This window comes from Saccopteryx bilineata, chromosome 2 (assembly GCF_036850765.1).
Source record: "Saccopteryx bilineata isolate mSacBil1 chromosome 2, mSacBil1_pri_phased_curated, whole genome shotgun sequence".
Classification (NCBI taxonomy): domain Eukaryota; kingdom Metazoa; phylum Chordata; class Mammalia; order Chiroptera; family Emballonuridae; genus Saccopteryx; species Saccopteryx bilineata.
In genome coordinates, this window is record NC_089491.1 from 203,603,162 (window position 1) to 203,747,340 (window position 144,179).

General features: G+C 38.1%; 1 pseudogene; it reads right to left on the reverse strand.

Annotated features, from left to right (window-relative positions):
* Positions 1-31,071: 31,071 nt before the first annotated feature.
* LOC136322413 (small ribosomal subunit protein uS2 pseudogene) lies at positions 31,072-88,426 on the reverse strand (annotated as a pseudogene).
* Between the last annotated feature and the right edge of the window lie 55,753 nt (positions 88,427-144,179).

The following is a 144,179-nucleotide window of genomic DNA, read 5'->3' on the forward strand; positions in this document are numbered from 1 at the left end:
ATAAACATTTCCATTTCAGCACATCTTCAGGTGTTTCTCAGTAATACAGATTCTAGTGGATGGTCACTTTTTCATTAACCATTTAAAAATCACTCTGAAGAAAAAAAACAACAGTATTAAAGATTCAGTGTTTCTTAGCAGTTCTGTAAGTTAAAATGATTAAAAATGAAACTTTGTTTGTGGTTAGTGTGGAGTGAACTTAAACATGTTTCTCAAGTTAAGTTCCTCATTTTAGTTTTAATATATTGCAGTTAATAGTTTATTAATTCAACAAGGGATTAGATAGAAAAAAGGAGATTGGTTGTCTTAAAAAGTATTTCTCAAGGTTGAGAATTTAGATGACTAAGTTCAATCACTCTATGAACTAGATGTCAAGTGTTTTTCATGACATCTTTCTTGCCTTCATTTTTTGTTACCATATATCTTCTCCAAATCCTCTTTTTTCACATTCATGCCTAAATTTTTTAAAAGTCTGCTCTTTAAAACACCATCTCTTTTCAAAAAACCCACTCTGGTAATCCCTAATTTGCCAAGGAGCACTTTTGTTTAAAATACTACTCTAGGCCCTGGCCAGGTGTCTCAATGGATAAAACATCATCTCTACTCACTGAGGTCCCAGGTTGGATCCCAGGTCAGGGCACATAAAAGAAGCAGTCAATAAGCACACAACTAAATGGAACAACTAAATTGAAGAATGACTTGATGCTTCTTTGCTTCTTTCTCTCTCTCTCTTTCCCCCTCCCTCTCAAATCAATGGAAAAAACCCACTATTTTGTGGAATTCTATAGAATAATACTATATACTGCATTAAAAAAAGAGTTATTGGGTTAAAATGAAAACATCCAACAACAACCTTTAGCCTTTCTCCATGACCTATACTTACATACAAACTCTTGATTTAGGCTCTCAAGCATTTCCACAATATGACCTAATCCATTTCCTTGAGCCCTTTAATTCCTTTTGTTTCCTACTATAAATCAAACCTAATCTCCAGCAAATTTGGGCTCTTTACTATTTTGTAATGATAACTTGTAGGTTTCTTTGTACTTTATATTTGCCTTTACTCCCTCTCAGCCCCTTACTCTTTGCCTCTGCCTCTATCAGGATTTATATTTATTAGCTATTTACTTAACAAATACCTAGAATGTGTCACTATGTCCTTGGTCTCAAGCTAAGAAATGGGGAGATGCTAGCGAACAAGTGACAAATGGTCCCTGGACTCAAGAGAGCTCACAGTTCGTAAAAACAAAATCACCAAATGTAATATAAAACAACATTTAATGAACACTTAGAAGGAAAGATTCAGAGAGTAATGAGAGCAACAGGGAGAACTAATTTAAATTTGGGGAAGGGGACATTTCTCAGTAATACTGTGAGATCTAAAGTCTGAGCACAATTAGCCAAGTAAACATTAGGTGGACAATCATCATTTCTGTCAGAATGAATACCATTTCCATATGCACTGCAGAACTTTCAGAGAAAGACAAGTGTGTCCTTTGTGTAAGATAAGAAAGGGAGTTGTGCCCAGAAGAAACACTTATCCTTAGCAGCAAAGTGGGTGTGCCCCTCCACATCTCCTTCTAACCTGAGTACTGAACATTTTAAAATGAAATTAGTCATCTTTGACTTATGGATTTTGGACATGCCTTATCTCTTGTTATAGCCTGTGAGTTTCTTGAAGGCAAGAAATACTTTCTACTCACATTTTCCTCCTCTGTAATAAGTAGCTCAATGCCCAGTATATGAGCTGGCTCCCTGAGTGTGGAATGTATGCAGGTTCATAGGGCCCTGAGCTTAGAAGGGCTCATTCACTCTTGCTGAAATGTTCCACTGCTACCATCTTCAATTTCTTAAAACATTTTGAAGAAGAGGCCCCAGATTTTTTTTTTCACTGAACTCCCCAAATAATGTAGCTAATTGTGAGTGAATACAAACCTAATGAGTGATTTAAGGATAAAAGGGTTTTAATTGGCATAGTTCTGCAAGGTATTTTTTCTTCTAGAGTCAACCTTATTCCAGGAAAACATATCATTCTCAGGATGTGGTGGATGGCTAAGAAATAAGCTAAGTTCTCCTTTAAGAGAAGTCCTTAGTCCTCAAGTACACTATTTGTTGAATAGTAAATTGAATTCCATATTTGACTTTGCCATTGTGACTTACTTAGATATTCCTAAACCATTTCAGTTGGTGCATATTCTTTCAATATCATCATTTTTTGAATCTAGTATCCCCAGTGCTAGGAGATGGGTAGTCAAAGTCCCAGACGCTGTTTACTACGCTGTTAATCACTTTTCATTTTCTGAATTCTTTGCCTTCTGCTGCATGTCACAGGTATGGATGAGAGAAAGCAATGCGGACAAACACATGCCATTTAGGCCCCTGCTGATTACTTTAGGGAGGTTTGCAGAAAAAGCAGAAGCAGCAAGGACCTTCAGTTAGAAAGGATTAACCACATGCTGTGTATGCTGACAGTGAATGAAACCGAACCTTTTGCTGAAGCCTTGTGTTTTGAGGGCCTAAAAGAACTAGTTTAGTTCTTGGTCTAGACAAGTTCAGTGCTGAGAAGTATTTGTGAGACCCTGGGACAAAGACTGAGCTATTGACTGAGTTTCTCTTTCCAGTTGAGAAGCCTCTTTGAGAACTCAGAAAGAGGTTTAGCTCATTGACTAGTTCACCAAGCTACAATCAGCAATCCATTACTAAGCTTCAATATGACAGGCAAGACTCGTACTATCTCTCTGGTCTGTCATCCAGGGATTACAGCTTCCTTTGTACAGTTGACAACTTAAACTATTTTAGCTCAAAAGGAGTTTTTACAGTTACTTGTCGCTGTGAGTCAGAAAGGTGCCTGCAGAGTAAATAGGACTTAAAGAACCTACTTTTTAATTCATCACCTTTTGACTCAGTGTACAAGTTCCAAATTTATTTCCTGTAAGCCTTCTAGGGACACCAGTGGGCAAGCTCATGCCTGTTCTGAACCTGGGCTTAGGTTGTAGCCCTCTATTAAACAAATAATGACAAAAACTCTTTTTATTAATAATGATTACAGTATTTTATTATCTTTCAGAGATGTCAAGATGAGATTATAAAATTAGTGACCAAAAATATCATTTTGAGAGAATATGAAATTTAGACCTATGCAACCAATACTGAGTAAATCCAGTATTAAGTCCACTTGGCGACTATTTAGAGATATGGAGGTATACCCATTTCCTAAGAGAATATATTTATTTTATAATGGTGGGAAGCAGTGAGCCTATATTATTTATGAACCAAATAGCATCCTTCAACCTGTTTTTTTCCCTGAACCCCTCAAGGAGAATTCCTCCTTGTCAATCTACTCATACATTTTACATCTTTCATGGCCTGCTTAATCCTCTTGTACTAATCTCTTCACCATTTTCTCTTTCTCTCTCTAGCTGAAAGCTTCTCATGTGGAGGGATCATACTGAAGATAAGGATGCTCTTGATACCTTTATTTAGTTCCTGGCAGATAATAAATGCTTCTTCTTCTTCTTCTTATTTTTTTTTTTGTATTTTTCTGAAGCTGGAAACGGGGAGGCAGTCAGACTTCAACATGTGCCCGACCGGGATCCACCCGGCACACCCACCAGGGGGCGATGCTCTGCCCATCCGGGAGGTTGCTCTGTCGCGACCAGAGCCACTCCAGCGCCTGGGGCAGAGGCCAAGGAGCCATCCCCAGTGCCCGGGCCATCTTTTGCTCCAATGGAGCCTCGGCTGCGGGAGGGGAAGAGAGAGACATAGAGGAAGGAGAGGGGGAGGGGTGGAGAAGCAGATGGGCGCCTCTCCTGTGTGCCCTGGCCGGGAAACTTCTTAAATGAATAATAAAGAATGCATGGATCATTCTCCTTTCAAATTTCACCATGGTTATCGGTATCTTCTTAGCCCTGACACTTAACTATCCAGCCCATGAAAGACGGTCTGAACTAATAGGAAATTCAGACATGGCCCAGAAGGTGTAAGGACACATGAGACTGGGCCCATGTATGGTGTCAGAGAGAGCTCTGGAAAGTAAAGCATTTTCTCTTCTGGAGGCAAGACTGTCTAGTTCAAGTGGAAGGAGGCAGAGCTTGAGAAGAAAGCCAACAGCACAGGGCTTGCTTTGATGCCTATGCTCACGGTGAACCACATCCTCACCCTTGGGGGTGTCGCTCTCTGATGTGCCTGCTTGTGCTCTAACATCTGAAAGGAGGCTCTCACTTTCTTTTTTAACTCCTGCCCCCAAAATGCAGGCTCTGGAATGGGGGTGGGGGTGGGAAGGCACAATTAGAGTTGCCATCAAATGTTTCTTTGTCAAATTATAAAAACATTGGATTTAATGAAAGGATTTGAAAAGATTTATTTCCACACTTACATTCCAAATGTATTTGATTCTTTGGGGCCAAGTGCCAATACATTCATTTGCAGGGAGGTAAATATTTCATACACACATACACAAACATATATGTATAAATATATATCATTTACTTATAGTCAAATTAACCATAGTAAGAAACTTTCAGCTGTAAATTTAATTAGATATATTGTGTAGATGCTAATTGGGGATCCCTTTCATAAGGCAGAGTAAAAAGATGTTAACAAAATTGATACTTTTTACAGCTTCTTTTCCCCCTAACTTATCTGTGGAAAGATATTTTCTTCAGGCAGTTTTTTCCTTTTTATTTTTAGTTGTACCAGTTTTCTCTCAACATAATTTTCAATAACAAAAAATGCAATGTTACTTATTGATAATTTTTAAAGTAATTGCTATTGTATTTTAATTTTCCACAGATTATTTTAAGTTTATATTTTCCTCTTTTTAATTGTTACTCACTTTTTTTTTTTTTGGTAATTGTATTCCTGTACTAGGATATTTTATTTTTAAGAAGCCTTGTGGTAAACAATGCCATACCCCACCCACCTCTACTCCTCCCATGCACACACAGAAGTGTGATTTTCTTAAAATATTGGGAGACCACTCTTTCCACCATAAGAGAATAATGATTGTTTAGTTTAAGACAACTTTTTTTTTTTTGGTCATAAAAGAAATGGAAATGGCCACATGATACAATTCTAGACAAAAAAGGCCTCCTGTGAGGCCACTGGGGAAATTGTTACTACCATTAATAAAAAGAGATGTGGCCTTTTGTAGTCTTTTTTGGGTTAGGAGGCAATGTATGGAGCTGCTGTAGCCTACTTGTAATTAGGTGGAAAAGATAAGCCTTAGGGAAAAGCTGAGGACCAGAAAAGAAAAGGTGAATAGATCCTGGTCAATGATAAAAACCTGGTGAATTAATAAACCACATAAGCCACTTTAAATTGTATCCTCCATTTCTTTCCTGGAAAGCATGTTAACAGACACATCACTCCGTACATCCGGAGATGTACGGCTTCTGGGATTGGGGCTATGTGTTAGTGCCAGAAGGTGCCATTTAATTCTCTATTTTTTAATGAATGTGCAGATTCAGCTAATTAATATCTCTAATATGATATATAGGATATGAAATGAAGACCGAGTTAGGCTTAGGCTGAAACCCAAATCCAAGTGTATATTTTTGCAAATATTTTAATGTTTAAAATTATAGAGTCACAAGGTTAACTTGATATGGTCTTGCCTTTAGAACATCATTTACATTTTGAAAACTTTCTCTCTTGTTTTTCCTGATAAATTATTATAAAGTGAATCTAAAACATTTTGATCCATTATCATATTGAAAAACAAAATCGTTATGGTGTGATAGTTAAAAAATTAATCCATAAGATATAGGTTTAAGGGAAACTTTACAAAATTCTGAACATTTTATTAGGCTCTACATATATAGAAAATGCAGTTGATAGTCACATATCAATGATCTGTTGAGAATATTGACATGAGAATAAGCAAAAGAACTATTGGGTAGAGAGCATTTGAGGAAAATAAATCCTCAGAATATCAAAATTAAAATAGATATTATAAAGTCCTTTGTCAATTTCTTTTTGTTTTTGTCAATTTCTCTATTAACACTTATTTTCTCTCTTCCATATTATTACAATTGATTCTAGCCCAGGAGTAATTCTATTTAGTATTACAATTTACTGGTACGTAGGTGACTTTTTTTTTTTGTGGCTCCTTGGTGACTATGGTTTAAATGAATAAAAATAGAAAAATATACATCATATGCTTGAATTTTTAAATCATGCTTCATTAAAATCTGCTAATCTTTTGTAGTATTTCTCATCTTGAATCTCTGTGAAGAGCAAACAGAATTCCAAATCAAAGCAGCTTAAAAGGGAGCTAGATGGTGTTTCTGCTGCTGCGGGTGGATTCTACCAGGAAGCAGAGATCATAGCTGCCAGCGGCTCTGGGCTCCCAGGCTTAGACCTCACTCAGCCACAATTCTTGTAGCCACTAAAATGTCAAGTGGCCTGTTGTTGTTCCAGGAGCATGTGGAGGGGGGGAGGGAGTGCTACCCCCACACCATGGGCCCCTTTACAAGAAAGGAGGGCAGAGAGTCTGCAGCAGACAGCACATGTCCTTGCCATGAGGGAGATTTATAGTAGTTTGCAGAGGTTCCCAAACTAATTTTCCCAGGAAGTCTTTCTATTCAGAACATCTGTTACCATTTCTGGGAAATAAATCTTTGACTTAACACTTTGGAAAATTATTCTTTAGAGTGTGCAAAACATTTCAATACAAAGTCAACTCCCTGGACCTTTGTAATAATGTTAATAGATATATTAGCCAAGTATAACCAGTACCTTAGGGGGCCCAGATTCAGAGAGATTTAGAGACTTGTGAAAAGTCACAGGGACTACTGAAATAAAAGTTTAGTCCCAATCACTTGTCAAATGTGAGGCTGGCATTTGGACTGTGAATTGGCCAGTTTTGTAAATTTTCTCTAATTCTGAAAGTACATTGTGTAAGGTTCTGCACACAGCACTATCTGTGAATCATAATGACTTGGTGACTAGGGCAGGTTAGCGTTCATTAGTGCAATTATACAATGTAGGCTTTGGTATCAAACCAGTTAGTTGAGGATCCTGACTATTCCTTTTGTTAGAGATGTGCCCTTGGACAAGTTATATTTATGTTGGAAAATCATGTCAATGAAAAGGTTGGTGTTGGTGTTGTTATGAGTAATAAAGATAATAAATGTAAAATACTTAAACAGTGGCTAGGATGTATTAATGACCAGTAACTTTTTGTTATCATTTTAGGGACAATTATCATTACTGAGCCATGGAGTAAAACATTCCAAAAAGACTTATATTGATTATTATATTTCTCTCTTAATACATGCATCAAAACAAAAAATATTGTCTGCAAATGCATTTCCCCTCTCATTTTTATCTCCTATTATATTTTAGTGAGGAAGAAAAGACACACACACACACACACACACGCACTCACGCAAATAGAAATCAATTAACCCTAACTTGAAACAGATGTCACTAAAATGTGCTGCATGTATTTTCACCCATGAACAGCTAACACATCAATTATGGAAAGGCAGAAGCATCCAAAGCCAGATGTTTTGCATGCCTTTGGAATTGATATACTTTTTAAACTATGGCCAGTTGAGTTACTCTGTGTTGATAACTGAAATAACTTCTCCTGAATTGCTCATCAGTGTAATTTCAAAAATAGCTCTTGGCCTTTTAACAGTCACAGAGGTGTCCCTGCTCCATGTGAAACAAATGCCAAAATGAGACCAGATCAGATGCAGGCCATATAGATAACATTTTTCTGAATTATTTTATCAGAGCAGTGATTCAAATGGGTTTCTTTTTGCCAGTCTGGGCAAAAGGGGCAGTTGACAATCTCAAAGGAACTCACAATCATTCCACATAGGGACTTACTCCACGTCAGAGGGAAAAAGATACAACATGTTATGATTTAGAGTTCCTTGCTGAAAATTGGATAATGTGGCTTAAAGAAATATTTAGACATTACTCAAGCTAACTACTATGGGATTGAAATGAAGGTCTAAATGTTATGACTGGAGCTGAACTCATGTTTGCAAAGGCTTTCAACCAATTGGTCGTTTGCAGAACAAACTTCACTCTGGAGTAAAAATTGAACACACGCACATGTGGGCATACATATGCACACATACACATACAGAGTCAGGCCCAAATAAAAACATAATATACCTGAGCATCATTTTCTAATCTTTCAAATTCTAATTAATAATGCTTAGCTCATCAAATAGGGATAATTCATATCTGAATACTCAAGAACTCTCATTGCCTCTGAGAATTTGTACCATGAACCTATATGTCAGGTTGTCTCAATTGTATAGTATAATCATATACTGCCCCCAATTCTGGCTTACTTCATTAGTGAACTATAGTAGTGGAAAATTTCCCTAGAGCAACTCCACTTTTAAATATGATCACTCTGGAGTTTGCACCTATTCAAAGAAATTTGAAGCTTCTCCTCTTTGTGAAATGAGGAAGATTGGCAGTGAGTGGAGAAAGGACGTGTCTCTGAGGAGCAGAGGGTAGTGTTGGGGAGGTGAACTGGGACTCTGGCTTGAAGTTCTCTGCTCAAAGTTTGAAATTCTTTTGAAGTCCTGCTTCAGCCTAAGCTCATGTGACTTTTATAATAATTTCTCTTTAAGCACTGAAGTACAATAGATCCTTTTGGAAAATGTTAGTTGGTGATTTCTCATACTCCCACGTATGTGAAAGCTCAGATCCCCATTGAGAAGCAAGGACAAAAAGTGGGGAAATTGTTCACTTTGTGAAAAGTCTTTCATGATTCTGAAGTAAAATCATAGGCAGGACTCAACAGTTATTCAATTTTACTGCAAATATTGTTAGGTAGTGAGCAGAGGACAATATTGCCACATTGTTCTAACAGCCAAAATCTTTAGGGAGAGATTCCTAAATAATAACTTGGTTATTATTCCAAGAAAAAGTGAAAGAAAGTAGGGTTACTGCTCTCTACTATATAGGCTGATGTCTTCACTTCCTTTAGGGACTGAGAGGCCAGTATAGATTGAGTCTTTATTAGGAGGAATAAAGACCTATATGAAGGTCTCTCATTTTTTTTTATTGAACACAGAGGTTGGGTTATTCTATATGTATCTCATGAAAGCTTATACAAGTCACTAATTGGATGGTATCAGTAGGATGAGGGAAGAGAAAGCCATAGAGCAAGAGATGCAAGAAGGACTTGGTCTGGATGGCCTCAGGCTGATGTTTAAGTGTCCCTGGAAAGATTTTATTGGTGTTTGGTTCAGCTCACCACTACAGCTAATAAGGATTTGGATGCAGATTTGGTTACCGTTAACTATCAGCCCAAAATAAGTTTATTGTAACGTATGCTCCATTTTAATCACTTGACATGAAGGAGCAAGTGATTAAATGGGATTTTGAGTCTAATGTGTTCAAAAGAATCCTAATATAAAGGGAGTCAGAAAGTTAACTTCTTACTCTAATTCAGATGGGCAAAGGAGACCTCCATTTCCCACCAAGGGTTGGGGAAAAATACTAAATACTCTATTTAATTTAAAACTTAACCCAATTAGGTTATTTACTAATTCCTCTAGGTAAATAATACCCAATTTCTCTGGAAAAAGGAAAAAGTCAGTTTGGGTCATCTCTTCTCTTTTGCTTTTCCCCCTAAGTGATGACTAAGTATCTGTGTGAGGGATGAGAGAGGACAGCATTGAGACCCTTGGACACAATTCCACTGCTTCCACCTCCTCATCCTTAGTTTCTGGGGCAATGCCTTCTTTCCACCTTGCTATGCCTGTCCACTTAGCATTTGGTATGGATTTGTGACTGGATAAGGTGGTGCACTTGCTGATCTTTCTGACAACTTGGTAAGAATCTCACAGATGGAATAAAGCAATGGATGGCCCTCAGGGTCTGATTGTGTCATAGATTCTTCTGATGTCAGTTTGTGATGTTCACTGGAGCTCCATCTGCTGGTCTATTCTGTAACTCTTTCTATAAAGTCATTTATCCCTGCCAAAGCCATCTTATGTACCAAATTCCATACCAGATTGTCACCCATATTAAAATCTAGGGCCTCCCTCTGCATGACAAGGTCGCAGACTGGTATGGATAATCAAGGCTCAGGGTTTGGAAACATATCTGGTATTGTGGTGCTTGCTGGCCAACCATACCCTTTCTCTTGCCTCTACTCTCTTCCTGCCTCCTCTGGGAACTTTCCCCTCTTTGCCACCCCCTTTAAGATTTTGACCACCTCTTTTTTTATTTTTAAACTAATTTTAGAGAGAGGAAAGGAGAGAGAGAGAAACATCAATTTGTTGTTCCATTTATTTATGCAGTCATTTGTTGATTCTTGTATGTTTGATCTCCTGAAACCCACAACTTGGGTGTGTCAGGACGATGTTCTAACCAACTGAGCTACATGGCCAGGGCCTGACCTCCTCTTAAAAATTAATGGAGGCAGGGGTGTTTTCCCCACACTGGTAATAACTTTGCTGCTGATCCTATAGACTTGGTTATTGATGTGCAAAAGAATGAGAAAAACAGATTTTAAAAGTTTATAGGATCATTTTTCAAGACAATGTTCTGGCTTACAAGGCACTTTTCTTACCACATTATCCTATTTGTGTATCAGAAACAGAATGTCTCCTTCCTTTTTTCATTCTTACTGTAATAAATGGTTTCCTTTAGTTATGAATTCTAATCTTCCTTCAGCAGATGGATACTTGAAGCCTATTAGTGCCAATATTATGAGTGCACAAATTTAGAAAGGCAGAAGTGGAAAATATATTAATGTTGCTAATAGGTCAGATGTTGTATCCAGACTTCCCTCTTCCAGCTTCAACTCAGAGGGAAGCAGTATGTTTGATAAATGATGGTATTAATAAGAGCAGTGGATTCTTGCCCCACCTCCCATCTTGGCACTTAAGGGCGAGACTGCTGCGGAGGGCATTCCAAACGACCATTGGGGCAGCCTGGTTCATTGAAGAGGACAGAGTGGCATGGTTAGGTACATAGAATTTCTAGGATTACTCTAGAGTCTCTTTCATTTCTCATATGGTGTGGACATTGAGTTGAGAGCACACACAAGTGGTGGATTGTCAAGTAAGAGGCTATATTTAAGAGGGGGAGATGGTATATTGGTCTGTCTCCAGTAGGAGCTGAGAAGAAACTGAAACAAGAGGGTAGAGATATAGCATGCTTCATTGTAGCCAAAAAATACACCATGAGTTCAACAGCTACAAGCTCTGGCCCTGGGAGCCAGTAAAACACCTAGGTAACAGAACGTTAGGGACAGGCTGTGGGAGACCTGTGAATGTCAGCAAAGGCCTACAAGGAAGACAGGAGGTTGCACTCTCCTGCCAAAGGTACCAAGTCCCCCAAGCAATACACTTTTTCTTCCAGAGATTGCATATCACCTTAGAGAGAAACAGAGAGAGATTAATTATAGAAGAAACATTTCTTCCCAAGAGAAGACCAAACATTAACTGAAGAGACTGTTCAGCAGACAGCCATATTAGACAAAGGTTTAAGAAAGATTGGTGTTTACTTATCATATCATAATCTGCTTATTAGAGGTACCCCCAACCCCAAAATTGCCCTACCTTTTACCTCTATGAACCATCCTTTGACCTAGGAAATTTAAGCCATACATTAAAGATGGTGGTGCAAAAATACAAGAGCCTGTGCTCTTGATTGTTTTGACTTCATGGAGCTATCCTAATTGTACTGGAGGGACCTCGTCTGGACTTCCTTTGTGAAAGACCAAAACCCCTAATGTTAAGTCCCTAAAGTCAGTTCTCTGTTACCAACAGAGGAACTCAATTTCTGACTAAAACAATTAGCTTGTTTTGTTCTTTGAATTTCTTCTGTGAAGAATTAATCACCCCACCCCCAGACATATGTTATGAACTCAGGTCAAGGGTTATTTTTTTTCAGAGATACAGAGGAATACATAAGAAAATTTCAAAACATTACCTGAGCAACTGTGCAGAACTGAAAGTAAAAGTTAAATTGTCTTTTTTTTTTTTAAACATGTCTAAAGGGCATAGAGATAGGGTCTGTTTGGTTCTGTTTTCTTGGTTCAACAAAATGGAAAAAATAGCAACCACTGAGGGGAGATCATAACAATATAGTAAATACAGAGATAATATTACTGCATGTAACATAAAAAATGCTTAGGAAATGGTACTTAGATGAAGAAAAGAAAGAAAGGTCCTTCATGACTCTGAAATGTGATCATATTAGAACATACATACTCTTTGGAGAAGGGTGAGGACCCAAATCCAAGCACACAACCTGTCTATATATGTAGACCCTCTCTTTGCCTGCCCTCTGAATTCTGGAAATAAGAACACAGGGATGGGCCTTACTCTCATGAAACTCTAGGGAGCACCCTCATGTGGAGTAAAGGGCCTGGAGTAAAAGGTCCACATGGAGTGGGAAGTTACTCTGAGATGACACTGAACATCTCTCAACTGGAAATCTAATCTCTGTAAGCAGAATATATAAAAGTTACCCTGCTCGCAAATATGTTTCATATCATTCAACATTTTCTACTTGCCACATTATCTCTATTTTTCCTAAATAATGCATTCCGTAATTGAACAAACATTATCTTTTAAAGTGAAAATGCTCGTAGAGGGCAGTAAAGTGGTTCTAGTCTTAGGAAACATAAATTTTGTTTGAAGAAATAGAAAATAAATGGTAATATGGGAAATACACTGGTGAGTGGAAAGGTAATTTCCGACCTGGCAGAGGTGAGCAGGCCACTGTAGAAGCATGGAAGTCCTGCTTAGCCGGCAGATTTGAGAAAACTTCTATAACCTTTGCCCTCAAGGGGAGAGAGATCTTGATTTTTGGCATGGATACTATCTAGGTTAACTCTATGTCTCAGGTTACATGTGACAGTTCCAGTTTATACTAACTTTCCAGGAGTAGTTATTTGACTTTCAAAATTTTCCCAGAATGCATGATCAATTTTATGAAAAATGTATTTTTGTCCCATTTCTCTTTCTTTAGATATAAGGGGAAAAGTCTCTGATATTCAGAGGTTCAAGGTACCTTTAATTGTTTCTTCTAGGAGAGTAACCTCTTTCATTTCTCAGTCTGTGTCTCTGTCCCATTATTATAGGAGATGTGACAAAGTGTTGTGTTAGGATAAGGTCCTCTTATATATTAGATGGTTGAGAACTTCAGAACTAATATGTAGAAGGTCCTCTGTCTTTCCCCTGGCCCAGTAAGATGGATGGGGGATATAATGGAACATGAGGGGCTTTTCAAAGCTCAGAGGATGTGATGTTTGTCCATGTGCAGTGATAGTGTTAACAGTCACCATTGCACATATAAGTGTGTTGGAGGACATATGACCAATGCAAAGTGTCTTAAATTGGGCTTTCTTAAAAGTAGACCTTGAATGCAACTAGTTTACTTGTGAAGTGATGTCAAAAAATTAATAAGGGTGTGAAAAATGCTGATTTAGAATAGAGAAAGAAGTCAAAGTTTATTATTGAGCAAAATACCTCTGAGGATATAGTAGTTGAATCTTGTTTGGGACTTCTCGTAGGCTGTGTGTCATCTCAAGTAAGGTGGTGAGGAAACTGAGTATTTATCTACCAACTTCTGACAGTCCTTAGTTGAAGGCTGTTTCCAGAAGGGTAAACTGCCCAGAAATGCTGCCTTACAGCAAATGAGCAAAAAAGTCTTCAATGGACTGAAGTCCTCAAGCAAAAAGTCTCTGGGGCTTGAAGATGGAAGTGAACAGTTCTGTACAAACATGATCACCAGAGATGTAGATAGGGCATGGACAATGACTGGGGCGGAGGCGCAGGTAATTAATTGCATGTGAACTACAATTTTAGGAGCAGCAGGAAGTTAATCAACACTCAATGCTAGTCCTTGTGAAAACACTTTATCTTTTAACTTGAAAACAATACTCAATTATTATATTTTAGTTGCAAGTTGATAAACGAATTAATTAATTCAATATGATTGAAAATTTCAGGTCTTTGGCTTTAGACATGACAGGGTTTCTGATTCTGCCTTTATGATTCTTTCTCTCATTTTGGACAGTTTTCTTTATTTCTTTCTCTTTTTTTTTTTGTATTTTTTTGAAGTGAGAAGCTGGCAGGCAGAGAGACAGACTCCCACATATGTCCAACCAGGATCTACCCAGCATGCCCACCAGGGAGTGATGTTCTGCCTGTCAGGGGCATTGCTCTGTTGCAACTGGAGCCATTCTAGCACCTGAGGCAGAGGCCATGGATCCATCCTCAGTGCCTGGGCCAACTTTGCTCCAATGGAGCCTTGGCTGCAGGAGGGGAAGAAAGAGATAGAGAGAAAGGAGAGGGGAAAGAATGGAGAAGCAGATGGGCACTTCTCCTGTGTGCCCTGACCAGGAATTGACCCTGGGACTTCCCCTGACCAGTAGTTGAGCCTGGGACTTCCACACACCAGGCTGATGCTCTACCACTGAGCCAACCAGCCAGGTCCTGGACAGTTTTCTTATGTTTTGGTTTCACACTTAAGTCATTTTCATTGGTGGCAAAGTTGACAATCAATTAGATTGAAGCCATTTAGCAAGCACAGAAGAACTAAAACACCTGTTTTCCAAAAGTTTTCAAATAAGTATAAGAAAGCTCTTATTATAGTAAAACTATGTCACTTGAATATCCCTCAACCAGTTATTACAACCAGAGAAATAAAATTTTGTGATTGGCTGATATACTCTCCCTTAGAATTATGGGAATAGTTATCTCTTGTTTGAATCACATAGTCCGGGGTAGTGGCAGAGTCTGTTATCGGAAAGGAGAATAGAAAGCAGACATATTAAACACGTATGCCTGTGCACACACACTGCAGAAATATACCCATATAGATTGCCATTTTACTCGTTATCTTTGATCTCAGAAAATGCAAGTTTCTCTGGAGATTTATTAACTTAATTTATTCTTTTTCTGAGAGAGATCCACACACCTTGATATGAAGACATATCAAGACTGTGACCATCTTCAGCCAGGAAGAGAGTTCTAAAGAGGAACTGAATTGGCTGGCACCCTGATCAGGGACACACTTAGCTACACATTTCACATTGTAGCTCCTACAATTGTGAAAAATAAATTTCTGTTATTTAAGCCATCAAACCCATGTAGCAGCTCAAGTTGACTTAATACAGATATGAGGCTTTTTAATATCTGAAAAATTAGACTATTTACTCACACTATTCATCAATATCTGACTAGCTAAAAAAGCAGTATTTTCAATCTAGAATTTTTATCTCTTATTAGGAGAGAAGTATTTGATAAAATAGACTTAAAAGAGCAGTGTTGAGAAGGAATGGACATACGTTCTATGAGTTTAACTTTTCAGTAATTTGGTTGCACACTACCTTCTTTGGCTGTTTTGTTTCTACAGAATTATAAAGGAGATGGGATTCAAATCCCCATTGAAGCTCAGATATGTAGTGTTACATTTAGTGATTCATATCCATTTATGTCAATGAGCCTCAGATATTTTCATGGAAGCAGTCTGAAAAGTAAATATGTTAGAACTCTTCAGAAGGAAGATTAAGAGAAAAGGAAAACCAACAAGGAGGACCTTTTAAAGAACTTGGTTTTCTAATCACCAACCACACTTTTCCTATACCCAGGACTATTACCAGGATTAGCCATTCCATTTAAAAGGGCCTTAGTAGACTAAACATCATTTAATGAAATTTTGATGATTCCTGATGTAACAAGGAGCCCCTAGTGTTCTCAAAAATTTTTCTTGACAGCCTAAAACTAATGTGAATAAATACAAAATAAAGTATAAACACTATACACACACACGCATATGCACACGCACACATAAAGTCTCAACCACGATGAAGCTGAAGCTCTAAAACTTCTGGTTAATAAGACAAAACCACCATTTCATGTAGAATGCAGGTAAGCATGCATGTTTTAGAGAGGATCGTAAAGGGTGTGCAGGGCATTTCCTATTGACTCTCAGGCAACTTCTCCTAGTAGGTTTTCGTCAAAGATAATTATCCCTTTCCCACATCATGGACATCCCTATGCTTGGGGGAAACACTAATTTCAATTTTAAAGGTCTGTCATGTGCTGATCTGAGGTTTAAAGACATTCCTTTCCCATGTGTCAAAGTCTTAGGTTTCTGGGGAAGAGAAACCAATGAAAATGGACATAATAAATTCCCTTTTAAAAAGCACCTGCCTGCATGAGGACATTCTCACATTCAAATGTTGGCTACAATATGTAATTTGCAGCCTGCACGTATAGAAATTCCTCCTGTGGGCCTGCGCAATCCAACAACCAGGGTTGTTAAAAGGTCTTTGTATCTTTTTTATATTAATTTAGTGCTTCTTAACAAACATTTTTCTCCTTGTAGAGTGATTCATAGAGCCTCTAATCCCATGGGTGTAATAGGACACCTCTCAATTATGCATCCTGGGGATGAGTAATTTCACAAGCTGAGGGAAAGAGATAAATGCCCTACAATGTTCTCTCAAAGCAAATTTCAGGGTGAGAAAGGAATAAAAAAGGAAGTGAATGTAGAAATCGAAGATTTACTTTATTGTGCAGAAAAGAATGCTGGATCGGCCTCGACAGAACTGTTTAATTCATGATTCTGCACAAACTACCCTGGTGGCATCATTGCTAAAAGCCTTCTTAAATGCATGTACCTACAGATGCTCAGCTTTGTCTCTGGTAACTGCAGAGTTTGAGGACTGTGTAATAATCACATTTGATAACGAGTCATGGGTAAGAGAATCTATGAGGAATTATTTTATTATATAACTTCATTCAGGGTAAGTACCTCCATTCAGAGACAGAGGGATTGGTCACCCCTGGATTTTTTTGGTCTTATAATCAGGAATTGTATACTGAGCCCCTACTGTGTGAGAAGGCACATGGTAGCTGAGTATAAGCTGGGTTATGGCACTCAGAAGTGACAGGCATGATATAGGAAAAGACAAATAAATTTATAAAGCAGTATCATTAATCCCGGGTGAGAAATCCTAAAGGTATTCAGAGATAGATACAGTCAGAGGGTTGGACTCTCTACAGAAGCTTTTATGGATAAGTGAGCAAATTGAAACTCCAAAGACAGGTAGTCTTTCTAGAAGCAGAGGTAGAAGAGATTGTATTACCTGGTGTTGGAGAAATGAAACCGTCTATGTCTATATGTTGGAATATTTAAAGCATGTTTGGAGAAAATCTGTATGATTAGATTTAACAGTATGTAGGTAAGGAATGATCAAGCACTCCCAGTTATGTAAGACACAACTTGGCATTCTGGAGGACAAATACTATGCTGGCAGGAGACAGATTATGAATGAATTGGGAACATCATGGTGAGGGGTTTGTGGTCAGGCATTTCTCTTAAAACTCATCAACAACACAACATCTTAAATCAAAAGAATGTTGAATCTTAGAATTTTCTAAGGAAGAGACCTTAGGAAAATCTTAGTTTAATTTTTAACTTCTGTGTGATCTTATCACCCTGGTGATAATGAATGTACACAAATTCAACTAATTCTCTTTTGAGTTAGATCTAATGCTTTGTTTGTTTAATGTTGAACCAAAGATTAGTGCTACAGCAAGGATAAAACTTGAGGCCATTTCTTAATACAAGACATGAGATGAAATAGTACCTTTCTTATTGCTTTTACTCTTGTGGCATAATTCCAAGCTTTTTACTATCTCGTTGGTTTCCAATTTGTAGAAATTTCTCTGAAAGTTCAATATTCAACACACTACAACATACTTTCTGGACATTGTATGACTATTTCCCCTTCCTTCTGGACATATTTTTCAATTAATGCATTATAATTAATGTTTCTTAGCCATTACCAAAGAGGAAGTTATATTGAGTACACTGTCAGCTACCTTAATACATTTCTTGCCAAGACTACAGGTAATCCAAGAAACCCATAGTTTATAGTTGTGCAAATGGTTTTGTGTACCACAATGAGGACTTTGCATTAAATTTCTGTTGAATGACATCTCGGTATGATTAGCCGCTTGTTTATTTAAAAACATACTTTTTTTATTGATTTGAGAGAGAGAGAGAGATCAATTTTACTTACTTACATACTCATTGGTTGGTTCTTGTACATGCCCTGACTAGGGATCAAACCTATAACCTTGGTATATTGGGAGTACACTCTGACCAATTGAGATACCTGGTCAGGGTGTTAGACCTTGTTTCAACTTGTTAAGAACACTATTCTTTCCATCAACGTATTATCTATTACTCTCTAATTTTTGGTCTACAGGTTTGATCAACATGCAACAAATGTCCTTACAACCTATTAAAGAAGGTGGGGCAGTGAAGTACATCATCCAATGATCATTGTCTGAATCCACATAAACGATTTAGACAATAACATTTATAAAAGTCACCTAATTTTACTGCAGTTTGACCAATGCTTCTCAATCTCAATCATAAGTATAAATGATTTATTTATCAGATAGCTTGATGTAATAGTATCTGCCACTGCTTTCAGCATGCTCCATTCATAGGCTCTATCTTAACATTATTATCACACTTTTGCTTAGTGGATTGTTTCTACAACACCCTTGTAAATGAAAAGCGTGTTTGAAATCAGTTACCTTCTGAATTACTGCTATACCCCACCACAAATCATTTATTAACACTGATGAAAAACTTTTTATGTGAAGGGCCAGATAATCAATACTTTTAACTTTGTGGGCTCTATGGTCTCTGTTGCATACACTTACCTGTGCCATTGTAGAGAGAAAGCCACCACTGACAATACTAAATGAATGAGTGTGGTAGCATTCCGATTCAACTTTATGACAACAAGTAGCAAGCTGGATTTGTACTAATGTATTTGTATTTATATCCTGTCAGTGATCATATATGTGTAATATCTGAAAGTGTAGAGAAGTCTCTGAAAGAGTGAGAAGTGCAGGTGAGGGAATTCAGAAAGGGAATTTAGAGATTCAAATCATTCCCTGAGGAGAGTTGCCATGGATCTGAGGGATTTAAGGGAGAGAGGATGGAGGGTAACATCTACTTGTAGGAAACTGTGCCTAAGCAGTAAATGCAAATTTTACCTGTTTTCCATGTTTACTTTGGTTTGGAACAGGTTTCATTATTGATATTGCCCAAATATCACTCTCAATTCTATAGAAGCTTGACAGGAAACAAAAAAATATACAGCATTTAACTACCCCAACCTGGAGGTAATTTTTAACTTTGGTGGTGACAGTTAGAAGGCCTTGAGTATATGTAAGTGAAATTGTATTTAAAGGTAAAGTGGAAAATTGTGTGCAGTAATCCCTGATTGTGCACTCACAAAGTATAATTGTTATTATGAAAAATAAACAAATGAAACTTCCTCCTGGGGGAAAAGTAACCCTAGCATATGAGCTGAAATGAGAACTAAAAGATTCTTTTGGGAAGGTCACTGTTATTCTCTACACTTCTTATGTCATCTTTCTTCGATGATCAGATACCACAGATTGCAAGATGCACAGCTGGTTTACTAACAGCTTTACTGGAAGAAACTAAAATAGACAAAACAAAAACTCGACCAGATTACATTTTCCCATCAATTGCAAAATATGTCCCAACTTCAGAAATTTTTTTTGTTTGTTTGTTTGGTTTTTATGTGCCTTGACCGCGGGCCTTCAGCAGACCAAGTAACCTCTTGCTTGAGCCGGCGACGTTGGGCTCAACCAGATGAGCTCTCACTCAAGCTGGCAACCTCGGGGTCCCGAACCTGGGTCTTCTGCATCCCAGTTCCCAGTCCGATGCTCTATCCACTGTGCCACCACCTGGTTAGGCCAGAATTTTTTTTTATAAATAAATTTTTATTAATTTTAATGGGGTGACATCAATAAATCAGGGTACATATATTCAAAGAAAACATGTCCAGGTTATCTTGTCATTCAATTATGTTGCATACCCATCACCCAAAGTCAGATTGTCCTCCGTTACCTTCTATATAGTTTCTTTGTGTCCCTCCCCCTCTCCCTCCTTCCCTCCCCCCACCCAACCACCACACTTTTGTCCATGTCTCTTAGTCTCATTTTTATGTCCCACCAGTGTATGGAATCATGCAGTTCTTGTTTTTTTCTGATTTACTTATTTCATTCCATATAATGTTATCAAGATCCCACCATTTTGTTGTAAATGATCCGATGTCATCATTTCTTATGGCTGAGTATTATACCATAGTGTATATGTGCCACATCTTCTTTATCTAGTCTTCTATTTTTTTTATAGTGATTAAAGCCTTTAAGCAAACTCTTGGCCAATACAGCAAGAATCCATAAAAGAGTAGTGTCCTTAACATGTTCACCAAGTCCAAGTTGGCACCAACACCATTCCAAATCCCTGCAAATGCAACCCAACCCCAGTTCAGTTCGTTAGAAGCTGTCACAAGGAGCAGGAGTCCAGGAAAAGTCCACATCCAGGAAAAGTCCGCACGGCACTGGAATTGTTGTCACAATTCTCTACAGCTCACGTCCAAGTCCCAATGACTACTGCTTATAGCTGGTAATGATTCAGGTAGACTGGAAAAGCCATCTGCAGCATGTGTGGAGATGGACCTTCTGTTCTCCTCTGCCTGGAGAGATGAGACCAGGGTGCTTTTCCCTGGAGTCTGAGACTATGGCATGGTAAAGAGAACCTTGGGATACACTAAGTTGGGTGGCAAAGGTAAATTCATAATGGAAGTTGGCAAAAGGGGGAAAGAGAGCTCTAAATTAGGAGTAGGTCCCAGCCTGAAATATGAGTGGGGCATTGAGGTAGGAGGAATAAAGGAAACACTATATATTAAACAAAGCAGCAGAAAATAGGACTATCAACACTCACAACAGAGATCTTTGAGGGAAGAATAAAAAACCTGACTATTCAGGCAAGACATAGTTAAGTGGCCCTTGTGCAAATGAGATCAGTTTACCTGCTTCTTGGAAGAAATACCCTAGGCTCATTCACAGTGTATTAGATGGGGCTGATGGCCCTGGGCATCTTCAATCTTCAGTGGCAAACCGCAGCATTCTGGGCAAGGTTAGGTCACAAGTGGCTGGAGCAGGGCTGGAAGAGACTGACCCTCCCTTAGAGGAGCGAGGGGGAAGCCTACATTCCAGTGTCCCTTTTTCCTCACAGCAAAGGCATGTAAGCCTGACAGGCTTTAGCTCAATGACTTTCCTTTTCACTATTGAAGCAGGACCCAGATGGAATCCTATGAGACCCCTTTGGGGCGTCCAACTTCAGAAATTTAAATGCTGGAAAAATGGCATTGTCTAATGTAAAAAAATAAAATAAAAATTATATTTCATCTCCTTTGCTCCCTCCTTGAATCTAAACACACACACACACACACACACACACACACACACACACACACACCTTGGATTTAGAAAGAAATAAAATAAGCAAGAGCCTATCATTCATTCTTCACATAAGCAACTTGTATGACCTTCACTGGTTTGTCTCAATTTGTCTATTCTAAGATGAGATACACACTTGTATCTGAATTGTTAAGTGGCTATGATACTTTTAAACATTTTTAAAAATAAACTTTTATTTTAGAACAGTTTTATATTTATAGAATTATTGCAAATATAGTATAGTTTTAATGTACCCCATAGACAGTGTTTAAATTCAGTTGCTTATTTGTTGTTGTTGAGTTTTAATAGTTATTTTTCTATTTAAATGTAAGTGCTTTATCAGAGACGTATTTTGCAAATATTTTCTTCCAGTTTGCAATTTGCCTCCCCCTAAACCCCAACTGTGTCTTAATTTCCTTTTTCTGTTCCAGGATCTTATCTAGAATACAACATTAAATTTCATAGTCACGTCTCCTTAGGCTGTCTTGGGTATAACAGTTTCTCAGACTCTCCTTGTTTTAGATGATCTCAATAGTTTTGCAGATTATTGATTAGATATCTTGTGGATTCTCACCACAATTAGGATTTATAATACATTTAAATTCCTTTGTCACTTTCTGCATTTCATTCTGGTATTCCCAAACTCATAAGCAATTTTTATAAAATTTGTATGCATGAAGATTTAGTCTTTGTGCTATAAAATCCTAAAGATTTTAACAAGTACTAAATATCTTGTATTCACCACTATTATATTATACAAAATATATAGTTTCACTGCCCTATAAATCCACCCGCCCATCCCTTGTACTGTGTTCTACCTGTCCGAGCAATCTTCCCCTGTTGCATACTGAGCCTCTGGCAACCATTGACTTGCCTACCTTCTCTATTGTTTTGCCTTTTCCAAACTCTTGCATGTCTGTGGAAGCATACAGTATGTAACCTATTCAGGTTGGCTTTTTTCACTTAATGTTCCTTTATGTCTACTCAATGGCTGATACTTCATTTTTTTCACTGTTGAATCATATTTTATTGTATGATGTGCCAAGTTTGTTTAGCTAGCCACCTGTTGAAAGAAATTCTGGTTGTGTTCACTTTTTGATGATTGTGCATAAATGGTTTCTAGACCAGTGGTTTTCAAACACTGGTCCACAGACCACTGTTGGTCTGCCAGCAATATTGTGCCAGTTCACAAAAAAGTTAACTACCCTGATGTTCTATGAAATTTTGGTGTTGGCTGAAAACTACTGTTCTAGACATTCATATGTGTTTTGTGTGAACATAAGTTTTCACCTCATTGAGCGCAGTTGCTGTATCTACAGTAAACTGATGTTTAGCTTTGGAAGAAACTGCCAAAATATCTTCGAAAGTAGCCCTACCATCTTGCATTACCATCAGCAGTGAATGAGAGTTCCTGTTGCTTTGCAACCATTTGATGGTGTCAGTATTTTGGATTTTCACCATTCTAATAAGTGGGTAGTGATATCTCATGCTGTTTTAATTTCAAATTCCCTAATGATAAATAATGCTGAGCATCTTTTCATATTTACTTCTTGTATCATTTAAACATAAATGCATATATTTTCTGTAACTTCACTTTTTTACTTCACAATAAATCTTAGAAAATTTTACTCTTTATATGGATCTTCCTATTTTAATGACTACAAAATATTTCATAAACTAGATTACCTTATTTTCTTGCAACACTTCTTTGAAAGACATTTAAACTCCTTTAAAAGAACACCTTAAAATTATAACTATTGGAAATTAAATTTTATTGAATACTACTTACATCTCAGCGTGGATTTGGATTAGGCTACATGTAACAGAAATTCCAAATACATAATAAATTTTAATTCATCCTCCACCTGCCTTCCCCCTAACCCCCACCCATATACACAATACATACAGGGACAGGGTTAATTGATGTTTTTGCAGGGTATGTCAGGGACAAATATGCCGACATTCTTTTAGCCTTTCCCGATAGGCTAAAAGTGGCTAACAACCATAAAGTGGTTGTTCCAACTTCAACCCTATTATAAGCATTCCAAGCAGATGAAGAAAAAAATAACAACATTTAAATAGGGCTATGGCCTTGTTAGCGTGTTTTACTGAAGATCACGTGGTCATGGGCTGAACGTGTTGCCCCACATTTCCTAACTCCCAGTATCTCAGAATGTGGTCACATTTAGAGAAAAGGAATTTAAAAAGGCAATTGAGTTAAAATGAGGTTTTTATAGTGGAGCCTCATCTAATGATTTGTTTCTTCTTATAGGAAGAAAAGATTAGGAACACTGGCACATGTGGAGGAACAACCATGTGAAGTCACAGGGAGAAGATGGCCGTCTGCAAGCCCAGGTGAGAGTATTTAGAAGAAACATTTTCTGCTGACACATTAATCTGTAACTTCTAGCCTCTAGACTTGTGAGAAAATAAATTTCTGAAGCCACTCAGTCTGTGTTGTTTTATGGCAGCCTTAAGAAACTAATATACATACTCACTGATTTTTGTTTTGTGTTTGTTTGTTTGTTTATATTACATTTACTGGAGATGGGCCATCTTTAGATATAAGGAAGGCTGGGAAATAAGTTTCGTAGCTGGATATATTGCTGCCCCTATGAACACCAGGAGTCTGATACTAAAAGAAGAGAATCTACTAGATAGTGGGTATTCTGTGCTGATTCTAAGCTCTTCACTTGTATAATCTTATTTAATCCTATAACAATCTTGTGAAATATTTCACAGATGAATAATACATCCAGGAGTCAAATAAAAGGTCACCTAGTTAGTATACAGAACACCCTGACTGGATCATAGGCTGCCTGACTTTAGAACCCATATTCTAAGTCATTTCAACACTTTCCTCTCTATTATAGGTAATATATTCAAATGACTAATACATATACTTTTGTGCATATAAGCAATTGAATTTCTAGAATGATTTCCTAAGATCTTAACTATTGAAATTCTTTTATCGTTTACAATAAGAATGTTTTAATTAAATTGCCTTCTAAAAAGGCATTACAAATGATACACCCATGAAAATTTATGAGTGCTGCCTGACCATGTGGTGGTACAGTGGATAGAGAGTTGGACTGGGACGCAGAGGACCCAGGTTCAAAACCCTGAGTTCGCTGGCTTGAGCGCGGGCTCATCTGGTTTGAGCACAGCTCACCAGTTTGAGCCCAAGGTTGCTGGATTGAACAAAGGGTCAATTGGTCTGCTGTAGCCACATGGTCAAGGCACATATGAGAAAGGAATCCATGAACAACTAAGGTGCTGCAACAAAGAATTGACACTTCTCATCTCTCTTCCTTCCTGTCTGTCCCTATCTGTCCCTCTTTCTGTCTCTCTCTCTGTCACACACACATACAAAAAAATTGTGAATGTTCACTTTGTCTCTAATGCTGGATATTGTCAATTTTATAACTATTTTGCATAATGGGTCAAAAAGTACATGACGTTTGTATATTCTGTGTACTCATCATTCCTTTTGCTTTACATATTGTTGCCCAACGTATAATTTATCTTTACTTCATTTAAGGAAACTTTTTCTCAAACTGAATATTGAATATTTATATTAATTCTGGCAGTTATATTTTTCTTAGGAAGATTGTCCCCAAATTTGTTTATATATGATAATTTTTATAGTTTTATGTGGTTCTTACTTGGTGTTAATGTTTACCACTTTTAACCACTTATAGGTGTTTATACATATTGTGTGAAGCAGAAATCTAATTTTATTTTTTACAAATTTTGTCTGATTTTTTAACATTGTATTTGAAATTGTTAATCTCATATTTTAAAATAAAAATAAAAAGACTTTTTCCTACATAAAGCACTTTTTATAATCACTTACTAGTAATTTTTTTGGTACCAAACCATTATAATCTTATTCATTTACATAAAAACCTGAAGGTGAAAAATGTATTTTGGTAGTTTTATCATACTCTTTCCTCAGTTTATGGCAAAATCCTTTTTTACAAGTAGTATTTTTTTCTATAAGTTGTTTTAATATTATGGTTGTGTCTTGTCGAGAAGTGCATTACCTTTTGGGGATTCTCAAGTGTTGGTGAACATTACTCTTTATTTGGCTTTTTCACTGAAACATTATGACAGTTATTTTCAGTTCCCATCTGTCAGCTGATGTTTGATGGAAACTACTTTCTTTCAAAGATTTATTTAGTCCCTTTGTCATTTGAAAAAATGAAGGTTAATCACCAAACACAAAACCTCAGTATAGTTATATTACTGAACTTAAGAGCATCCTTTGGAAGGGTTAATATATCCATGCTACAAAGAATATAGAAAGCTCATAATTCCCAGGGAATTAACTGAATGAGAGGAGTGGCCTGACCCAGGGAAACTTCTCTGGGGTCCCAAAAAAGTTTCAAGCATTCTGAAGATCAGTACTGATTCTAGCCTGTTGTTTAGCCAGTTGTTCTGTAGAAGAGAATATTTTTTCTGATACTTTGAAGATCAATACATATTTTTATGCTGCTTACACAGAAATACCTGTCATGTTTCTTAGGCCTTAGGCAGGAGAATGATTTTATGGGGAGTAGAATTGAGAAAGATTTTAAAAAGCAATTAGAAAAGCACAATCAAATGTCAAGTATACATTTTCTCCAAATGTAAAACTCACTAGAATCTGGGGAATTTGTAAATATACCTGCATCTAGATAAACTGAATTTTGTTTTTGCTGTGTCAGGAGTGCAACAGATCCTTCTATAATGAAAGGAAGCATGATTTCTCTATTTTGTTAATTGAATATTCATTCATGTGTTTTATTTTCTTAAAGTAAGATTTACTTGTATATATTTTTTTTTGTACATTTGGGAATAATTATTTATTTTGTGACCACTACTTGTTACAGACAAGTTCATTTTTCTGACTTGTTTATTTCTAAATATTTGCATTGTTTAGAGTATAATTATCTGAATAAAGCATCATGTGCTACAGACAAACAACAAACAAATGAGATAAAAGAGCATTACTACCCTGACCTGTGGTGGCGCAGTGGATAAATTGTCGACCTGGATCACTGAGGTTTCTGGTTCAAAACCCTGCACTTGCCTGGTCAAGGCACATATGGAAGTTGATGCTTCCTGCTCCTCCCCTTTCTCTCTCTCTCTCTCTCTCTCTCTCTCTCCTCTCTAAAATGAATAAATAAAAAAGATTTTTAAAAAAAGGGCATTACTAGATTGGTAAAATAATTTACATTTTTTAAAAAGAATTATGAACTGTGATTGTGGACATTAGAAATTATACTATTTAGGTGACTTTAACTGTGTGAAATTCTAAACAACTCATTTCCTATTTAAAATTTTTACAAGTGTTTTTCACTCTGCCTTCACTTTCCCTGCTTGTTCTTATCCAGGAGTACATACTTAGCAAGCTCTCTCCTTATTGCTGGGGTTGCAAAAACTGTCATGAATTAAATATATCATCTGTGGAGTATAGCTAATCTATAAACCAACATCATGCAATGCAGCTTAACGTTGATTTTCTTTAATAGTTTTCATAAAATTTGCTTTGGTTGCTTTAACCCAGTTCTCTTTGATAATGACAGTCTGCATATCTTCTCACGAAAGCCCTTCTCTGTGATCTAAGGAAATTGTAAAGCTCAGTGTGTATGTCAGGTCTTCTACTTAGGTAAGTGACAATAGCAGCTGATGTGAAAATGCCCAAGTCACAGATTATGTTATAGGTGATGAATTGCCATATCTATATATCTATACCTATATCTATATCTATATATCTATATCTGTATCTATCTATATCTATATCATCTATATCTATCTGTTTATATCTATGTATCTTTTATTGGTTTCATTTTTTTTCTGGGGAATCTCTGAATAATACAACTGGGTTTTTGCTGGTGTATATATTTAGATTATATGCAAAATATAATATTTAAGTCAAGGATATGGATTCATATGTTCTTTTTACCTTTTACTACCTACTTCTTAAGCAAATATCTTCACTTATTTGCATTTCATTTTCTCATCTATAACCTGGCAACAAAAATGTTTTATATCCTGTCTAGTTCATGTGATGATTAAGAGAATCAAGTGTATTAGTGTATGCAAGAGCTTTTTGAGAACATAAAGTTCTATATAGTTGTAAGCTTTTTTATCTGGGTGAATTAACCATATATCATATATCAAAGGAGATATAAGAATTAAGACAAATTGATTATATTTTAAATGCTACCTAACCTCCAAGGGAAAATTCTCAAGGATAGAAATAGATATTTCAATATATAAAACCAGTTATGTAGATCTTATAAAAATTCTCATAGATTTCTAGCACCCCTCCCCTCCACAAAAATGTTTATCATGAGAAAATCAGACTTCTAAGAAAATAAAACTGAACAATTTTACTACCATAACCAGTGACCTGGAGATTTTATTACTACAGTTTATACATATTATTAACTTAAATGTAATGTGTTATTTAACTAATAAAAATTTAAGCTGTTTTAGGTAGCTAAATAAAATAGAAATGATTTATTTTCTTTCTTTACTACTTTTCTTCTTCTTTCTTCTTCTTCTTCTTCTTCTTCTTCTTCTTCTTCTTCTTCTTCTTCTTCTTCTTCTTCTTCTCTTTCTCCTCCTCCTCCTCCTCCTCCTTCTCCTCCTCCTCCTCCTCCTCCTCCTTCTTCTCTTCTTCCTTCTCCTTTTTCTTATTCAGATCATTTGCCCAACCTTCTAATGTAGGCATAAACTCCAGAGGTTTGAACTATGATTCATCAAATCAAACAGTTCCCTATGACTTTATAGTATGATTTTTCCATAGAAAATATGTTGTGTAAAAATCTTAATGCCATGTAACAGAAAATAAGCTGAAGTCAATTCAATAGTGTAGGAAAGGACTCTGTGCATAGCCATGTAACTTTCTGGAGATATTCAACTTTAAAATTATGAATTGGAAATAGAACATATAAAATCTTCTAATGGAATCCAAATGAAGAAGAATGACAGAAATTAATTAAACCTGGAGAAATAATAAATACTACTTATTCAAAACTGTACTAATAATCCAAGAGAACAGATAGGTTACATATTCACAGTATATTTAATGTGGTTTCTGTAAAACACTCTATTTACAAATAAGTACCATGTCTTGGTTATATTTGCAGAAGGATGCTCCAATGTTTTGTTTTGTTTTTTAAACCTGACTTGAATTATAATTTTTGCTATGTCAAAGAGACTCCCAAGTGCTTTTAAAATTACCCTATGAAAAGCCTGACCTGTGGTGGTGCAGTGGATCAAGCGTTGACCTGGAACATTGAGGTCGCCAGTTCAAAACCCTGAGTTTGACTGGTCAAGGCACATATGGGAGTTGATGCTTCCTGCTCCTTCCTCCTTCTCTTTCTCTCTCTCTCTCTTTTATAAAATGAATAAACAAATAAAAAAATTACCCTATGAACAATATTTCTTTATTTGGCTTTTAATGTAGATCCAATCAACCCAAGTACATTGCATGTCAGGGAAACAAAAATTAAAACAGAGAATCAGTCTCTATTATTTAAAATCTGCTTCATTTACCAACTATTTTTGGCTCATTGGTATGTTATTTTAGTCATCAATATTTATCAATATGGAGCTTCATGTATACAGACATTATTTTGCACATTATTTTAATTATGTGAGAAAAGATTAAAATGAACGATTTGTTATGACCAAGTCTTCTCATTTCATAAAAGAACTTTATGGAGCTCATTTTTTTTCATGGATACAGCTTTTCTAAAAATATAGATAGCTTCTCTAAAGAATAACACTATCAATTATTAGAAATAATTCAAGCCTGTTGAAAAGAAATTTATTGTTCCTACAACCTCACCACACTAAATTTTATATATCTGCTCCCCTCTTTGCCAACAATCACATAACATTTAGAAGGAAAGGAGAGAATGAACATGAGACTAACAATTTAAAAAATGTTTTAATTAAACCTAGCATGCTGATTTATCACCAGACTAATTAAGAATGTGAGTAAACAAGAGATTCTTAAGGAATTGCTATTACTTCCTCTTCTATGTTCCCAGAGAATTATCTGCACTTAGAACTTATGCACCTCACACTAAAATTGTTTGCATGCATACCAGTTTCTCTTAAGAGGATATTAGGTCCTCAAAGATAGAAACCACTTTATATTTTTATATTTTCAGTGTACTGAACATGTTGAATGAATGAATATGATGTGTTCCACGGTAAAAGTACATTTTACATTGAAATACAAAGTACAAATACTTTTCTCTCTCTAGCAAAAGAGTTGTACATTTGAACTAATATAATTTTATTAACAAATTTCACCCAATGATTTTAATAAAAAAAAGTTCCTATTCAATTTTCATCCTTGCTCCATGCGCTACTCTCTGACATTTTCCATTGCAATGCATTTAATTTTTTAAGGAATGGCTCATCAATGAACCAAATTGATTTTATAAACCATACATGACCTGCAATATAAGATACTCGGATTTGTAGGATAGAAAAAGAAAAAGAGAGATAGAATCAGTTCATCCCTAATTTTACTTACAAATAGTAAGCTGCTAGAAAACAGACTCATAGATACTGGCCACTTCATAAAATGTTCTGGAAGTGATAACAGTAGAGAAAAGAGACTTGAGTGAAAATTTTTGGAGATAGCTTCAGAGAAGAATTTTAACTCACCTGAGCTTAAGCATTTTAGAATTTAGATGTATAGACAGGTGCTGATCATTCTAAGGTGTAGCAGATAAAAATAAGAGCAAGAAAAAGAGAGCAGTAAACAACTGTACTGTGAGGAGATATGACTAGAACTACACTGTGTCCGTAAAGTCATGGTGCACTTTTGACCGGTCACAGGAAAGCAACAAAAGATGATAGAAATGTGAATTCTGCACCAAATAAAAGGAAAACCCTCCCAGTTTCTGTAGGATGATGTGGCAGCATGTGGGCATGTACAGATGATGATGTAACACCGTGTATACAGTGAAGCAGCCCACGGCCATGCCAGTCGAGATGTGGATGGTACAGAGGAAAGTTCAGTGTGTTCTGTGGCTCGCTAAATTCAAATTCATGACCAAAGTGCAATGTGAATATCGGCGCGTTTATAACGAAGCGCCACCACATAGGAATAACATTACTCGGTGGGATAAGCAGTTGAAGGAAACCAGCAGTTTGGTGGAGAAACCCCGTTCTGTTAAGCCATCAGTCAGTGATGAGTCTGTAGAGGCTATATGGGATAGCTACCTAAGGAGCCCTAAAAACTCTGTGCATGAGCCCACATCGAACTGCACTGAATAGGTATGAAACTGGGAGAGTTTTCCTTTTATTTGGTGCAGATTTCACATTTCTATCCTCTTTTGTTGCTTTCCTGTGACCGGTCAAAAATGCACCATGACTCTACGGACACACTGTACAAGGCTCTCTGATGGTTGGTCTAGGAGATAAATAGATTGTATACTAGACTGAGGACTTCATTAGCAACTCAATCTATTCTACCTATCTTATCTATCTATCATCTATCTATCTATCTATCTATCTATCTATCTATCTATCATCTATCTATCTATCTATCAATCATCTATCTATCATCTATCATCATCTATCTATCTAGGTTTCCCCAAAATGGAGTATTTCAATATTCAATCTTATCTTTCCATATCTTTATATATAATGATTGCTTCTAAACTGAAATTTTGTTTTAATTTTTAGAAACTTTATTTTTTGTCAACTTTATTTCTATTCTGCTAAAGAGTGGAAGAATAGCTTAAGACCACTCAGTAGTTACTCCTGCCCATTCAGCAACCTGAGCAGTGGGGGCTGCTGCCAAGTCTTCAGTGGCAGGCTGAGTGCTCCAGGTTTCAGTAGGAAACTGCTGAATAGGCACAGGGGGCACTGGCATGCTTTCAGATCAATCTGTGACTTCAGGTTGAGCAGCACTGAACTGGGGAGGTGGAGCAGTCCGTTCACCCTGAAATTCCTCCTTGGTCACAGCTTTTTGGCAGAAGCCTGCTCTTCCTTTTCAATCTCTTCAGGATCTCTGTAGAAGTAGAAGATCAGGCATGACCTCCCATGGGTGTTCATGGGAGATAGTGTCATGCATGTGCAGTACTTCCCAGGCCAGCATCCACCACATCAGACCCACCAAATGAGCCTTCTCAAGAGAGTTCATGTAGCACAGAATGATGGCAGGCAGGTTAATGTAAGATGTTTCTGTCAGAAGCTGGTAGTCAGCCCTAGAATCAGTCACTACCAGAAGTCTCAGCTCCTGAAAGGCTGCCTAGATCTGGTTAGTGAAGTTTTCAGGAAGGAAGTGGCTAGCAACAGTAATGATTCCAGTGGTAGCAGCAGACTTCAGCACAGCTTGCTGGGGGCATCAGTGGGGTTTTCCATGGCAACAATGGCACCTATCCAGCAGTAGAAGCTTCTCCCAGGTTCTCTTTTATAATGTAGATGCTGTCACTTTTCCTTTTGTAGATGTTCTGTTCCACTTTAAAGTCAAAGTTGCTGCCACTGCAAAGTGGGTTCCTGCTGCAAGGAATTTGAGAACATCTTCCTCTTTCATTTGCAGGACATCAAGGGCTCTGGATATTGTGAAAGTTTCCCTTTAAATTATGTAGGAACCAGGAACAATGCCATGTGGGCCCCTCTCTGGGTAATGTGGAAAGGCTATATAGCTCAAGGTTTTGACCTCTTTGACAGTTGGTAATTTGTACCTTCACTCTTCTGGTATTATATATTACCTAGATGTAATTATTAAGTTGAAAATGATTTCTATTTGTATAATTGAAATTAGGCTAAACTTTAATATCTAGGTAGTCTATTAGCAAACAGACAAAATTAGCTGAACCAGAATTGCTTTTGACATGGCTTTCCAAATCACATAATTTACCAGTGTTGAGATTTAACATACAGTCCTACATTAAAAAACCAAACATAGCAGAAACCAAATGATGAAATAAAATAAAAACAACAAGAAATTTCAAAAAAAACCCAGCTACATCATGGAAATATTTTTAATACCATACAAAGCTTGACTGAAGTTGTCTCTTTTTTTCACAATAATAAAAGGTTGGCTTTGAGCATGGTTTTCAAAAACTATTAGGTTTATATCAATTAGATTTCAAAGATTTTGCCAATGTTGTTCTTATCTCCTACTATTTTCTCCAAATCCAAAATACTAAATTAAGAAATTTAAGAATTGTCTCTGAGGGATACTTTTTGATAAAACTCTAAACCCAACAGATACAGAAATGTAGCATAAATCATTGTCTGAGATTAATTGAATGTTATTTTCATGACTAGTCTTATTTATAATAGGATACATTCATCTGAACAAATCAGTTATTTTATAATTAATATCTTCCTATGACTGCTCCACTTTAAAACCATAATTTCATGTGAACTGGAAATATCTATTTTGTTAGTTTATATTTTTTTCAGACTGAAGAGATATTGTGATGAGGCTATAGCCAATGCAATAGAGAAGTCATTTTCAACTTTTTTCATCTTGTGGCACACATAAACTAATTCCCAAAATTCTGTAGCACATCAAAAAAAAAAAAAACAAAAACAAAAAAAAAAAACACCAAAAAACAAAAAAACCCACCTTTTTTTTTGCTGATCTGACAAAAAAAAAATAGGTACAATTTTGATTCATTCACACCAGATGGTTATTGTTATGTTGGCTGTTGTCATTTTTTCTAAGGGAAAAGAGGTCGTGCCCCTGACTAGTTAGGTATTGCATATTTTAAAGGTTCGTGCAGCACACCAGTGTGGTACAGTGGTTGAAAATCACTACACTAGAGTAAAATATTCACATTTACAGAGTCATTTTGATTTGTTCTAGTGTGCATGGTGGCCTCACACACCAGAGAAGAAATGTACATTTTACAACTTTAAACTATGTTCAGATGTTTATAGTATACAACTGTAACACTTCATAATTACAAAACACCTTTTTTTTTTTTTTTTTCTTTCTGAAGCTGGAAACAGGGAGAGACAGTCAGACAGACTCCCGCATGCGCCCGACCAGGATCCACCTGGCACGCCCACCAGGGGCGACGCTCTGCCCACCAGGGGGCGATGCTCTGCCCATCCTGGGCGTCGCCATGTTGGGACCAGAGCCAGTCTAGCGCCTGGGGCAGAGGCCACAGAGCCATCCCCAGCGCCCGGGCCATCTTTGCTCCAATGGAGCCTTGGCTGCGGGAGGGGAAGAGAGAGACAGAGAGGGAAAGCGCGGCAGAGGGGTGGAGAAGCAAATGGGCGCTTCTCCTGTGTGCCCTGGCCGGGAATCGAACCCAGGTCCTCCGCACGCTAGGCCGACGCTCTACCGCTGAGCCAACCGGCCAGGGCCAAAACACCTTTCTGGGTAGTCTATTTCATATGTTTTCATAGTTTCTTTGGTGTTGGTCCAAAGATATATCACTCTGTTTATGAGAAGTGTGAGACACAGCAAATTCTACAAAATCCATTTGAAAGGAATAAAAAACTAAGCTAGTTGAATAGGTGTTTGTGTGTCAAAAAGGCCTCTATTGTTTGTGACTTGCAGGACTAGTGGAAAGAATTATTCTAGACACCTATGCATAGATCTGCAATAGGTTCTGCTCCATTGCGGGAATTAACGTTTCAGAATATTCTTATTGAATGTCAAGTGATGCTCTATTAAAAACTTTTTTAGGCCCTGGCCGGTTGGCTCAGTGGTAGAGCGTCGGCCTGGCATGCAGAAGTCCCGGGTTCGATTCCTGGCCAGGGCACACAGGAGAAGCGCCCATCTGCTTCTCCACCCCTCCCCCTCTCCTTCTTCTCTGTCTCTCTCTTCCCCTCCCGCAGCTGAGGCTCCACTGGAGCAAAGATGGCCGGGGCGCTGGGGATGGCTCCTCGGCCTCTGCCCCAGGCGCTAGAGTGGCTCTGGTCGCGACAGAGCGACGCCCCAGAGGGGCAGAGCATCGCCCCCTGGTGGGCAGAGCGTCACCCCCTGGTGGGCGTGCTGGGTGGATCCCGGTGGGGCACATGTGGGAGTCTGTCGGACTGTCTCTCCCCGTTTCCGGCTTCAGAAAAATACAGGAAAAAAACAAAAAAACAAAAAAAACTTTTTTATTTTCCAAGGTCTTAATGCTTCCTAATTTAGATAAAAACCTCTGAGTGTAAGTGCTAACAATAACAACCTTTAGAAAAAAAACAACGGCGACAGTCACGAATGATTAAATAATCACAAAAGAAATATACTTTCTTCAGGTAAAACAAAATTGGACTTTGGTAAGCATTATTACTCCAGTTCTCCCACTTAGAAATACCATCTTGTAGATTACTAAGAACATATAAAATTTTATTCTGTTCAGATAACTATAAGTGTTAAAAGAAACAAATTAATCAGAATCTAGTTATTTTTTCTAATAGTTTATTGTGTAAGTTGAAATGATAGAGAGAAGATAGTGTTACCTATGCAGATTCTAAGACTATATCATCATAAAAGCGTTTGACTTTAGATAAGACTCTAAAATACGAATATGAATAACCACAGTGAAATAATTCCAAGGTATTTAAAACGCAACACCACTGCTGCTTGCTGATAGTCAACAGTGAGTCTGAACTAAAACACGATTTAGGTAACCTTTCCTTCTCAGTAATGCAAAAGGAGCATAACCAAAATTAACTACTAAGACTCATTGAAAAAACATGCAAATGAAGCAACAAAAACACTGAGAAACAAAATATCAACAGGACAAATCATAAGTGGACTTTTTCAAATCCTTAGAAATTTGGGGATTGAAAGCACATAGAAGCAATGAAGTTAGCTAGGTAGGGTTTAGGATATCTGGCAGGGGTGAAGTCCACTTACACCAGAGTCTAGTAACAACAGCACTGCCAGCTCTATAGGAAATGGAGAAGTTGGTAGATTTTGTCTTTGGCACAGCCCAGTTAATTTTCACTTTTAAAATTTGTGAGGCCGAAGTAGAGTTGGATTGGATAAAGGGAGAAGGGTGGGTTGTGCTTTCTCAAATTTCTTTAAAATTTTCTGCTTTGTGCATTTTTATAGAATTTATATTTATTTTTTGGGTTGACATTGGTTAATAAAACTATATAGGTTCCAAGTGTACAATTCTATGATACCTCATCTGTATATTGTATTGTGTGCTCACTACCCAAAGTCAAATCCCCTTTTATCATCATATATTTGGCCCTCTTTACCAAGAGGACATATGCTCTTCCCTACTGGTAACCACCATACTGTTTTCTGTGTCTATGAGTTTTTGGTTTGCTTTTCTTATTTTTTTCTTTGTGGCTTTCAGTTTTATATTCCACATATGAGTAAAATCATATGGCTCTTGTTTTTCTGTCTGACTTATTTCTCTCAGCATGATATTCTCAAGATCTATCCAAGTTGTTGCAAATGGCAGTATTTCATCTTTTTTTGAGGTTCAGTAGTATTCCATTATACATATATACCTTATCTTCTTTATCCAATTGTCCTTCAAACGACACTTCTATTGTTTTCATGTCTTGGCCACAGTAAATAATGCAATGAACATAGGGCTTTGCACATCTTTGTGAATAAATGTTTTCAATTTTGGGGGTAGAAATACCTCAGAAGAGGTGTTTCTGGGTCATATGTTAACTCTATTCTTAGTTTTTTGAGGAACTTTATATTGTTTTCCACAGTAGCTATACCAGTTTACATTCTCTACTACCGTCATCTAGGTGTCCATTCTGTGTGCCTCAACCCAGAATTCTGCCATTAGGCCAACTATTGCTTCCAACGGACTTTTCATTGTTCCTCTTTTACTCAACTAAATATTCCTTCACATTTCTCAGCCTTATCTGTCTGAGAGACTCATGTGGGCAATAGGAAAGCATTATGATACTTTTTTTTATTATCTCAAAGTTTTAGATGGCTCATTACTAAAATATAGTTGACATACCGATGCCATAGATTATGGTAAAGATTCACTTGAATTGGTTACATAATTTGTTGGCATCCTGGGGATTGGCACAAAATTTCAGCTCAGGAGCCCTTCCTCTTCAATATGGGACTACTAAAAAAAGAATTTGTGTAATCAGCCAAGATGATGTGTGGCTCCATGTTCTGAATATTTTTTCCCTCCCTCCCTCCCTCCCTCCTTCCTTCCTTCCTTCCTTCCTTCCTTCCTTCCTTCCTTCCTTCCTTCCTTCCTTCCTTCCTTCCTTCCTTCCTTCCTCCATCCCTGTCTTCCTCCCTTTCTTCTTCCTCCTTTTCTTCTTTCTCTCTTTCTTTCTTTTTTCTTTATACCAGTCATCTGAAATACAATACCATTTACTCATCAGTCACAAGAATGTTCAAGAATCCTCAAGGCTGAGTTACTTAATTTCAAAATCTAGAGGGCATATTTTACCTGCAGATCATAAAAGTCATATAGGTGATCTGGCACATCTGGTAGATGTACTTCTGTACTGCAATTCGTAATGCCAGTGTTTCTAAAAGGATACCTTTTATTTGAAACCTTCTCTGGTATAGATAAAAGTGGGTGGCTTTGATTGCAGAAAGAGGAACTGAGTGCCTACTGCTCTGCAGTAAAAACTAAGGCAGTTCTAAGGTACATAAGTAATTAAAAAAATTAAAATAAAAAAAATCATTTTGAGGTCTGACCTGGAAATAACCATTCTTTTTTGAAATTAACTTGTCCATTTTTCACAGATTTCTGTGAAAAAAAAAAGAAATATATACATGAAGGCAAGACTTTAACAGCAGACAATTCGATTACAAACAAGGATGACTCTGGCTCACATGGAGTTGAATTAACAGGAGCTGCTCTGTAGGAATCCACATGTATTCCAGCTCCTCAAATTCCCAGGAAAATAGAACCTTTGTTTTTTATTTTTATTTATATTCCTAAGGAAATAGAGCCTTTGTGAAAAACACACAACTACAAAACCCATAGAGCTTCTTATACATTTGATATTTACATCAGTTTAGAGTCAAGTGCACATTAAATTACTTTAAAATAAGAGATATAATTATGAAAAATATTGTTATTCAGAGAACAATGCTATACAGAGAAGTTGAAATATTAAAAACACAGATTACTTAAAAAATTTTCCCCACAGGCAATAGTTTTTATGATAGGAATACAATACACTGTTAAAATTCAAAAATACTTCATAATTTTTAAGAAAGTGCTTAAGTATTTCCACATTTACAGACTTCTAATACTCATAATTTATTGGTAAATATAGAACATATGATACCTGTTAGGTCTAAAATGCTGTAGTCAATAATAGTGCTATGTTTCATGATAATAAAATTGAGGAATCTCAAAATTTTATAATTCAGTTGTTGCTTTTCTTGTATTTTTCTGAAGTGAGAAGAAGGGAGGCAGAGAGACAGACTCCTGCATGTGCCCGACCCCAGGATCCACCTGGCAAGCCCATCAGGGGGTGATGCTCCACTCATTTGGGCCATTGCTCCATTGCAACTGGAGCCATTCTAGTGCCTGAGGTGGACGTCATGGAGCTGTCCTCAGTGTCCGGGGCCACTTTACTTCAATGAAGCTTCGGCTGCAGGAGGGGAAGAGAGAGAAAGAGAAAAAAAGTGTGTGTGGGGGGGAGGAAAGGGTAGAGAAGCAGACAGGTGCTTCTCCTATGTGCCTGGCTGGGAATCGAACCCGGGACTTCCACATGCCAGGCCAACGCTCTACTGCTGAGCCAACTGGCCAGGGCCAAATTTTATAATTTAAAAGCTAGCAATTTTGACATAGTTATTTATGTCAATTCATTTTTGATAAGTTTTAGCTAATCAACTGCATACTTTGTAATTTAATATTTTTATACTTATTAATATTTTTTCAAGATAATTATTTTTAGTAAGTCAATTTGTTCTTTCTCTTTCTTTCTTTCTTTCTTTCTTTCTTTCTTTCTTTCTTTCTTCTTTCTTCCTTCCTTCCTTCCTTTCTTCCCTCCCTCCCTCCCTCCCTCCTTTCTTTCCTTTCTTCTTTCTTTCTTTCTTTCTTTCTTTCTTTCTTTCTTTTTCTCTCTTTCTTTCTTTCTTTTTTATTCAGTGAGAGGAGGGAGGCAGACACAGATTCCCACATGCATCCCAACTGGGATCCACTTGGCAAGCCCTAGGGGCAATGCTCTGCCCATCTGGGTGATTGTTCTGTTGCTCAGCAACTGAGCTCTTCTTAGCTCCTGAGAAGGAGCCCATGGAGCCATCCTCAGCACCTGGGGCCAACTTTCTCCAACTGAGCCATGGTTACAGGAAGGGAAGAAAGAGAGAGAGAGAGAGCGAGAGGGGGAGGGGTGAAGAAGCAGTCGATCACTTCTCCTGTGTGCCCTGACTGGGAACTGAACCCAGGACATCCACATGCCAGGCGATGCTATACCACTGAGCTAACTGGACAGGGCTGAGTTTGTGCTTTTGCACTTCTAACTAACTTGATACAGCTTCAGACAAAGCTAAGAGACTGTCAACCATCAATTCTGCTGTGGATTATGTCAGAAAAAGGATTTGGGCAACTCACCTGGAGACACTATACTCAGTTTCTCACATTCAGAAATTGGTATAATGAGTAACTCTTCCATTTATTTAGCAGACCTCACAAAGATAAATAAGAAAATTAAAGCAACCTGAACATATGAGAATAAATATTTAAACTTGTGCCAGAACTATTCTTGTTATTCTGATGATGGTGAACAATGATCATATTCAAAGGCTGAATAATTAATGCAAACTACACAAGACCATTTTTTATCTTGCATGCATAGAGAATCTTGGGAAAGAGAAAGGAGTCACAGCTGGGCAGTTGGGCAAGTTTGAGATCTGAATCAATCCTGTCAGAGGCACTATAAGTTGCGGTCACTTGTAACACTCCTGTGTGGCAATATCCAGGTGAGTGGTCACAGATCTGTGTCTTTCCCACCAGACTGTAGTGAATAAACCTTCCTACTTAGAACCAGGCATGCTCCTTCTGACTTTCTGCAGGAGCAAAGCCCAGAGGCCTGATGAGACAAGCAATGTTTCTTCTCTAATCCTAGAAAATGTTCATAGTATTAGGAATTGAATAGTAAAATGGAACTCTCCCGTATCGCTTTTACGTACCGGGCTAAACCTTGCAAACTCTGACTTAATTATTAGTCAGATGCCAAACAGGAAAGACACTGGGTTATCCTGAAACAAGGCTTTCTACTGTTTGCACCATTAAAGTTAGGCACATCCCCCTTTTTATAAAAAATTATTACTTAAAAGTCAGCGTTGGAACATTTTCTTTTGCTTCACCATGGTAGCTCAGGCCCATTGGCACTTGACAGGGAGTCTTTCCTGATGTCCTCTACCTGACCAGGTTTCTCTCTGGATTATTTTCTCCTCCAAGAGCCATGTACCTACCCTTAGCAACTCATTTCACTTATAATTTTTCATTTATCTGCAATATTATTTGATTAGTATCTGCCTTACCCACTCTGGACTTTAAATTATAACAGATCAGGAACAGCGTTTTTTATTATTATTATTATCATTATTTTATATTTAGCATACATGCATAAAAATAAAATTAAATAAAATGAGAAAGATGACAAGATACTTAGTTACATTTGAAGTTCAAGTAAACAATTTTTGTTTTTATTTATTTTTAACTTTATTTTTCAATTACAGTTTGAATTTAATATATTTTATATTAGTTTCAGGTGTACTATGGAGTAGCTAAACAATCATATATAATTTTTTATTAATTGAATTTATTGAGATGGCATTGGTTCACAAAACCATACAGGTTTCAAGTGTACAACTCAATAAAACACCATCTGCACAGCATATTGTGCACCCTCTGCCTCAAGCAAAGTCTCTTCTCATATCCATTTTCCCCCTCTTTGCCCACCTCCACAATTCCTTCCGGCTATCACTGTACTGTTGTTTGTGTCTATGTGTTACATAAATATGTTTTTGGCTAATTCCATCCCCTTCTTTCATTCAGTCCTTCCATCCCACTTCCCCCTCACAGCTGTCAGACTGTTCTATGTGTTTATTTTGTTCATTAGATTCCACTTATAAGATCATTTGGTACTTGTCTTCCTCTGCCTGGCATATTTTGTTTAGCATAATAATCTTCAGGTCCATCTATGCTGTCACAAAAGGTAAAACTTCCTTACTTTTTACAGCTATAAAGTATCCCATTGTGTAAATATACCACAGTTTTATTAGTCACTCATCTATTGATGGGCACTTGGACTGCTTCGAACTCTTGGCTATTGTAAATAATACTGCAATGAACATAAGGGTTTATATATATACTTTATAAAGTGTTCCCTGATATTTCCAGTACCCATTTGACATCAGTTAACAATGTTGTTTATATACCGTTCAAATTTAGCTGAGATTACTGCATTTCATTTGGCAACATTTCTAGTCAGATTTTGACCTTCAATGGCTATCATATTATTATGTTAGGACATCATAAGAGTTCAATTAAAATTCTTGAATAAATGGTCTGGCCTGTGGTGGCACAGTGAATAAAGCATCAACCTGGAATACTGAGGTTGCCTATTTGAAACCCTGCACTTGTCTGGTCAAAGCTCATATGGGAGTTGATGCTTCCTGCTCCTCCCCCCCCCTCTCTAAAATGAATAAATAAAAAAATTTCTTTAAAATTCTTGAATACATGAATAAAAGCTTGCAAGAAGGTAGAAAACTGCTGAAAATTTTAGATAGTTGTCGACACATAGGAATGCATACTTGAATACTTATAATTCATCCCCCCATAATTTCTTAAAATATATTTTTAAAAACAAGGAATAATTTGTCATATATAATAAACTTTCACAGAGTCAGTAATAAAAATGTCAGGCTACAAAACAAATATATTATTATATGTCAACTATATTTTAATAAAAATATTTTGTTGCATGAATAAAACAATACATTATAATAGATGACCTTATTTAATACTAAAAATATATTATACTAGGCTTCTACCATTAATATAGTTTTGCCCCTGCCAGTCCTCATATATGAGAGGTAACAAAACTCTTATATATACCATAAAATGACCTAAAAACTGAATTTGAGTCCAAAAGGTTTTTCTAACTTTTTATAATATTAATTTAAATATAGCAATGAAACTTACATAATAGGTAATTGCATTAAAAAACAGACAGATAACCTTTATAAGGTATAGGGTAATCTCAGGTGTAAGTGTTCCTCATCATCTTCATAATTGTTTGAAATAATATAGCTTCCTATAATTTACACAGCAGATTATTGTCTCAGACTAATTTTATGCTCATCTATTTTAAAATTTTTATTAATTTTAATTTATTGTGTTTACATGGATTCAAGTGTCCCACTGAATATGACTCCCTCACCCCCACCCCTGTGTCCCTTTTTATACCTCCTTGGTGCCCTCCCCCTAACTCCCTCACCCCTTCACTCTAGAATTTGCTGTCCTGCTATCTATATCTCTGTGTTTTGGGTATATATAATTTCACTAATCCCTTTACCTTCTCTGATACCATCCCTTATCCCCCTTTCCTCTGACTACTGTCCTTCTGCTCCCTATGACCCCATCTCTGCCTCTATTTCATTCCTCAGTTCACTTTGTTCCACATATAAGTGAGATCATATGATATTCTTCTTTCTCTGACTAGTTTATTTAACTTAGCATAATAATCTCCAGGTCCATCCATGCTGTCACAAAAGGTAAAATTTCCTTCTTTTTCACAGCCACATAGTATTTCATTGTGTATATGTACCACTGCTTTTTAATCCACTCATTCACTGATAGACACTTGGGCTGTTTCCAGATCCTGGCTGTTATAAACAATGCTGCAATAAACATGGGGGGTGCATATCTTTTTTTGTAACAGTAATTTGGTATTCATAGCATATATTTCTAAAAGTGGAATAGCTGGGTGAAAAGGCAGTTTTATTTATTTTATTTTTTTTTGAGGAAACCCTATACAGTTCTTCACAGTGGCTGCACCAGTTTGCATTGCCACCAACAGTACAGAAGGGTTCCCTTTTCTCCACATCCTCGCCAGCACTTATTGTGTGTAGTTTTGTTAATGAACGCCATTCTGACAGGTGTAAGGTGGTATCTCATTGTGGTGTTAATTTGCATTTCTCTGATGATTAGTGATGTTGAACATTTTTTTTATATATATAAATAAATTTTTATTTTAATGGGGTGACATCAATAAATCAGGGTACATACATTCAAAGAAAACATTTCCAGGTTATCTTGTCATTTAGTTATGTTGCATACCCATCACCCAAAGAGAGATCGTCCTCTGCCACCCTCCATCCAGTTCTCTCTGTACCCCTCCCCCTCCCCTCCCCCTCTCCCTCCTTCCCTCCCCCCACTCCCCATAGCCACCACACTCCTGTTCATGCCTCTCAGTCTCGCTTTTGTGTCCCACTAATGTATGGAATCCTGCAGTTCCTGTTTTTTTCTGATTTGCTTATTTCACTCCGCACAATGCTACCAAGACTCCACCATTCCGCTATAAGTGATCCAATGTCACCATTTCTCCTATCTGAATAATATACCATGGTGTATATGTGCCCCATCTTCTTCATCTAATCCTCTATTTTTTTTACAGTGATTAAAAGCCTTTAAGCAAACTCTTGGCCAATACAGCAAGAATCCATAAATGAGTAGTGTCCTTAACATGTTCCCCAAGTCCAAGTTGGCCCCCTCACCATGCCAAATCCCTGAAAAATGCAACCCAACCACAGTTCAGTCTGTTAGGAGCTGTCACAGGGAGCAGGAGTCCAGGAAAGTTCCCCACAGGAAAAGTCCGTATGGCACTGGAATTGTTGTCACCATTCTATACTTTGCAGCTCATGTCCAAGTCCCAATGACCGCTGCTTCTAGCTGGTAATGATTCAGGTAGACTGGAAAAAGCCATTTGCAGCATGCGTGGATATGGAGCTTCTGTTCTCCTCTGCCTGGAGAGTTGAGACCAGGTTGCTTTTCCCTGGAGCTCTGTGACTGTGGCCTGGTAAAGAGAACCTTGGGATACACTAAGCTGGGTGGCAAAGGTAAATTCATAATACAAGTTGGCAAAAGGAGGAAAGAGAGCTCTAAATTAAGAGTAGGTCCCAGCCTGAAATATGAGTGGGGCATTGAGGTAGGAGGAATAAAGGAAACACTATATATTAAGCAAAGCAGCAGAAAATAGGACTATCAACACCCACAACAGAGATCTTTGAGGGAAGAATAAAGAACCTGACTATTCAGGCAAAACATAGTTAAGTGGCCCTTGTGCAAATGAGATCAGTTTACCTGCTTCTTGGAAGAAATACCCTAGGCTCGTCCACAGTGTCGTAGATGGGGTCGACGGCCCTGGGCAACTCCAGCCTTCAGTGGCAAACCCCAACATTCTGGGCAAGGTTAGGTCATAGGTGGCTGGAGCAGGGCTGGAAGAGACTGAACCCTCCCTTAGAGGAGCGAGGGGGAAGCCCACCTTCCAGTGTCCCTGTTTCCTCACAGCAGAGGTGTGTAAGCCTGGCAGGCTTTAGCTCAATGACCTTCCTTTCCACTATTGAAGCAGGACCCAGATGGCATCCTATGAGACCCCTTTGGGGTGCTGGAGCCTTTAAGGGTGTATCCTAAAAGCTGGTAGTTCCCCCTGATCTCTATTGGGCTTTTTCTGCCTCTAGGTATCTTAAAAGCCATTCTCAGAAGATCTCGCTGAGGGGTTTGAGGATCCCCATCCGCCTATATAAATCTTTTCCATATATCTGGAGCTATTTGGAAAAAAGACAGAACAGTGTTATTAGCTAGATCTAATAAAGAAGGTAGATTTGGTGTCTCCTGTTCATCAGCTTTCAAAAGAAATGTAAATTTTTTTTTTTAAGTAAAAAGCATGATATGGTAGACCCGTCGGAGTCATTGGCCTGGTGTGCAGGATTCCCAGGTTCGATTCCTGGCCAGAGCACACAGGAGAAGCGCCCATCTACCTCTCCACCCCTCCCCCTCTCCCCCCTCCCGGTCCCTCTCCTCCCGCCACAGCCAAGGCTCCACCGGAGCAAATCCACCCTGGGCACTAAGGATTGCCCCATGGCCTCCGCCCTAGTTGCTAGAATGACTCCGGTTGTAACAGAGCAACATCCCAGATGGGCAGAGCATTCCCCCCAGTAGGCATGCCAGGTGGATCCCAGTCAGGCGCATGCAGGAGTCTGTCTGCTTGCCTCTCCATCCCCATCCTCAGAAATATACAAAAAATAAATAAATAAAAGAAAAAATACAAAAAAAATACAAAAAAAAAAAGGGGGGGGGCATTCCCTTGTGTTAAAGCACCAGGAAGCATGGAGTGAGCTTGAGTATGTCCTATGAAACATGGAGCTCTATGTTTACATATAAGTCTTTGAAGAAGGAGGAACTGCTGAAATAGTTTGCCAGCATTTGTCCCTAAGACAGCAGTCTTTATAGTGGGAACACCATACGTAAATATTTGCTGTCTGTCTATAGATTAAGGGGGGAATATGGCCAATGCTGAAAAGCCATGATCTTTGTGCCCCTCCCCTCCCCCAACCCCCTCCCTCTCCTCCCCCCACCCTGTAACCCCAACACTGTTGTTCATGTCTCTGAGTCTCATCTTTATGTCCCACCTATGTGTGGAAACATATAGTTCTTAGTTTTTTCTGATTTACTTCTTTCACTCAGTATAATGTTATCAAGGCCCATCCATGTTGTTGTAAAAGATCCTATGTCATCATTTCTTATGGCTGAGTAGTATTCCATAGTATATATATACCAAAGCTTTTTAATCCACTCATCCTCTGATGGACACTTGGGCTGTTTCCAAATCTTTGCTATTGTGAACAATGCTGCCATAAACATGGGGGTGCATTTCTTCTTTTCAAACAGTGCTATGGTGTTCTTGGGGTATATTCCTAACAGTGGTATAGCTGGGTCAAAAGGCAGTTCGATTTTTAATTTCTTGAGGTATCTCCATACTGTTTTCCACAGTGGCTGCACCAGTCTGCATTCCCACCAGCAGTGCAGGAGGGTTCCCTTTTCTCCACATCCTCGCCAGCACTTATTCTGTGTTGTTTTATTGATGAGCGCCATTCTGACTGGTGTGAGGTGATATCTCATTGTGGTTTTAATTTGCATTTCTCTAATCATTAATGATGTTGAACATTTTTTCATATGCCTATTGGCCATCTGTGTGTCCTCTTTGGAGAAATGTCTATTCTTTTCTTTTGCCCATTTTTGGATTGGATTGTTTGTCTTCCTGGTATTAAGTTTTACAAGTTCTTTATAAATTTTGGTTATTAACCCCTTATCAGACACTATGTCAAATATATTCTCCCATTGTGTAGTTTGTCTTTTTATTCTGTTCTTATTGTCTTTAGCTGTGCAGAAGCTTTTTAGTTTGATAAAGTCCCATTTGTTTATCCTGTCTTTTATTTCACTTGCCTGTGGAGACAAATCAGCAAATATATTGCTGCGAGAGATGTCAGAGAGCTTATTGCCTATGTTTTCTTCTAAAATGCTTATGGTTTCATGGCTTACATTCAAGTCTTTTATCCATTTTGAGTTTATTTTTGTGAGTGGTGTAAGTTGGTGGTCTAGTTTCATTTTTTTGCAGGTAGCTGTCCAGTTTTCCCAACACCATTTGTTGAAGAGGCTGTCTTTACTCCATTGTATTGTCTTACCTCCTTTGTCAAATATCAGTTGTCCATAGAGCTGTGGGTTTATTTCTGAGTTCTCTGTTCTGTTCCATTGATCTATGTTCCTGTTCTTATGCCAGTACCATGCTGTTTTGAGTACAATGGCCTTATAATATAACTTGATATCTGAAAGTGTGATACCTCCCGCTTTTTTCTTCCTTTTCAGGATTGCTGAGGCTATTCGTGTTCTTTTTTGGTTCCATATAAATTTTTGGTATATGTGTTCTATGTCTTTGAAGTAAGTCATTGGTATTTTCATTGGTATTGCATTGAATTTATAAATTGCTTTGGGTAATATAGACATTTTAATGATGTTTATTCTTCCTAACCATGAGCACGGTATATGCCTCCACTTATTCGTATCTTCCCTGATTTCTTTTATCAATGTTTTATAATTTTCTGAGTACAAGTCTTTAATATCCTTGGTTAGATTTATTCCTAGGTACTTTATTTTTTTGGTTGCAATGGTAAAGGGGATTGATTCCCTGATTTCTCTTTCTGACAGTTCATTATTAGTGTATAAAAATGCCTCTGATTTCTGAGTATTGATTTTATATCCTGCCACCTTGCCAAATTCTTTTATCAGGTCTAGTAGTTTTTTGACTGAAACTTTAGGGTTTTCTATATACAATATCATGTCATCTGCAAATAATGATAGTTTTACTTCTTCTTTTCCAATTTGGATGCCTTTTATTTCTTTTTCTTGTCTGATTGCTGTGGCGAGGACTTCCAGAACTATGTTGAATAAGAGTGGTGAAAGGGGGCAACCCTGCCTTGTTCCTGATCTTAAGGGGATAGCTTTTAATTTTTGCCCATTGAGTATTATGTTGGCTGTGGGTTTGTCATAGATGGCCTTTATCATGTTGAGGTATGTTCCCTGTATTCCCACTTTGCTGAGAGTTTTGATCATGAATGGGTGCTGGACTTTATCAAATGCTTTTTCTGCATCTATTGAAATTATCATGTGGTTTTTCTCCTTTCTTTTGTTTATGTGATGAATCACATTGATTGATTTGCAAATATTGTACCAGCCTTGCCTCCCAAGAATAAATCCTACTTGATCATGGTGTATGATTTTTTCCATATATTGCTGGATCCAGTTTGCTAATATTTTATTGAGGATTTTTGCATCTAAGTTCATCAGGGATATTGGCCTATAATTTTCTTTATTTGTGTTGTCTTTGCCTGGTTTTGGAATCAGAATTATGCTCGCCTCATAAAAGGAGTTTGGAAGTCTTCCTTCCTCTTGAATTTTTTGAAATAGCTTGAGAAGGATAGGAGTTAGTTCTTCTTTGAATATTTGGTAGAATTAACTTGTGAAGCCATCAGGCCCAGGACTTTTCTTTTTTGGGAGATTTTTGATAGCTGTTTCAATCTCATTTGTTGTAATTGGTCTGTTTAGGTTTTCTGATTCTTCCAGATTGATTTTTGGAAGATTATATGGTTCAAGGAATTTGTCCATTTCATCTAGGTTGTCTAGTTTTTTGGCGTACAGTTCTTCATAGTATTTTCTTACAATATTTTGTATTTCTGTTGTGTCAGTTGTTATTTCTCCACTCTCGTTTCTAATTTTATTTATTTGAGTCCTCTCTCTTTTTTTCTTGGTGAGTCTTGTTAAAGGTTCATCGATCTTGTTTACCTTTTCAAAGAACCAGCTCCTGGTTTTATTGATCCTCTGTATTGTTTCTTTAGCCTCTATGTCACTTATTTCTGCTCTGATCTTTATTATTTCCTTCCTTCTACTAGCTCTGGGCTTTACTTGCTGTTCTTTTTCTAGTTCTTTTAGATGCAGGGTTAAGTTGTTAATTTGAGCTTTTTCTAGCTTCTTGAGGTATGCCTGTAATGCTATAAACTTCCCTCTCAGGACTGCTTTTGCTGTGTCCCATAAATTTTGAGTTGATGTATGCTCATTATCGTTTGTTTCTAGGAATTTTTTAATTTCTTCTTTGATCTCAATGTTAACCCATTCATTGTTTAATAACGTGCTATTTAGTTTCCAAGTGTTTGAATGTTTTTCAATTTTTCTATTGTGGTTGATTTCTAGTTTAATGCCATTGTGATCAGAGAAAGTGTTCGATATGATTTCAATCTTCTTAAATTTGTTGAGCCCGCTTTTGTGCCCTAACATGTGGTCTATTCTAGAGAATGTCCCATGAGCGCTTGAAAAGAATGTATATTCTGCTCTTTTAGGGTGAAAGGTTCTGAAGATATCTATTAAATCGAGTTCATCTAATATGTCCTTTAAGTCTGCTGTTTCTTTGTTAATTTTCTTTCTTGAGGACCTATCTAATGATGTTAATGGGGTATTGAAATCTCCTACTATTATAGTATTGCTGTTGATCTCGCCCTTTAAGTCTATCAAAGTCTGCTTTATATATTTAGGTGCTCCTATATTAGGTGCGTAGATATTTATAATGGTTATATCTTCCTTTTGTATTGCTCCCTTTATCATTATGTAGTGGCCTTCTTTATCTCTAACTATGGTCTTTGTTCTAAAGTCCATTTTGTCTGATATAAGTATTGCTACCCCAGCTTTTTTTTCATTTCCATTTGCGTGAAATATTTTTTTCCATCCTTTTATCTTCAGTCTGTGTGCATCTTTTGATTTAAGGTGTGTCTCTTGTAGACAGCATATGTATGGGTCCTGTTTTCTTATCCACGCAGCTACCCTATGTCTCTTGATCGGATCATTTAATCCATTAACATTTAAGGTTATTACTGATATGTAATTGTTTATTGCCATTTTTTTTTCTTTAAAACTGTTTTTCTCTTTTGCTATATTCTTTTTTTCCTTTGATCTGTTTACAACAGGTGCCTTAGCATTTCTTGCAGCCTTGGTTTGGTTGTAGTGAAATCCTTTAGTTTTTTTTTTGTCTGTAAAGCTTTTTATTTCTCCTTCAATTTTAAATGATAGCCTTGCTGGATAAAGTAGTCTTGGTTGTAGGTTCTTGTTCTGCATTACTTTGAATATTTCTTGCCATTCCCTTCTGGCCTCAAGTGTTTCTGTTGAGAAGTCAGAAGTCATCCTTATGGGGACTCCTTTGTAGTTATCTTTTTTTCTCTAGCAGCTTTTAATATTTTCTCTTTATCATTTAGCTTTGGTAATTTAATTATGATGTGTCTTGGTGTTGGTTTCTTTGGATTTCTCCTTAATGGAGAAAATCCTGTGCTTCCTGAACATGTGAAATATTTTCCTGCCTTAATTGGGGGAAGTTTTCTGCTATAATATGTTTGAACAAAGTCTCTATCCCTTGTTCTTTCTCTTCTTCTTCAGGAACCCCTATGATGCGGATGTTATTTCTCTTCATGTTGTCACAGAGCTATCTTAGAGTTTCCTCAGACTTTTTGAGTCTCTTTTCTTTTTTCTGCTCTGCTTCCATGCCTTTATTTATTGTGTCCTCTAACTCACTGATTCGATTCTCTGCTTCATCCATCCTGCTTTTAATTCCTTCCATTGTATTCTTTATTTCAGATATTGTATTTGTCATTTCTGTCTGATTCTTTTTTATTATTTCAATGTCCTTTTTTATATTTGTTATCTCTTTATTTAGGTTTTCGTAATGGCCATCTATGGTGGTTCTAATATCTTTGAGCATCCTAACAATCGTTATTTTAAACTCTGCATCTGGTAATTTGGTTATATCTGATTCACTTAGGTCCTTTTCTGGGGATTTCTCTTGGTTTATTTGTGTTGTATTTCTCTGCCTCCGCATTTTCTCTTCACGAGAGTGGCTGTGATCACGTGCTCGGGTGCACAAGGGTTGGTGGCCTTGGCCTTTGCCCCGCCCCCGTGTGTGATGTTATGCTCGGTCCTGAGGGCACTGGCGAGCACCTTTGCTCAGCTGCGGGTCTCCGCCTGTTTCCGAGCTTTTGCCCTGCCTTTGCAGGATGATCCCACTCAAGGAACAGCTGCTAGCCTTGGCTCTACCACCAGGAAAGGCTGCATGCCCAAGCTCAGCTTTGTAGCGGAACTCCGCCTCTTCTGGGCTTTTGGCTCCACCCCCACGGGAGGAGCCTGCTACCAAGTCAGACCGCAAGCCTGGGTTGCACAGGCGGGGCAGGGATGTGCTCCTCTGCCCTTGCTCCAGGGCTGGTTTCTACCCTTTCTGGGTTTCCCGCCCTTCTCCCGGAGGCTGGATTACAGTCTGCTGGCAGCTGAGCTTAGTCGCTTTTGCACGCCCCCTTCTCCCTAGCCGGGCAAGATTGAGCTCACACCTGAGCCCACTGGTGGCCAGCCGGCTTCCACCCCTGCCAGCAGAACCGCGCTTTTGTCTCCCGCTGCCGCCCGCTCTCCGGTGCACCCTCAGCCGTGTGGGTGGGGGCGTTGCAGCTCGGACCCTAAGACTCACTACCGTAGACCCAAAAGCTCCCTCCTTCTATGCGACTCTGCTCTGAATGCCGCGGGGGAGCTTGTTTGGCTGCTCTCCTGCTTCCCTTTGCTGGTATTGCTGTTTCCGGGGGAAATATTCACTTCAGCTTTGGGGAGTGACTCGTCCCAGGGGTTAGAGTGGCTATCTCCCAAAAATGTTTCTCCCTATGCCTCCTAGATTGCACTCTCTTCCTGTTACTGTGGTTCTCTCTCCTCTCCCTCCGTCTCCAGGAGCCCCAGGTGAGTGTTTGTGAGAGAGATGTTCTGCGTGGTCCCTTTAAGAAGGATCCTGGGTCTGAGAAATCAGACTCTCTCACAAACAGTATCCTGACTTGTTTCCAGCTAAATACTGTCCTTATGCTTCTTCTGGGCTCTGGGGCTGCAGGCTGGGGCTTTGTTCCTGGGGCTCAGGGCCCTTTCCCCTCTGCTAAACTCACTTCCTGCCACGCGAGTCTCTCCCTGCTGCTGTTCGCTCCGAGAAGCTGGGCGGCCCTCTCCGCGTTTCTGCTTTTCCTACCAGTCTCTGGGTGGCTTCTTCAGCGTTCCTGGGTTGAAGAGTCCTTTTAGTTTAGTCCAAAGTTGGTTTTTCCAGTTGATAGTTCATAAAATTAGTTTGTAATCCACATTGGTTCTGGGAGGTAGATGCTGGTACGTTCGCCTACTCCAGCGCCCTTGACACAGTCTTGAGAGTGGTTTCATATCTCACCCTTCTGCAATAAGATTTTAAACCCTGTTTTAGAAAAATCTATTTTCCTCTTATCTTATTCCTTCACTCATGTCTTTGATTCCCAAGCTTTAAAAAAACAACAACAACCCTTTCTAGATTAGTATAATGGGCCTCCCATAGGCTTGATTTTAGCTAGAATTGACTTGAGTCAAATTTGAAGGTGCATCCAAAGATCTAGAGACCAGGTCAATGAAAAAGTGAACTGGACATTTTTTCATATGTCTATTGGCTATTTGTCCTCTTTGGAGAAGTGTCTGTTCAATTCTTTTGCCCATTTTTTAATTGGATTGTTTACCTTCCTTTGGTTGAGTTTTAGAAGTTCTTCATAAATTTTGGTTATTAACCTCTTATCAGACATATCGGTGAATATGTTCTCCCATTGTGTGGGTTGACTTTTTATTTTGTTCATTGTGTCTTTTGCTGTGCAAAAGCTTTTTAGTTTGATATAGGCCCATCTGTCCTTTATTTCACTTGCCCATGGAGATAAATCAGCCAAAATATTGCTATGAGAGATATAGGAGAGTATACTGCCTATGTTTCCTTCCAAGATGTTTATGGTTTTATGACTTACATGTAAGTCTTTTATCCATTTTTAGTTTATTTTTGTGAATGGTGTAAGTTGGTGGTCTAGTTTCAGTTTTTTGCAGGTAGCTGTCCAATCTTTCCAACACTATTTATTAAAGAGACTGTCTTTACTCCATTGTATGCTCTTACCTTCTTTGTCAAATATCAATTGACCATATAGGTGTGGGTTTATTTCTGGGTTCTCTGTTCTCTTCCATTGATCTTTATGTCTGTTCTTATGCCAGTACCAAGTTGTTTTGAGTACAATGATCTTGTAGTATAAGTTGATATCCGGAAGTGTGATACCTCCCACTTTAGTCTTCATTTTCAAGATTATTGAGGTTATATGTGTTTTTGGGGGGTTCCATTTAATTTGGGGGATATTTGTTCTATATCTTTGAAGTATGCCATTGGTATTTTAATGGGAATTGTATTGAATTTATAGATTACTTTGGGTAATAGAAACATTTTAATGGTGTATAATCTTCCCGTTTATGAACATGGTGTATGCTTCCACTTGTTTGCATCTTCCTTGATTTCTGTTATCAATGTTTTACAATTTTCTGAGTACAAGTGGTTAACCTCCTTGGTTAAATTTACTCCTGGTTACTTTATTTTTTTGTTGTTGTTGCAATAGTGAAGGGGATTGTTTCCTTAATTTCTCTTTCAGACAGTTTATTTTTGGTGTATAAAAATGCCACTCATTTCTGAATATTAATTTTATATTCTGCCACCTTGCCAAATTTATTTATTAGGTCTAGTAGTTTTTTTGACTGAGACCTTATGGTTTTCTGTGTACAGTATCATGTCATCAGGAAATAATAATAGTTTTACATCTTCTTTCCAATTTGGATGCCTTTTATTTTTTCTTCTTGTCTAATTGCTGTAGCTAGGGCTTACAGAACTATATTGAATAAGAGAAGTGAAAGGGGACATCCCTGCCTTGTTCCTGATCTTAAGGGTATTGCTTTTAATTTTTGCCCACTGAGTATGATGTTTGCTGTGGGTTTATCATAGACGGCCTTTATTATGTTGAGGTACATTTTCTGTATTCCCACTTTGCTGAGAATTTTGATCATAAGTGGGTGCTGGATCTTATCAAATGCTTTTTCTGTATCTATTAATATTATCATGTGATTTTTATCTTTTCTTTTGTTTATGTGTTGAATCACATTGATTGATTTGCAGATATTGTACCGACCTTGACTCCCTTGAATAAATCCCATTTGATCATGATGTATAATTTTTTCATGTATTGCTGGATCCAATTTGCTAATATTTTGTTGAGAATTTTAGCATCTAAGTTCTTCAGGGATATTGGCCTATAGTTTTATTTCTTTGTAATGTCTTTACCTGGTTCTAAATTGAGGATTATGCTTGCCTCGTTAAAGAAGCTTGGAAGTCTTCCTTCCTCTTGAGTTTTTTGAAAGAGCTTAAAAAGAATAGGTGTTAGTTCCTCTTTGAATATGTGGTAAAATTTGCCTGTGAAGCCATCTGGTCCAGGACTTTTGTTTGCTGGGAGTTTTTTGATAACTATCAGTTTTATTTGTTCTAATTGGTCTGCTTAGGTTTTCTGATTTCTCCAGATTAAATTTTAGAAGATTATATTTTTTTAGGAATTGATTCATTTTGCCTAGGTTGTCCAATTTTTTGGCATACTGATCTTCACAGTATTTATTTTTACAATCCTTTGTATTTCTGCAGTGTCAGTTATTACTTCTCCACTTTCATTTCTAATTTTATTTATTTGACTCCTCTCTCTTTTTTCTTGATGAGTCTGGTTAAAGGTTCATCAATCCTGTTTACCTTTTCTAGGAACCAGCTCTTGTTTTTATTGATCTTCTTAGCCTCTATCTCAGTTATTTCCACTCTGATATTTATTATTTCCTTCTTTCTACTTACTCTGGATTTATTTATTGTTCTTTTCCTAGTTCTTTAAGATGCAGGGTTAAGTTGTTTATTTCAGCTTTTTCTTGCTTCTTAAGGTATGCCTGTAATGCTATGAACTTCCTTCTCAGGACTGCTTTTGTTGTGGTCCATAAATTTTGAGTTGTTGTATGTTCATTTTTATTTGTTTCAAAAAATTTTTTTAGTCTTTCTTTGATCTTGTTTTTAACCCATTCATTATTTAATAACATGTTATTTAGCTTCCAAGTGTTTGAATACTTTTCAGTTTTTCTATTGTAGTTGATTTCTAGTTTCATGACATTGTGATCAGAGAAGATTCTTGATAATAATTTCAATCTTCTTAAATTTATTGAGCCTCATTTTGTGCCCTAATATGTGATCTATCCTAGAGAATGTACCATGAGCACTTGAAAAGAATGTATATTTTGCTCTTTTGAGGTGAGAGGTTTTGAAGTTATCTATTAAACAGTTGATCTAGTATGTCATTTAAGGCTGCTGTTTCTTTGTTAATTTTCTGCCTGGAGAATTTATTTATTTCTTTTACTATTATGATATTGCTGTTCATCTTGCCCTTTATATTCATCAAAATCTGCTTTATATATTTAGGTGCTCCTATGTTAGGTTGCTCCTATGTTATTTACAATGGTTATATCCTCTTGTTGGGTTGCCTTTATCGTTATGTACTGATCTTCTTTATCCATTATTATAGTCTTTGCTTTAAAGTCTATTTTGTCAGATATAAGTATTGTTACTGCAACTTCTTTTTCATTTCTGTTTGCATAAAATAATTTTTTCCAACTTCTTTTTCATTTCCATTTGCATGAAATAATTTTTTCCACCTCTTCCCTTTCAGTTTATGTTTCTTTTGTCTTGAGGGGGAGGTCTCTTTTAAACAGAATATGTATGGGTCCTGTTTTCTTTTTTTTTTTTTTAAATAATTTTATTTATTTATTCATTTTAGAAAGGAGAGAGAGAGGGAGAGAAGAGAGAGACAGAGAGAGAGAAGGGGGAGGAGCAGGAAGCATCAACTCCCATATGTGCCTTGACCAGGCAAGCCCAGGGTTTTGAACCGGCAACCTCAGCATTTCCAGGTCGACGCTTTATCCACTGTGCCACCACAGGTCAGGCGGGGGTCCTGTTTTCTTATCCATGCAGCTACCTTATGTCTTTTGATTGGAGCATTTAATCCATTTACATTTAAGGTTATTATTGATATGTAGTTTTTTACTGCCATTTTATTCTTTAAATCTAAAATCCTTGTTTTCTTGATTTTTTTTTCTTTGCTCTTTTTACAGCAGTTCCCTTAACATTTCTTGCAGTACTGGTTTGGTTGTAATGAATTCTGTGAGTTGTTGGGTTTTTTTTGTCTGAGAAGCTTTTTATTTCTCCTTCAATTTTAAATGGCAGCCATACTGAATAAAGAAGTCTTGTTTGTATCTTTTGCTTTGCATCACTTTGGATATTTCTTGCCAATCCTTTTTGGCCTCAAGTGTTTCTGTTGAGAAGTCAAATGTCATCCTTATCCGGGATCCTCTGTAGGTAATTAACTGCTTTTCTCTTGCAATTTTTAGTATTCTTTTTTCATCTCTTAACTTTGGCACTTTAATTATGATATGTCTTGGTATAGGCCTTCTTGGATTCCTCTTTATTGGTACTCTCTGTGTTTCTTGGAGTTGTGTGACTTTTGCCTTTATCAATTTAAGGAAGTTTTCAGCTATGATTTCTTTAAACAGGTTCTCTATCCCTTATTCATTTTTTTCTCCTCCAGGAACCTTTATGATGCAGATGTTCTTTCTCTTCATGTTTTCACAGAGCTCTCTTAGAGTTTCTTCAGACTTTTTGAGCTTTTTTTTTTTTTTTTGCTGCACTGCTTCCATGCTTTCATTTATCTTGTCCTCTAAATTGCTGATTTGATCCTCTGCTTTATCCAGCCTGCTATTAAGTCCTTCTAGTGCAGTCTTCATTTCTGATATTGTATTTGTCATTTTTGACTAGTTCCTGTTTATGATTTTAATGTCCTTTTTGATGCTCTCTATCTCTTTATTTAGGTGCTCATTATGTCCATCCATTGTTGCTCTAAGATCCTTGTGCATCCTAAAAGTCATTTTTTAAAAATTCTGTATCTGGTAGTTTAGTTACGTCCATCTCATTTAGTTCTTTTTCTGGGGATTTCTTTTGTTGATTCATTTGGGGTCTTTATGAAGAAGATGGGCTTGATGGTACTGTCCTCTAGACCACTTGTTTTCCTTTTTCTAGGAATGTTTCTTGAAGGTACTATTTTTCCTCTTGTTGTATGTTAGTATTAGATGCCATTGATCCTTTTTTTGGGTATGATTATCCCTTCAGGCTGGCTGGCTCTAAGGGTCAACCTTGATCATGTGCATTACACACTGTGCAATATCTGTCCTGTTGGGCATATTAATTCTCCACAGTGTCTGGTGCTTGCTAGACTCCATCTTTGGGTGTGCTGCCTCTGCAGGTAGTTAAGTCTAGAATTGGTGCTGTGTGCCACTACCAGTAGTGTTGGCTCCAGTTCTTCTTGGGTTGGTGTCAGCTGTTGTTTGTTACCCATTGTGGGTTACCAGTTTGCAACTACTGCACTTCTCACTGTTTCTGTCTGCGTTTTCTGTGCCTAGGTAGTGTGGGAAGGGCCAACCTTTGTATAAGGATTAGCTTCCTGCTGCTTAGAGATGTTAGAAGCTCCATAAAAGCCCAAGGCTCTGCAAGATTTGTTTGCACTTTTCAGCTGCTCCTCCTCCTTTTGCAGTTGCCTGGTCTTCCCACAGAGTCTTCTATAGTAAGCCTGTAGTATGGGCTCAGATTGACCTCACCCAGCTGACCTCACTAAAGGTTGCATGCTTGGTGGATCAGGGCAGCTGAAGTTGTGAGTACAACATTTGTGCGACCCCCTACTTCAGGGGTCACTTGGTCAGGAGTTCAGTAGAGCTTGATCTCTCAGCCACTGCTGGATACTCTAATTTTATTTTTCCCCAAGAAGGTGAGCAGCTGGTTCAGACTGAGTGTTGCTGATAGTCCCCTCTGCAGAAGTTCTTTCAGCTGGTGAGACTCTGATCTCAGGGAGGAAGACTGAGAAAGTCCTCCTCTGAGGCTGACTGTGCCCCTCCTGAAGGTGGCTAAGCCCTTCAACCAGATCCAACAATAGAAGCATTGAGACCCACATGTTAAATGTCCATGCTCCAAGCCTCTTTCTATTCCCCCTGTGAAATCTAGCCTAGCAGGACAGAATATCTAGTGCCCAGGCTGGCTGTTTGTGAAGCTCCACCCTATAAAATGCACATTAGCCTCTGTGCCAGCACTGATCACAGAGAGTGGAACTTACCTCAGCTAGCCCTGGTGTGAGGAGCTTTTTTTTTTAGGATATCACTCCAGAAAGGGTTGTTAGGTCCTGAACTGATGCCTTACACAGCTGCCAGCCCTGGGCTTCCTTAGCAGGAACCCAGTGCAAACCAGTGGGAGATACTGGCCGTGATTGGCCCTCAGCAACCTTTTTGGAGCTACAAGCAATTCAGAGTTTGTGTTTGCCTCTGCTGAGCTCAAGTGTACATGGAAATACCAGGCTGCACTCCTAAACTGGCTTTTACCCACACTGGACCTGGGGGAAGGTCCACTCAAATGGACAAGATTCCCTGAGTCCATCATTCTTCAACCTCTGTCTGCTGGCTGCTTGTTGGACTCAACTGCTGAGAAAACCTCTGCTAGAGTCTGCAGCAATTCAGGGATTAGGAAGGGTGGTGAGTGTGGCTGCACCCCTTGTCCTCAAGTATCAATCTCTGCAAACTTTTTTCACAGACTTTAGTAGGGTGTAGCCCCAGGAGTCCAGTGTGTGTGGCCTCTGAGACCCAAAGGTGTCATCTGCCTACTCTGAACAGTTTCAGCCGAGTCTTCCGGGAGGTGAAAGCACCAGTCATAAACTCAGGAGAATGTGTGTGTATGGGGGAAGTTCTGGTCTCAACACCAGAAAACTGAGCCATTGATGTGCCCCCTACCTCTTGGCCTCCCAGAATGACCTGTAGCCATGACTGGGGTAAGAGAGACTCCCGAGGGTGGAGCAGATGCTTTCCCCAGACTGATGCTACTCAGAGGGGATGGCACCACCCAGGAAAGATGGCGACTGCAGTACTGGAGAATGACTCAGCACAGGGGTTCTGGTGGCCGTCCCCTACAGTGTCTCTCCCTGGGCCTCCAACTTTACACTCCCCTCATGCAACTCCAATCCTTTCAGCTCTACCCTGCCAGAACCCTGTGTAAGTAACTATGAACAAGGTTTTCTGCACGGGCCCTTTAAGATGGAGTTTGCATCAGAGAGCTCTGTCTCTTTCTCACAGACAGAAACCCAGCTCTTTTCACAGATAAATGCTGTCTGGGTGCCTTCTCTAGGCTCTGGGGCTCTAGGCTGGGGCTCTGGTCCTGGGGCTGAGCCCCCACACTTCTCAGGGCCAACCTCTCCACAGTGACAGTCCCTCCAGATCCTCAGCTGCAGCTCACTCCTGGGAGTAGTGTAGTCCTTTCCACATTTCTGCCCTTTCTAGCAATGTCAGTGTGGCTTCTTTGGTGATCTTTGGTTACAGAATCCACTTTTTTTAGTTCAAAGTTGGTTTTTCAAGATGATTGTTTCTAAATTAAGTTGTAATTCAATTTGCTTCTTGGAAGTGGCAGTCGGAACACCCACCTATTGCGTCGCCACCTTTGTTCCTCCTATGCTCATCTTATTTTTTCCCATGAGTTTCAATAAATAAATGCCTATTGTAGACAAGATAATGTGTATAACAGATGATAAAAATCAATATAAATATATTAAAGACATATCAAAATATATTAACATATCATTACATGTGTTTTTTAATAAAAATAATTTTCTACATTCTATAAATGTAGCAAAGGCAAAAGTTGCTCAACACTGACAAAATCAGTTTGTGGGAATACAAATTAAGACATCGTCTTATGGAGCTAAATCCCTCTGATACACATATAGCTTGAATCCTTTCCTCTATGTTCCACATGGTAGTTGCAATTTTTTTCTTTCTTCTTTTTTTAATGAGAGTAGGGGAGATACAGAGACAGACTCTCACATGTGACCTGACCAGGATCTACCTGGTGATCTCTATCTGAGCCCGATGTTCTGCTCACCTGGGACCACTAGATACCGAGCTATTTTTAGCACCTGAGGTGGAGACTTCATAGAGCCATCCTCAACACCTGGGGCTGACATGCTTCAATCAATTGAGCCATGGCTGTGGGAGAAGAAGGGAGGGGAGGAAGGAGGGAGAAGTAGATGTGTGTGCTTCTTCTGTGTGCTCTGACTGGGAATTGAACCTGGGACTTCTGCACAGCAGGTTGACACTCTACTGCAGAGCAAACTGGCCAGGCCATAGTTACAATTTCATTGGTTTGAATATTTCATTTTAAAGCACTACTAATAAAACAAATTATACCGTAAGTTTAATTTATATTAGCAGCACTGCATATAAACAAATTTCTCAGAAAAAAATAAAGATATCCAGTAGTGTTTCATTCCTTATTACAATATTCTAGAAAAGCACTTTGTCATATATTAAAGCTAAGCTACAAATTTTTTGCTATTCTTTGTCTTTCCACATGATGTGGAATCTAATTCTTCTCCCTTTGAATCTGAGCAGACTTTAGTGCATTGTTTTCTCTTTTTCTATGTATATGTTTAAAAAATGTAAGACTTTTTGTTGTTGTTTTTTTGTTTTTGAGCATTTGTAAAACTTGTTGAAAAAAGCCATAATTGGACTTGTTCTACTTTTGTCTGGTTTATGGAGAGATTTTTTTTTTTACTAACAATTCAAACATTTTAATGGTTATGGGATTGTGAGGTTTTCTTTTTGATTCAGTTTCTAAGAATTTGATCAATTTCTGCAAGCATTCAAATTTATTGGCATAACAGTATTCATAATCCTATGTTTACATTTTGCATGTTATGTCTCCCTTATATTTCTACTGTTAATTGTTTAAGCTCCCCCTTTCTCACTACCTTCCTCACTACCCTCTCTGTCTTCCTTTCTTTCTCCTTCTTCATCAACTTTGTTATAGTTTTCTTAAAGAAACAGTAATTCATTTTAACTTTGTTAATCCCGTTTATATATTTTTGTTTTCTCTTCTATTTTCATTATTTCCTAACCTTATAGTAAGGTTGAAAGGTAGAATGGATCATGGCCAGCTAGTGGCATGTCCCATACCCACATGGAAATTGCACCTTCATTCCATAAAGGGCTAATGAAAAGTATGAATTTCATAAAAGCACAACTTTAAAAGTGAAATTCTATGTATTAACCTATTTTATTTTATTATTATTGTTACAATTATTATTATTTATTTTTAATTGAATTTGTTGGGGTGACATTGGTTAATAAAATCATGTAGGTTTTGAGTGTTTTAAAGTGATATATTCTATAGCCTAGCTTTATTCCTGGCTCCTGGGAAGTAATTGCTCAACTCTTAGGAATGTCCCAGTGATAGTAGTATCTTTATTATTCATGGTCTACCTGAATCACATCAGTCAATTTATTCTAGAGATATGTCTCATGATCATCGACATGACTCCCTCTGTCCACAGCTGATTTATGCTAACAATATAACTCAGGATGGGCTTCTTGGACATTTGTTCTCAGCCTGAGCTCTGAAGGGCATAGAAGGGATTGTGACTGAATGCAGCCATATAGGCAACCAATCAATCACTCATTCCCAAGTAATGAAACCCCAATAAAAAGTTTGGAGACTGAAGCTCAGATAAGTCTTTTAGGTAATGTGTCCTGAGGACAATGAAAGTCTTGTGTTTGGAACACTCTCAGACTCTGCTCTCTCTTCTTTTGGCTGAGTTTAAATGTATTGTGTTCTTGTAATAAACCATACTGTGATTATAATAGTTTCAAAGTGTTTCATGAGTCTTTCTAGAAATTTATTAAAAGTGAATATAGTTTTGGGAAACACCAGTTTGAACAGCCAAATCATATTGTTCAGACCAAGGAATGCATTTTACAGATCTTCGATCTAACAATAGGAGGAAAGATGGTATCTTCAGGTAATGGTTTGATAGAAAATTGGAACATTTGTTGTTTAAAATGAGGTAGAAAAAAGCATGAAGGTTTGACTTAAATGACTTCATGAGTGTGTCCCCACACTCAACATGCAGGGACAAAGGGAGGTCTCCACTAGATAGATCTTCCATTTTTCTAACTACATTAAAGAGACAGAAGTTTGAAAATATTTTTACATGATGATAAAACTCTGCACTCAAGAGAGAATGACTACATTGTTTTTTGTTTTCCTCATATAACTTTAACTTCATTTTTTCTTACCTGATTCAATGGTCCTAAGACCAGGCCTGAAACTGTTGGTACCAGAAGCAGGATGTTCCTTAAACAAAATGCTGCAACTATATTTTTAAACCTTTTTGTCAGAATCCCTAAGGGCCAGTTGGACTGATTTGTGCTTTGATCCCATCTGGCATAATTGGGGTTGGTAGGATATGTAAGACTAGTTATCTAGTGTTTGAGATTACCCACTAGCTATGTACTGCGTAGTCTTACTCCCTGTATGATGGGAGTGGACTGAAGGTACATACTTGCTAGACTAGTATTAGCACTAGCAATCTGGACCTTCAGAGTGGTCAAACCTCATATCTTTTGCAAAGATGGAAACTTTTGGATAAAACCTAATAGTTACTGGGGAGGAATAGTAGTTGATAGTAAGGGAATAAATAAATGGGTTATGCAATGAGGGAAATCTTATAGTACAACACCATTTTGAGAGAAGCTCAGAACATGAAGTGACATTATTTTTTAGTTCAATTATACTGGATGCTCGACAGGGTGAATACCACTTCTGCTTTTTGCACTCTGACAAGGTTGAAGGGAAATCTGCAAACTTGAGTGGTGTGACCCTGGGAGATATTTTGATTATATATAATGATGGACTTAACTAATTAGTAATCCTAAGTAGAAATTGAGTTATGTGTCAGTAACTTTATTTTTCTTTTTGTATTTTTCTGAAGTGAGAAGCAGAGAGGCAGAGAGACAGACTCACGCATGTTCCCAACTGGGATCCACCGGGCATGCCTACCAGGGGACGATACTCTGTCCATCTGGGGCATTGCTCCATTGCAACCAGAGCCATTTTAGCACTTGAGGCAGAGGCCATGAAGCCATCTTCAGCATCTGGGGCCAACTTTGCTCCAATGGATCCTTGGCTGCAGGAGAGGAAGAGAGAGACAGAGAGAAAGGAGAGGGGGGAGGGTGGAGAAGCAGATGGGTGCTTCTCCTGTGTGCCTAGCCGGGAATCAAACCTACATGCCGAGCTGACACTCTACCACTGAACCAACTGGCCAGGACCCTGTGCCAGTAACTTTTGACTTATTTTTAAAGTCACATTTATAACCATGCTCTGATATGATATAATAGTAGCATTGTTGGTAAGCTTATACTAGTGATATTAATGGTTGAATTATGAAATTGATTTAAATCCTCCTAGGATGTAGTACTAATGGGAAATATTTGGCCTAAGATAGGACTGGATTCATCTATCAACTTACTTTTATTCTACATAACTCTGCACACATTTATCATAAAGTACAAATAATGGTAAATCAGGGACAAAAATATTAATATTCTATAATGGTTTTATAGGGTAGTTATTTCTTTAAGCCTATTCCTACCCCACATTAACTCATCCAAATGTGAAGCATATTCATAATGATACTATTGCTGTGTCTGTCATTTAAAAACTATTCTAAATGTGGACTTTCAGACAAATATGATCATTTTGCTGTAAGAAAGTGTTTGCCAAAGGCCAAGAGGTGGCCTTTGTAAATAAGTCATTTGGCTTGGCCTAGGGAAAGATCTAACCTTTGTCCTTAGCAACTGTGGTGGTTGTGGTAGTGGTGATTTTTAAACTCTTAAAATTTCTTCAGATAAGAGGGTCTTTGTTATTCATGGTGGGCCTCCTGGACCACATCTAGTAGATTATGTTAATGAGGTGACTTATGGTGGGCCCATTGGGCCTGATCTCTGGGAAGTGGGCAGCTAGGGATGAAGTATAACTACATAGTCAATCATTCAATCAATCAATCATATCCACATAATGAAGTCTTGGTAAAAACTCTAGACATCAAAGCTTGAGCCCCCTTGCCCATCATGCAATGCACGTTCATGGGGAACCTGGTGCTAAACCATTTGTAGATGACCTGCTTCTGGGTTGAGGTTTCGTACATAGCAGAGCAGCTCCCTCGCTGCGATCTGTTGAAAGTCAGCCCTCGACACAAGGGTTTGTAATAAAGAAAAAAATAAAGAAAATAAAAAAAAGCTTGGGTGAGCTTCCTTGTTGGCAATATTCAATGCATCTTGTCACACCATTGCTGGGAGGGTACTACATCTTGGAGACAAGAGAAGCTTCACATTGTGAACTTACACGGATTTTGTCCTGTTCATCTCTTCCTTCAGCTAAATCTAATGTATCCTTTCCTGTAATAAATCATAATCATATATACAGTAGCTCTTAGTAAATCCTGTAAATCCTTCTAGTGAGTTATGAAAACTGAGGGTGGTTTTGGTACACATCCCCCACTATTAAACTTATAGTTAGTGTTAGAATTCATGGGAAAACTCAGCAGTCTGGAGGACTGTGCCCTCAAATCTCAGTTTAGCTAATATTGGAAATTACCATATTTCCCATGTATAAGACACACCTTTTTGGAAAAATTTGAGGTCTAAAAACTGGGCGTGTCTTATGCAGTGGTTGTAGATTATTTTCCTTGCATTTCACTCTTTTTCATGCTTGTTTTTGCACTCATTGTTGAAGACAGTGATTTCTTATCAGACACAGATGAGGACAAGCTAATGGATGAGAGTTTTGACAGTGATGAGGAGTTGTATGGGTTTTATGATGAATAAAACTTGAGTTCAATAACTTTACAAAATACATTTATTTTCAAATTTTGAGCACCAAAATTAAGATGCGTCTTATACATGGGAGCATCTTATACATGGGGAAATATATTTATGTATTTGAAATGGTGAAACTGGACCCAAGAAAATACTCTATCCCCATATATTTCATTTAAAAATTGTCACTATTGCTGGAAGCCAAGGAACTTCAAATTATATTTAATAAATACCACAAAACAAGTAAACCACACCAGATATTTTAACCTTAGAATAAGGTTTCTGTTATGGAGCATAGTTGTGCAATGACTTCATTCCTCCATTCAGAGGAATTTCTGTGGCTTAAAGATCCCATGTAACTGTGTCCCCCTTTTGGCCTCACCTGCAGAGGTTTGGCACTTCAGTTCTGCTGGCCTTATTTAGTTCCCGAAAAATGTCATGTTGTCTCCAAATGTAGGGCTTGGATTTTCCTCTTCCTGAAATTTTTTCCATCAAACCTTCACTTGATTTATTAGTGTTTATCCTTCAGACCTCCACTCAATTCTCTTTTTCCAAAGGAGGCTTTTCCCTGTCACTGAGTCCTGTTACTCACACCTATGGGACCCTGCACGTCTCCTTCACAAAACTTACTACAGTTGTGATAATTTATGTCTGTGTTCCTTAATAGACTGTGAGCTATGTGACAACAGAATTATTTATTTTATTCAAATTTACTGACTGTTTGCTATAAGCCAGGTCCTGTGAAGTACCATTATCATTTTACTTAATTTATAAATTCTGAGTCAGATATCATCCTCATAGAGAAGGAACATTTCATGAAGACAAAAATTAATACAGGGAGTGTTACACACTGAAATGTAGGAAAGCCAGGCTTGGAATCCATGAATTTTGACTCTAGGTTCTATATTTTAAAACCACCTTATTATAGTAGAGGTTCTTGTTAAATGATACTTGTTAAATAAACAAACAAAACTTTAAAAAGTTAGTGGTTAATAGAATACTCTGTCATCTTTTACAAATATTGCCACTTCCATGAATATAGACAATTCTCATACCAAAATGTATTTTTTTTATCTTTTACAATCAAGAATCAATCCCAGAATCCTACTGAGCTATAAAGAGATTAGTGAGGAAAACTTATTGCCAGCAAAAATACCAGGAACATATCATATTGCAGCATATGAAATTATTATTTTGAAGCAAAAAAAAAGTTCCACATCAGTTATTATATATAGTTCAACCTAATAAAACATTTTTGGGTTAATAGCAATCCAAATAATCACTCCCCCATTTAATTAACATCTGAGCAGGGCTGGGCCCTCTAAAAAGTGAAACAGGATGATTGGTTCACGCCAATAGAAAATTTACTGCCAGGTTAAAATACAAAGAAAACCCACCCAGAGAAATTTCACAAAATAGCAGAAAGAAAACCATTTCCATCTGCTCCTTGGAGCTTGTTGATATAATTGGTATCTTGTAATTGGATGCAATTTCCCATTCAGCACTCTGGTTCTTTTATCTTCATCAGTGTCTTTGAAATTTTAGCGGAGTATCTTTAGGCTTGGATCTCACTCACTTCCCTGTAGGACTTTACCAGTGATAAAAATTAGTAAACAAGCAAGCAAGAAAACAACAACAAAAATCCCCCAAAACAGCAATAATGAAAAACTCAAACTAAATAGTCACCTTTACATTTGTAAACAAACAAATCTCAAAGAACTAGTATTTGTAAATATCAGAAGTACACCTTTGACTGAAAAGCAAAAGCAAAATAACACAGGAACCCAAAATACTTATCTATATTACAGCATTCTACTAAAACTCAAAAGTTTAGGTTTCTTTTGAATTTACAGCATATTCTCTGTTGAAGTAGTTTTAGATCAAAACCAAACTAAACCAAAGTGGAGCATTTAAAAAGATTATTTCCTTCAAAAATACTGGTGACTTTAAAATTTTCACCACCTCACCTTTCTTAAAATCCTGAGTTCTAATATTGTCAGTTGGCAGGACCTCTCAGATGGAGTTTCTGGAATGTGAAATTGACTTGGTCATCTATTAGGGCATTAATATTTTCTGTTTTGTAAAAAAATATGAAGTTGTAATCTCGAAGACACTTTCAGAAGAATTAAGGCAATTGATACTTCCTTCCTTGCTTTCAAATAATTGACGTGACCAGAACCGGTAGCCAATGTTGGAAGGGCTTTCTCTTCCTGATGCTCTTTTGCAAATCCTTCAGAAGTTTGTTCCTAACATTCCTGGTGTGGTTCACAGTGTATGCTTAGGGATTGTGTGACACCCTCTCTCCTTTTAAATAGCCTGGAAAGAGCATAAATTTGGGAGTGAGAGTGATTAGCATGACTTCACTGATAATATTAGTTACTCAAAACAGTATTGTGAGGGTTAAATAAAAGTGCTCCATAAATCTTAAATGCAAGGTTTTTGTGGCCACATTAGACATTCAGTAAGTATATGTTTCCTTTCTCTTCTCTTTTGGTGTGTTTTACCCTCCACGGTGGTCCACTGATGTCTCTGGTTGCCTGCTGCGTGGTGTACTCATTGTTTCCCCTGTCATTTCTTACATCTAGGATTCTATTCTCCGTTTGTTCCCATAGCTATGAAAGAAGTCTCTGGATTTTTCTTAGTTATCTGTTCTTTGAGGAATCTTCTAGAAATCTTTGACATTAGCCTCAATTCTTGGTTTTAAATGACACCATTCTTAGCCCTTGGCACTTAGGGTTCCTTTAAAAACTGACTGCCTAGACCTTGATTTTCTTCTATTTTGCCAAAAAACTCCATTAGTTTTACTTATAGCTGAGCTTTCTATAAAATGTGACAATTACTCAAGAGAATGTGGAAATTAACTCCCAAAAATAGGTTTGTAAAACTCTATTAAAAATCTGGCAAGAACAAAGGATAAGACATAGATGAAAGACAAGAAGGTCTCAAAGGAGACTGAGAACCTGAAGCAAGAGAAGTGGAGGACAACCATGAGATAGAAATTTTTTTAAGAAAAATATGGAGAAAAAATTATGATGTTTAAAGTTTTAAGTAATTAAAACTAAGGAGGCATGTGGCCAAAGTGCATAAAATCATATGTGGTGCACACAATTAGTAATAGCCCAAGCATCATAAAAAACAGGACTATTCCTAGAAGCTTAAATTACATCATTTTTGTGCACATGTATGTACATATATATGGAAAACTCTAAATCTTGTGCCCCAGACATTATGTAGTCTGAAAATCTGAAATATATCTATGTAAGAGTCAAGTAAATTCCTGAATTTATTTATTCATTTATCCATTGACAAACATTGATTGTGCTTTAGATTTTCTTTTATTTATTTATTTATTTTTATTTTATTTATTCATTTTTAGAGAGGAGAGAGAGAGGAAGAGAGAGAGACAGAGAGAGAGAGAGAGAGAGAGAGGAGAGAGAGACAGAGAGAAAAAAGAAGGGAGGAGCTGGAAGCATCAACTCCTATATGTGCCTTGACCAGGCAAGCCCAGGGTTTCGAACCGGCGACCTCAACATTTCCAGGTCAATGCTTTATCCACTGCACCACCACAGGTCAGGCAATTGTGCTTTAGACACTGAGCTAGGATATTTAATAATCTCTTCTATAATATCAAGAAAGAAATTCTGGTGGTATTTACTTTTTTTCCTCCTAGTAGAGGTATCTCTGTGTCCTCTGGAGGGGACCATGGTTTCCGAAGAGCAGATGCTATGACTCAATATTCAGAAAAACAGAAATTAGAACAAAATCTTGCACATGATAAAAGTACAGAGAATATTTAGCGAGTGGATGAAGCATGCCAGTGGGGATAGAGGACTTTGTGATTGATTATATCCATCAACAAGATTTCCCTCGATGCTGCTGTCAAAGAGAGCATTTCTTGCTAAATGATCTGAGTTAGAACAACTTTCCATATGCTGCTTTGGGAAGATCATGTAAAGTAATGGATAATGACAATGTTCAAGTGTAGTATGGCAAATATGCAATACAATTTGAAAAAGTTTTTTAAATAACAAAATTGTGATTTTCTATTTATTTAAGACTGTTTCTTAACAATTTTATGACCTCTGACCCATCAGTAATTTCTCTTTAAAATTTCTTAAAATTCTTGTTTTATTTTCTCTATGTTTCATCCATGGACCTGTGGCAGTTGAGGGCCTGGTAAGTCATCTGGCTATCACTCTGCCAACATTAATGTCAGGATATTTCTTAATGATGGTATGTTCTGTGTAGTATATTCTCTCTACCTCATCCTACCCAACCAAAAAACTCTCGCCATTATTCATTGTTTAAATAATACATCACACCATTTTGACCTTTTAAATAATTTCTAATTATGTTGTTATAAAATCTTTTTCTCCTCTTTAACTATGCTAATACACTAAGGTGCACTTTATAGATATAAATTAGTCTGTGTTAAGTTTTAATTGTCCTTAAATTACTATTCTTGATTAAATTACTAATTATTATAGTTGTTCTTCTGAAATAACAATATTCTACATTGTTTCAGTATTTGGATACCAAGAGCTGAATACCTAATTTCATGTAATTTTCTGAGGGGTATAAGAAAATGCATTATTATTTGTAAAAATGTAGAGATTTTAAGCAAAACTTTTGAATAGACTGTCTTGATCTCTCAGTTGCTCAAAAAGTAGTATTTTTTAAAAAAGAAATGTCTTTTGTGAAGTCTTTTGTAGTATATAGACTGTGGGTGGGATTTCTATATTAGGTTCTTTTCAGTTCCAAAGGCCAGGCACATTTCTTTTGAATTTTATATGAAATAACCAATTAGGAGAATTTTTTTCTCTTACATTTGCATCTAACTGACATCAAGATAAGTAAAAGTGAATACCAAGTATCATGTACTATATATGAGGAACCCTGCTGAGTATTGTGGCTGAAACCAGGGTGAATTATTCACCAATTCTGCTCTGCAGCTACTCACTTTAGTAAGGGAGACAGACCAATTAAAAAGTATCTCTAATATATATCAGAAAAAAATTGCTATATGGGGATACAATAGATAATGGAAATATGCAGGAATATAAGATAAGGCAGAGAGTTTTCAATTGTCTAATTCCAAGGCTAAGATGAGATTTGAATTGAGCCCAAATATACAAAAAGTCTTCCAAAGATATCTGTCAAGGAAGGACATCCTAGGCAGGAAGAATAGCTTAAGCAAAGATATGACAACAGAAAAGTAGGCATTTTTTAGAGAAGCAATAATTAATTAGTTGTGTTTTCAATGTGTGTTTTACAGGAAAACAGTGCAAGATAAGATGAACTTTTCTATGGAAAGTTCTAAATGCCTGGCTGTAAAGTTTTGACTATAAGAAAAGCACACTATGGAACAATATTAAGCAAAGATGTATTATTTTCTTTTTCTTTTTTATTTCAGCATGGCATTTGTAAATGAAATAATGGTAATGCATTTAAATATGCCTATTAATATTTTTTAATGTTCTTGCATTTAATCTTTTATATTGCCTTCATATTGTTTCACTCTGCCTCAGGGAAGAATAATGTTGCTGCATTAGGGAATAAAACAACAGGGTGTGAGAGAGAACATCAGTACTGTACTAAGTTTTGAATTGTAAAACTGTATTTCTGTGCTCTTAGCAAGACAACATAGCAACATAGCTCCTACAAAGAGATCTGGAGCCAGTGGTCTGACTGGATCTTAGCACTCCTTCCCTAGTGTCAAATGCATTTTGAGGCTAAATCTCCTGAGAAAAGCAAGATGTAATACACACAAGGAGGTAGAAAGCCCAGCCAACCTACTGGTCTCATCAGACTGTGGAAAGAGAAGGCAATACCTGATCAGAAGAGAGAGAGGAACATCTATTGCAGAGATATGTTACTAATAACACTGTGGACTTGAGCTTCCTTCTCTACTACTTCCACCTAACTCAGAAACTCATTTATACCTTAACAGCACATCTCCAAAAAGCACAGAGGATGAGAGGGCATCTGAAAGATTTACCTGAGACAGAACCAACCAGAAAAGCTATGTTAATGGGGAAGAGATGAGATTTTTTTTTTTTATTTAGTAAGAGGAGGGGAAGCAGAGACAGACTCCCGCATGCAACTTGACCAGGATCCACCTGGCAAGCCCACTAGGGGGCAATGCTTTGCCCATCTGGGGCCCTTGCTCTGTTGCCACTGGATCCATTTTTTAGTGCCTGGGGCAGAGGCCATGGAGCCATCCACAGCACCTGGGGTGAACCCTCTCCAATTCAGTCATAGCTACAGGAGTGGAGGAGAAGTGAGAGGTGGAGGTGTGGAGAAGCAGATGGGAGCTTTTCCTGTGTGCCCTAGCTGGGAATCAAACCTGGGACATCCACACACTGGGCTGATGCTTTACCATTGTGCCAACCGGCCAGGGCCGATATGAGATAGTAAAGTCCAGGAATTTAAAGCAGTGTTTTGTTATCCTTTTCACTACTCAAAGTGATGTTTCTCAAAGGAAATCTTATCAGCCATAGAAAAGAAAATTGCATGTTTTGAATTGCTGAACGTTGTTGTGATTTGTCTAATTATTAAAGTGTTCCAACCTATTATATATCATTTGTTTTAATTAAATCACACAATCATATAATAAGGGACTAAAAAGATCGCATGCTGTTTTATCAAGCCTTGTAGCAACTTGGTTTTCTCACTTGCTTCCTGGATCACAGAGCAGAACAAGCAACTGTTGGTTCCAATATGAAGGTGTCTGGTGAGTCTCATGTCTTCAAAGAGAAAGGCAGCAGAGAAGCTAATATACTGGAGGGGGAGTAAAGAAGATGGAAATTATCATGTTTGACAGAAAGAAGACTGGTTATTTTACGACTATTATGTCTAGATTATCTGGACCTAGTGATAACCCCTCCAAGTCAGATACCACCACTTCAGTGAGTATCAGGCCACACTAAATTGATTTACTATTTCTTAAATTAATATTTAACTCAGTCATTTTTTCAAAATAAATTTGTACTATTTTATAATCTTTATTTTATTATTTTTTTCTTTTCTTTTTTTCATTTTTTATTTCTCCGAAGCTGGAAATGGGGAGACAGTCAGACAGACTCCCGCATGCGCCCGACCGGGATCCACCCGGCATGCCCACCAGGGGGCGATGCTCTGCCCCTCTGGGGCGTCGTTCCGTTGCATCCAGAGCCATTCTAGTGCCTGAGGCAGAGGCCACAGAGCCATCCTCAGCACCCGGGCTATCTTTGCTCCAATGGAGCCTTGGCTGCAGGAGGGGAAGAGAGAGACAGAGAGGAAGGAGAGGGGGAGGGGTGGAGAAGCAAATGGGCGCTTCTCCTGTGTGCCCTGGCCAGGAATCGAACCCAGTACTCCTGCACGCTAGGCCAATGCTCTACTGCTGAGCCAACCGGCCAGGGCCTATTTTATAATCTTTAGTGCCTTTAAGTCTTTCATCTCTAGACCAATTGCCACAGATTTGTGAAGGAGTTAGATTTTGCAACATTAAGAGGACAGAGGGAAAAGGATGATAGGATGGGATAAACCTGAAGCGAAGAGGGGAGGGCACTATTGGGAGGGGGGCAAGGGAGATGTTGAGGAGTATATGGGGGAGAGGGGATGCATTCGGGACAACACTAGAATCTATGTAAACACAATAACTTAAAATCAATAAAAAAAGATATTAATGGATGAACTACATTGTCTCAAATTATTGTAAAAAATGAAGAAAAGTGCATTTGTCATTTTGTGTAAAACTGCTATCTTGTTAAACAGAACGTCCATACAATAAAATAAAAAAGTAGTATGCCTAGCAATGGAAAGCAGATCAGTGGTGTCCAGGTAGAAAGAAGAGGTTGAAAGATTGTCACCAAATGTAACACTTGGGGATGGTGGAAATGTCTCTATCTTTCTTGTAATGGTACAAGCATTAGTCAAAACTCATTAAACTGTACACTTAAGGTGAGTATAGTTGATCACATGTAAGTTATATTTGTTATATTTAAATAAAATTAATTTTAAAAATAATATAGTAAACAGTAATTTTACCTATGCATAGGTGGTATGCTTACCTATTGAGTTCTTTTTTTTTTTTTAACAGGGATAGAGAGAGAGTCAGAGAGAGTGATAGACAGGAACGGAGAGAGATGAGAAGCATCAATCATCAGTTTTTTGTTGAGACTCCTTAGTTGTTCATTGATTGCTTTCTCATATGTGCCTTGACTGTGGACCATCAGCAGACTAATTTCTTGCTCGAACCAGCGACCTGGGGTCCGAGCTGGTGAGCTTTGCTCAAACCAGATGAACCCACGCACAAGCTGGCGACCTCGGGGTCTCAAACCTGGGTCCTCTGCATCCTAGTCTGATGCTCTATCCACTGCATCGCCACCTGGTCAGGCCCTATTGAACTCTTGTGGGGCCTTATAATTGAGTGACTTTGGGCAAGTGAAAACCCCTCAGAATCTCAGCTTCTTTATCAAGTGGTGATAACAGTAGTATCTATCCCCCAGGGTTTGTATTAAGAAACTGTGGTTATATTTGTAAAAGACTTAGGAAAAGGCCCATTGATGTACATTTTTATCTATAGCTGTATAACCAAGTTAGAACTAATAAGAACATTTTTCCTAATAGACCTGAATAATCAATCCCAAGGATAAGAAACAATTCTTTGATAAAATGCCTAATGTATATATATTATCTAGTTTTTTTCTAATATAAAAGTAATCTTTTCTTATATTTCATTATTTCAGGAGAAAATATATTTAATTCTTCTTACAGAAACTTTGAAGGTGAAAAGAGTTTCTATTGTGCTCTTGGTAAATATTACTAGAGTGTGCTAATGATGGTTGTATAGTTTTCTCTCATTGCTGGGGTTGTGACTACACTACACCAATAATAAAAACCATAAACTTTGTTAGCTAATGCTATAAAAAATAACTTTCTTTAAAGGTAAAAGATCTCAGTCTCTTCTTTGGTATTGTAACCACTTTTGGAATGTTCTTCTGCTGAATTATTTTAAGCAACCAAATTTATGGCTCAAAGTATCATTACTTCAGTATGAAGTTAATTCATTTAAACACAGACTAGCTTCTGCTTCTCTCTGAAATTTACATTGTACCCAAAGATGGCATCAACTAGAATTACTCCCTTAGAATAAAATGATAAGAGTTATTGTTCTTGGCCTCTCTATGACTGTTCCAGTTAAAAAATATGTTAGCCTTTGAAAATGATGGCTAAAAAGCTCACCATCTGCAATCCAGAAAAAATATGAGTTCCAAAATATTTAAATGGATTTCAACAGAAGCTGAGAAAAACCAGAAGAGATAAACTCTCCTTTTATTAATTTGTTTGCAACTTCCATTTGCTTATGAAAATAATTGGAGGTACAGAGCTTGCACATTGTAGACACTTCAAAATGTTTGAAAAGAAAAAGAGGAATGGAATTAGGGTGGGTTCATTTAATTATTTTTATATACACTAAGTATCTTTTTTATTTTATTATTTATTTTTTCTGAAGTGAGAAGCAGGGAGGCAGAGAGACAGATTCCTGCATATGCCTGACCAAGATCCACATGACATACCCACCAGGGGGCGATGCTCTGCCCATTTGGGGTGTTGCTCTGTTGCAAACAGAGCCATTCTAATGACTGAGGCAGAAGCCATGGAGCCATCCTCAGTGCCAAGACAAACTTTGCTCCAATGAAGTCTTGGCTGCGGTAAGGGAAGAGAGAGACAGAGAGGAAGGAGAGGGGAAAGGGTGGAGAAGCAGATGGGCACTTCTTCTGTGTGCCCTGGCCAGGAATCAAACTTGAGACTTCCACAAGCCAGGCCGATGCTGTACTACTAAGCCAACTGACCAGAGCCTATGCTAAATATCTTTAATTCCTTGTTACTGAGCAATGGTGATTAGAGTTGGTGAGGAGCACACCCTTGTTGCATTGGTGCTATGTGAAATGTGAGCTATAATTTATAACACATTCAATTACCATTTTGTACTCCAGCATTCAAGGCTTTCCTACAGCCCATTCATTTAGTAAGATTTACAATCTAGTAGGTATGTCATCTGTGTATGTTCTAGAGTCAGGCAAGTCAAGGGTTGAATACTGAATCTCTAATCCAAAGAACAGGTAGTATAGACTCAATGCTTGCCTCTCCAATTTGAAGATAACAGTAATCACCTGATGAGTTTTTGAAAGAATCAAATTCAATACCACAAGGCAAAGGTCTGTTTCTATCCCTACAATATTGTAGGCCTGACCAATGTGCCACCTCCCAACCCCAGGGCCATTCATCCAAATAACTTCTTGTTGCATGGTAGTCATTATATATTGCAAATACTACTGAGAGCCAAGATTAATAATATCTTGTGTTTCTTCTACACACATTAGATGGAAAATAAAACCTGACCATTGTATTTTTACACAATTGTATCTTATCCTTGTTTTAAATAGCTCCACAATATTTTCTTGACTAAATATACTTGACCAAATGTGCTCTCAATAAAGTTAACTTTTCTCTAAATGCCCCATTTCTGAAGATGTGACTATAATTTTCTAGGCTTCTCTTAGAGAATGCAAAGATGCATCTCTTTGGTAATGGAATTTTCTAGTGGTTCTTAATCTCCTTCTTTATCATTCAGCTGTGTTTGGCCATCCCCAAATGTCTACTGGACAACTGCAGATGAAGAATAACTGGACATGAATGCTGCATATTTAAAACTAAAGTCATTATCTTTCCTCTCAACACTCCTCCTTTTCTATGTTCTCCTTCTGTGTTCCTCTTCTCAGTTGATGGCTCAACCGGACACTCAGTTTTTTTAATGGACATCTTGGAGTTCTTCTTGATCTCCCACTTTTCTGTTTTATCACATATTACTTATCCAATTCAAATCTGTACTGCTCAACACATAATTTTCCTCTGGTACTACCATTCATATACTTTTCCAGCCCTCTGACAAGAGGATTCTTACCTCCATATTTTCATGCATATTGTTTACTCCACTTGGAATGTTCTATGAAAAAGTTACAGTTTTAAAATTCAGCTACAGTGTCAAGTTTTTCATGAGGCCTTATTTCTTGGGCAAGCTTTTGGACTTTATGGCATTAGCTCCCCTAATTTCTGATGTAACTGATTCAGGTACATGCTCAGCCTTCCTTGAGGAAATCAATGGAAGGCAGATGAGCTCTGTGTCAGACACCTTCATTTCTCTTTTTATGCCATACTCACCAGTTTCCTTTTGTATAAAACAAAGTCAATATTAAACTGAGTTGTTGATATAATTAAATAAAATAAGGTAACCAAAAAGTCTTTTACTGAAAACTGACACATACATAATAGTTACTTTTTTAAAATGTTTTTTTTTCCATTTGGATTTTTATGGCCTAAACTATTAAAGGTTACTTGCATTTTTTGTTCAAAAATTATTTGTACATTGACTGATGGGATGGAAAAATTTTAATGATTATTGCTTCATGTGAGGAAGAAATATTTAATATTTCTGAGAAAAATATACATGAAGTCATATTTAAAATCATGGCTTTTTTTGAAATTTAGCAGTAGCTTAGGAAATGAATATCTTGAATACAATGCCTATAGTTACCATAAAATCAAATCAAAAGTAAAACCAAGCAAAAAGGGAATACAACTAGAACTTGGTATATGGTCCAGCTGGACGGGCCCATTTCTATAATCTTTCTAGTTTCATTGACTCCAGAATTGCCCTGTCTTGATCTCTTCAATGCTCAACTCAGATATAAATCTTCTGAAAATACCATTCTCATCATGTTGCTTTTCCTGATTTAGGATCTTCAGGGTCTCTCGATGGCCTACTGCATTAAGACACTAACTCTCTTCCTAAAATTCAAGGTTTATGTAGTTTGATTTCAACTTAATCTACCCAACTTTACTATCTATTATTCTAGCAGATGTGGTCCACAAATTATTGTTATCACACAGATTCAATAGTTTATAACCCAGGATTTGATGTTTATCAATATCTCTAGGACCATCTAAAATCATATTTACTGAAAACTTCCTTAACTATTAGAACCCATACAGTTAATACCTGAATTAAATATCAAATCAATATGTACTTATTATTATTATTTTTTTTTTGTACTTTTGGAAGTTGGAAACGGGGGGGCAGTCAGACTCCTGCATGCGCCTGACCGGGATCCACCCAGCACGCCCACCAGGGGGTGATGCTCTGCCTATCTGCATTGCTCTGTTACAACCAGAGCCATTCTAGCACCTGAGGCAGAGGCCACAGAGCCATCCTCAGCGCCAGGCCAACTTTGCTCCAATGGAGCCTTGGCTGCGGGAGAGGAAGAGAGAGATAGAGAGGAAGGAGAGAGGGAGAGGTGGAGAAGCAAATGGGCGCTTCTCCTGTGTGCCCTGGCCGGGAATCAAACCCAGGACTCCTGCACGCCAGACCAACGATCTACCACTGAGTCAACTGGCCAGGGCCTCAATATGTACTTATTATTGTGTCAAGCCTTATGATGGAAACTTTGAAGAGCATAAAGATAAAAAATAATCACAGTTTTCTCTTCTAGTCTATTACAAAGTTTAATGGGAACCATAGAAAGTGCTATAAAAATGGGGGATATAAAAGAGTAATAATGCACATTGTGTGTTTAAGTGTGTCCATATGTATGTTGGGGGATGTGCCCAGATTAGGCTTCCAGGATAAGTTGACATTTAAATTGTGTTAGAAGAAGAGTCGGGAGTGACGTCACGGAAATGGCGCTGTGATCAGCGCGTCCGACAGCTCTCCCCTAAATCACAACAAATTTATCAACTAGAAACAGAAAAATTTATCCTCGGAGCATTCCGGAGTTCCACACAAACTGATAGCGAAAGGACTGTTATCACTTGAATCTGAGAGACGAGGGTGTGGAGGAATCTACCACAGGGACGTTCTTTCAAACCACAAGGAAGTGCGCCTGTGGTGAGTCAGCCCATATAGTTGGGAACGGCGAGCCACCGCGAGCCGCCGTGAGCCCCCGTGAGCCGCCACCGCGAGCGGCCGCCGCGAGCCGCCGCGAGCAGCCGCGCGCGCGCGCCCGGTCCGGTTGAGCACCGCTGACGTTCCCAGCGGCCCGCACACTGCGAGTGGGGGTCGCCGGCCACCGGTGCCCAGAGCGCCCCATTCGCGCGCGTGCCTTGGGCATTCCACGTACCCAGGGCGCCCTGCTGGCCCGCACACCCAGGGGGCTCCATTATCCTGTGCCTGGTGCGGTCCAGCTGCCAGCGGCAGGGCGAGTGGGAGAGGCTTGGGAGATTCTCTCCGTGGGCGGGGCACCTCACCCAGCCATTCAAGCTAACAATCAAGCGTTGGGGGAGGGGCGCGTGCAGGCAGCCTAAAATATCTTCGGAAGCACAGCTGCGACCCAATCACTGAAATTAGCTTAACCCATAAAATCTGCGCACCCTCGGTTCTAATTGATAAGATCTCTCTCAGTTCAGCGATCCAAGACAAGAGGCGTGATATTTTTTAGTGCCTCTCGCTAAAGGGGCGGGGGCAACTTCTGATTGATAGAGCCTCCATATTCAGGGATAAACGCTAACAAGAAGGACTTGGCAGATAATAAGGTCTATACTACACTAGTCGTAAGCAGAGACTAGTGCCTCTTCTTCCCTGCAAAAACAGGCTACAAAGTGTGGAAAGCCTGGGTTGAGAGGTCCAACTAAATGATAGGCGCTGAACAGTCACCTTGACAACAATTGACTCCCACCCCCACCTGATTACACTGGAGGCCCTGACTCTCAGAGCCTTTCCCAAAGCCTTGCACTGAGTGGGGATAGAGTGGGGATTTCCCAGCTCTTTGAGCCTCTTACTCCCCAGGCAGAAGCAGTTGCAGCCTTATAGCTGGATCACCAGGCTGCTAATTCAGAAAGGGGGGACTAGGAGAGAGAATCCAGGAAAGCAAACTCTCTCATCGTTGGACCCTGCAAACGCCAACAAGCCTTTACTTCCAGCAAGACTAAAGCCAATTATATGACATTGCCATAGAATCCCATCAACTGCAAATCCCTACCTAAGAGTGACACAGGGGCAGAGCCTGGGGTACAGAGTCACCGACCAGGAAGAGGGAGAGAAAAGAAAAAGGAAGAAGTTAACCTCTCAAAATCAAGAAAAACCCACAGACTTTACAACTTGATCCACTAATTTTTTTTTTTGTTGTTGTTGTTTATTTCTTCTATCTTTTTGCCTTTATTTCCTCCACCTCGGTCCTTCTATTCTCTGCCCATCTTATGCTTCCCCTTTCTTGAACTACACTACCCATGAGTGTTGCATTTTATTTTTCTTCTTCATCCTCACCCTCCTTTAAGGTTATACTCCAAAACACTTAACTCTCACTCTCTCCTCTTTTGTTTTTTTTTTTTTGTCTTGCTTTATTTTGTTTTTTTCTCTTCCTATTTTATTTCTTCCTTCGTTTTTCTCTTTTTCTTATTTTTTCCTTTCTATTCGCTTTTTCTTTTCTCATTTTACTTTCCTCCCATATAATCCTCAATCATGAACAAATTAGTTAATTTGGGACTCAAGGCTTTTTTTTGGCTTTATTTCTCTTTTTTGCTTTTGTTTTTATTTTTTTTCTTGTTTGTTTATTTTTGTGGCATTTTGGGTCCTCCCAACCCAAGGTCTCCATTGTATTTAGTCTTCGCTCCACTTAATACAACAGATTTTTACTTATTATTTTTATTTTTCCTTCTTTATTATTCTTTTTTGGTCCTTTTTACTGGTTCCCTCTTATCCCTCTCATTATATCTCTTAGTTGACCATCACTTACAAGCAAATCATCTTATGCTTGTCTAAAATTTTCTTCCTTTTTTTTTTTTTTTGCATTTAGTAGGTCCCTACTCCCTTTTTTTTGCCCCTTGAACTCTTCACCCCAAATCAGGCCCTCCATTATAGGCACAATATTTCCCTGAGGAGGGGAGAGGAAGGAAAGAGAAGAGAGAAAAAAAGGGGGAAATAATAAATTATTACTGTTTTTTTTTGTGGGGTGTTTTACCTTTTTTTTTTTTTTTTTTTACTTTTTACTCTTTATTAATTCTAATTAGTGCTATCAACAAGACCACCCTCAGATGCCAATAAGAAAGAGGAAATCGAATATTATGGATACAAAAGAAAGAGAGGTAACACAAATAGATGTGGAAAAATCTATGGAGAAAAGATTTAACATATTGGAAGCCTTGGAGCTAAATGACAGAGAATTTAAAATAGAAATCTTAAAAATACTCAGAGATATACAAGAAAACACAGAAAGGCAATATAGGGAGATCAGAAAACAACTCAATGAACACAAAGAATATATTACCAAGGAAATTGAAACTATAAAAACAAATCAAACAGAAATGAAAAACTCAATTCACGAGCTGAAAAACGAGGTAACAAGCTTAGCTAACAGAACAGCCCAGATTGAAGATAAGATTAGTGAAATAGAAGACAAACAACTTGAGGCACAACAGAGAGAAGAAGAAAGAGACTCAAAAATAATAAAAAACGAGAAAGCCCTACAGGAATTGTCTGACTCCATCAGAAAGAATAACATAAGAATAATAGATATATCAGAGGGAGAAGAGAAAGAAAATGGAATGGAGAATATACTCAAACAAATAATAGATGAGAACTTCCCAAGCCTGTGAAAGGAACTAAAGCCTCAAATTCAAGAAGCAAACAGAACACCAAGTTTTGTTAACCCCAACAAACCCACTCCAAGGCACATCATAATAAAGATGACACAAACCAATGACAAAGAAAAAATTCTCAAAGCAGCCAGGGAAAAGAAGAGTACAACATATAAAGGAAGGCCTATTAGATTATCATCAGATTTCTCAGCAGAAACTCTACAAGCTAGAAGAGAGTGGACCCCAATATTTAAAGCCCTGAAAGAGAGGAACTTTCAGCCAAGAATACTATACCCATCAAAGCTATCCTTCAAGTATGAAGGAGATATAAAAACATTCACAAATACAGAAAAGATGAGAGAATTTATCAACAGAAAGCCCCCACTCCAGGAAATACTAAAGGGGGTTTTCCAACCAGATTCAAAGAACAAAAGAAAACAGCACCACAAGTAACAGCTCCACCAAGAACACAATAAAACCAAACTTAAACTGTGACAACAAAGGAAAAAAAGGGGGGAGAGGATGGAGATTAACAGTAGCAAAGGATGAGGAAGTGCAGAAATACTTATAAGATAGGGTACTACAATGAATATGGTAGGAACCCTTTTCATTACTTAATGGTAACCACCCTTAAAAAAACCACCACAAAAACACTTGACTTAAAAAAGGTAGCAACAGAGGAAAGAAGTATGGAACACAAACAAACAAAAACAAATGATAGAAAAACAAAAGAGAAGAATCAAACTAGATACAAAACTAACAGAAAGCAATTTATAAAATGGCAGTAGGGAACCCACAAGTGTCAATAATTACACTAAATGTAAATGGATTAAACTTACCAATAAAAAGACACAGAGTAGCAGAATGGATTAAAAAAGAAAATCCAACTATATGCTGCCTACAAGAAACACATCTAAGCAACAAGTATAAAAACAAATTCAAAGTGAAAGGCTGGAAAACAATACTCCAAGCAAACAACACCCAAAAAAAAGCAGGTGTAGCAATACTCATATCTAATAATGCTGACTACAAGACAGAAAAAGTACTCAGAGACAAAAATGGTCATTTCATAATGATTAAGGGGAAGTTGAATCAAGAAGACATAACAATCCTTAATATATATGCACCAAACAAAGGAGCACCAAAATATATAAGACAGCTACTTATTGACCTTAAAACAAAAACTAACAAAAATACAATCATACTTGGAGACCTCAATACACCGCTGACGGCTCAAGATCGGTCATCCAAACAGAGAATCAATAAAGATATAGTGGCCTTAAACGAAATACTAGAACACCTGGATATGATAGACATCTACAGGACACTTCATCCCAAAGCGACAGAGTATACATTTTTCTCTAGTGTACATGGAACATTCTCAAGAATTGACCATATGTTGGGCCACAAAGACAATATCAGCAAATTTAGAAAAATTGAAATTGTACCAAGCATATTTTCTGATCATAAAGCCTTGAAACTAGAATTCAACTGCAAAAAAGAGGGGGAAAAACCCACAAAAATGTGGAAACTAAACAACATACTTCTAAAAAATGAATGGGTCAAAGAAGAAATAAGCGCAGAAATCAAAAGATATATACAGACAAATGAAAATGAAAATACGACATATCAGAATCTATGGGATGCAGCAAAAGCAGTGATAAGAGGGAAGTTCATATCACTTCAGGCCTATATGAACAAACAAGAGAGAGCCGAAGTAAACCACTTAACTTCACACCTTAAGGAACTAGAAAAAGAAGAACAAAGACAACGCAAAACCAGCCGAAGAAAGGAGATAATAAAAATCAGAGCAGAAATAAATGAAATAGAGAACAGAAAAACTATAGAAAAAATCAATAAAACAAGGAGCTGGTTCTTTGAAAAGATCAACAAAATTGACAAACCCTTGGCAAGACTCACCAAGGAAAAAAGACACAGGACTCAAATGAATAAAATCCAAAATGAAAGAGGAGAGATCACCACAGACATCATAGAAATACAAAGAATTATTGTAGAATACTATGAAAAATTATATGCCACCAAATACAACAATCTAGAAGAAATGGATAAATTCCTAGAACAATACAACCTTCCTAGACTGAGTCATGAAGAAGCAGAAAGCCTAAACAGACCAATCAGCAGGGAGGAAATAGAAAAAACTATTAAAAATCTCCCCAAAAATAAAAGTCCAGGCCCAGACGGTTATACTAGTGAATTCTATCAAACATTCAAAGAAGACTTGGTTCCTATTCTACTCAAAGTCTTCCAAAAAATTGAAGAAGAAGCAATACTTCCAAACACATTTTATGAGGCCAACATAACCCTCATACCAAAACCTGGCAAGGATGGCACAAAGAAAGAAAACTACAGACCAATATCTCTAATGAATACAGATGCTAAAATACTAAACAAAATACTGGCAAACCGAATACAACAACATATTAAAAAAAATAATACATCATGATCAAGTAGGATTCATCCCAGAATCTCAAGGATGGTTCAACATACGCAAAACCGTTAACGTAATACACCATATCAACAAAACAAAGAACAAAAACCACATGATCTTATCTATAGATGCAGAAAAGGCTTTTGATAAAATACAACACAATTTTATGTTTAAGACTCTCAACAAAATGGGTATAGAAGGAAAATATCTCAACATGATAAAGGCCATATATGATAAACCATCAGCCAACATCCTATTAAATGGCATAAAACTGAGGACTTTCTACCTTAAATCAGGAACAAGACAGGGTTGTCCACTCTCTCCACTCTTATTCAACGTGGTGCTAGAAGTTCTGGCCAGAGCAGTCAGACAAGACAAAGAAATAAAAGGCATCCATATCGGAAAAGAAGAAGTAAAGCTATCACTTTTTGCTGATGATATGATCCTATACATTGAAAACCCGAAGGACTCCACAAAAAGATTATTAGAAACAATAAACCAATACAGTAAGGTCGCAGGATACAAAATTAACATACAAAAGTCCATAGCCTTTCTATATGCCAACAATGAAATATTAGAAAACGAACTCAAAAAAATAATCCCCTTCACGATTGCAACAAAAAAATTAAAATACCTAGGAATAAACATAACAAAGAACGTAAAGGACCTATATAATGAAAATTACAAAGCATTGTTAAGGGAAATCGAAAAAGATACAATGAGATGGAAAAATATTCCTTGTTCTTGGATAGTAAGAATAAATATAATCAAAATGGCCATATTACCCAAAGCAATATACAAATTTAATGCAATTCCCATCAAAATCCCTATGAGATTTTTTTAAAGAAATGGAACAAAAAATCATCAGATTTATATGGAACTATAAAAAACCCCGAATAGCCAAAACAATCCTAAGGAAAAAGAATGAAGCTGGGGGCATTACAATACCTGACTTTAAACTATATTATAGGGCCACGATAATCAAAACAGCATGGTATTGGCAAAAAAATAGACACTCAGACCAATGGAACAGAATAGAAAGCCCAGAAATAAAACCACATATATATGGTCAAATAATCTTTGATAAAGGGGCCAACAACACACAATGGAGAAAAGAAAGCCTCTTCAACAAATGGTGTTGGGAAAACTGGAAAGCCACATGCAAAAGAATGAAACTCGACTACAGCCTGTCCCCGTGTACTAAAATTCAAAATGGATCAAAGACCTAAATATAAGACCTGAAACAATAAAGTACATAGAAGAAGACATAGGTACTAAAATCATGGACCTGGGTTTTAAAGAACATTTTATGAACTTGACTCCAATGGCAAGAGAAGTGAAGGCAAAGATAAATGAATGGGACTACATCAGAATTAAAAGTTTTTGCTCAGCAAGAGAAACTGATATCAAAATAAACAGACAGCCAACTATATGGGAACTGATATTTTCAAACGACAGCTCAGATAAGGGCCTAATATCCAAAATTTACAAAGAACTCATAAAACTCAACAACAAACAAACAATCCAATAAAAAAATGGGAAGAGGACATGAACAGACACTTCTCCCAGGAAGAGATACAAATGGCCAACAGATATATGAAAAGATGCTCAGCTTCATTAGTTATTAGAGAAATGCAAATCAAAACTACAATGAGATACCACCTCACTCCTGTTAGATTAGCTATTATCAACAAGACGGGTAATAGCAAATGTTGGAGAGGCTGTGGAGAAAAAGGAACCCTCATTCACTGTTGGTGGGACTGTAAAGTAGTACAACCATTATGGAGGAAAGTATGGTGGTTCCTCAAAAAACTGCAAATAGAACTACCTTATGACCCAGCAATTCCTCTACTGGGTATATACCCCAAGTCCTCAGAAACATTGATACGTGAAGACACATGTAGCCCCATGTTCATTGCAGCACTGTTCACAGTGGCCAAGACATGGAAACAACCAAAAAGCCCTTCAATAGAAGACTGGATAAAGAAGATGTGGCACATATACACTATGGAATACTACTCAGCCATAAGAAATGATGACATCAGATCATTTACAGCAAAATGGTGGGATCTTGATAACATTATAAAGAGTGAAATAAGTAAATCAGAAAAAAACAAGAACTACATGATTCCATACATTGGTGGAACATAAAAATGAGACTAAGAGACATGGACAAGAGTGTGGTGGTTACCAAGGGTGGGGGGGGAGGGAGGACATGGGAGGGAGGGAGGGAGAGAGTTAGGGGGAGGGGGAGGGGCACAGAGAACTAGATAGAGGGTGACGGAGGACAATCTGACTTTGGGCGAGGGGTTTGCAACATAATTTGATGACAAAATAACCTAGACATGTTTTCTTTGAATATATGTACCCTGATTTATTAATATCATCCCATTACCATTAATAAAAATTTATTAAAAAAAAAAAACATAGAAAAGATACAGTAAAAAAAAAAAAAAAAAAAAAAAAGAAGAGTCAACAAACCAAGAAAGCACAGTAAACAGTGCCTGAGACCCATGATACTTTTCGGGGCTCAAAGATAAAAATGTCTTAATATTAATTTTTTCAAAAATCAGAAGAATTGAATGTAATAGTAATGGATATATAATAATGAATTTAACAAGAATATATGTCTTTATACAAACACAATAATTTTTAATATTTTTATGGAGGAAGAGGTGACTGAAGACAAAGTGACTTGAGATCACAAAAGTCATATTGTCACCTGCCTGGAAGAATGGATGTAATATTAATGGGTAGAGCTAGGAAGGGGAAATTATATAAGTAAATTTCCTGTTATGGGGAAATACAAGGTGTGTGTGGGAAATTCCTGGAAAAAGACAGCATTGATCAAACATGACAAATAATGGCAAAGAGAGATAGGTTAAAAGGCAAACACAGATAATGAAATAGAACTAATTTTGTTTTGGAGCCATTATTGGTGGCAATTTTAAAGAGATTTAAACTTGTTGATCTGTCTAGTAAGGGCTGTTGAATAGGAGAGTAACATAATAACAGTTTTCTATGTTTAGTATATTCACTCAGCAAATATTTATTAAGCACATAGGATGTACTAGACATTGTGCAATAAACTAGGCATACAGTAATAGACAATAGTCATTATGGAGCTAATATTTCAATGAGTTAAGCAGATATAGTAACATTCAAATAAAAGATAATTTTCCAAAGTAATAAGTAGTTTGAAGACAGGAAAAAAGGATACTAAATTAATATAGAGTTGTAAATGTAGAGTACATTGTTATAATTGAGAGAGTCAGCATTCCAAGCAAAAGAAAACATATCAAAGGAGAGAGCAAGTTCCAAGAGCTGGTACGGTGATGAGTTTGAAATGAGGTTGTTGTGACTAATGTGAATGAGTAGGGAGTGAGTGCATACAATGAAGTTGGGGAGGAAGTTTCATTTTTTCACTTAATTACATAGTGTAAGGTATTTTTCCCCACCGAGAAGGAAGGAACAGGTCTCGGAGCCATCAAGTGTGGTAAGTTCAAAAGGCATTATTCAGTACAGAGCGTTCCTCGGACGAGATTTATTGGCCTGTAAGATGGAGGTCAGGAAAATCGCATGCACACAGAGAGACCACGTGGGTATATTTTAAAAAAAGGGGTCCCTCTAGGGAAGTCGGGCTAATATGATGTAGTAAAATCTCACTGGCTGACAGTCACTTTTTTTCCAAGGATTCCTAGGAAGTTTCTTTTGGCGCACTTGACTGTGGGCAGTCCTAGCCAAAGTTCGCGGGCCTGGGTTCCCCATGTAACCATCCCTCTATCCACAGACCTTACATTCCAATCTTTTTTTTTTTTTTTTGTATTTTTCTGAAGCTGGAAACGGGGAGAGACAGTCAGACAGACTCCCACATGCGCCCGACCGGGATCCACCTGGCACACCCACCAGGGGTGACGCTCTGCCCACCAGGGGGCGATGCTCTGCCCCTCCTGGGCATCACTCTGCCATGACCAGAGCCACTGTAGCACCTGGGGCAGAGGCCAAGGAGCCATCCCCAGCGCCCGGGCCATCCTTGCTCCAATGGAGCCTTGGCTGCGGGAGGGGAAGAGAAAGACAGAGAGGAAGGAGGGGTTGGGGGTGGAGAAGCAAATGGGCGCTTCTCCTATGTGCCCTGGCCGGGAATCAAACCCGGGTCCCCTGCACGCCAGGCCGACACTCTACCACTGAGCCAACCAGCCAGGGCACATCCCAATCTTTTTGTATTAATAAGGGGCACCACTTATTCATCTGGCTACTTCCTGCTGAATAGGGGCGTTGTGGGGAAGGGGAGATTAGAAGGTAGTGGTTTTGAGGGGTGTCAGAAGGAACATCCATTTGGCCATGAGTTGAGAAATTTCGCTGGTGTGGTTCTGTAAGAATTAAAAAAAAAAAAGAGGCGAATATGAGTTATATGCTGATAATTAGAAGAAGATTTAAGTAGGATGGGGCAGCCCAGGTAAGAATAGGTGGCTGCTATTAGGAGTTAAGCAGGTTGTAAGAGGAGAGATTTTTGCTTAATTTTTCTTGCAGACAGTTCAGATTGAAGTTTCTTTTATCAGGCCAGTCTTACTGAACTGCATTGCTCCCTGCTTCAGCTCACTCTGGTGGCAGGTTCCTGGTGGGAGGGGCAGGAGCAACAGGAGGGTCTTCATGGCCCAATTTTTTGGTGAGCCGCAGATGAGTAAGGCCCAGTGGTTTTGACTCCCAGCAATCCTGTATGGGAGCAAGTTTGAGGCGAGAGACATGATACCAAGGTGTTTTCCCTAGGAGCTTAGCTGCAGTAGGAGTAGTCAGTATTACCGTATGGGGTCCCGTCCATCTGGGCTGTAGGGAGCCAGGCTGGAGCTCCCTTAGAAGAACGCTGTCTCCTGGTTGGAGGGGGACCACTGGCTGTGTTTCATCTGGACCCCCTATGGGAGGAAGGGTCCGGTCTGTGTGTTCCCTGAGAAGATGGCGAAGTAAAGACAGAAAGGGGAGGTACGTGGCAAGAGGAGGGGGGTTGACAGGTAAGCTGTGATTGATTAGAAATGGTCTACCATAAACCAGCTCAAAGGGGCTAAGTCCAGTGGGGTTTTTCGGGGTTGCCCTGATTCTGGTGAGTGCCAGGGGGAGGAGGTTTGGCCAGGAAAGCCTGGTCTCCATGGAAAGTTTGGTTACCTGACCCTTCAGGATGCCATGGGCCCTTTCCACCTTACCCGATGATTGAGGGTGATAGGGTATGTGGAGTTTCCAGGTGATGTTGAGGGAGGTGGCAACCTGCTGGACTATTTGGGCAGTGAAGGCTGGGCCGTTGTCTGACTGGATGGTAGTCAGCAGTCCAAACCGCAGGATGATGTTTTCAACGAGAATGGAGGTAACGGTGTCTGCTGTTTCTCAAGAAGTTGAAAAGACTTTGATCCATCCTGAAAAGGTGTCAACAAAGGTTAAGAGATAACGAAGTTTTTTGTGAGGGGGCATATGAGTGAAGTCAATCTGCCAATCCTGGCCTGGCATGTGCCCCCTCAGCTGATGAGTAGGGAAGTGGGGGCAGAGTCCCCCTTGTGTAGAGGCTTTGGAATAGACAGCACATGCTGTGTGTACCTTTTCAATAGTCTGCTGGAAGCCTGGGAAGAAAAAGAGTGGTTGTAAGAACCAATAGAGAGCTTTTGGCCCTATGTGTAAGGAACAGTGGATATCAGAAAGGAGAGTTTCAGCCTGTCCTTTTGGTAAGGCAATTCTATCTCCAAGAAATATCCATCCCTGGTTGCACATGTCTCCACCCTTTTTGAGGAGGGTCTGTTCTTCCTTAGGAGTGTAGGAAGGTTTCAAGGAGGTGGAGAGAAACAGGAGAGGAGAGGGGGAGGCTCCCAGGGTGAGGTTTTGAGCTGTCGCATTGGCCCGAGCATTTCCCAAGGCCACCGGGTCCTGAGAGGTTTGATGGCCCCTACAATATACCACAGCCACCTCAGAGGGAAGCTGTAATGCCTGCAAAAGTTTAGAAATGAGGGTAGCATTGATTATGGGGGAGCCTCTGGTAGTGAGGAAGCCCCTTTCCTTCCAGAGGGCAAAGTGGCTGTGGGTGATAAGAAAAGCATATTTAGAGTCAGTATATATAGTTATGTATTTTCCCTGGGCCAGAGTGAGTGCCCACGTGAGGGCAATCAGCTCTGCTTTCTGGGAGGTGATGCCCTCTGGCAGTTGTTGAGCTTCTAGGGTGGAGAAGGTGGTAACTGGGTTAGGGTGATCTGTGGTAGTGAGAGAGTCTTTAGTCAGGAGTGGTAGGAGTAAGTGGGAAGACGCTGTCAGCTGGATAGAGGCTCCGAGACTGTGTAGAATGTCTCAACCCAGAAGGGGTACAGGGCACAATGGCATGACTAAGAACAAGTGTGAAAAGGGGATTCCGTCCAAACTTCATGTCAGAGGTGGTGTGCGAAGAGGAGAAGAAAGGGTCCCACCCGGTCCCATAACGGAGACCTGTGAGGGAACTAGAAGTCCAGAGTATGAAGGCAAAACAGAGAAGGTAGCCCCCATATCCACAAGAAATGAGATGGACTTACCCGCTACCTGTAGCATCACCCTTGGCTCAGAGAGATTAATGAGGGTCTTTGCATCCGGGCCGCATCAGTCGTCTGCGAGGCCTAGGAATTCAAATGATGGCCCCACCTGGCTGGCTTGGCCTCCCATCTGAGTGGCCTGTTCTCCACATAGAGACATCGAGGATGAACCTGCTGCCAAAAGGGGACAATCGCTCCGCCAGTGACCAGGCTGCTTGCAGTTAGGCAGGGCTTAATGGGCGGCCTCAGGCAGGGGCACTGCTGGGACCAATGACCCTCCTTGCCACACTTAAAGCAAGCTCCTGGTGGGGATCCTCTTGGCGGCCCAGACCTAGGTCGAGCACCCTCTGTGCCTTGCCCTTGTTGCTCTGTTTGCCTTAGGGCTGCCATGAGAGCCTGGGTTTGGAGTGATATCTTCTGCTACATGCGGGCCTGGCATTCAGCCTCTGCCTGTTCCTCTTGACTGTTAAAAACTTTAAATGCCATGTTCATCAGGTCTTGGATAGGGGTCTGGGGGCCCTCTTCTGCCTTTTTAAGCTTCCTTCAAATGTCTGGGGCCAATAAATAAAATGAGTGGCTAATACAGTGGCCCCGGCATTGGAGGTAGGGTCTAAACGAGTGTGGAGGATCATAGTGTCAGTGAGGCAATTTAAGAAGAGAGCTGGATTTTCCTCAGGTCCTTGAGTAATTTCCCTTAATTTGTCATAGTTAACTACCTTTTGTGCTGCATCCTGCATGCCAGCTACAAGACATTCAATCATTTGGTCTCGTCGTTTCCTACCTGTTTGTTCCATCTGGTAATTCCAGTTGGGGTTCGTGTCAGGGACTGCCTCTGGGCCCACCGGCATTTGAGGGTTTGAGGCATGGGCCTTATCTGCATGAGCTCGCACCACTGTTCGGATTTGGTCCCGTTCATCGAGGGTAAGGGTAGAAGACATAATAATATAGAGATCATGCCAAGTGAGGTCATATGCCTGAGTGAGATATTGGAATTCTTTGGTATAGTTGGTAGGATTAGAAGAGTAAGACCCCAAATGCTTTTCAATTGCAGACAGATCAGAGAGGCAGAAAGGCACATGAATCCGAACAACTCCTTCTCTTTGGCCACCTCGCAGAGAGGGCATAGGAGGTTGGCTTCCTCTTGTGGCCTGGAGTGAGATCGGGTGTGAGTGCTGACTGGAGAGGAGAGAGAGAAAGCATCATTTGCAGGTGGGGAAGCAGGATCTAGCGAAGAGGGGGGAGGAGTCTGATGGGACGGAGGGAGCCGAGGGAGTCTTGCAGGAGGGGAAGAGAGTTCCTCGGGGGAGTCAGAAAAGGAGGAGGAATCTGGAGTGGAGGGTTTAGCTAAGGTTTCTCTGGCCAAGAGGACATGCGGTGTAGAGCAACCAGCACAGAGTTTAGGATGAGAATGCAGATGCCAAAACCCCTGAATATAAGGGATTTCTGACCACTTCACAGCCTCCTGGCAATAATTTCATAAATCAGTAAGGATGTTAAAAACGAAAGTCCCTTCCTGAGGCCACCTGGTCTGGTTATCCAACGGGTATTGTGGCCAGGCTACACTACAGAAGAAGATTAGTTTCTTCTTTTTCAGGGAATGGTCAATATTTGAGAGATTCCAGATTAGGCACCCCAGGGGTATTTTAGAGTCAGATTTGGATCCCTTTGCCCCCATAGTCACCCTCAGTTCTTGGAGTGGTCAGACTTGAGTATTAGCATCCTAAAAACTCAAGGTCCGGCCACGAACGGAAAAGGTAAAGTGGAAATGCTCCGGACGTCTCTAAAAGCAAATGCACTTGGTCGGAAAAAGGAGTCCCTGACACAGCTGCAGTTTTGGACAGGGATTCTCAGAGGAAGGAACTGAGGTGGGGGAGGCTGGAGGTGGGGGACTTACCACACCATGCACTGAAGTGGGTGGAAGGTCGGAGGTCCTGGTTCTTTCTCAGAGGGAAGGGGAGAGGAGCAGTCCTTGCAGACTTCTGACTCCTCCTTAGTTTTTGGCACCAAAATGTAAGGTATTTTTCCCCACCGAGAAGGAAGGAACAGGTCTTGGAGCCACCAAGTGTGGTAAGTTCAAAAGGCTTTATTCAGTACAGAGTGTTCCTCAGATGAGATTTACTGGCCTATAAGATGGAGGTCAGGAAAATCACATGCACACAGAGAGACCACGTGGGTATATTTTTAAAAAAGGGGTCCCTCTAGGGAAGTCGGGCTAATATGATGTAGTAAAATCTCACTGGCTGACAGTCACTTTTTTTCCAAGGATTCCTAGGAAGTTTCTTTTGGCGCGCTTGGCTGTAGGCAGTCCTAGCCAAAGTTTGCGGGCCTGGGTTCCCCATGGCCTTACACATAGCATTTTAATTCCCTACCATGTTAATATTCCTTCTTTTAAAATCTATTTTTCAATTCATACTAACTTGTTCCTTGTTAATCTATGTAAAGCAATTTTGGAACAAGTGGTGGGCTTAAAATTCTCTTCTATCCTGCCCACCATCTATCAGTGAGCTAAGATTATGAAAGACATTTAATAAACATTTGTATGACTCATTTTTGAGACAGAAGATATATTCAAATACCATATGAAATTTTATTAAAAGAAGCCAAATATTCAGTTTGGGCTCAGATAAGATGAATTTTCATTTAGATCACAGAGTTGTAAGAACATCTAAAATAAAATAAAATAAAAGCAATCACAAAATAGTGTTGGCCGTTGATAAGTTTGTTTAGCTCTATTCCAAGAGTACATACATCATGGTCCATGATTTATTATTTATTATCGTGTTAAACAAGAAAATGCTGCTAGGAGCAACACTTTGAGATTACTTTTGAAAGTTCCAGCATAAATACATACTATTTCCCCCAGTGTTTCCAAATAAGTTAAAAAACAAACTAAAGCAAAAATTTAATTTAAAAGAAAAATTCTATTAGTTGGTATAAGTTTTGGAAGCTTCAGAAATTTTATTCAGATAAATCAATCTATATTTATGGACTAATTAAGAGAAACACAACAATATTATATACGTAAAAAATAAGAATGCAGAAAATCTGATAGATCTTAGTATATTCTGTAGTGTTTATAATATTTTTAAATAAAACAATTACTAGGTGTGTAGCATTATATATATTTGTCACCATCACTGATTCTAACTGGTACTGTATTTTGGAAGGTTATTGGAAGCTTACATTAAATTTTAACATTTGTTAATAAAATGCATTTGATCCAACTTGTAAAAAATGACTGATTATTTGGGGTTTAAAATTATGAATAATTAGAATTTTGAATGATAAATATATCTTAGTAATATTATATATATTTAGGTAACACAATCTTCAAAGGACAAGAGAAACATAAATCAATCCCTCAATTAGTTTGTTATTCAGTAAAAACAAGTTGCTTCTGGTGCCCAGAAGCAAGTGGTGGCTGAGGATCCAGAGGGACTCTCACTGCATGGAGGGTGAGACTCTCACAGCCCCAGGCCCAGAGCCCCAGCCTAGAGCCCTAGAGTCTAGAAGAGATGACCACAGAGCATTTCTCAGTAAAAAGAGCTGAGTTTCTGTCTGCGAGAAAGAGACAGAGCTCTCAGAGATGCAGGCTCCATCTGAAATGGCCAGCGCTGAAAATTTCATTCATAGTCAGTTACCTGGGCTCTGGTGGAGGGAGGAATGAGAGGACTAGAGTCGCACGAGGACAGTGTAAAGTTGGAGGCCCAGGGAGAGACACTGTGGAGGACAGCCACAGGAGCCCCTGTGCTTAGTCATTCTCCAATATTGCAGTCGCCATCTTTCTTTGGTGGACCAGTCCCCTCCTTGTGGCATCAGCCTCAGGGAGAGCAACTGCCCCACCCTCAGGAGTCTCTCTTGCCCCACTTTATGGAGACAGGGCTTTCTGAGAAGTCAGCCAAGAAGCAAGGGGTGCACCAGTGACTCAGTTTTGTGGCATTGAGGCTAGAGCTTTCTCCTACACACTTTTGAGTCTATGATTGGTGCTTCTGTTTCATGGGAGAATCGGTAGAAACTGTCTGGGCTATGGGCAGACTACACCTCTGGGTCTCAGAGGCCACACCCATCAGAATCTTGGGGCATGGCCTACTCAGGTCTTTAAAATTTCTGGACTGACTGACACCTGGGCCAGGCCACACCCTTCCTAATCCCTGAATGGCTGCACACACTAGACTCTAACTGAGGTTTATTCAGTAGCTGTGCCAAACAAGCAGACAGCAGACAGAGGCTGCAGGAGGTAGGGCTCAGGGAACCTTGGCCTTTTGTGGACTTACACCTAGGTCCAGAGTGGGTAAATGCCAGCCTAGGTATGTGGCTTTGTATTTGCACGTGTACCTGGACCCAGCAAAGGCAGCCACAAACTCTGGATTGCTTGTAGCTCCAAGAAGGTTTCTGAAGTCCAGTAACAGGCAGTGTCTCCCACTGGTCTGTGCCAGGTTCCCTCTAGAAAGACCCAGGGCTGGCACATCAAGTGGCTGCAGAGAGTATCAGTTTACATCCTAACAACCCTTGCTGGTGACGTGTCCTAAGGGGGGACTCATCAAATTCCAAGCCTAGCTGAGGTGATTTCCACTCTCTGTGATCAGCACCAGCAGAGTGGCTCATGTGCATTGGACAGGGTGGAGCTTCACAGTCAGCTGGCCCACGTGCTGGGTATTCTGTCCTGCTGGGCTAGATTCCACAGGGGGAAGAGAAAGAGGCTTGGAGCATGAATATTTAAAGTGTGGGTCCCTGTGAGCCTATTGTTGGGTTCAGTTGAGGGGCTTAGCCACTTTCTGGGGTTGTAAGTCAGCCCTGGGAGAAGACTCTCTCAGTCTTCCTCCCTGAACCTAGGGGTTAATCAGCTGAAAGAACTTCTGCAGAGGGGACTGTCAGCCCCAACCAATCTGAACCTGCTGCTCACCTCACTGGGAGAAATAGAATTGGCGTACCCAGCAGTGTCTGAGGGATTACACTCTGGAATAGGGGCCACTTTCCCCATACTGAGCTCCTGATTAAGAGACCCCCCACTAACATTGTATTCCCAACCTCAGTTTCCCTAACCCACCAAGCTTGCAACCTATAGAGGGGTTGGTTGGGTGAGGCCAGTCTGGGCACACAGTACAGTCTTTCTACAGAAGACTCCGTGGGAAGACCAGGCAGCTGCAAGAGGAGGTAAAGCAGGTAAAAAGTGAAGGCAAATTTTATGGAGCTTGAGGTTTGTATGGAGCTGATGTCATTTCTAAGTCAGAGGAAGCTGATCCTTATACACAGGTTGCCCCCCCCACATTACTCAGGCATAGGAAATGCAGACACAAACAGCAAACAGAGCAGTAGCTCCAGACAGGTAGTGCATGACAGGTTACAAACAATGGCCGATGCCAACTGTGGGGGAGATGTGTTAGGCTTGCTCATGGGTTTACCGGCTGCAAGTGCTTTACTCGATTAGTGCATGAGCACATGGCAGAGGCATGTGTGCATAGCCTATATAAAGCTATGGGTGCTTCCCCTGGGCAGCAATTCTCCTTGATCAGACTCCAGCCATTACGAGATGTGGTTTTTCTTGCTGCCTTACCCTTACTGTGAATAACAGATTTCCCCGTGTTTATTAGCTCCTTCCCTTTTGTTGTTTATTTGCTAGCCTGTCCTTGCAAGGAATAAATGGATATGGCCCAATGCTTTCTTGTTCTGCAGTTCCTCTACCATCTGCCTGAATCCAATGTGAATCTGCCTGACCTCGGCCACAGGCGTTACATCTGGCATAGTGGGCAGGATTTAGAGCAGATGCGTATGGAGCTGCTGACACCCTTAAAGGGTGGTGTAAAGGAGTGGTCACTTTTATCTAGCATATGGTTCCCTATCACTGTCCTTTTCAGTGCTGAAGGCAGGGTGACTTTTTTACAGTCTTGTGAGAGCAAACTGAGAGCTCTATGTGAGAGGCAGCCTGAGGTCAAAAGCTCCAGGATGAGCTGTGCACTGATTGGCAACAATGGCACGTGCTGGAATGGTCACTGGAGAGAGAGCTGCAGGTCAAGAATTGTAAGTCAGACAGCAGGCTGAGAAACAGCAATGGTGTGAACTGGAGCAAACACTGGAGAGGGAGGCCTACTAGATTTGAGAGTTGCATTGTGAGAACCTATTATTGAACATCTATGGTGCGTGGAACTGGAGCAGTCTCTGGACAGAGTTACAGGTTTGCGAGTTGCAGTTTGCCCTGGAAGCTGAACGTAGGCAATGACAGCTGTTGAAGAAACAATTGCAGGTTCAGGAGCTCGAGAGTCAGCTTCAGGCTGAGAGCTGGCAGTCGCAAGAGCCAAAAAGAGCATGAAAGATGGAGCTGCATTTTTGCCAACGGAGTGGTTCTGAGTCAGTAGGAGCAGGCATTTCTGACTCCTCCTCTTCTGAGGGGAGGCTCAGGCTACAACTGCTACCCACAGACTCAGAGCCCAGACAGTGGTCATCAAAAAGGCAAAATCCCAGCAGCAAAGAATCCCTCAGGGGCAACCACAGCCCCCTCCACAGATAGTAAAACACTCTGTGGTTGGTCCTACACCCTGGCAGAGCTGATGGAGTTGGGCACACAATTCAGGCATAAATCCATGGAGTCACTGGCAGCCTGGTTACTGAGGTTGTGGGACATAGTGGGTGGGTGGCATCATGCTCTCCAGGACAGAGATGGAGAAATTGGTCACCATTACCACACACTCCTTCTTGAGGTAGTGTCTTTAAAACTGCATGACAACCCAGAAAACCATACCCTATTAGAATGGGTGATGGCTGCCATTTGTATGGTCTGGCAGAATGCTGGGGACTTGCCAGGGGCAGTGAGTCAATAACAGTGCTACAGTGAGTTAGTAAAAGTCCTTCAGGAATTAGGTATAAAGAATGCTGTTTTCTACCTGGGGTCCCGTGGACCTGACGAGGAAGTGTTTATGGCTGGTATGTGGGATCTTATCCTCTTATTACCCCACCAGCCCATTTTGGGTCACTAGTGGTTGTCCTTGGTCCCTATGTGGGACAGTCTATCAATGCAGTTACACAGATGGTAGCAGGTTTGGGACTCAGGAGGCAGAACCTGAAGTCAGTCCCCACTAGGAGGGGTGTATGCCCATCCCCAAGGGTGCCTGGTATACTGATGGTTCTAGCAGGGGCCAACCTGCCAAGTGGATGGCCATAGCCTTCCATCATCTACTGAGACTATTTAGATGGACATGGGTACAGGCCAAATCAGCCAATGGGCAGAATTAAGAGCTGTTTGGCTAGTTGCTCATAATAAACCTTCACCTCTGTGATCTGCACTGTCAGCTGGGCTGTCTATCTTGGACTGACCCTTTGGATTGCTACTTGGCACATTAACCAGTGGATGGTAATCCACTGTCCACTATGGGGTCAGGCCATGTGGCAGGACTTATGGAAAGTAGGACACCAGAAACAGGTGACAGTATATCATGTCATGGCATATGCCCCTCTAGCTCATCCTGGGAATGATGAGGCAGACACTTTGGTGAGGGTGTGATGGTTGGAGACTGTGCCAGCAGATGATGTGGCACAGTGGCTCCACTGGCATCTGCTCCATGTGGGACAAAAAACTATGTGGGCTATGGTTAAGGTGTGGAACTTGCCTGTGTCCTATGCAGAGGTACTTGCAGCCTGTGAGCAATGTGCAGTATGTTCCAAGGAGTACCCTCAGAGACAACTGGTGTTGCCTGGACAGATCCAGAGAGGTCATGTTCCACTGACACCATGGCAGATAGACATCAATGGACCCTTACCAAAGTCGTATGGGTACCAGTAGCAGTCACATGTGGAGATATTGCCACTGGTCTTACCCTGCCCATAACCCTGACCAGAGGGCAGTCATACAAGTTTTGGACTGCCTGAGTGCTGCATATAAGCAGCTGCTGGTCTTTGAAAGTGACAGTGGTACCCATTTTATGGGTTTTATGGTGTGGCAATGGGCTCAAGATCTAGGGGTAGACTGGAAGTACAATGCCCCTACCACCCAGAGGCTGCTGGTACCATTGAGTGGAATAATGGACTCTTAAAGCAGAGACTGCAACAGGAAATGAGCACTGGATTCCTTACTGGATGGACACACTGCTTGTGGACAGTACTCCGAATTTTGAATGAGAGACCTCGACGGGAGAGCCCAGCTCCAGTGGAGGCCCTCATGCACTGGGCAAATGCTCCCATCAAGTTGCAGATATGTACCAAAGAAGCTTTGCTTAAGCTGGGCTTTGGACAGCAGAGCAACGTGTCTTAACCTGCCCCAACAGCCCTCCTTAAAGGCCAATGGCTTCAATGGACTTGGCCCTGGACTATACAGGCCTCCATCTGATATGGGTGGCCCTGTTGGCACCATGAGGTAGGGGTCTGGATGTGGACCTCCAGTTAACTCCCTGGGCAACCAGCACCTGGCCAACTAAAGTAAGCATGTATTATCCCTTGAGTGCTCAGGAAGACAGCATTAATAAGGGCACATTTGTAATTTCTTTATAGCCCATAATGACTTCTCACATTTTGCTGCACTTCAAATGAGCAGATCCTTGTGTACAGGCCAATAAGTTTTGATATGCCGGCCCAGGGTGGCCTCTGATACCTGCTACAGTGCTGTCTGCAGACAGAACTCTGGCCTGTATTCTGCCAGAGGTAAAAGATTTACCTCTTTCAGTGCCACTGGCCACTCTATCATTTCACCCATAGCTATGTTTGTAATTTTGTTGCTGTAGTCAGTACTGTTATTGTTTTTGTAATGTACCTCACCACTTCCACAGGGACCATTGGGGAATATACCTGTCATACAGATTGTAAGGCAAGCAACCTGAAAGGGGTGGAATGTGGGGCAGCTGCATTAGGCTTGCTTGTGGGTATACTGATTCCAAGCACTTTACTTGTTTAGTGCATGAGCACATGGCAGAGGCACATGTGCAAAGCCTATATAAGGCTATGGGTGCTTCTGCTTGTTGATGATTCTCCCAGATAATTTTCCTGCCACCATGAGGTGAGGTTTTCCTTGCTCCCCTGCCCTTACTAAAAATAGCAGATTTTTTTTTTGGTTTATTGGCTCTTTACTTTTGTTGTTTATTTGCTCATCTGTCTTTGCAAACCTCCAATAAATGGGTATGACCTAAAACTTTCTGACTCTGCAGCTCCTCTACCATTTTCCCCAAACCAATGTGAACCTGCCTGGCTTCGACCACCAGCAGTACACCAACCCAAAGACATCTAGAACCAACACAACCAGTAGTGAGTGGCAGACAGCACCAACCCTAGACTCAGCTAATGACACAAGCAGCACTCCAAAAGGAAGAGTCTAGCAGGCACCAGACACTGTGGAGAATAAATATGCCCAAAAAGACAGACATACACATGATCAAGGTTGACCCATATAGCCAGCCACCCTGAAGAAATAACCACATCCATGAAAGGACCAACTGCATTCAATAATCACATACAACAGGAGGGAAAATACTACTCTCAAGAAGCATTCCTAGAACACAAAAAACAAGTGACCTGGAGGTCAATACCACAGAACCCATATTTCTCATAAAGACAACACAACAAATTTTAAAGTCAGACATTGCTACCTAATTAACAGATAAAATGGACAAAGAAATGTGACCCAAATGAATCAACAAGAAAAATTTCCAGGAAAAAACAGAAATGGAAGTAACCAAACTATCAGATGCAGTTTAAAATAATGATACTTAGTATGCTCAAGGATATTAGAGCAAAAATGGATGGTCATAATGATAATCTAAATAAAGAGATAACAAATATCACAAAGGACATTGAAATCATAAAAAAGAATGAGTCAGAAATAACAAATGCAATATCAGAAGTGAAGACTGCACTAGAAGGAATCAACTGCAGGCTGAATTAAGCAGAAGATCAAATCAGTGATTTAGAAAACAAGATAAACAGAAGCACAGAAGCAGAGCAGCAAAACAAAAACACAAAAAGTCTGAGGAAACTCTAAGAGAGCTCTATGACAACATGAAAAAAATATTTGCATTATAAAAGTTTCTGAAGGACAAGAGAATGAACAAAGGATCAAGAACCTGTTTGAAGAAATTATAGGTGAAAATTTCCCTAAGTTGATGAAGGAAAAAGTCAGACAAGTTCAAGAAGCACAGAAAGTCCCATTAAAGAAGAACCCAAGGAGGCATACACCAAGACACATCAAAATTAAAACATCAAAGTTAAGAAAAATAAATGAATACAAATAGTTGCAAGAGAAAAGAAGTTCATTACTTATAGAGGAGCCCCCATAAAGCTGCCATCTGACTTCTCAACTGAAACACTTGAAACCAGAAGGGATTGGTAAAAAATATTCAAAGTAATGCAAAACAAAAACCCACAACCAAGACTACTTTATCCAGCAAGGCTATCGTTTAAAATTGAAGGAGAAATAAAAAGTTTCTAGAGGGGGAACAAAATTAAAGGAATTCATTAAAACCAAACTAGTACTGCAAAAAAAATATTAAGGGACCTGCTAAACAAAAAAGCAAAGAAAAGAAGAAATCAAGAGAAAGAGGATTGCAGAATTAAAGAATAAAATGGCAATAAATAAGTATATATCAATAATAACCTTAAATATAAATGGATTAAATATCCCAATCAAAAAATATAGGAGAACTGTATGGATAAGAAAACAAGTCCTGATGGCAATGAGATACCACCTCACACCTGTTCGATTAGCTGTTATTAGCAAGTCAGGTAATAGCAAATGTTAGAGAGGCTGTGGAGAAAAAGGAACCCTCATACATTGTTGGTGGGAATGTAAAGTAGTACAACCATTATGGAAGAAAGTATGGTGGTTCCTCAAAAAACTGAAAATAGAACTACCTTATGACCCAGCAATCCCTCTACTGGGTATATATCCCCAAAACTCAGAAACATTGATACGTGAAGACACATGTAGCCCCATGTTTATTGCAGCATTGTTCACAGTGGCCAGGACATGGAAACAACCAAAAAGCCCATCAATAGATGACTAGATAAAGAAGATGTGGCACATATACACTATGGAATACTACTCAGCCATAAGAAATGATGACATCGGATCATTTACAGCAAAATGGTGGGATCTTGATAACATGATACAAAGCGAAATAAGTAAATCAGAAAAAAACAGGAACTGTATGATTCCATACGTAGGTGGGACATAATAGTGAAACTAAGAGACATTGATAAGAGTGTGGTGGTTACGGGGGGGGAGGGGGGAATGGGAGAGGGATAGGGGGTGGGGAGGGGCACAAAGAAAACAAGATAGAAGGTGACAGAGGACAATCTGACTTTGGGTGGTGGGTATGCAACATAATTGAACGACAAGATAACCTGGACTTGTTATCTTTGAATATATGTATCCTGATTTATTGATGTCACCCCATTAAAAAAATAAAATTATAAAAATAAAAAAAGAAAACAAGTCCTGCATATATGCTCTTCACAAAGGACCCATCTTAGAAAAAAAATGATACAGGTAGACTAAAACTGAAAGGACTTAAAGAAGTATTTTATGCAATTGGAAATAAAAAACTGGAGTAGCAACACTTATATCTAACAAAGTAGACTTTAAAATAAAGATTATAGTAAGGAATAAAGAAGGTCACTACATAATGATAGAGGGAGCAATTCAACAAGAGAATATAACCATTGTAAATATTTATGCACCCAATATAGGAGCACCTAAATATATAAAGCTGATTTTGATGGACTTAAAGGGTGAGGTTGACAGCAATACTATAATAGTAAGGGATTTTAATACCTGGCTAACATCAATAAACAGATCCTCCAGACAAAAAAAATTAACAAAGAAACAGCAGCTTTAAATGACACAGTAGATCAACTGGAATAAATTGATATCTTTAGAATCTTTTACTCCAAACCAGCACAATATAAATTCTTTTCACACACTCATGGTATATTTTCTAGGATAGATCACTTTAGAACACAAAGCTAGTCTCAATAAATTTAAGAAGTTTGAAATTATATTAAGCATCTTCTCTGATAACAATGTCATGAAACTAGAAATCAACTACAATAGTAAATGCAAAAACAGTCAAATAATAGAAGCTAAACAGCATGTTATTAAATAATGAATGGGTTAACAGTGCGATCAAGAAAGAAAGAAAAAGTTTTCTTGAAAGAAATGCAAATGAACACACAACAAACCAAAATCCTTGGGACACAGCAAAAGCAGTTCTGATAGGAAATTTCATAGCATTACAGGATTTCTTAAGAAGCAAGAAAAATCTCAAATAAACAACCTAACCCTGCACCTAAAAGAACTAGAAAAAAAACAACAAATAAAGCCCACAGTAGGTAGAAAGGAGGAATTAATAAAAAAGAGAGCAAATATAAATGACACAAAGGCTAAAAAGACAATACAAAAGTCCAATGAAACCAAGAGCTGGTTCTTTGAAAAGGTAAATAAGATTGACAAACCTTTAACTAGATTTATTAAAAAGAAAAGAGAGAGAGTTCAATAAATAAAATTAGAGATGAAATTAGAGAAGTAACAACTGAAACCACAGAAACACAAAGAATTGTAAGAATATATTATGAAGGTCTATATGCCAAAAAATTGAACAACAGGTGAAATGAATAAATTCCTAGAGACATACAATCTTCCAAAACTCAATCTGGAAGAATTAGAAAACATAAACAGAATGATTAAAACAAATAAAATTGAACCAGTTATAAAAACTACTAAAGGCCCTGGCCGGTTGGCTCAGCGGTAGAGCGTCGGCCTAGCGTGCGGAGGACCCGGGTTCAATTCCCGGCCAGGGCACACAGGAGAAACGCCCATTTGCTTCTCCACCCCTCTGCCGCGCTTTCCTCTCTGTCTCTCTCTTCCCCTCCCGCAGCCAAGGCTCCATTGGAGCAAAGATGGCCCGGGCGCTGGGGATGGCTTTGTGGCCTCTGCCTCAGGTGCTAGAGTGGCTCTGGTCGCAACATGGCGATGCCCAGGATGGGCAGAGCATCGCCCCCTGGTGGGCAGAGCATTGCCCATGGTGGGCGTGCCAGGTGGATCCCGGTCGGGCGCATGCGGGAGTCTGTCTGACTGTCTCTCCCTGTTTCCAGCTTCAGAAAAATGAAAAAAAAAAAAAAAAAAAAAAAAAAAAAAAAAAAACTACTAAAAAGGGGCAAAAGTCCTGGACCGGATAGCTTCACAGGCGAATTTTACAAAACATTTAAAGAAGAACTAACATCTATGCTTCTCAAGATATTTCAAAAAATTCAAGAAAAAGGAAGACTTTCAGGCTCATTTAATGAGTCAAGCATTATCCTCATTCCAAAACAAGGTAAAGATACTATGAAGAAAAACTATAGGCCAATATCTCTGATGAACATAGATTCTAAAATTCTCAATAAAATATTAGCAAACCAGATCCAGAAATACATCACGAGAAGATTATACATCATGATCAAGTGGTATTTATTCCTGGGAGACTAGGCTGATACACTACGCACAAATCAACCACTGTGATTTATCACATGAACAAAAGGAGGAATAAAAAAAAAATCACATGATTATATAAATAGATGCAGAAAAAGCATTTGATAAAATTCAGCACCCATTTATGATCAAAACTCTGAGCAAAGTGGAAATACAGAGAACATACCTCAACATAAAGGCCATGTATGACAAACCGACAGCCAACATCATACTCAATGGGCAAAAATCATTCTATTTTATTATTTTTAATTAATTTTCTTTTTTATTTTTCTGAAGTTGCAAATGGGGAGGCAGTCAGACAGACTCCCGCATGCGCCCAACCAGGATCCAGCCGGCATGCCCACCAGGGGGCGATTCTCTGCCCATCTGGGGCGTTACTCTGTTGCAACCAGAGCCATTTCAATGCCTGAGACAGAGGCCATGGAGCCATCCTTAGGGCCTGGGCCAACTTTGCTCCAATGGAGCCTTGGCTGCGACAGGGGAAGAGAGAGACAGAGAGGAAAGAGAGGGGGAGGGGTGGAGAAGCAGATGAGTGCTTCTCCTATGTGCCCTGGCCGAGAATCAAACCAGGACTCTTGCATGCCAGGCCAACGCTCTACCACTGAGCCAACCAGCCAGGGCCTATTTTTAATTAATTTTAATTTATTGTGTTTACATGGATTCAAGAATCCCACCGAATAAAACTCCTTCACCTCCCAACCCTGTGTCCCCCTCACACCCTGCTTGCCCCTCTCCCCTCAACATGCTCTCTCTTCCCTCTAGGATTTGCCATCTTGTTTCTATATCTCTTTTTTTTGTGTGTGTGTTTTTCTGAAGCTGGAAACGGGGAGAGACAGTCAGACAGACGCCTGCATGCGCCCGACCAGGATCCACTCGGCATGCCCACCAGGGGCGACGCTCTGCCCACCAGGAGGCGATGCTCTGCCTCTCTGGGGCGTCGCTCGGCCGTGACCAGAGCCACTCTAGCGCCTGGGGCAGAGGCCAAGGAGCCATCCCCAGTGCCTGGGCCATCTTTGCTCCAATGGAGCCTTGGCTGCAGGAGAGGAAGAGAGAGACAGAGATGAAGGAGGGGGGGTGGAGAAGCAAATGGGCACTTCTCCTATGTGCCCTGGCTGGGAATCGAACCTGGGTCCCCCGCACGCCAGGCCGACGCTCTACCACTGAGCCAACCGGCCAGGGCCTCTATATCTCTTTGTTATGTATATATAATTTCACAAATCCCTTTACCTTCTCTGATCCCAACCCCTTAAACCTCCTCCCTCCAAACACGGCCCCTCTGCTCCATGTGACCCCACCTCTGCCTCTATTGCATTCCTCAGTTCACTTTGTTCATTAGATTTCATATATAAGTGAGATCATATGATATTTGTCTTCCTCTGCCTGGTTTATTTCACTTAGCATAATAGTCTCCACAACCATCCATGCTGTCACAAAAGGTGAGATTTCCTTCTTTTTCATGGCCACATTTTATTTCATTTTGTATATGTACCATTGTTTTTTAATCCACTCATCCACTGACAAACACTTGGGCTGTTTCCAGATCCTGGCTATTATAAACAATGCTGCAATAAACATGGGGGTGTATATCTTCTTTTGAATCAGTGATTTGGTGTTCTTAGGATATATTTCTAAAAGTGAAATAGCTGGGTCAAAAGGTAGTTCCACTTTTAATTTTTGAGGAAACCCCATACACTTCTCCACAGTGATTGCCCAAGTATCCTTTCCTCCTACTAGCAGTGAAGGAGGGTTTTCTTTTCTCCACACACTTGCCAGCACTTACTGTGTGTTGTTTTGTTAATGAGCACCATTCTGACAGGTGTGAGGTGGTATCTCATTGTGGTTTTAATTTCCATTTCTCTAATAACTAGTGATGTTGAATATTTTTTTCATATGCCTATTGGTCATCTCTATGCCCTTTTTGGATAAGAGTCTGTGCAGTTCTTTTCATTCTTTAATTGGATTGTTTACCTTCCTGGTGTTGTTTTATTTATTTAATTTAATTTATTTTTTTTATAAATAAATTTTTATTAATGTTAATGAGGTAACATCAATAAATCAGGGCACATATATTGAAAGAAAACATGTCCGGGTTATCTTGTCACCCAATTATGTTGTATACTCATCACCCAAAGTCAGATTGACCTCCGTCACCTTCTATCTAGTTTTCTTTGTGCCCCTCCCCCTCCCCATTCCCCTCTAACTCCTTCCCTCCCCACCCAACCACCACACTCTTGTCCATGTCTCTTAATCTCATTTTTATGTTCCACCAATATATGGAATCATGTAGTTCTTGTTTTTTTCTGATTTACTTATTTCACTTCATATAATGTTATCAAGATCCCACCATTTTGTTGTAAATGATCCAATGTCACCATTTCTTATGGCTGAGTAGTATTCCATAGTGTATATGTGCCACATGTTCTTTATTCAGTCTTCTATTGAAGGGTTTGTTGGTTGTTTCCATGTCTTGGCCGCTGTGAACAGTGCTGCAATGAACATGGGGCTGCATATGTCTTTACATATCAATGTTTCTGAGTTTTTGGGGTATATACCCAGTAGAGGGATTGCTGGGTCATAAGGTAGTACTATTTTCAGTTTTTTGAGGAACCACCATACTTTCTTCCATAATGGTTGTACTACTTTACATTCCCACCAACAATGTATGAGGGTTCCTTTTTCTCCACAGCCTCTCCAACATTTTCTATTACCTGTCTTGCTAATAATAGCTAATCTAACAGGTGTGAGGTGGTATCTCATTGCAGTTTTGATTTGCATTTCTCTAATAACTAAAGAAGATGAGCATCTTTTCATATATCTCTTGGCCATTTGTATTTCTTCCTGGGAGACGTGTCTGTTCATGTCCTTTTCCCATTTTTTTATTGGATTGTTTGTTTGTTTGTTGTTGAGTTTTATGAGTTCTTTGTATATTTTGGATATTAGGCCCTTATCTGAGCTGTTTTTTAAAAATATCATTTCCCATTTAGTTGGCTTTCTGTTTATTTTGTTATCAGTTTCTCTTGCTGAGTAAAAACTTCTTAGTCTGATGTAGTTCCATTCATTAATTTTTGCCTTCACTTCTCTTGCCTTTGGAGTCAAATTCATAAAATGCTCTTTAAAACCCAGGTCCATGAGTTGAGTACCTATGTCTTCTTCTATGTACTTTATTGTTTCAGGTCTTATATTTAGGTCTTTAATTCATTTTGAATTAATTTTAGTACAAGGGAGCAAACTGTAGTCGAGTTTCATTCTTTTGCATATGGCTTTCCAGTTTTCCCAGCACCATTTGTTGAAGAGGCTTTCTTTTCTCCATTGTGTGTTGTTGGCCCCTTTATCAAAAATTATTTGACCATATATATGTGGTTTTAATTCTGGACTTTTTATTCTGTTCCATTGGTCTGAGTGTCTATTTTTCTGCCAATACCATGCTGTTTTGATTGTCGTGGCCTTATAATATAGTTTGAAGTCAGGTATTGTAATGTCCCCAGCTTCCTTCTTTTTTCTTAGGATTGCTCCGGCTATTCAGGGTTTTTTATAGTTCCATATAAATCTGATAATTTTTTGTTTCATTTCTTTAAAAAATGTCATTGGAATTTTGATGAGAATTGCATTAAATTTGTATGTTGCTTTTTGTAATATGGCCATTTTGATTATATTTATTCTTTCTATCCAAGAACAAGGAATATTTTTCCATCTTGTATCTTTTTTGATTTCCCTTAACAATGCTTTGTAGTTTTTGTTATATAGGTCCTTTACATTCTTTGTTATGTTTATTTCTAGGTATTTTTGTTGTTGTTGTTGCAATTTTGAAGGGGATTATTTTTTGAGTTCATTTTCTGATGTTTTATTGTTGGCATATAGAAAGACTATGGACTTTTGTATTTTAATTTTGTATCCTGCGACCTTACTGTATTGGTTTATTGTTTCTAGTAATCTTTTTGTGGATTCTTTGGGGTTTTCGATGTATAGGATCATATCATCTGCAAAAAGTGATACCTTTACTTCTTTTCTGATATGGATGCTATTATTTCTTTATCTTGTCTGATTGCTCTGGCTAGAACTTCTAGCACTATGTTAAATAAGAGTGGAGAGAGTGGACAACCCTATCTTGTTTCTGATTTAAGGGGGAAATTCCTCAGTTTTATGCCACTTAATATAATGTTAGCTTATGGTTTATTATATATGGCCTTTATCATGTTGAGATATTTTCCTTTTATACCCATTTTGTTGAGTGTCTTAAACATAAAGTTGTGTTCTATTTTATCGAATGCCTTTTCTGCATCTATTGATAAGATCATGTGGTTTTTGTTTTTTGTTTTGTTGATATGGTGTATTACATGAACCGTTTTGCATATGTTCAACCATCCTTGAGATTCTGGGATGAATCCCACTAGTGACTAGACCATGATGTATTATTTTTTTAATATGTTATTACATTAGATTTGCTAGTATTTTGTTTAGTATTTTAGCATTTGTATTCATTAGAGATATTGGTCTGTAGTTTATTTTATTGTGCCATCCTTACCAGGTTTTGGTATTAGGGTTATGTTGTCCTCATAAAATGTGTTTGGAAGTATTGCTTCTTCTTTAATTTTTTGGAAGACTTTCAGTAGAATAGGAACCAGGTCGTCTTTGAATGTTTGATACAATTTACTAGTATAACTGTCTGGGCTTGAAAATTTTTTTGGGGGGGTATTTAATAGTTTTTTCTATTTCCTCTCTGCTAATTGATCTGTTTAGGCTTTCTGCTTCTTCATGACTCAGTCTAGGAAGGTTGTATTGTTCTCAGAATTTATCCATTTCTTCTAGATTGCTGAATTTGGTAGCATATAGTTTTTCATAGTATTCTTCAATAATTCTTTGTATATTTATGATGTCTGTGGTGATTTCTCCTCTTTCATTTTGGATTTTGTTTATATGAGTCCTTTCTCTTTTTTCCTTGATGTGTCTTGGCAAGGGTTTGTCAATTTTGTTGATCTTTTCAAAGAACCAGCTCTTTGTTTTATTAATTTTTTCTATAGTTTTTCTGTTCTCTATTTCATTTATTTCTGCTCTGACTTTTAATATTTCTTTTCTTTGGTTGATTTTGGGTTGTCTTTTTTCTTCTTTTTCTTGTTCCTTAAGGTGTGAAGTTAAGTGGTTTACTTGGACTCTCTCTTGTTTGTTCATATAGGCCTGAAGTGATATGAACTTCCCTCTTATCTTTGCTTTTGCTGCACCCCAGAGATTCTGATATGTCATATTGGCATTTCCATTTGTCTGCATATATCTTTTGATCTCTGTGCTTATTTCTTCTTTGACCTATTCATTTTCTAAAAGTATGTTGTTTAGTTTCCACATTTTTGTGGGTTTTCTTCCTCCTCTTTGCAATTGAATTCTAGTTTCAAGGCTTTATGATCAGAAAATATGCTTGGTACAATTTCAATTTTTCTGAATTTGCTGATGTTATTTTTGTGGTTCAACATATGGTCAATTCTTGAGAATATTCCATGTACACTAGAGAAAAATGTATACTCTATTCCTTTGGGATGAAGTGTCCTGTAGATGTCCATCATATCCAGGTGCTCTAGTGTTTCCTTTAAGGCCAATATTTCTTTATTGATTTTTTGTTTGGATGAATGATCTAGAGCCATCAGCGGTGTATTGAGGTCTTCAAGTATGATTGTATTTTTGTCAGTTTTTGTTTTTAGATCAATAAGTAGCTGTCTTATATATTTTGGTGCTCCTTGGTTTGATGCATATATATTAAGGATTGTTATTTCTTCTTAATCATTATGAAATGACCATTTTTGTCTCTGAGTACTTTTGCTGTCTTTTAGTCAGCATTATTAGATATGAATATTGCTACACCTGCTTTGTATTTGGATGTTATTTTCTTGGAGTATTGTTTTTCAGCCTTTCACTTTGAACTTGTTTTTATCCTTGTTGCTTAGATGTGTTTCTTGTAGGCAGTATAGAGTTGGATTTTCTTTTTTAATTCTTTCTGCTACTCTATGTCTTTTTATTGGTGAGTTTAATCCATTTACATTGAGTGTAATTATTGACACTTTTGGTTTCTCTTTTTCCATTTTACATATTGCTTTCTGTTAGTTTTGTATCATGTTTGGTTCTTCTCTTTTGTTTTTCTGTCATTTGTTTTTGTTTGGTTGTATTCCATACTTCTTTCCTCTGTTGCTACCTTTTTAAGTCATGTGCTTTGTGGTGTTTTTTTCAAGGGTGGTAACCATTAAGTAATGAAAAGGGTACCTACTATGTTCACTGTAGTACCCTATTGTATGAATGTTTCTGCACTCCATCGTCCTTTACTACTGTTAATCTCCGTCCTCTCCCATTCTGTTTGTTTTTGTTGTCACAGTTTAAATTTGTTTTTATTGTGTTCTTGGTGGAGCTTTTACTTGTGGTTTTGTTTTGTTTTGTTCTTTGTATCTGGTTGGAAAACCCCCTTCAATATATCCTGGAGTGGGGGTTTTCTGGTGATAAATTCCCTCATCTTTTCTGTATCTGTAAAGGTTTTTATTTCTCCTTTGTATTTGAAGGAGAGTTTTGATGGGTATAGTATTCGTGGCTGAAAGTTCATCTCTTTCAGGACTTTAAATATTGGGGTCCATTCTCTTCTAACTTGTAGAGTCTCTGCTGAGAAATTCAATGATAATATAATAAGCCTTCCTTTTTATGTTGTATTCTTCTTTTCCCTGGCTGCCTTGAAAATGTTTTTCTTTGTCATTGGTTTGTGCCAATTTCATTATGATGTGCATTGGAGTAGGTTTGTTGGGGTTAAGACAACTCAGTGTCCTGTTTGGTTCTTGAATTTGAGGATTTAGTTCTTTCCACAGGCTTGGGAAGTTCTTGTCTATTATTTGTTTGAATATGTTCTCTATTTCATTTTCTCTCTCTTCTCCCTCTGATATGCCTGTTATTCTTATGTTACTCTTTTTGATGAAGTCAGAAAAGTCCTGTAGGGGTTTCTCACTTTTTTAAAATTTTTGAGTTTCTCTCTTTTTCTCTCTGTTGTGCCTGAAGTTGCTTGTCTTTTATGTCACTAATCCTACATTCTATCTGGCCTATTCTATTAGCTAAGCTTGTTACCTCATTTTTCAGTTCATGAATTGAGTTTTTCATCTCTTATTTGTTTTATAGTTTCAATTTCCTTGGTAATATATTCCTTGTGTTCATTGAGTTGTTTTTTGAGCTCCTTTGTCTTTCTGTGTTTTCTTATATATCTCTGAGTATTTTTAAGATTTGTATTTTAAATTCTGTCATTATCTCCAAGGTTTCCAATATATTAAATTTTTCTTCATAGATTTTTCCTCATCTATCTGTCCTACATCTCTTTTTTTTTATCCATGATATTTGATTTCTTTTCTTTAATGGCATCTGAGATTGGTTTTGTTGATAGCACTAATGAGAATTAATAAAAAATAAAAAGTAAAAAAGGAAAGAAACAAAATTGAAAAAAAAGTAGTTATTATTTCCTTTGTTTTTTTCTTTCTCTCTTCTTCCCTCATTCTTGAGAAAATATCATGATGAACTGCAAATTATATTGTGCTAAATGGAACAAAAACTACCTATAACAGAGGGTTATGAGTTGGGGAGAAGTGATAAAGGGACAAAAAATGAGGTAGGGACACACAAAATGCAAAAAAGGAAAAAATTTGGGTCAAGAATAAAATGATTTGCTTGTAAGTGATGGTCGACTAAGAGATATAATGAGAGGGATAATAGGGAAACAAGAAAAAGAAAAAAATTACTATTGTATTAAGTGGAACAAAAACTAGATAGAATGGAGAGCTGGGGTTTTGGGGAATGCTAATTAGTTAAAAAGCAAAGTAAAAAGCACTCAAAATGCCACAAAGAAAAAAATTTGAGTCCCAAATAAAATAATTTGTTCATGATTGAGGATTGAATGAGAGGAAAAGTAAAGGCAAAAAGAAGAAACTAATAGAGAGGAAGATTAAAGAAAAAGGGAAAAAGAAAAAAGAAAAAAGAAAAAAGTTCAAAAAGAGAGAGAGAAAGAGTTATGGATTTTGGAGTGTAACCCTCATAGTGAGAAAGGGAGAAGAAAAGAAAGAAAATGGGAAATGTAACACTTATGGGTAGTGTAGCTCAAGAAGAGGAAAGAATAAGATGGGCAGAGAATAAAAGGACCAAGGTGGAAGAAAAAAAAAAAACACAGGAAGATAAAAGAAACAAAAAAAATGGAAAAAGTTATAAAGTCTGTGGATTTTTCTTGATTTTGAGAGTTTACCTTCTTCCTTTTTTTCTCTCTTTCTCTTCCTGGTCACTGACTCTGTACCCCAGGCTCTACCCCTGTAGCATGCTTAGATAGAGATTTGCAGTTGATAAGTCTTTATGGTGATGTCATATATTAGATTTCAGTCTCATTGGTAGTCGAGGCTTTTAGCATTTTCAGGCTCCAACAATGAGAGAGTCTGTTTTCTGGAGCTTCTCTCTTAGTCTCTCCTTCCTGAATTAGCAGCCTGATGATCTAGCTATGAGGTTGCTGCTGCCTCTGCCTGGGGAGTTAGAGGCTCAAGAGCTGGCATATTCCCACTCAGCGCAGGGCTCTGGGTAAGGCTCTGTCAGTCAGAGCCGCCAGCATAATCAGGCATGGCTGGGAGACAATTGCTCTCAAGGTGTCTTTCCATGAGCCTCCAGGCATGTCCAGTATGCCTCAGCACTCTGTGGGACCACTCTCTCCAGGTTTTTTGTATTTTGTAACCTGTTTTGGCTGGGAAGAAGATGCCCTAGTCACTGCCTACAAAACAGGAGGTCTAAAAGCTGCCAAGTCCCTCTTTTTAATGTATAACCTTGACTATGAAAGCTCTGCCAATCAGAAGTTGCCCCCACCCCACCATGCATAGCAAGAGACACTAAAAAATATTACACCTCTTGTCTTAGATTGCTGAACTGAGAAAGATCTTGTCAGAGCAGCTTAGGTCAGTTGGAAGGTGAGCAGACTGTGGGTTAAGCTAGTTTCAGTGATTGAATCTGCAGATCTGCTCCAGGGACAGACTGCAAGCTGCTTGCTCACCCTTCCCCCTAATGCTTTCATATTTTTTCTTCCCAAAGATGTTAGCTTGAATGGCTGCATGAGTTGCCCCACCTACCTGGAGAAGTTTGGGCATAAGGAAGTTCACTTTCACTCACTCTCCATGTGCCACTGTTCAAGGTGCAGGGACCACACCAAGACTCTGGTCACAGCCCATGGAAAGGCCACTAACCCTGCCCCTCTGTCCGGGAACATGGGCACCCACTCCCGGGGTGCTAGGAGAAACCTCTCGCACACTATCCACACTTGCTGACCAGGATATTGGGGCTAATGGCAGCTTCTGTTTACTTGTCTCTGCCAGGGTCAGGTGCTGGTGTTAGCTCGCTGGGCTGAATAGCTGTGGGCACACTCTTTTCTCAGCTTGGATGTCTGTGCCACAGCCTGGCTCCCTCCACACCCTCAGCCCCACTCTCTCTCAATTCCAATGAAAGCTGCCCTTGCTCAGGTTAGTGATGAAGGCGGAGTGTTCTGTCTTCGTCTTATTTCCTTCAGGGTTGATTATATATTTAGTCAATTTTTCGCTCAATCATACCTTTGTTTTCAGTGTGAGGGACTTTCAGACACTTCAAGGATAGATTTTTCTGTCACTGGTTGAAGAACTTGTTGAAATTTTGGGGAGATTTATTGGTAACGCTCCTCACGGTGTCATTTCTCTCACGTCACTCCAAAGAATGAAGATTTTAAATTGTATATAGTTTTATCACTCCTGAAGATGGAATGATTTATGATTTATTATTTTTCTCTTATACTTAAGTATATATTAAGGTATTACCCCATCACTAACCCCCAAAGAATATTTGTATTAGATCTTTATTTATAATTAAATTTTGTAGTTTTAATTTGGGAAATTTATTATGTAAATATGTAGATAGCACATTCAATTTAGTCAACTATTTTTCAACGTATTATTGCTAATAGCAAACTTAGAACTCTTTTGTGTTAAGACAGAATTCTATATGAGAAACCACTTTTTTGTTTCAGGGACAGAGAGAGTCAGAGAGAGGGATAAACAGGGAAAGATAGACAGGAATGGAGAGAGATGAGAAGCATCAATCATTAGTTCTTCATTGCGACACCTTAGTTGTTCATTGATTGCTTTCTCATATGTACCTTGACTGCGGGCCTTCAGCAGACCAAGTAAACCCTTGCTTAAGCTAGCGACCTTGGTTCCAAGCTGGTGAGCTTTCGCTCAAACCAGATGAGCCTATGCTCAAGCTGGCAACCTCGGGGTCTCAAACCTGGGTCCTCTGCATCCTAGTCATATGCTCTATCCACTGCACCACCACCTGGTCAGGTGAGAAACCACTTTTTCAATTTTGCCCCCTTGGGGTTTATGTGTGACCTTCTGGTTCAGGAATTTATATTAAAATATATATTTCCATGTAATCTGATAGTATGTAAACCTAGAGGTTTCATAGAAAGCTTAGGATTTTTAATGACAAACATGTGTAGTAGAATCACTGTACTACATACATATTTTAGGAAAAGCAACATAGAATTTTTATTAACTAAAATCGATATGTTAGGATTAGATATCAAATTCCAATTTCTCCACACTGAGAATTAAGGGTCTGGGGACCCTCTAAGCCAGTATTGATAAGAGAATGATCCCATCAGAGAGAAGTCTTCCACTTTGAGTCTTTGATATTCTTTATATTATGCTTCTGTGGTTTGTGCTGAGATAGCTTCCTGATGGAGCACAGCTCTACTTACTGATCATAATTCTTTTTTTTTTAATTTTGAAATTCATTTTCAGATAGGAGAAAGAGAGGGAGAGAGAGATACAGAAAGGGAGAGAGAGGAGAGAGAGACAGAGAGAGAGAAGGGGGAGGAGCTGGACGCATCAACTCCAACATATGCCTTGATTAGGCAAACCCAGGGTTTTGGACCAGCAACCTCAGTATTTCCAGGTCGACGCTTTATCCACTGCACCACCACAGGTCAGGCTGATCATAATTCTTACCATCTTGTTACCATTGAGTGCTGCTAAATGAGTCTGTATTTGTCAATAAAATTTTTAAGAATGTTTTTATTTTGAAACAATTTCAAGTGTATAAAAACATTTTTCTGAGCCATTTGAGAAACCAACATGATGTCCCACTTTCCTAGAATAGTTTAGTATAGAACAAAGACATTCTCTTACACAACCATAATTCAACCATTCAAGAAATTGATATTGATATGTTACTACCATCTAATCCTTAGATTCCTTTAAGTTTTGCCAGTAGTTTCAATAAATCCTTTTTAAGAATAGAATCCAGTATGGAGTCATTCATGATATTTAGTTGTCATGATCCTTTAAAATAATAGTTCTTTGGTCTTTTCTTGACTTGTACAACTCTGAGGCTTTCGAAGATTATAGGCCTGTTATTTGGTAGACTGCCCTCCTTTGTGTTTGCCTCATATTTCCTCATGATTAAATTAAAGTTATACAATTTGAGCAGGCATATCACAAAACTAAATCGGCATTCTCCTTTCATGCTATTAGGTGACACAAGTTTGATTTGGTTCATTACTGATAATATTAACTTTAATCATTTAATTTAGATGGCATTTGCAAGGTTTCTTACCACAAAATTACTTTTCTTTCTTTATAATTAATAAGTATTTTCTGTGAAAGTACTTTGAGATTAAGTAAGTATTGCATTTTTTATCAAAATTTTAATTTATTCATTGGTTCATATCAGTTTGGACTGATAGATTATTGATTTATTTAATAGGTTATAGTCCAATGTTTTTATCATTTTCTTTAATGTTAAATCTTTTCTAGATTTGATCAGAGTCCCCTTTGAAAAAACTTCTTTGTCCTTTTGACATTTCTCCATTATTTTCTGAAGATTTCCTTCTGTCTGACACAACTGGATTTTCTAGGCTCATTTTGTATCTTTTCTATCCAATTATAGATTGAATCATTTGTCTAAGGAGTTCTGCTTTCCTTAAGTGAATAATGGCATTTAGAAACTAAGATCTGAGTACTATGTGTGCTCATTACTATTGGAGAGTGTTGATTTGCTGATTCCAAGATTTCCAGTGAAAAGAGGTAGGGAAAATATATATGTTAACTGTATATGTGTGTGTGTGTGTATGTATACATATATATTTTGTAGGTAGGGGTATATATTTATGTATGGATTTACATTTATATTACACTTACATTTATATACTTGTAATTTTTCTATCATCTAATTATCATTTATCTAGAATGTTAATAGTTCATATCAATATTTCCATATCAAATACAACACCACAAAGTTCATTCTAGTTTTCTCCTTTATCTTATTTGTAGTTCCTTTGTCTGACACTGAAAAACTAGGCTCTCATTATTTTCAGTATATTTTATTTAATCAATTATCCCCATGTATCCAGTCTCCCAGTGCCACCATGGCACACCCAGCATGCATACCCTTGTTACTAATACTCATTTCTCATGCAGATATTTTGCTCACTCCATTCAGATTTCAATACCTTTTGTTAGGCTGTCACCACTATCCCTGGGCAGATGCTCTCCACAACTTCTGTCTTCTGACTCTTTGTCAGATCTATCTCCTGAAGACATGCCATCCTCATTCTCTTGAGCTTAGACACCCAGCAACAAACTTTTCTTTTCCCCATGGGAACACACTCCTGACTCTGCTTTAACTCTTGCTTAACATAAGAAAACACTGCTCATTCTTTTAGGGTTTCATCAGCCTTTGCTTGGATGCTGTCTCCCTTGAGGACTACCCTCACATGCATATTCTCTTGCTAAGGGATGAATTGTATCCCCTTAAAATTCATATGTTGAAGTCCTAATCTCCAATGTGATGGTGTTTGGTGATGGGACCTTTGGGAGATAATTAATGTCAGACGAAGTCATGGAGGTGGGACCCTCATGATGGGATTAATGACTTTATAAGAAGAGAAAGAAAGAAAGAAAGTTACTTTTTCTGTCATGTGAGAACACAGTAAGAAGGTGCACAGGCATCTGCCAGCCAGAAAGAGTATCTTTACTAGGAATCAAATTATCTTATAACTTGATCTTGGAGTTCTCATTCTCTAGAACTATGAGAAATAAATGTCTTGTTTAAGCTAAGTATTATAGGTTATTTTTTTATAGCAGCCCAAGTAGATTAAAACATGCCCTCTCCCAATCAGGCTTAAATAATCATCTCTCTTCTGCATAGAGCTCCCACCCCCTTAGTATTCTTTTACTCTGACACTCTGGTCTTATGTCTATTTCTCTTGGAACTCCCTAATGACTTTTGCACAGAATTGGTCAGGAAGGGAAAGAAAAGAAAGGAAAAGGAAACTCTTCATGTCACTTTAATTGCATAATTTCCCCAGCAATCCTTTTACCTCCTTCCCTTGAGGAAGCTTGACCCAATAAACACACAGAATCATGAAAGATAATAATATTATTATTTTAAGCCATTGGTTGTGGTTTAGATTGTCATGCAACTATAGATAATCAGAAAAATGAATTAGAGTAGGAAAGAAAGAGAGCAAAACCAAAACACCTACAAAATTTACCTAACAGAAACTGGAAAAGAGTTAACACCAATATCCAGAGGACAATACATACATATTCAACTGCTTGGACCACTATATTTGCAGATCATTTCATAGGAACTTGACTACATAATATATACCAATATATCACTATTTATAAAACTTGATTAAGTTAAGAAATGTAGAACTAGTTATTTTTTTCTTCTTAATTCTTTAAGGTATCTTGTGAGGTCAGCTAAATTGTACCTCATTTTACTGTTTATCTGTGTTTTTGTTTTCCAAAGACTTGTGTTATAAATTTACATAGAGAATTAAAAAATTCATGAATGAATAAACCATATGAAAATTTAATATTCCTTAAAATATTCTTCAACCTCATCTTGTTTTAACAGTAGAATAAACTGTCCTGCAACTTCTCTTTGTGGTTTGGCCTGCCTCTATTCTTGAATGTTTTCAAGATCAATGTATTATAAATTTATTGCCAAATAAAACCTCAAGCTTTGCAAAAGGTGCAGGGTTCCATGGAAACCATGAAAAGGTTATTAGAGAAATACTTAGATATCATTTGCAGCCATTGGCAAATGAGCAAGTAGTAACAAGAGAAGAAAAAGTTAACAAGGATGAGGATGGGATAGAAGTTTCAACAGAATGATTTAAAAATCAAAGGTTTAAGAGAAATCTTTGCAAAAAGTGTGTGCATATATATATTTCTTTTATCATACTGAAAAAAATCAGATTTGTGCAGAATATGGTATCATGCAATAGTATAAGTTTGTCAGTAAATTACACCAAGAGATAAACAATGTTCTTTGTCTTTTCTAAGAATTGAACTGTTTGAAATTATAAACTAATTTAGTTAAATATTAGATTATACTTTATGATTTTTTTTAAGTGAGAGGAGGGGAGATAGTGCATGCACCCTGACCAGGATCCACCTGGCAACCCTTGTCTTGACTGATGTTCCAATCAACTGAACTATTTTTAACACCTGAGGCTGATGCCAACAAGGTATCCTCAGCGCCTGGGCAAAGTTGGAACCAATGGAGTCACTGAGAGAAGAAGAGGAAGAGAAGGGGAGAGTGAGGGGGAGAGAAGCAGATGATCACTTGTCTTGTGTGCCCTGAAAGAAAATCAAACTCAGGACATCCATATGCTGTGCCAATGCTCTATCCACTGAGCCAACCAGCATATTGTACAATATTATTAGTTTTGTTGTTATGTATCAAACTAAAGTTCAAATCAAAATATTTTTCTTTATTATATAAAAATTTATGGTACCAATTTAATATTGATTTATTTTTAAAATTGAAAATATTAAATGGATTTATTTGAGTGACATTGGTAATAAAATGGAATAAAATTATATGGGTTTCAGGTGTGTACAATAAAAAATTCTCTGTACATTGTACTGTGTGTTCACCAACCCAAGGCAAGTCTCCGTCTATAACTATTTATCCCTTCTTTACCCTCTTCCACCTCCACCCCAACCCCCTTCCCTCTGGCAATCACCATGCTATTGTCTGTGCCCATGAGTCTTTCTTCATTTTTTTCTCCTTTACTTAATTTCTGTATCTTTCTCACCCAGCCCCTACACTCCCCCCTGACAGCTATTGGGTCTGTTGGAATCAGAAAAAATGATAATTATAATTTTAATACTCATATATTTATCTGTTAAAATAAACATTAAACACTGGTGTTATAAGTAACAAAGTCTTCTATTATACTCCACATTTAATTTACTGAAGTATCACTTTCAGGGTGATTCTGTAGTTATGCTTTATATTAACACACAATTATTAATTTTCTTTTATTATTCAATATTATTTGGGGAATACCTTTATTTATGGATTTCCAAATTGGGCACTATTCTCTAGTAATAATATGACCAGACCTGAGTATACTGAAAAATAACTCCATGTGGATTGCAGTCAATGATTCTGTTGGTGTAATGTATCATTTTTATTTTATAATTTCCAAATGATAGAAAAGATAGGATTTCTTCAGGAAATTTTCCAAATCAATATAGACTTTAAATTTTTTGGCTATAAATAGCTTTAATCTTTAGATGTTCTGATTTTCCCATTTGCAAATTGATGATGTGTGAGCCTGACTAAATAGTCTCTGCAGTTATGGCAATGATTGGTGTAATTTAGGCTAATAATAAATATTAGACTCAACTATGGCATAAAGAGTTAAACAAATCTGTAAAATGTTTTATAGAAAAAACTATATTAAAGGGATCTGGGACATTTGATTAAATATTGACTACAGGAAGATCCCATTATCGTCAAAAACTTAGTCCACACATTGAATACATGCTATGTCTTCTACTTAGCACAATATAATTTTCCAATGAATTTAAAAGAGAACTATAAATAACCTTATATATGAGAACTTAAACAATGTAATAGCTTGTCATTCTTTATGCTCGGTATGTATGAGAAGGTAAGGTTCTTTGGAAAAAAATAATGAGGGAAAAATAGAAGGCAGCAAGAAAAAAGAAAGACCAAATATGAGATGGATTGACCCCATAAAAGAAGTCATAAACAGGAGCTACAGGAGATGAGCAGGGCTATTGAGGACAGAGCATTGTAGGCATTTGTAGAGTCACCGGGTCTGAACCAACTCATTGGCACTTATGATCACACACATGACATTTGATAAAGTACATGATCTGGAGTCAGCCAATTGATTGGAACATAATGTTAACAAGCAAGTGGTCACAATTAGTTCACATCCAAACACCATGCCAAGATCAAAGGCATGCGTTTGTATTGCTAATTTGGTCTTTATCCTTTAAGATGAATGCTACTAAAAATAATTTTTTTAAATCTATTATTGGGCTCCTGTTCTATGTGCTCACTCATGGTTTCAGTAATTTACACACAGTACTTCTAATCCCCAGAAAAATTTTTAAGTAGTTTTTATCTTTATATAAAGAAGAGGAAACTGAACCACAGAGATTTTAAGTGATTTTCCCAGTGTCACTCAATTAGTTGGAATTGACCCAACATTTAAACTCAACTTCTTGAAGCACAGATTGTTCTTTTTATGCTAAACTTTGAAGATTCCTTCCTCTTGCTAAGATTATAAGAGTGAGAACCTCATTGTTAATGAAAATTAGTGTCCTGCCTAGTAAATAACTCACCAATGGTTAATAGCTTAATCTCTTTTGGTGGACAATATATTATAATATTCTATGTAATATTTCTTTCCAATAATTTTGAGGATTTTTTTATTTTTAAAATGGTTTGTATTAGTTATTTATTGCTGTATAAAAATTACTCCAAAACATAGCACCTTAATAAAAAACATAAACTCATTTATAATCTCCCAGTTTCTGTGCATCAGAAAAGCAAGTGTTGCTTAGTTGGCTCAAGCTCTCTCATGAGATTGTAGTCCAGCTGTTAAATTGAAGCTGTGGTCTTAATCTGAAGTTTCCATTGGTTTGGAGAGTAGGCAAATCTGCATCCAATCTCACTCATGTGGTCCCTCATCAGGTGGGTTCTCAGACCATAAAACTCGTTTTACCCATGGTACATGATCCAAGTAAGAATAAGAGAGCATAAAAGACTAAAGATGCAAACCTTTAGTACTTAATCAGAGAAGTGCAACCTCATCTTTTCTGCTGTGTTCTAGTCATTAAAAGTAAATCAATAAATCTCATTTATATGTAAGTAGGGGAGGTCGCATTTTATATCAGAAAAGAAGAATCATTGAGGATGATCATAAAAACTGCCTATCACATGATTTTGCATTATTTCTCTGAAAATAGATTATGTTAATTATATTTGCAAGTTTTCTACCATGACAAAATTGTTATAGTCACAACTCTAATATCAACTAACAGAAAGCTAATTTAATCTGATGTAAACAAAAATGGAAAATTTATTGACTCAGGTAACTGAAAATTCTGTGCATGGGTCCAGTTTCTGACAGATTGCACTATTTGAATATCAGAGGGGTTTTGCTTGCTTCTCATTTCCCTGGCCTTATCTTCTTTCCTCTATCTGGCTTTACTTTTCTTTTTTTTTTTTACAGAGACAGAGAAAAAGAGAGTCAGAGAGAAGGATAGACAGGGACAGACACACAGGAATGGAGAATGAAAAGCAGTCAATCATCACTTTCTCATTGCGCATTGCGACACCTTAGTTTATTGATTGCTTTCTCATATGTGCCTTGACCGCGGGCCTTCAGCAGACCGAGTAGCCCCTTGCTGGAGCCAGCGACCTTGGGTCCAAGCTGGTGAGCTTTTGCTCAAACCAGATGAGCCTTTGCTCAAGCTGAGGACATCGAGGTCTTGAACCTGGGTCCTCAGCATCCCAGTCCGATGCTCTATTCACTGCGCCACCACCTGGTCAGGCGGCTTTACTTTTCTGAAATGCTCACTCCACATTGTGTGATGATTAATTTTGTCAACCCCTGAAGAACATGATCTATAGATAGAGTGGCCACTACCTCTTTGTATAGAGTCCCAACAAGCCTTTCATTAGGTCCTGTGCTCATTTCTAAGTGGTTGGGACTCTGGCATGTGTTAACCCTGGTGTTGGGGTGTGATTATGCATACAGAAATCATATGAGTCTAGTGTCTAGAGAGATATGTTTCCAATAAAAAAAAGGTTTCAGGAAGAAGGGGTAGTATTATTTACTTGTTTATAAGTGGGTGTTTTTGTTTTTATAATGCTACCCCTTCTTTCTAAAACCTTGCAGATCTAATCAAAATGAATTCCTACCAGATAAAGTCCTGCCCTATTGAAATTTGGGTATTGCAACATGAAGAGAACAGCATGTTACACCACAGGGAGAATGTCATGTGAGGCAAAGGCAAAGATTATAGTGGTGCATGTGCAAGCCAATGCCAAACATTGCTATCAAGTCTTAGCAGCTAGGAAGAGGCACGGGAAGGTCCTCCCTTCAAGCCTTCAGAGAGATCATGCCCTGCCGACACCTCAATTTAGGACTTTAAGCCTCTAAAACTGTGACAAGATAAATATCCATTGTTTTAAGCCAGGAAGTTTGTGGCAATTTGTTACAACAGTCCTAGAAAACTACTATATACTTAGTTATAACATTTAAAAGACTTTTAGTTTTATATGGTAGGTTTTATAAAAATTCAATTAGTGAATGAAGATTTGTTTTCTGATATTATTCCTTAAATTACACTAATTTAAGGAATCTTTGAGGCTTACATTTGAACTCCATATAGATAATTGTATTGAAAAAAATATTTTCTTTACTTTTTTATCATAGCATTTATTTATTTATATATTTTTATAATTTTATAATTCTATTTTTTAATGGGGTGACATCAATAAATAAGTATACATATATTCAAAGACAACATGACCAGGTTCTCTTGTTGTTCAATTATGTTGCATACACATCACCCAAAGTCAGATTGTCCTCTGTCACTTTCTATCTAGTTTTCTTTGTGCCCCTCTTCCTCCACCTTTCCCTTTCCCTCTCCCCCCTCCCCCCGTAACCACCACACTCTTATCAATGTCTCTTAGTCTCACTTTTATGTCTCACCTATGTATGGAATAACGCAGTTCCTGTTTTTTTCTGATTTACTTATCTCACTTCGTATAATGTTATCAAGATCCCACCATTTTGCTGTAAATAATCCGATGTCATCATTTCTTATGGCTGAGTAGTATTCCATGGAGTATATGTGCCACATCTTCTTTATCCAGTCATCTATTGATAGGCTTTTTGGTTGTTTCCATGTCCTGGCCACTGTGAACAATGCTGCAATGAACATGGGGCTGCATGTGAGTTTTTGGGGTATATACCCAGTAGAGGGATTGCTGAGTCATAAGGTAGTTCTATTTTCAGTTTTTTGAGGAACCACCATACTTTCTTCCATAATGGTTGTACTACTTTACATTCCCACCAACAGTGTATGAGGGTTCCTTTTTCTCCACAGCCTCTCCAACATTTTCTATTACCTGTCTTGTTAATAATAGCTATTCTAACAGGTGTGAGGTGGTATCTCATTGCAGTTTTGATTTGCATTTCTCTAATCACTAAAGAAGATGAGCATCTTTTCATATATTTGTTGGCCATTTGTATTTCTTCCTGGAAGAAGTGTCTGTTTATGTCCTCTTCCCATTTTTTTATTGTATTGTTTGTTTGTTTGTTGTTGAGTTTTATGAGTTCTTTGTATATTTTGGATATTAGGCCCTTATCTGAGCTGCTGTTTGAAAATATCATTTCCCATTTAGTTGGCTGTCTGTTTATTTTGTTATCAGTTTCTCTTGCTGAGCAAAAACTTCTTAGTCTGATGTAGTCCCATTCATTAATTTTTGCCTTCACTTCTCTTGCCATTGGAGTCACATTCATTAAATGCTCTTTAAAACCCAGGTCCATGAGTTGAGTACCTATGTCTTCTTCTATGTACTTAATTGTTTCAGGTCTTATGTTTAGATCTTTGATCGATTTTGAGTTAATTTTAGTACAGGGGGAGAGACTGTAGTCCAGTTTCATTCTTTTGCATGTGGCTTTCCAGTTTTCCAAGAACCATTTATTGAAGAGGCTTTCTTTCTCCATTGTGTGTTCTTGGCCCCTTTATCAAAAATTATTTGACTATATATATGCGGTTTTATTTCTGGGTTTTTAATTCTGTTCCATTGGTCTGAGTGTCTATTTTTCTGCCAATACCATGCTGTTTTGATTGTCGTGGCCCTATAATATAGTTTGAAGTCAGGTATTGTAATGCCCCCAGCTTCATTCTTTTTCTTTAGGATTGCTTTGGCTATTCGGGGTTTTTTATAGTTCCATATAAATCTGATGATATTTTGTTCCATTTCTTTAAAAAATGTCATTGGAATTTTGATGGGAATTGCATTAAATTTGTATATTGCTTTGGGTAATATGGCCATCTTGATTGTATTTATTCTTCCTAACGAAGAACAAGGAATATTCTTCCATCTCATTATATCTTTTCCGATTTCCCTTAACAATGGTTTATAGTTTTCATTACATAAATCCTTTACATTCTTTGTTATGTTTATTCCTAGGTATTTTTTTTTGTTGTTGCAATCGTGAAGGGGATTATTCTTTTGAGTTTGTTCTCAATGTTTTATTGTTGGCATATAGAAAGGCTATTGACTTCTGTATGTTAATTTTGTATGTTAATCCTGCGAATTTACTGTATTGGCTTATTGTTTCTAGTAGTCTTTTTCTGGATTCTTTGGGATTTTCGATGTATAGGATCATATCATCTGCAAAAAGTGATACCTTTACTTCTTCTTTTCCGGTATGGATGCCTTTTATTTCTTTGTCTTGTCTGATTGCTCTGGCTACAACCTCTAGTACCACATTAAATAAAAGTGGAGAGAGTGGACAATCCCTGTCTTATTCCTGATTTAAGGGGGAAAGCCTTCAGTTTAGTGCCATTTAATATGATGTTAGCTGATGGTTTATTATATATGGTCTTTATCATGTTGAGATATTTTCCTTCTATACCCATTTTGTTGAGAGTCTTAAACATAAACTTGTGTTGTATTTTATCGAAAGATTTTTCTGTGTCTATTGATAAGATCATGTGGTTTTTGTTCTTTGTTTTGTTGATATGATGTATTACGTTAACCGTTTTTACATATGTTGAACCATCCTTGAGATTCTGGGATGAATCCCACTTGATCATGATGTATTATTTTTTTAATATGTTGTTGTATTCGATTTGCTAGTATTTTGTTTAGTATTTTAGCATCTGTATTCATTAGAGATATTGGTCTGTAGTTTTCTTTTTTTGTGCCATCCTTGCCTGGTTTTGGTATGAGGGTTATGTTGGCCTCATAAAATGTGTTTGGTAGTATTGCTTCTTCTTCAATTCTTTGGAATACTTTCAGTAGAATAGGAACCAAGTCTTCTTTGAATGTTTGATAAAATTCGCTGGTATAGCCGTCAGGGCCTGGAGTTTGATTTTTGGGAAGGTTTTTAATGGTTTTTTCTATTTCTTCTCTACTAATAGGTCTGTTTAGGCTTTCTGCTTCTTCTTGACTCAGTCTAGGAAGGTTGTATTGTTCTAAGAATTTATCCATTTCTTCTACGTTGTTGAATTTAGTGGCATAAAGTTTTTCATAGTATTCTCCAATAATTCTTTGTATATCTACGGTGTCCATGGTGATTTCTCCTCTTTCATTTTGGATTTGTTTATATGAGTTCTTTCTCTTTTTTCCTTGGTAAGACTTGTTAAGGGTTTGTCAATTTTGTTGATCTTTTCAAAGAAACATGTTCTATTAATTTTTCTATAGTTTTTCTGTTCTCTAATTTATTTATTTCTGCTCTGATTTTTATTATCTCCTTACTTCGGCTGGTTTTGGGTTGTCTTTGTTCTTCTTTTTCTAGTTCCTTAAGGTGTGAAGTTAAGTGGTTCACTTGGGCTCTCTCTTGTTTGTTCATATATGCCTGAAGTGATATGAACTTCCCTCTTATCACTGCTTTTGCTGCATCCCATAGATTCTGATATGTTGTATTGTCATTTTCATTTGTCTGTATATATCTTTTGATCTCTGCACTTATTTCTTCTTTGACCCATTCATTTTTTAAAAGTATGTTGTTTAGATTCCACATTTTTGGGGGATTTTTTCCTCCTTTTTGCAGTTGAATTCTAGTTTCAAGGCTTTATGATCAGAAAATATGCTTGGTACAACTTCGATTTTTCTGATTTTCTGATGTTGTTTTTGTGGCCCAACATATGGTCATTTCTTGAGAATATTCCATGTAACTGGAGAAAAATGTATACTCAGTCACTTTGGGATGAAATGTCCTGTAGATGTCTATCATATCCATGTGCTCTAGTATTTTGTTTAAGGCCACTATGTCTTTGTTGATTCTCAGTTTGGATGACCGATCTAGAGCTTTCAGCGGTGTATTGAGGTCTCCAAATATGATTGTATTTTTGTCAGTTTTTGTTTTAAGGTCAATAAGTAGCTGTCTTATATATTTTGGTGCTCCTTGGTTTGGTGCATATATATTAAGAATTGTTATGTCTTCTTGATTCAGTGTTTCCTTGGCCATTATGAAATGGCCATTTTTGTTTCTGAGTACTTTTGCTGTCTTGTAATCAGCATTATCAGATATGAGTATTGTTATGCCTGCTTTTTTTTTTTTTTGATGTTATTTGCTTGGAGTATTGTTTTCTAGCCTTTCACTTTGAATTTGTTTTTATCCTTGTTACTTAGATGAGTTACTTGTAGGCAGCATACAGTTGGATTTTCTTTTATAATCCATTCTGCTACTCTGTGCCTTTTTATTGGTGAGTTTAATCCATTTACATTGAGTGTAATTATTGACACTTGTGAGTTCCCTATTGCCATTTTATATATTGCTTTCTGTTAGTTTTGTGTCTTGTTTGATCCTTCTCTTTCGTCTTTCTATCTATAGTTTTTATTTGGTTTTATTCCATACATCTTTCCTCTGTTGCTATCTTTTTTAAATTATATGCTTCTGTGGTGGTTTTTTCAATGGTGGTTACCTTTAAGTAATGAAAAGGGGTCCTATTCTGTTCATTATAGTGCACTATTTTGTGAGTACTTTTGCACTCCATTGTCCTTTGCTACTGTTAATCCCCATCCTCTCCTCCCCCTTTCTTTAGTTGTTGTCACAGTTTAAATTTTGTTTTATTGTGTTCTCTGAGGAGTTTTTACTTGTGGCTTTGTTTTTTTTTGTTCTTTGTATCTGATTGGATAACCCCCTTTAGTAATTCCTGAAGTGGGTGTTTTCTGATGATAAATTCCCTCATCTTTTCTGTATCTGTGAATGTTTTTATTTCTCCTTCATATTTGAAGGATAGCTTTGATGGGTATCATATTTGTGGCTGAAAGTCCTCTATTTCAGGACTTTAAATATTGGGGTCCACTCTCTTCTAGCTTGTAGAGTTTCTGCTGAGAAATCTGATGATAATCTAATGGGCCTTCCTTTATATGTTGTATTCTTCTTTTCCCTGGCTGCCTTGAGAATTTTTTCTTTGTCATTGATTTGTGCCAATTTCATTATGATGTGCCTTAAAGTAGGTTTGTTGGGGTTAAGAAAACTCGGAGTTCTGTTTGCTTCTTGAATTTGAGGCTTTAGTTTTTCCACAGGCTTGGGAAGTTCTTATCTATTATTTGTTTGAGTATGATCTCCATTCCACTTTCTCTCTCTTCTCCCTCTGATATACCTATTATTCTTTTTGATGGAGTCAGATAATTCCTGTAGGGCTAACTCATTTTTTAAAATTTTTGAGTCTCTTTCTTCTTCTCTCTGTTGTGCCTCAAGTTGCTTGTCTTCTATTTCACTAATCCTCTCTTCTATCTGTCCTGTTCTATTAGCTAAGCTTGTTACCTCGTTTTTCAGCTTGTGTATTGAGTTTTTCATCTCTTTTTGATTTGTTTATAATGTTTCAATTTCTTTGGAAATATATTCTTTGTGTTCATTGAGTTGTTTTCTGAGCTCCCTAAATTGCCTTTCTGTGTTTTCTTGTATATCTCTGAGTATTTTTAGGATTTCTATTTTAAATTCTCTGCTGTTTAACTCCAAGGTTTCCAATATATTACATTTTTTCTCCATAGATTTTTTCTCATCTATCTGTGTTACCTCTCTTTCTTTTGTATCCATGATATTTGATTTTTCTCTTCCTTAATGGCATCTGAGGGTGGTTTTGTTGATAGTATTAATGAGATTTAATAAAGAATAAAAAGTTAAAAAATAAAAATAAAAAATCAAAGTTTTTGAAAAAATAATTAAAGAAAAATAAAATAAAATAAAAAATGTAAAAAGAAAGGAATTTATTCCCCCCCTTTTTTTTCCTCTCCTCTCCTCTCCCTTCTTTCTTGAGAAAATCTTGTGGTGAACTGTGAGTTATATTGTACTAAATAGAACAAACAATGCCTGTACTGGAGGGCCTGAATTGGGGAGATGTAATAAAGGGTAAAAAACAAAACAAAACAAAAAAAACAACAAGCAAAAATACAAAACAACAGAAAAAAAGCGGGTATGGACCCACAAAAAGCAAATAAGAAAAAAATTTGGGTCAAGAATAAAATGATTTGCTTTTAGGTGTTGGTTGACTAAGTGGTATGATGAGAGGAATAAGAGGGAAACAGAAAAATGGGGAGACAAATTAAAAAATTACTATTGTATTTAGTGGAAAAAGAACTAGATAATATGGAGAGCCAGGGATGGGAGCACTGCTAGTGAGTTAAAAAGGTGAAGTAAAAAAAACCCAAAATGCCACAAACATAAGTTTGAGTCCCAGATAAGATAATTTGTTCATTATTGAGGTTTGAATGAGAGGAGATGTAAAGGAGAAAGGAAGAAACTAATATAGAGGGAGAAAAGGAAGAGAGAGAGAGAGAGTGAAAGAGAGTACCACTAAAAGAAGAAAAAAGAGGAGAGAGAGTTAAGGGTTTTGGAATGCAACCCTCATAAAGAGAAAGGAAGAGGAAAGAAAAGATAATGGGAGATGTTACACTTATGGGTATTGTAGTTCAAGGAGAGGAGAGAGTAATACCGGCAGAGAGTTAAACAACCAAATTGGAGGAGGAAAAAAAGAAAAAAATCAAGAATGAAGATAAGAGAAAGAAATGAACAAATATAATAAAATGGGATAGGCTATAAAGTCTGCGGATTATTCTTGATTTTGAGAGGTTGTCTTCTTGCTTTTTCTTTTCTCTCCCTCTTCCTGGTCAGTGACTCTGTACCCTGGGTTCTGCCCCTTTGGCATGCTCATGTAGACGTTTGTAGTTGATAAGTCTCTATGGCAATGTCATGTATTGTGCTTCAGTCTCGTTGGCAGTCGAGGCTCATTAGCATTTATAGGCTCTGACAGTGAGAGAGTTTGTGTTCCTGGAGCCTCTCTCGTAGTCTTTACTTCCTCAATTAGTAGCCTGATAATCCAGCTATAGGGTTGCTGCTGCCTCTGCCTGGATAGTTAGAGGCTCAAAGAGCTGGCCACTCCCCAATCTATTCCCACTCAGCACAGGGCTCTGGGTAAGGCTCAGTCAGTCAGAGCTGCTAGCATTATCAGGCGGGGTTTCTGCCCACTGAAAGATCTCTGGCTCTGCCACTCTGTCTGGTTACACGGGTGGGCATCCACTCCTGGGGTGCTTGGAGGAAACTCTCGCTCAGTATCTGCATGCACAGACCAGGATATCAGGCTGGAAGTCTCACCCTCTGAGTGAAACCCTCTTCTACACAGAAAAGTTGCACCATTGGAATTGGCTCTTGCTCCGTCCTGGTGTGCAGCTCCCTCAGGGCACTGGGGTGGCTTGAGATTCTGCTTTTGGCCCACACAAAGGCCCCTGGCTCTGCCCCTCTATGGGATAACATGGGCGCACACTGCCGAGGCACTCAGAGGAATCTCTTGCTCACTCTCCGTGCACGTAGACCAGGATATCAGGCCTGCTGCCTCACCCTCTGAGTGAAAGCCCTCCCTCACGGAAAAGTTGCAGCGTTGGAATTGGTTCGCGCTCTCTCCCTGTGCACGGCTCCCTCAGTGCGCTGGGGCAGCCTGGAGATTCCACTTTCAGCCTACACAAAGGCTCTGACTCTGCCTCTCTTTGGGATAACACAGGTGCCCACTGCTGAGGCAGTTGGAGGAATCTCTCACCCACTATCTGCATGCACTGACCAGGAGATCGAGGAAAATGGCTGCCCCACTTGTCTTTCTTTGTCTGGGTTTGGCGCGAGTGTTAGCATGTGTTGCCTTGGTTGCCACAGGAACAGTTTTTCCTCGGCTTGGATCTCCGTGCCCCAGCCTGGTTCGGCCTTTTGTGCCATGGCCTGGATCTATTCACCCCCTTTACCCACCTCAGTTTCTATATTCTCAGTTCCCAGTGAAACCTGACCTGTTAAGGTTAGTGAGGAAAGCGGAGCATTTCTTACTCTCTATTTCATTTCCCTATATAAATATAATTTTGTTTGGAGTAAGTAAAGCGCACTCATTTTGGATCCAAAAGACTTGCTGGTTTGGTCAGGCTGCTCCAGGCCGCAAGTGAAAGGCTTGAAGCAGCATAGATTTACATAATAAAAGTGTTAAGATTTTTTTTACTATAGGAGAATAATAAAGATCACACTGGGATTTTTCAGTTTTGATATGTACTTTTTAAGGTGCCTGTTAATTAATATTAAGGGGGTGTTTTGATAAGTGTGGGAATGTTGCTTGAAGGTGCATTTACTCTATTTTTGTTAAAAGTTAACAAAGTCAAGATTTCTTGCAATCTTTGAAGTCAAAATTTTGTAAAGTGTGCTTAATATTTGCTTGAAGATTCAGTTGTAAATAATAAGAAAGGGGGAGGGTCATGTCCTGGAGCTCCTGCAGGTCTACCCTGTCATGCTTTTTACTTCAAACAGTTTCTTTTGAATGCTGATGTACAAGAGATGCCAAATTTTTTGTCCTGCAAACTACTACCCCTTTTTTTTATTTTTATTTGATTCAGCTAATAACACTGTTTTGTCTTTTTCTGAATAGCTCCAGATATATAGGCAGATAGGGACCCTCAAGCCCCTCAGCGAGATCTTCTGAGCATGGCTTTTAAGGTACCAAGAGGCAGAAAAAGCCCAAAGGAGATCAGGTAAAATACTAGCTCTTGGCATAAGCCCACAAAGGCTCCAGCGCTCCAACTGGAACTTCATTAGGGCCCTGCTTTAATAGTGGAAAGGATGGTCATTTGAGGCAAAGCCTGCCAGGGTTACATGCTTTTGCTGTGAGGAAGAAGTGACCCTGGAAGGTAGGCTTCCCCCTTGCTCCTCTAAGGAAGGGTCCAGTCTCTTCCAGCCCTGCTCCAGCCACCTGTGACCAAACCTTGCCCAGAATACTGGGATTTGCCACTGAAGGCTAAAAGGTGCCCAGGGCCGTCGGCCCCATCTACGACACTATGGATGAGCCTGGGGTATTTCTTCCAAGTAGCTGGTAGACTGGTCTCACATACACAAGGGCCACTTATCTATGTCTTGCCTGAATATCCAGGTTTTTTATTCTTCCCTTGAAGATCTCTGTTGTGGGTATTGATAGTCCTGTTTTCTGCTGCTTTGTTTAATATATAATTTTTCCTTTATTCCTCCTGCCTCAATGCCCCACTTATATTTTAGACTAGGGCCTACTCCTAATTCAGAGCTCCTTTTTTCCTTTTTTTGCCAATTTACAAATATACCTCTGCCACCCAGCTTAGTGTATCCCAAGGTTCTCCTCACCACCCAATGGCTGTAAAGCTCCAGTATAGGACCCCTGGGTTCATCTTTCCAGTTTAAAGAAAACGGAAGCTCCGTCTTCATGCATGCTGCAGATGGCTTTTCCAGTCTACCTGGGTCATTGCCAGCTGGGAGCAGCAGTCATTGGGACTTTGACGCTAACTGCAGAGTGTGGAAGTGTGACGGCAATTCCAGTGCCATGTGGACTTCTTCTGAATGTGGACTTTTCCTGGACTCCTGCTCCTGTGATAGTTTTTGATGGACTGAACTGGGGTTGGGTTGCATTTGCAGAGATTTGGAATGGTGTTGGTGCCAACTTGGACTTGAACACTTCAAGGACTTTACTCTTTTATTGGTTCTTGTTGTATTAGCTTAAAGATTTCGCTTAAAGGCTTTAATCACTGTGATGTTTTAGTATACTTGTTTTTTGGGTATCTGTTAACATTGGCTATACTAATTTTGTGTTCTGTATTTTTTCCATCTGCCTCCAAATTAAAATCTTGGAAAATAGGAAATCAGATAAGTGCAAATCTCAGCACACAAATTAAAAATAAAAAAGAAAAAGGGGATATGTTGTGGACCGTTAATGGCAGGAAGCCATTATAGATTCGAGGCTTTGCAAAAGGCTAAGTTCTACCCCCTCCATCTCCATGTTTGGCTTTGATGCTGAGTATTTGCACCCACTCCACTTGCTTCCTTGGGTTGCTGGAAGCAATATACATGCCCTTCCTCTGACTCTTTGTTTGTTTCAGATGTTTGTACAATAAATTTCACTAATGTATTCTGTTTTTGCCTTGGGAGAGTTCCTGTCTTAGCCTTTGATGTGCAACTTTGTATCAGGGTCCTTGATTTGCATATGGCTATATAATAAAGCAAACTGGGGCTATGAGGCACTCAGATACTGCCAGGCAGTTTGAAGAGTCCTCCCAGTCCCATCGGTTTTGTTCTGACAAAGCGTGTTTCCTCAATTCCGCACCCTTATTTGAAGCCACGCTGGTCCGCGGCATTTATTGGCCATCAGTATGTCCTCTTTGGAAAAGTGTCTATTCAGGTCCTTTGCAAATTTTTTAATTGGATTGTTTACCTTTCTAGTGTTGAGTTTTAGAAATTCTTTATAAATTTTGGTTATTAACCCCTTATCAGACATATTGGTGAATATGTTCTGTCATTGTGTGGGTTGTCTTTTTATTTTGTTCATTGTGTCTTTTGCTGTGCAAAAGCTTTTTAGTTTGATATAGTCTCATTTGTTTATTTTGTCTTTTATATCACTGGCCCATGGGGATATATCAGCAAAAATGTTGCTATGTGAGATATCACAGAGTTTACTGCCTATGTTTTCTTCCAAGATGTTTACGGTTTTGCAACTTACATTTATGTCTTTTATCCATTTTGAGTTTATTTTTGTGAATGGTGTAAGTTGATGGTCTATTTTCATTTTTTTTTGGCAAGTACCTGACCAATTTTCTCAAAACCACTTATTAAAGAGACTGTCTTTATTCCATTGTTACATATTAATTGAGCATAAAGGCGTAGGTCTATTTCTGGGTTCTCTTCCATTCCATTGATCTGTATGCCACTTCTTATGCCAGAACCAAGCTGTTTTCATCACTATGGCCTGGTAGTATAACATAACATCATGAAGTGTGATACCTGTACCTCCTAATTTATTCTTTATTTTCAAGATTGCTGAGGCTATATGTATTCTTTTTTTGGTTCCATATTAAATTTTGGAGTATTTTTTCCATATCTTTGAAGAATGCCATTGGTATTTTAATAGGAATTGCATTGACTTTATAAATTGCTTTGGATAGTATAGACATTTTAATGATGTTTATTATTCCTATTCATGAACACAGTATATGCTTCCATTTATTTGTATCTTCCATGATTACTTTTTCAATGTCTTATAATTTTCTCAGTACAAGTCTTTTACTTCCTTGGTTAATTTTACTCCAAGGTATTTTATTCTTTTGGTTGCAATAGTGAAGGGAATTGTTCCCTTAATTTTTCTTTCTCAAAGTTTATTGTTGTTGTATAAAATGCCACTGATTTTTGAACATTAATTTTATATCCTGCCACCTTGCCAAATTTATTTATCAGGTCTAGTAGTTTTTTGACTGAGACTTTAGGGTTTTCCACATACAGTATCATGTCATCAGCAAATAATGATAGTTTTACTTCTTCTTTTCCAATTTGGATGCCTTTTATTTATCTTTCTTGTCTGATTGCTGTGACTAGGATTTTCAGAATTATGTTGAATAAGAGTGGTAAAAAGGGATACCCTTGGCCTGTTTCAGATCTTAAGGAGATTGCTTTTAATTTTTTCCCACTGAGGATAATGTTGGCTGTTGGTTTGTTATATATGGCCTTTACTATGTTGATGTATGTTTCCTATATTGCCACTGTTCTCATAGTTTTGATCATAAATAGGTGCTGGACTTTATTAAATGTTTTTTCTGCATCTATTCATATAATCATGTGATTTTTATTCTTTCTTTAGTTTATGTGGTGAATTACATTTATTTATTTGTGAATGTTGTACCAGCCTTGCCTCCCTGGAATAAATCCTACTTGATCATGATGTATGATCTTTTTGATGTATTGCTGGATATGGTAGGCAAATATTTTGTTGAGAATTTTAGCATCTATGTTCATCAGGGATATTGGCCAATACTGTAGTTTTCTTTCTTTGTGGTGTCTTTACCTGGTTTTGGAGTGAGGGCAACGCTTGCCTCATAAAATGAGCTTGAAAGTCTTCCCTTCTCTTGAATTTTTTAAATAGCTTGAGAAAGATAGGCATTAGTTCTTCTTTGAATATTTGGTAAAATTTGCCTGTGAATCCATTCCGTCCAGGATCTTTGTTTGCTGGGAGTTTTTTGACAACTGTTTCAATTTCATTTGTTGTAATTGGTCTGTTTAGCTTTTCTGATTCTTCCAGATTGAGTTTTGGAAGTTTGTATGATTCTAGTAGTTTATCCATTTTGCCTAGGGTGTCCAATGTTTTAGCATATAGATCTTCATAGTATTTTCTTACAAGCCTTTGTATTTTTATGGTGTCAGTTGTTACTTTTCCACTTTTATTTCTAATTTTATTTATTTGATTCCTCTCTTTTTCTTGATGAGTATGGTTAAAGTTTCATCAATGTTGTTTACCTTTTCATAGAACCAGCTCTTGGTTTTATTGATCTTTTGTATTGTTTTCTTAGACTCTATATTATTTACTTCTGCTCTGGTCTTTATTATTAGCTTCCTGCTATTTTCTTTTAACTTTATTTGTTGTTCTTTTTCTAGTTCTTTTAGTTGCATGGCTAAGTTGTATTTGAGCTTTTACTTGCTTCTTAAGGTATACCTGTAATTTTATAAACTCTTTCAGGACTGCTTTTGCTGTGTCCCATAAATTTTGGGTTGTTGTATGTTCATTTTAATTTGTTTCAAGGAATTTTTTTATTTCTTCCTTGATCTCATTTTTAACCAGTTTTATTTTAATAACATTCTACTTAGCCTCCAAGAGTTTGAATGTCTTTCAGTTTTTTTATTTTAGTTGATTTCTAGTTTCATGACATTGTGATAAGTGAAGATGCTTGATATGATTTCAACCTTTTAAAATTTACTGAGACATGTTTTGTGTCTTAACATGTGGTCTATTTTAGAGAATATACTATGAGCACTTAAAAAGAATGTATATTCTGCTGCTTTGGAGTGAAAGGTTCTGAAGATATCAATTAAATCCAGTTGATCTCGTGTTTCATTTAAGGCTGCTGTTTCTTTGTTAAATTTCTGTGTGAAGTATCTGTTCATTGATGTAAATTATGTATTAAAATTCCCTACTATTATAGTATTGTTGTCAATCTCATCCTTTATGTCCATCAACATCTGCTTTATATGTTTAGGTGATTCTATATTAGGTGCTTAAATATTTACAATGGTTATATTTCCTGTTGGATTTTTCCTTTTATCATTATGTAGGGACCTTCTTTATTCCTTACTATAGCCTTTGTATTAAAGGCTCTTTAATCAGTTATAAGTATTGTTACTCCAGTTGTTTTTTTTTGTTCATTTCCATTTGCATGAGATAACTTTTTCCACCCCTTCACTTTAATTTTATGTGTATCTTTAGTTCTGAGGTCGGTCTCTTGTAGACAGTATATGTGCGGGTCCTATTTTTTTATCCATGCTGCTACCTTATGTCTTTTGATAGTAGCATTTAATCCATTTACAATTAAGGTTATTATTGATATGTACTTTTTTTATTGCCATTTTATTCTTTAAATCTATAATACAATTCACTTTTTCTAGTTTTATTTTTTCCTTTGCTCTTTTTACAGCAGGCCCCTTAAAATTTCTTGTAGTACTTCTTTGGTTGTAATGAATTTCTTGAGTTTTTTTGTTTTGTTTTGTTTTTGTTTGGGAAGATTTTGATTTCTCCTTCAATTTTAAATGATAGCCTTGCTGGATAAAGTATTCTTGGCTGTAGTTCTTGTTTTACTTCACCTTAAATATTTCTTGCCAATCCCTTCTGACTTCAAGTGTTTCTGTTGAAAAGTCAGATGTCATCCTTTTTGAGGCTCCTCTGTAGGTAATTAACAGCCTTTTTCTTGCTGCTTTTAGTATTATTTATCTCTTAACTTTGGTATTTTAATTATCACAAGTCTTGAGATTTGCTTCCTTGAGATTTGCTTTAATACAGTGGTTCTCAAACTTTTTGAAGTCAGGGTGCATTTAAAATCCTACAAATAATTGTAGGCACATTATATAAAAATTTCTGAGAAATATGTTATAATAATTAAGTCAAATATTAAAGAAAAAGATATAAAGTCCAAGTGTGCTTTTTATGGTAATTAAATAAAATAAATATGAGAAAATTAAATTTATTCTGACATTAAAAACATTTTTATGTAACATTTTTTAAGTTATGCTTTTTAGAACTTGTAACAAAAGGGGGTTAAAAACAGCAAAAAAGTTATATTTTTATATATGTAGATACATTCTTAGTAAGATTTAATAAATTTGGCAGGTCTTGGCATTAATGTGTTAAGTTTTTTCATTCTTGTGGTTTTGGGAAACCTAAGCCTGATGTGTTCTAGTGATTTCTTCAATGTTTGGGCATATATTTGAAAGGCAAACTCTCACTTCCTTGACAATATAGTGAAGAATTCCTCTCTTTTTACTCTTACTTGTGTTAAGGGAAGAGAATCTTAATTCACATAAAAAGATGTTGAAAATTGTAGTAAAATGTTCAAATATTTTTTAGATATTGTCACATATTCTTCTTTAATGGAAATCCAAAAAGGTTCAAAAGACAATTTCTTATGTTTAATCCTCAATCCACCATCGTGGATACAGCTGCCAGTTCTTCTTCTTCTGCTGATGTCAAACCAAAATCACTTGAAGCTTTCATGAATGGATTTTTAATTCAATCATATTTTCAGTGTTAAGCAATGGAATATGTTATATACTAAATTCTGCCCATCAGTGTTTAAGTCCTATGTTATTTACACTTAACTTTTGCTCACTTCCAGAATTGGATTCTTCAATATCATGCTTCTTTTTGGGAAATATATCCATTTTATTTGGGTGTATTTATGTAAAAATAATATAATGATGTGTTAATAATAAATATAATAATGATGTGTTAACAAAAACAGCAGTATTTCTATAATGAAATGGTATAATAGAGTGTGACTATATTTATTTTTATATCTGGGCAAATGCCATATCCAGCCCAGCTAGTAATTCCAGGTCCTGAGTGAAAACTGTGTGGAATAAAAAAATATGGGGGAGTGATGTCAGAGAAATGACACTGTGAGGAGCACTCCAGATACTTCTCCCAAAATTTCAACAAGTTCTACAACCAGAGACAAAAAAAAATTCATCCCTGGAGTGTCTGGAGGTCTCATACACTTAATAAGAAGGTATGATTGAGTGAAAAATTGGGTAAATATATAATCAAACCTGAAGGAAATAAGATGGAGAACAGAACACTTCGTTTTCCTCACTAACCTGGGCAAGGGCTGCTTTCATTGGAACTGAGAGAGAGTGGGGCCTGAGGGCATGGAAGGAGCAAGACTGGGGCATAGACATTCAAGCTAAGAAAAGAGTGTGCCCACAGCAACTCAGTCCATGTGAGCTAATGCCGGTACAGGATTCCGGTAAAGGTGGGTGAGCAGCAGGTGCCATTACCCCCAATATCCTGGTCAGCAAGTGTGGACAGTGTGTGAGAGGTCCCTCCTAGCGCCCTACATGTGGGTGCTTGTGTTCCCAGACAGAGGGGCAGGGTCATAGGCTTCTGTGTGGGTTATGATCAGAGTCTCTGTGTTGTCCCTGCTCCCCCAACAACAGTGCGTGTGGAGTGCAAAAAAGCAAACTTCCCTACTCCCGGACTTCTTTGGGTGGGTGGGGCACCTCACCCATCCATTCAGGCTAACATCCCAGGAAAAAAAATATGGAAGCACTAGGGGGACGGGTGCGATGGCAGCTTGCAGACTGTCTTTGGAGCAGATCTGAGGATCCAATAGCTGAAATTAGCTTAACCTAGAGTCTGCTCGCCACCCAACTGGCTTATGTGGCTCTAGTTGACAAGGTCTCTTTCAGATCAGTGATCTGAGACAAGAGACTTGATAAATTGTAGCATCCCTTGCTCTGCACATAGGGGTGGGGGCAACTTCCTGTCAGGAAAACGGTGAAAAACAATTCTTATGGAACAAACCTCAGAGAACACTGCAGAAATTAGACAGACTAGGCTGTAGGCTTTTAAACAAGAAAGTAGCCTGCAGAAAGCAATCCCACAGAACGCTAAGGCAAATTTAACTAGATATGCCTGGGGAACTGAACAGAAGTCAACACGCCCCCTACCTGCTTAAACTGGTGGCTCTGATTGGCAGCATTTTCATACTCAATGCTCTGCACTAAAAAGAGGGACTTGGCAGCTTTTAAGACCTCCTGTTCTGCAGGCAGTGACTAAGGCATCTTCTTCCCAGCCAATACAGATTACAAAGTGCAAAAAGCCTGGGAAGAGTGGTCCCACAGAGTGCTGAGGCATACTGGACATGCCTGGAGGCTCATGGAAAGATACCTTGAGAGCAATTGGCTCCCAGCCCTGCCTGATTACACAGGCGGCTCTGACTGACAGAGCCTTACCCAGAGCTCTTTACTGAGTGGGGATAGAGTGGGGATTTGCCAGGCTCTTTGAGCCTCTTAAGCTCCAGGCAGTGAAGTGGCAACCTCATAGCTGGATCATCAGGCTGCTAATTCAGGAAGGAGAGATTAGTAGAGAGGCTCCAGGAAAACAGAATCTCATATTGTTGGAGCCTGCAAATGCTAACAAGTCCCAACTACCAATGAGACTGAGGCCTAGTATATGACATTGTCATAGAGATACAACAACTGCAAATCTCTACCTAAGCATACCACAGGGGTAGAGCCTGGGGTACAGAGCCACTGATCAGGAAGAGGGAGAGGAAAGAAAAAGGAAGAAGAGAACCTTTTAAAATCAAGAAAAATCCACAGACTTTATAACTTTTTCCACTTTTTTTTGTTTCTTTCATCTTCTTCTTCCACCTTGGTCCTTGTATTCTCTGCTCATCTTATTCTTTTCTCTTCATTTTGAACTACATTACCCATAAATGTTACATTTTCCATGTTTTTTTTTTCTTTTTTCTTTCTCTCTATGAGGGCTACACTCAAAAATTCTTAACTCTCTCTTTTTTTTTTCTTTTTCTTTTTTCTACCTTTCTCCTAGCTTCTTCTTTTCTCCTCTACATTTTCTCTCATTTGATCTTCACTCATGAACGAATTATTTTATTTTGGATTCAAATTTTTTCTTTGTGGCATTTTGTGTGCTTTCTACTTCGCTTTTCAACTCATTATCATTCCCTCCAACCCCAGCTCTCCATTCTATGTAGTTTTTGTTCCACTTAATACAATAGTAATTTTTTCTTTTTTTTGTTTTTCTCTTATCCTTTTCACTATATTTCTGTCAACCATCATTTACAAGCAAATTATTTTATTCTTGATCCAAATTTTTTCTTTAGTTGCATTTTGTGGTTGCCTATTTCCTTTTTTGCCCCTTTGTCACTTCTTGCCAACTAAGGCCATCCAATATAGGTAGTTTTTATTTCATTGAGCACAATATATTTCTTAATTTTTCATGGTATTTTCTTTAAAAAAAAAGTAAGAAAAAATAGTAATAATAACTATTATTATTACTATTATTAAACCACCACAAAAGTACATGAAACATTCTCAAGAACTGACCATATGTTGGGCCACAAAAACATCAGCAAATTTTGAAAAATTGAAATTGTACCAAGCATATTTTCTGATCATAAAGCCTTGAAACTAGAATTCAACTGTAAAAAGAGGGGAAAAAACCCCACAAAAGTGTGGAAACTAAACAACATGCTTTTAAAAAATGAGTGAGTCAAAGAAGAAATAAACTCATTGATCAAAAGATATATACAGACAAATGAAAATAATAATACAACATATCAGAATCTTTGGGATGCAGCAAAAGCAGTAATAAGAGGGAAGTTCGTATCACTTCAGGCCTATATAAACAAACAAGAGAGAGCCCAAGTAAACTACTTAACTTCACACCTTAAGGAACTAAAAAAAAAGAACAAAGACAACCCCAAACCAGCCAAGGAAAGGAAATAATAAAAATCAGAGCAGAAATAAATGAAATAGAGAACAGAAAAACTATAGAAAAAAATTTGCCTGACCTGTGGTGGCGCAGTGGATAAAGCATCGACCTGGAAATGCTGAGGTCGTCGGTTCGAAACCCTGGGCTTGCCTGGTCAAGGCACATATGGGAGTTGATGCTTCCTGCTCCTCCCCCTTCTCTCTCTCTCTCTCCTCTCTCTCTCTCCTTTCTAAAATGAATAAAAAAATATATTTTGCCTGACCAGGCGGGAGCGCAGTGGATGGAGCATTGGACTGGGATGCAGAGGACCCAGTTTCGAGACCCTGAGGTCGCCAGCTTGAGCGCAGGCTCATCTGCTTTGAGCAAGAGCCCAGCAGCTTGAACCCAAGGTTGCTGGCTCCAGCAAGGGGTTACTTGGTCTGCTGAAGGCCTACAGTCAAGGCACATATGGGAGAGCAATCAATGAACAATTAAGGTGTTGCAATGCACAATGAAAAACTAATGATTGATGCTTCTCATCTCTCTCCATTCCTGTCTGTCTGTCCCTGTCTATCCCTCTCTCTGACTCACTCTCTGTCTCTGTAAAAAATAAATAAAATTTAAAAAAAAATTAAAAAAAAGAAAAAAATTAATAAATCAAGGAGCTGGTTCTTTGAAAAGATCAACAAAATTGACAAACTCTTGGCAAGACTCACCAAGGGAAAAAGAGAAAGGACTCATATAAACAAAATCCAAACTGAAAGAGGAGTAATCACTACAGATATCAAAGATATACAAAAAATTATTGAAGAATACTATGAAAAAGTATATGCTACCAAATTCAACAATCTAGAAAAAAATGGATAAATTCCTAGAACAATACAACCTTCCTAGACTGAGTCATGAAGAAGCAGAAAACCTAAGCAGACCAATTAGCAGAGAGGAAATAGAAAAAACTATTAAATACCTCCCCCGACAAAAAAATTTCAAGCCAAGACAGTTATACTAGTGAATTCTATCAAACATTCAAAGAAGACTTGGTTCCTATTCTTCTCAAAGTCTTCCAAAAAATTGAAGAAGAAGCAATACTTCCAAACACATTTTATGAGGCCAACATAACCCTCATACCAAAACCTGGCAAGGACGGCACACAAAAAGAAAAGTACAGGCCAATATCTTTAATGAATACAGATGCTAAAATACTAAACAAAATACTAGCAAATCGAATACAACAACATATTAAAATAATAATACATCATGATCAAGTGGGATTTATCCTAAAATCTCAAGAATGGTTCAACATACTTAAAACGGATAACGTAATACATAATATCAACAAAACAAAGAACAAAAACCACTTGATCCTATCAATAGATGCAGTAAAGACATTTGATAAAAATATAACACAATTTTATATCTAAAACACTCAACAAAATGGGTATAGAAGAAAAATGTTTCAAGATGATAAAGGCCATATATGATAAACCATCAGGTAACATTATAATAAATGGCATAAAACTGAGGACTTTCCCCCTTAAATCAGGAACAACACAGTGTTGTTCACTCTCTCCACTCTTATTTAATGTGGTGTAGAAGTTCTAGCCAGAGCAATCAGACAAGATAAAGAAATAAAATGCATCCATATTGGAAAAGAAGAAGTAAAAAATTCATTTTTGCAGATGATATAAGCCTATAAATCGAAAACCCCAAAGACTCCACAAAAAGATTACTAGAAACAATAAGTCAATACAGTAAGGTCACAGGATACAAAATTAATATACAAAAGTCCATAGCCTTTCTATATGCCAACAACAAAACATTAGAAAACAAACCCAAAAAAGTAATCCCCTTCACGGTTGCAACAACAACAAAAAATACCTAGGAATAAACATAACAAAGAGTGTAAAGGACCTATATAACAAAAAGCACAAAACATTGTTAAGGGAAATCGAGAAAGATACAATGAATTGAAAAATATTTCTTGATATTGGATCAAAAAAATTAATATAATCAAAATGACCATATTGTCCAAAGCAATATACAAGTTTAATGCATTTCCCATCAAAATTCCAATGACAATTTTTAAAGAAATGGAACAAAAAATCATCATATTTATATAGAACTATAAAAAACCCAGAATAGCAAAAGCAATCTTAAGGAAAAAGAACAAAGCTGGGGGCATTATAATATCCGACTTCAAATTATTATATTATAGAACCACGACAGTCAGAACAGCATGGTATTGGAAGAAATATATTCAGTCAGACCAATGGCACAGAATTGAAAGTCCAGAAATAAAACCACATATATTGGTCAAATAATTTTTGATAAAGGGGCCAACAACACACAATGGAGAAAAGAAAGCCTCTTCAACAAACGTTGTGGGGAAAAGTAGAAAGCCACATGCAAAATAATGAAACTCAACTACAGTTTGTTCTTTGTACTAAAATTAATTCTAAATAGATCAAAGACATAATATAAGACCTGAAACAATAAAGTACATAGAAAAAACAGGTACTAAACTCATAGACCTTAGTTTTAAAGAGCTTTTTATGAATTTGACTCCAAAGCCAAGAGAAGTGATGGCAAAGTTAAATGAATGGGACCACATCAAACTAAGAAGTTTTTGCACAGCAAGAGAAACTGACAATAAAACAAATAGACAGCCAATTAAATGGGAGATTATATTTTCAAACAACAGCTCAGATAAGGGCCTAATATCCAAAATACACAAAGAACTCATAAAACTCAACAACAATCAGACAAACAAACTAATAAATGGGAAGAGGACATGAACAGACACTTCTCCTAGGAAAAAATACAAATGGCCAACAGATATATGAAAAGATGCTCATCTTCTTTAGTTATTAGAGAAATGCAAATCAAAACTGCAATGAGATACCACCTCACACTTGTTAGATTAGCTATTATCAACAAGACAGGTAATAGGAAGTGTTGAAGAGGCTGTGGAGAAAAAGGAACCCTCATACACTGTTGATGGGAATGTAAACTAATACAACCATTATGGAAGGAAGTATGGTGGTTCCTCAAAAAACTAAAAATAGAACTACCTGATGACCCAGCAATCCCTCTACTGTGTATATACCCCCAAAACTCAAAAACATTGGTACGTAAAGACACATGCAGCCCCATGTTCATTGCAGCATTGTTCACAGTGGCCACGACATGGAAACAACCCAAAAGCTTTTCAATAGATGATTGGATAAAGAAGTTGTGGTACATATATACTATGGAATACTACTCAGCCATAAGAAATGATGACATTGGATCATTTACAACAAAATGGTGGGATCTTAGTAACATTATATGGAGTGAAATAAGTAAATCAGAAAAAACTAAGAAATGCATTATTTCATACATAGGTGGAAAATAAAAATGAGACTAAGACACATGGACAAGAGTGTGGTGGTTACAGGGGGTGGGAGTAGAGGAAGGAAGAGGGAAGGGGAGGGGCACAAAGAAAACTGTATGGAAGATGACAGAGGACAATTTGACTTTGGGTGACTGTTATACAACATGATTGAATGACAAGATAACCTGGAGATGTTTTCTTTGAACATATGTACCCTGTTTTATTAATTTTATTCCATTAAAATTAATAAAAAAATTTATAAAAATAGAAAATATTGGGTCAAGAGGACCTTCTATTTGCTGCTGGCAAGAACAAAACACTCCCAAGAACCACAGCTTGCTTCATTTATTGGGCAAAGTGAGGCCATTAGAAATCAGTGGTCTCTGATCACATTTCCAAGGCAACCCAAGAATTTTTACCAAGTGCAGAAAACCTCCACCATACATATCAGCTTAACTTTACTCCAAACAAAGGATACAAGAAACTTGTATCCAGTCTTTTTGGGAAACATGGGAGGTAGGATAAACAATCCAGCACCACATCTTAACAACCTTTTGCAACCTAATCAGGCAAGAAAGGTGGAGAGTTGGGCAGACTGTTAGTTTACAGCCAATTCCCCACATCTTTGTTTCCCAAAAATCTAAACTCCAAAATCCCTGTTTGTTCTTTAGTCCTCAACAGGCACATATTTCTCTTGAATACCATAGGGCGTACTTGGAAATCTTCTAGGGTGCACCAGTTCATCTTTGTGCACACTTTGAGAACCACTGCTTTAATGGGACTTTGTGCTTTTTGAAGTTGTCTGAGTTTTTCCTTCATCATTTTAGGAAAATTTTCAGCTATGATTTCTTCAGATTCTTTATCCCTTGCTCATTCTCTTCTCCATCAGGAACCCCTTTGATGCGGATGTTGTTTCTCTTCATGTTGTCACAGAGCTCTGTTAGAGTTTTCTCAGTGTTTTTGTGCCTCTTTTTGCTCTGCTCTTCTGCTTCTATGCTTCTATTTATCTTGTCTTTTAAATCACTGATTTGATCCTCTGTTTCACCAGTCTGCAGTTGATTCCTTCTAGTGCTTTCTTCATTTCTGATACTGTATTTGTTATTTTTGACTGGTTCCTTTTATGATTTCAATGTCCTTTTTAGTGCTTGCTATCTCTTTATTAGGTTCTTAAAATGACCATCCATTGTTGCTCTAAGGTCTTTGAGTATCCTAAAAATTATTATTTTTAATTCTGCTTCTGGTAGTTTGGTTCCTTCCATTTTATTTAGTTCTTTTTCTGGGGATATCTCTTTTTGATTCATTTGTGTCACTTTTCTTTGTCTGCTCATTTTGTCAGTGTATTAATTAGATAGTAATGTCTGACTTTGTAATTTTTTGTGGTGTCTTTATGAGATAGAAGGGCTCAGTAGTAGTGTTCTCCAGGCTACCTACTTTTCTTGCTCTATGAATGTTTTTTAAGGGTACTATTTTCTCTTCTGTTGTATGTGAGTATTAAATACAGTTGATCCCTTTGTGGGTATGGTTTTCTTTTCAGGTTGGCTGATTTCTTGATCACATGTATTTTATACTGTCATTGTCTGTCCTGTGGGCATATTTATTCTCTGCACTGTCTGGTGCCTGCTAGACTCTTCTTTTGTCATGCTACTTGTGCAGGTAAGTGAGCCTAGGGTTGTTGCTGTCTTCCACCCACTACCAGTTGTGTTCCTTCTAGATCTTCTTGGGTTAGCATCAGCCATTGTTTGAAACCTGCTGTGGGGTACTTGCCTGCAGCTATTGTTTTTTTCACCATTTGTGTCAGTGTTTTTTGTGCCTCAGTATTGTGATGGGGCCAACCTTTGTATAATGATCAGCTTCCTTTTGCTTAGAGATGACAGCAGCTCCATAAAAGCCCCAAGCTCTGTAAGATTTGCCTCCACTTTTCATTTGTTTTACCTCCTCCTGTAGCTGCCTAGTCTTTCAACAGTCTTCTGTAGAAAGACTGTAGTGTGGGATCAGACTGGCTTCACCCAACCAACCCCTCTACAGGTTGCAAGCTTTTTGGCTTAGGAAGCCTGAGGTTGGGAATACAACATTAGTGGAATCCCCACTTCAGGGGTTTCTTGTTCAGGAGCTCAGCAAGAGAAATGTGGCCCCTACTCCGGAGCCTAATCTCTCAGCCACTGCTAGACATTCAAATTTTGTTTCTCCCCAGCAAGGTGAGAAGTAGGTTCAGATCAAGTGGGGCTGACAGTCCGGTCTGAAGAAGTTCTTACTGCTGGTGAGACCTTGGTCTCAGAGAGGAAGACTGAGAGAATCCTCTCCTGTGGCTGACTGTGCCCCCCCCCCGAAGGTGAGTAAGCCTTTTGACCAGACCCACGTGTGGCTCACAAGGACTCACACTTTAAATGTCCATGTGCCCAGCCTCTCTCCTTTCCCTCTGTGGAATCTAGCCCAGCAGGGCAGAATATCCAGCACCTAGGCTTGCTGGCAGTGAAGCTCCACCCCATCCAATGCACGTGAGCCACCAATGTGCTGGTGCTGAGATTAGAACTAATCACAGAGATTAGAACTCGCCTCAGTTGGGCCAGGTGTGAGAAGTCCTTTCTTATTATACCAATCTAGCAAAGATTGTTAGATCCTGAAACAATGTTCTGTGCATCTGGCCACTGGATTTACCAGTCCTAGGCCTTCTTGGCAGGAACCTGGTGCAGACCAGTAGGTAAAAGTGCCTGTGACTGGCCCTCATCAAACTTATTGGAGCTAAAAACAATCCAGAGTTTGTGGCTGCCTTTGCCAGGCCCAGGCCCATGTTCAGACAGAATTACCAACCTGCACACATAGGCTGGTTTCTACCCACATTTGTTCTGGGGGATGTCTGCTTAAAAGTCCAGTGTTTCCTGAGTCCCACCTCCTGCAGTCTCTGTGTGCTGGTTACTTGTCGGGTTCCACCACTGAGAAAACCTGTGGTGGCATATAGAGCATGGGGCAATTCAAGGATTAGGAAGTGTGGTAAGTGTG